At 42.9% G+C, this 139,323-nt stretch overlaps 1 protein-coding gene across 5 annotated transcripts; it reads left to right on the forward strand.

Moving 5' to 3' along the window:
- Positions 1–590: 590 nt before the first annotated feature.
- On the forward strand, positions 591–67,142 carry MDM1 (Mdm1 nuclear protein). 5 transcript variants are annotated; one of them, XM_044280461.1, is made up of 15 exons: positions 591–964; positions 18,325–18,421; positions 22,850–23,241; positions 24,034–24,168; positions 29,125–29,304; positions 29,689–29,825; positions 31,905–32,004; positions 33,333–33,371; positions 37,104–37,279; positions 40,093–40,371; positions 47,312–47,457; positions 48,217–48,329; positions 53,464–53,701; positions 54,485–54,544; positions 63,832–67,142. In XM_044280461.1, exons 2-15 carry the CDS (start codon positions 18,385–18,387, stop codon positions 63,939–63,941), a joined length of 2,142 nt encoding a protein of 713 aa, XP_044136396.1. In that variant the 5' UTR covers positions 591–964; positions 18,325–18,384; the 3' UTR covers positions 63,942–67,142. The 5 variants fall into 5 exon arrangements, with proteins under 5 accessions (XP_044136396.1, XP_044136392.1, XP_044136395.1 ...); XM_044280457.1 differs by lacking the exon at positions 591–964 and adding an exon at positions 16,243–16,379; XM_044280459.1 differs by lacking the exon at positions 591–964 and adding an exon at positions 16,267–16,367.
- Positions 67,143–139,323: the final 72,181 nt, after the last annotated feature.

A 139,323-nucleotide genomic window follows, 5' to 3' on the forward strand; every position in this document is an offset into this window, starting at 1 on the left:
AGCCATGCTAAATATGATTTTTTGCCATTTTTCAAGTGGTTTTAAACTTTTAATCAGGACTGTATCTCTTAGTTTCAGACGCTTAGAAGAGGAGGCAGAGGATGGAGTCTCTGAGGAATCTAAAATGGCTGACAAATGGAAAATAGCCGGAGTAGAGGGGAGATCTCCTTGCAGGTTCTGAGAGGGCCGATCATCTCTAAACATAGCAGGCAAGTAGCCTTGGGCATGCAGCTGAGGTGTACATGTTTGAGTTACTAGTGGAAGCTGGATACCCCCAGGTTGTGGTGCCAATGTCTCAGGTCGGCAGCAAAGATGTGACGAAGCCGGCAACATGCAGGTCTGAGGGCCAGAAGCGGCGCTACAGGGCATTTCACTCACAGGGGTAAGTATAAAGGTCCCATCTGGTTCCGTGGACCCAGGTGTGTTATTAAGAAGCTGCAAATGAGGGTCTCCGGAGGCTGGAGCAGGAGGCATAGGGGCCATATGTAGAGGAGCCCAGTCTGGAACTTATGCAAATAAAGTAAATTTTATTCTTTCATTTGAAAATGAAAGAATAAAATTTACTTTATTTGCATAAGTTCCAGACTGAGTGCCTCAATATTTAATTATTTGGATACGGCCTAATAAGCCCTTGATTGGCACCAGTATCAACATTTGAGAGTGCGGTTCCCCACTTCTCCACACATATGTAGAGGAGCCGGCCTGGTAAGGTCTTTATTATAGACCTGAGAGGCGGGGGTAGTCATCTCTTGCGCTCCCTCGGGCGCCATCTTGTACCGGAGGGCCGACTGTACTTACGCCTTCTTGCCGGGGAGATAAGTGTGGCCTGTAGTTGTGGAGGCCACTGCAGACACACCAGCAGCCGGAGTCAGCTGCGGCAGGGAGATCAGCTGCGCAGAGAGGATTCTGGCGAGAGAGCCGGCATGTGAGAGAAATACCTTGCAATGTGTGGTTCTGAGGCCAGGTATGTGGACCCGCGACGGCCCGAGCGTCTCATCACCCTCTTCAGGACTACTGAAATCGGATCCTTTGCCTTTAAAAGCCGATGAAAGGGCCTAGGGTCCAGGAGCTTTGAAAGATGCGTGTTCACGGCTCCATGTTCAGGCCACGCCCCCCTGTACTGACATTTATTTCATACTATATATTTTAAACACAATGAATATCTTCACAATAAATCTGAAAAAATAATGACAAAAGTATTTCAGTTCAGAGTAAAATAATGAATTTAATATTAAACCTATCATGCTCACATTTGGTAATGTCACCATGGAATATCAATACTTCATATTTGTAATGCTTTTTTTTTGCTGCCTGTAAAGTAGTGAGAAATGATTGCAAGCTGTCTGGGTGAAAGTATTTTGAAAGCGTATCACAATCTAGATAAATTGATTTTTAACAAGCTTCTGTATTGTAAATCGATGTATAATACCAGCTTATTTCCAGTTATCTGTACTTTTGACCTTGTTCTTCACGCTGGCACATGCTCATTCATATGATTTATTTAGGCTTTTTGGCAAAGTAGCATTAATGTAAGTCATAAGCTAAAACTTAACAGTAATCAGATAAAGTCTGTGAAAAACTACTATTTTCATGATATTAGAAAACAAAATCATTGCTGGCTGTCCCAAAAACAGGGCTTCACTAAAAGGCCTTGTTCACACTTCTGTTTTTCATTGATGTGCGCTGTCCGCAATTTCCATGGACTGCACACAAACCTATTTATTTCAATATGTCTGTTCACACATCAGTATTTTTACTGACTGTAGGTCAATCACGTAGACATGCACTGCTTTGGTCCGTGATGCGGACCAAACACACCCATTGAAGTCCAATGGTCCGTGAAAATCACAGACCAATGGTCCGTTTGTCACATACCACTGAACTGGAATTGAATTTTCAGCTGACCAGCACCCGTGGATTATGGATGACATACAGGTATGGGGTTAAAAAAAACTTTACAGACATTTTCACAGATGTAACACGGACTGATTTTTTCATGGGTATGAAACGGACACAGAAATATAAATAAGGCCTAATGATAGGCCCAGACGTGAAGGATTGCAAATCCAGGGCAATTTACAGTACAATACATGTGGATGAGGTTTTCAATAGTCACTCCTCTGCAGCTTCCAGCTTCTCTCTCTGGTCATGCAACAATGATGTCATCTCTCTGGCTGCAGCGGTGACGTCCTGTACACAAAACATCACCATGCAAGCAATCGCTGGCCTCAGCAGTATATGACAGATAACTGCTTGAGACCATTGATTAGCTACAGTGGTGACATGGTATATATGGGATGTCACCTCTGCACCCGGGAAAACAAGCACTGGCGTTGAGGACTGCAGTATGGCACAGGAAATGGCAGGGAAGAAAACTGGTATCACTTTTGTTATTTTAGCACATTTTCTGTTATTGGTAGAGTTTTAATTCAACTTGGACAATACTTTTAAAGAAAAAGGTATACCGATGCATACCAGCCTGACAGTGGCCTATGGACCACTTTTGTGGCCTCTGTAAGGTTGAATGAAGCCCTATGGATACATTTGACGTATTAGATTATTGTGGCTTTAATATGGATGGTAAAATGTGGTCTCATTATGTTTGTTTGAAGGTATGTTCACATGTGGCAGATATGCAGTATTGGACTGAAGTTCCTTGGGCCCACCAGAGGAAATAAGGCCCACTCTTTATGCATATAGGACAGGTGTATGTTCACTTTATAAGGGAATCTGTCACCTAATAAACGCCTCCCAAACCACCAGCATTACCTTAAAGTAGCCAGTAGTATGTTTCTAAAGATCCTTTTCTTCCTCCGGCCAGATGCACCAAAATCTTGAAAAACGAACTTTAATCCTCTGCACGCGCTATGTAACAGCAGAGTTCGAAGTCAAGGGGGCAGCGGCCTCCTCGCTTCAAGTCAAGATAACCACACCCCCTTTCCCCGCCCCTTCACTTTTAATTGACAGACAACTGATAGTTGTCAGCTGTACAGCAAAGCCGGCGGAAGTCTCACACATGAGCCCTGACGTCTCTATTAACGTGCCTGCACATTGCTGTGTACCGCTGTTAGGTAGTTTTCAGCAGCTTTCATAGGCTCCCGGGTGTGAGTGCGCATCAGAACGTTCACATGCACGGCTGTCAATCAGAGGTGAAGGGGCAGGGAATGGGGGCGTGGTTATCCTGACTTGAAGCGAGGAGGCCACTGCCCCCTTGACTTCAAACTCTGCTGTTACATAGCGCATGCAGGGGATTAAAGTTCGTTTTTCAAGATTTTGGTGCATCTGGCTAAACATACTGCTGGCTACTTTAAGGTAATGCTGGTGGTTTGGGGGCGTTTTTAGGTGACAGGTTCCCTTTAAGTAATTTTCTGTTATGATAACACATGAAGGACTTATCAACAATAAGATTTAGGCCTCGTTCACATTTCCGTGTCTGTTTGACGTCCTCGAAAAAATCAGTCCCTGCTTCATCCATGAAGATGTCCTTGAAAGATCTGTGTTAATTTTCAGAGTATCTCCTATCAGTGGTCAGTAAAAAACAGATGCCATCCGTGTTGTGTCAGTGAATTTTCATGAACCTATAGACTTCAATGGGTGTGTTTAGTCCACATCACGGACAAAGGTAATCCATGTCTCCATTATTTTTTTCACTGACCTATGGTCAGTAAAAAAATGCTAATGTTGAACAGACACATTAAAATCAATGGGTACGTGTGCTGTCTGTGGAAAATGAGTAAAAAAATGGAAATGTGAATGAGGCCTTATTAGGATATGTGGTTTAGAGACAGACATAGACCATAAAGAGTCCCTTTGCAAGAAAAGTATGCAGCCCCTTTTATGTAATAGCTAGTTTCTTGACAAGTGGGGTCCCTGCACAGAGCTCCCTTCCAGCAAGTTATAAAGTAATGTGCCAATGTGCAGTTTTTAATCTGCCACTAAAAGCTGTGGTCAGCTCCAAATAGGATTAGCGGTCCATTACAGCATCAGAGCTCAGGCCCACAGGCCAATCCTCTGGTGGGCCAATCCGACCCTGCAGGTATGCTGTGGATTTTCTGCTACAGAATCGTGAGTAAAAAATCAAAGAAGGTGAGACTTTCCAAAAAATATGCAACAGAAATTGACCTACAGTGAGAATTTGAAATTTATACAGTGGATTTCCACCTCAGACAAACTTTTGCGCTGCAAATCCACATGTAACATACAAAATATTGGAAAAGCAGCAAAATCAGCAGCGGAAATTCTGCCTGTACCCTTAAGGGGGTTGTCTAGGCCACAGATTTTGATAAATTATCCTCAGGACAGACAGACTCCCTTTAAGGCCAGGCTGCATGCCCAGTTTTAAGATCAATTCTATGGAATTGAATATGGTGCCCCCATATGCTAACATCTGCATGTCTATATTTGAAGACGAGTATGTATATTCCAATCCTTTGTTCCAACAATATGCCATCAGCTGGCATAGATATATAGATGACGTTTTCTGAGTATGGGGTGGACCTCCCAATTCCTTGACACAATTTCACACTTTCCTGAACAGTATATACCCGGCGCTTCAATAAACCATTCACCACAGTAATGATTCCATTCATTTTCTTGACACATTGGTCATTAAGGACCAAGAGGGGACTATCTCAATTGACCTATATCGCAAACCCACTGACAGAAACAACCTACTACATTTCTCCAGCTGCCATTCACCCACAGTTAAAAAATCACTTTCCACATCACAACTACATTGAGTAGAGCGTATTGTCTTCGACTCCGCAACATGTGTTACAATTACACATGAAATACTGGAACGATTCAAAGCACAAAGTTACCCAGAAAATATACTTGAACAACCAATGAGATGTAAGGATAGTGACATCCACAAACCCACTAATAAACGCATTCCCTTTGTACGTAAATATCAGGCTTATCCACAAATCGAGGAGGTCAGGAACCTCCCTATGTCATGTTATAAACAAGTCAAGAATCTTAAGCACTCTCTGGTTAAAGCCGATATAGGCAATTTTAGGCCGAGACGCACACAGAGTTTTCTCACTACCTCCAGCAAAGGGACTTGCATTGTGAGCACTGCTCATATATTATAAAAGGAGACTCAGTCACTCACCTCAGATCGGACATGCATTATGCCATTAAATACTTTTTATTATTATGTCATATATCTGATAAAATGCCCCTGTGGACTAGGATACGTGGTAGAAACAACGCAAATAAGGGATCGGAGCTGTCAGCATATGTCCACCATCAGACGGGAAAAAAATCTTCTTCCTATTCCGCTACTGCACCACTTTAACATCTGTGGCCACAGAATAACTCATTTGAAATTTTAATTATTTAACAAGCACCAATGCCACGTAGGGGTGGTGATTGGAGGGCATTATTGAAGAAACGTGAAGCCTTTTGGAATTATACTCTACAGACCCTGGAACCGTTGGGACTCAATAGGGAATGGACACTGTAATCTAAGGCCAATTACTTGTATTGTTCTTGTACAAGGGCTTATTTCTATCTCTTAGCGCATTATAACCTCAGCAACATACTTTCTACAAATGTTCTACGATCAGATTTTTTTTATATTTGCTGGTGAATAATTAACCCTTCATGGCCCTTAGACCTAATTTATCATATTGAGAGATGGTTTGTTAACCCCTTATTACTGTACTTCTATATACTTGCATTATATTAGTCCATTTTTAGTCTTCACTATGGTACTTCCTTGTGATTCCGCGCTCTTGACCAGGCTCTGGACATTTTCTCTACTGTCTTCCCTATTTTCACCTCCTTGTATCCTTTTGTGTGACTGTACCAAATTCTAGGCTATTTCATAATTCTTAGAATGGGCAATATACTTATCGCTTATATCTTTCTTCAGATTTGGCTTGGTCTGCAACTGACCGAAACATCACTTAAAGGGGTTATCCCATGATTTAGTAAAAAATGAATATAGTACATGATATTCTCTTTCTAACAAAGCTAGAACCAGCTCTGTATCTCACATGGATCCAGCGATATCCCCATTCATTGGTCTACATCAAACTAAAAGTTCAAGGGGAGTGTCTTTTCTGCTGGTGATAAGGGGGCGTGTCCATGCTCTTCCTATCACAGCTCAGGAGGCAGTTGAAGGATGGAACTGAGCATGTGCAGCCATCTTAGTGAGCAGGTCAAAGAAATAAGAAAAAAACAAACAGCAGATGGCGCTATACAGATACATTTTATTGAATAACTCAGTGGCTATACAACATTTTTAATTACATGCAATTACAAAAGTATTCAGATCCAGGTGCTGGTTTGAAAACTGTAGAATATTTTTCATGGGACAACAGCTTTAAAAGAATCTGGTTGGTCTCAGTTGATCGGCAGATAGGTCATCAAAGGATTTTTTTTTGTGTTGCTAATACAACCTATTAGGGAATATTTGTTGATTCAGTGAGTTCCTACAGAAGTTTGTTTCCTGCTGAGCACTGTCAATTTGATTCCTACGACTAATGAGACTAAGAAGGATTATACTTGATAATAGATACCTTTGGACTCTGTCTCTAGTTTTGTTTCCAGGTTTGTTTAGGTTGCGTTCACATGTCTGTTTCGGAGACCTGGCAGCCTGATCCAACGCTAATGCCGGCTATTGGCCAGAGAAAAAAAAACATTGCATGCAACCTTTTTTTGTCTGGCTGAAACCTGTTTTTTATGCTGAAAATCGGCAGAATCAGTGCCGGGCCCCATTGCAGTCAATGAGGATCCGGTGATGAAGTAGAGGATCTAGCTGGCTGCTCTGCGCCAGAACAGCCTGCCGATCTCCAAACGGAGATGTGAACATAGCCTTACCTTTTCATACAGTAGGTATAGTGTGCCATCTGCAGTTCATAATATGTAATTACAGGAGGCAGTGGTAGTTTTTTTTTAGTTCTTTTCTGCTTCTTGTTGGATTTACTCAATAAATGAGTGTTTTGTTTGTATGACACTCATGTTTTAATGATTTCCATTTTTAAGGTGTAAAAAATAATTTCAAAGTATAGTTTTTCATGGATCCATCAAAAAAGTACAGTTGCATTCTGTTGACTTCTGATTGTGATTTCTATTTCTTCCAAGACATGTACAGTTCGGGTAAGTTCACAAGTGACTGAAATGCTGCAGATTTGCCATTGTGGATTTTCGTGCAGCAATTGTGCAACGTTATTAGTTTCCCTAATAGAGTTTTTAGCAATTCTCATTCACGTGCTGTAGAGGGAACTGACCGGTGGTGCAGTTTCATAGCGTATTTCACCCTTTGCAGTACAAAGAGTGAACAAAACAGCAGCATTTAAAAAAAAAAATTGCTCCAGATTTTCTGCTGCAGGGAAATCTCCAGCATTTTAGTCATGCATGGACATACCCTTACAATTAGATGTCTGCTATCGACTCCGGTTAGATAGAAAAAAAAATCACATCATTCACTTTTTTAGCGTATAAAATAGCGTATAATCCTGTGCTATGGTCTAAGCTTGGCACAAAATCGAATGCCAAAATGAAAACCTTAAACACCCATATCCACTTAACCCATAACGCCGTACGGGGCCCGCTCCATACACGGCGGATGCTGGCTGTATCATACGGCCGGCAACCGCCCACACTGACAGGAAGCGGCGATCGCGCCGCCCCTGTCATTTAACCCCTCAGGTTAAAGGTCAACGCTGTGAGTGCGGCTCCCTCTGCCCTCCGATCAGAGCCCCTGCAGTGAAATTGCGGGGCTCTGATTGGTTGCCATGGCAGCCTGGACGCTGCTGAAGTGATCCAGGCCTGTCATGATATCTCCATACTGAGCTATGCAAGAGGCATAGCTCAGTATGGAGAGTGTAAAAATCCAATTCACCTTAATATATAGATCTATTTGGGTGAATAGGAGAGGGGATCAAAAGATCCCATGCACATTCGTGGCCAAAAGTTTTGAGAATGACACAAATATTAGTTTTCACAGTTTGCTGCTAAACTGCTTTTAGATCTTAGTTTCAGTTGTTTCTGTGATGTAGTGAAATATAATTACACGCCCTTCATACGTTTCAAAGGCTTTTATCGACAATTACATGACATTTATGCAAAGAGTCAGTATTTGCAGTGTAGTCCCTTCTTTTTCAGGACCTCTGCAATCCGACTGGGCATGCTCTCAATCAACTTCTGGGCCAATTCCTGACTGATAGCAACCCATTCTTTCATAATCACTTCTTGGAGTTTGTCAGAATTAGTGGGTTTTTGTTTGTCCACCCGCCTGTTGAGGATTGACCACAAGTTCTCAATGGGATTAAGATCTGGGGAGTTTCCAGGCCATGGGCCAAAAATGTCAACATTTTTTGTCCCCGAGCCACTTAGTTATCACTTTTGCCTTATGGCACGGTGCTCATCGTGCTGGAAAATCTATTGTTCTTCACCAAACTGTTGTTGGATTGTTGGGAGAAGTTGCTGTTGGAGGGTGTTTTGGTACCATTCTTTATTCATGGCTGTGTTTTGGGGCAAAATTGTGAGTGAGCCCACTCCCTTGGATGAGAAGCAACCCCACACATGAATGGTCTCAGGATGCTTTACTGTTGGCATGACACAGGACTGATGGTAGCGCTCACCTTTTCTTCTCCGGACAAGCCTTTTTCCTGATGCCCCAAACAATCGGAAAGAGGCTTCATCGGAGAATATGACTATGCCCCAGTCCTCAGCAGTCCATTCACCATATTTTCTGCAGAATATCAATCTGTCCCTGATGTTTTTTTTGGAGAGAAGTGGCTTCTTTGCTGCCCTTCTTGACACCAGGCCATCTTCCAAAAGTCTTCGCCTCACTGTGCGTGCAGATGCGCTCACACCTGCCTGCTGCCATTCCTGAGCAAGCTCTGCACTGGTGGCACTCCGATCCCGCAGCTGAATCCTCTTTAGGAGACGATAATGGCGCTTGCTGGACTTTCTTGGACGCCCTGAAGCCTTCTTAAGAATTGAACCTCTTTCCTTGAAGTTCTTGATGATCCTATAAATTGTTGATTGAGGTGCAATCTTAGTAGCCACAATATCTTTGCCTGTGAAGCCATTTTTATGCAACGCAATGATGGCTGCATGCGTTTCTTTGCAGGTCACCATGGTTAACAATGGAAGAACAATGATTTCAAGCATCACCCTCCTTTTAACAGGTCAAGTCTGCCATTGTAACCCAATCAGCCTGACATAATGATCTCCAGCCTTGTGCTCGTCAACATCCTCACCTGAGTTAACAAGAAGATTACTGAAATGATCTCAGCAGGTCCTTTAATGACAGCAATGAAATGCAGTGGAAAGTTTTTTGGGGGATTAAGTTAATTTTCATGGCAAAGAAGGACTATGCAATGCATCTGATCTCCCTTCATAACATTCTGGAGTATATGCAAATTGCTATTATAAAAACTTAAGCAGCAACTTTTCCAATTTCCAATATTTATGTAATTCACAAAACTTTTGGCCACGACTGTACTAGGCCCCTAAGGGGTCTAATGGTCTAAGTGAAAAAAAGTTTTAAAAATATAAAAAAAACACCAATATATTAAAAGTTTAAATCACACCCCCTTTCCCAAATTTACATATAAAAATATATAAACAATAAAAAAATTAACATATTGGGTATTGCCGCGTCCAAAAGTGTCTGAACCATTAACCACTTAAGGACCACAGGTTTATACCCCCCTAGTGACCAGGCCCTTTTTTACAAATCGGCACTTCACAACTTTAACGGTTTAGGCTGGGTTCAGACCTGAGCGTTTTACAGCGCGTTCCTACGCGCTGTAAAACGCTCAACAGGCAAGAACCAATGATTCCCTATGGGAATGGTTCTCACCTGAGCGTTTTACAGCGCTGTAAAACGCCCGACTCCCCAAGAAGTACAGGAGCTTCTTTGGGGCGTCTTGTCGCGCGTTCCCGACTTCAGCGGGAACGCGCGACAATGGGCGTTCGCTTGTCTCTGTATGCGCGATTGCAAACGCCCGTACAATCGCGCATACAGAGCGTACGTTCAGTACGCTCAGGTCTGAACCCAGCGTTATTGCTCGGTCATGCAACTTGGCACCCAAATGAATTTTACCTCCTTTTCTTTTCACAGATACAGCTTTCTTTTGGTTGTATTTGATTGCTGCTGACATTTTTCATCTTTCTGATATTAATCAAAATAGACCGCATTTTTCTCAAAAAAAAGTGTATTTTTAACTTTTTCTGTTAAAATTGTTCAAATATAATTACATTTCTATACAAGTTTGTGTCAGAATTTATTGTGCTACATGTCTTTGATAAAAAAAATCCAATAAGTGTATATTTATTGGTTTGCGCAAAAGTTCTAGCGTTTACAAACTATGGTACAAAAATGTGAATTTCCGCATTTTGAAGCAGCTCTGACTTTTTGAGCACCTGTCATGTTTCTTGAGGTGCTAGAATGCCAGGATAGTATAAATACCCACCAAATGACCCCATTTTAGAAAGAAGACACCCCAAAGTATTCGCGGAGGGGCATGGTGAGTTCATGTATGATTTAATTTTTTTTCACAAGTTAGCGGAAAATGACACTTTCTGAGGAAAAAAATAAATAAAGTTTCAATTTCTGCTAACTTCTGGCAAAAAAAAATAAAAATCTCCCACGGACTCACTATGCCCCTCGGTGTCTACTTTCCAAAATGGGGTCATTTGTGGGGTGTGTTTACTGTTCTGGCATTTTGGGCGGGGCTAAATTGTGAGCAACCCTGTAAAGCCTAAAGGTACTCGTTGGACGTTCGGCCCCTTTACGCACCTAGGCTGCAAAAAAGTGTCACACATGTGGTATCGCCGTACTCAGGAGAAGTTGGGCAATGTGTTTTGGGGTGTATTTTTACATATACCCATGCTGGGTGTGAGAAATATCTCTGTAAATGACAACTTTTTAATTTTTTTTATACAAAGTTGTCAATTTACAGAGATATTTCTCACACACAGTATGGGTATATGTAAAAATTCACCCCAAAACACATTGCCCTACTTCTCCTGAGTAAGGCGATACCACGTGTGACACTTTTTTGCAGCCAAGATGCGCAAAGGGGCCCAAATTCCAATGAGTACCTTTAGGATTTCACAGGGCATTTTTACGCATTTGGATTCCGTGAGGGGTATGGTGAGTTTATGTAAGATTTTATTTTTTGTCACAAGTTAGTGGAATATGAGACTTTGTAAGAAAAAAAAAAAACGATTTCCGCTAACTTGTGCCAAAAAAAAAAAAAATCTTCTATGAACTCCCCTTGCCCCTCAAAAGTGATCTTTATAGCGCCACAGCGATTTTACGGTGTTTTTGCAGTGATCAGTAGAAAAAAAAATTATGTCACTGCGGTGGGGCGGACTGAACGCAAGTGTGCGCACAAGATCAGGCCTGATGGGGCGAACACTGAGTTTTTTGTAGAGCCTATAGAACATGTCCTATTCTTGTCCGCAATTGCGGACAAGAAAAGGCATTTTCTATATAGTTCTTGCAATGTGCGGATCCGCAAAATGCGGAAAGCACATTGCCGGTGTCCGTGTTTTGCGGATCCGCAAAACACATACGGACGTCTGAATGGAGCCTTACAGGGGGGTGATCAATGACAGGGGGGTGATCAGGGAGTCTATATGGGGTGATCAGGGGTTAATAAGTGACAGGGGGGGGTGTAGTGTAGTTTGGTGATTGGTGCTACTTACAGAGCTGCCTGTGTCCTCTGGTGGTCGATCCAAGCAAAAGGGACCACCAGAGGACCAGGTAGCAGGTATATTAGACACTGTTAACAAAACAGCGTCTAATATACCTTTTAGGGGTTAAAAAAAATCGCATCTACAGCCTGCCAGCGAATAATCGCTGCTGGCAGGCTGTAGATCAACTTCTCAGCTGCGCGTTCACGCAAAATCTCGGCTCTCGCGAGATGACGCGTAGATGCGTGACGGAGGAATAACCTGGTCGTCCGCAGGACGCATCCCTGCGTTAGGCGGTCGGGAGGTAGTTAATATATAAAACAATTATTCCTGTGCCTTAACAGAAAAAAAATAAAAAACACGTGATTTGCCGTTTTCTGTTATCTTGTCCCCCCAAAAAATGTAACAACGGTGATCAAAAAGTCGTATATGCTACAAAAATGGTATCAATAAAAATGTATCCAAAGTTTTTTTTTTTTAAGTAGTTAAACAAAAAAAAACTACTTCAGTTTGGTATCACCGCATTCGTATTGAGCGGCAGAATTAGGCCGTCATGTCATTTTTAGTGTATAGTCAATGCTGTGATGTTAAAACCCCCAAAACCTTGGCAGAATTCAGTTTTTTATTTAAATTTAGCCACACAAATAATTTTTTGCCCGTTGTCTAATACAAGACATGGCAAATTAAATGGTGGCATTAAAAAATGCCTCTTGTCCCGCAAAAAGTATGCCCTCACATAACTATGTGAACAGAAAAATAAAATAGTTATGGCTATTGGAATGTGGGGAGGAAAAATCCAAAATGTAAAAATACAAATAGGCCTGGTCTTTAAGGGGATATAAAACAGTGGGATACTTATATGTTTCAATATTGTTATGCTATGATTAAAACTCTGTTGAAATGCGTAAGCTGTTTATATAAGCTGTTCACGCTACATTTTTATGCATCCTCTGGTGTTTTAAACCAAAAATGCCAGAATAAGGCCTCTTTCACATGAGCGAGTTTTCTGTCAGGATGTGGGTAGTGTAGTATGTGTAGTGAACGCATCGCACCCGCGCTGAATCCTGACTCATTCATTTCAATAGGTCTGTGTACATGAGCATCGCTTTTTCATGCATCATCTTTACATTCAGGAAAAATCACAGCATGTTCTATATTGTGTTTTTCACGCAGCCCTGGCCCCATAGAGGTGAATGGGGCTTGTGTGAAAAGCGGAAGGCATCTGGATACAATGAATTTTCACTGATGGTTGCTAGTAGATTATTATAATTCAGTTTTTCTTCACCCGCCTGAAAAACATATGCAATCCACAATCCTGATGGAAAAGTGGAAACACTGAACGCAATTGCAGAAAAAACTGAGTGTGCAAAACCATTGTTTTTTTCCTGAAAAGATCCTGAGATAATCTGTATCGCTCGTGTAAATTAGGCCTAAGCGATTGGTTTTCCTTTTTGGATAATTAGATTAGCACTCACAAATACAGGGATCACGCAGATGCAACAGTATTAAAATTTATTGATTTAAAATTTCCTATGCATACAATAACACAATATGTATTGGCCAATACTCAATATTTAAAACATTCAATACAAGGAGTTAAACTCCGGTCTTTGATACATTTTCCCCATTATGTGCAAAAAAAAAGCCAAAAAAGATAACCAGGTCCAATCTAATTATCCAATACATTTTATCTGGTAAACGGGGGTTTACATCAGATTGTGCACCTAACCAGACTTCCTTATATTCAGTAGAGCCATCCTTATCTGATTAACGTTACCTGGTTATCTTTTTTGGCTTTTTTTTGTTGTTGCACATAATGGGGAAAATTTATCAAAGACCGCAGTTTAACTCTTTGTCTTGAATGAGGAGTATCCTCTAGCTCCTAAACTCAAATCTAGTCCAGCTCATAGCCAACGTACATGTCAGTCAATTTGGTCATAAAACCTCTGAGAAAGTCCTCATGCACACGACCGTCTTTTTGGTCCGCATCCGAGCCGCAGTTTTTGGTGCTTGGATGCGGACCCATTCACTTCAATAGGGTCGCAAAAGATGCGGACAGCACTCCGTGTGCTGTCCGCATCCGTTGCTCCTTTCCGTGGCCCCGCCCAAAAAATATAATGTCCTATTGTCCGTTTTGCGGACAAGAATAGGCATTTCTACAATGGGCTGCCAGTTCCGTTCCGCAAATTGCGGAAGGCACACGGGCGGCTTCCGTTTTTTGCGGATCTGCTGACCGGTAAAAACTGAACGGTCGTGTGTATGAGGCCAAAGTGAAAAGGGCTGAGTAGAAACCACTACAGGGTGGGCCATTTATATGGATACACCTTAATAAAATGGGAATGGTTGGTGATAATAACTTCCTGTTTGTGGCACATTAGTATATGTGAGGGGGGAAACTTTTCAAGATGGGTGGTGACCATGGCGGCCATTTAGAATCCAACTTTTGTTTTTTCAATAGGAAGAGGGTCATGTGACACATCAAACTTATTGGGAATTTCACAAGAAAAACAACGGTGTGCTTGGTTTTAACGTAACTTTATTCTTTCTTGAGTTATTTACAAGTTTCTGACCACTTATAAAATGTGTTTAATGTGCTGCCCATTGTGTTGGATTGTCAATGCAACCCTCTTCTTTTCGGCACTTTTTTACACAAGAAAACTTGCATAGGGGACATTGTGTATTATCACTGTCATGGTGTTTTTCTCTATAGAGGTTATGTGAAAACACGTGAAAAAATTTCAAGAGCTACAACATGCTGTGTTTTTGAAAAGAAACCAAAGAGTGAAGAAAAGTGCAGAAAAATGGCACTTAGGGCCGCTTCACACGAGCGGATGCCGTGCGTGGCATCCGCTCCGTGAAAGAGTGCCAAGACCCGCTGCAGACTGCAGAGGCACGGAGCATTAACATCACTGTTAATGCTCCGTGCCTCTCTGTGATCTCTTTACTACGAAATCACAGTGACAACTGTGATTTCGTAGTAAAGAGATCACAGAGAGGCACGGAGCATTAACAGTCATGTTACTGCTCCGTGCCTCTGCAGTCTGCAGCGGGTCTTGGCACTCTTTCACGGAGCGGATGCCACGCACGGCATCCGCTCGTGTGAAGCGGCCCTAAAGAAACTAGTTTCAGAAACCCGTTATTTTTTTCCTCGCTTTTTCTTCTGTCATAAATTATTTATATATGTTTCTATGATATTGGTTTGTTTTATATTTTTGAATAAAGAAATATAAAAAATAAAATAAAATTATGGATCTGACACAAACAAATGCAAAATGAGCACAACAGATGCTCCACATAAAAGATCTGCTTTTTTACATCGGATCAGAAGAATGGAATACGATGCGGTGATGTGAGGCCTCTTTCACACTACAGTATGTTGCATTCAGTGTTTTGCGTTCCGTTTTTCACGGATCCGTTGTTCCGTTTTTTGCTTCCGTTGTGGTTCCGTTTCCGTTCCGTTGTTCCGTTCCGTTTTTCCGTATGGCAAATACAGTATACAGTAATTTCATATTAAAAATTGGGCTGGGCATAACATTTTCAATTGATGGTTCCGCAAAAAACGGAACGGATACGGAAGACATACGGATGCATTTCCGTATGTGTTCCGTTTTTTTTGCGGCCCCATTGACTTGAATGGAGCCACGGACTGTGATTCTCGGCCAAATATAGGACATGTTCTATCTTTTCAACGGAACGGAAAAACGGAAATACGGAAACGGAATGCATACGGAACACATTCCGTTTTTTTGCGGAACCATTGAAATGAATGGTTCCGTATACGGACCGTATACGGAACGCAAAAAACGGACCGTATACGGAACGCAAAAAACTGTAGTGTGAAAGAGGCCTGAATGCGGCCTAATGAGGATTTTGGTTTTAATCTTCTGGAACATTTAATCTTCTGGAACAGGGCTGAAGAAATACCTTCATGGTTAAAGCTGTTTGGATGTTTTCTTAAAATAAAATACAAAATACATATTCAAAAAGATAGGACAAAGGTTGGTGGACATGGGTCCTATCATGGACATGGTTTGCTAGAGCTGTATTTGCAATTCTGTTAGTTGTTACTGGAAACACGTCCCCTAACAGCTTAGGATGAAGGTTTCATTTCAATGTCTTCAGGGGGAAAAAAAGGAAGAGACAAGTCTAATTTAGATTAGATTTATCAGCGAACAGCCTGGCAACAAAGTCAGCCATTTTGCTGTAAGTAGCTCTGCTACATCTGCGTGCATACACATCTACATGGCCAGGGACACTGACATGTACCATGTAATAACTGCTTTACATGGTTGTGGAAAGATGTGTAATGGCCTACAGGTCTCCTGTTACTATCTTCTCAGACAGACACCAGGTGTGCACTACAGTTCTCTCAGTAGTAATGAGGTAGACTACACCACAGAGGATTACACGTGTCCCCGGGGTTGTGCCAGCCATTATTTACAGCAGGAGACTGGACAGCCCGCCTCAGTCACCACACACTAATCCCCTCAGAGAGCAGCGACAACAGACTCTGAGAGGAAGCCGGAAGACGCATTCTGATTGGCCGCTGCCCCCAGAGCCGTTACCATTGCGCAGGCGCAGAGACAGCTGGACGCAGACTGGGCTTTACCTAGGTAACGGGTAGTGTTTACAGCTCACTGACACCGAGGACCGCAGCTCCAGCGGTGAAGAAGCTCCGGGGGTACGAAGGACGGAAGATGCCGGTCAGATTCAAGGTGCTGCTGTGTGTGACACCACCTCTGCATTGCCTATCGTTTCATTTGTGTCTTATTTGGACAGTAGTGAGCTTTGTCCACCTTGTGACTGACTGCAGGACGTAGTGGGAAGAAGAAAGGCATGTCTGCTGTAAGATCCTGCCATATAAAGTAGGACCACAGTGTACAGACATGCAATCTGATTGTTCTGCTTACCAGTGCAGAATCTTACCTGATCATTGGGGCTGAGGGGGGCGTCAGCATCACCACAAATTATTCTAACTTGTCATGTTAATGTCAATTATAGCGGTAGTGATTTGCGTAAACTTACATAGAAACGGAAAATCTCGCCGAAATTTTTCCGGTCTGGGGTTGCACATCTGACAGTGGCAGGAGCTGAGCCACATCGCATTACAATTGTGATCTTGTTCCGTGGGTAAAGTAAATCAATTACGTTTTTGGAACCACCCCATCGGTGCGTGACTTTTTGCTTCTACCGGTAAACTTATGTATAGTGATTACTGCTTGATTATTGCTACATGTGGTCGGAAATCAAGGAAAATCATAGAATGTAAGGCCAGTCCAAGGCTCTGCTCACTGCACATTTTGCATTTAGGTTTGCCTTGTACATACAATTTCTGACGTATGCCCCGCAGCGTGCCATATGTCATTCATAGGCCCCCCATGTTTAAAGGGAACCTGTCGCCACAAAATGCAATGCAATCTGCCTGCAGCAGGTCATAGAGCAGGAGGAGCTGAGCAGACTGATATATAGTTTTATGGGAAAAGATTCAGCAAAACTTGTAGTTTAGTCATTTAAATCTCTTCTCCTTCTGAGCTTAGGAGTCATGTGGGTGGTCCTAATCAATGATTGACAGCTGTAACTGTTTTCACAGTCACAGAGAAAAGCCTGTCAGTCATTGTTGAGGCGTCCCACATGACTCCTAAGCTCTGAAAGAGCGGAGAGTGAAATGTATACATTATAAGTTTTACTGAATCCCAGTCTGTTCAGCTCCTCCCGCTCTATAACCTGCTGCCTGTAGCTTACATTGCATTTTCATGGTGACAGGTTCCCTTTACAGAGGACCTGTCCCCTCTCCTAACATCTTAATTGTAGTAACTTCATCCATTCCCCATGTAATAACAATTCTGGAGCATCTATTCTTATGACTGTCCTTTATTTTTGCTGCTAGAAGTTGTGAAGGAATTGTTATCAGTCTGCTATGAAGGTCCAGATCGGTGTTACCAGTTGGGGCGTGTCCCTGCACCGTTTAATAATATCCAGTTAGTGCTGCCAGTGTCAGACTGTGCAGGAACACCACCAACTGTTTAGTACCCTTACTGCAGACTGCTGGCAATTCATTCATAACTTCTAGTAGAAATAATAAAGGAACGGCACAACATAGAGCCATAAGAATAGAGGCTCCAGAATTGTTATTACATGGGGAATGCATGCAGCTATTTACACAGGAATGTCAGGAGATGTGACAGGTCCTCTTTAAAAAAAAAATATACTGGGATAGGCATAAGACCATCCTTCATATAAGATAGGGCCAGGGGCTATTCATAGTATTCAGTATATTGGGCAGACTAGATGGGCCAAATGGTTCTTATCTGCCGACACTTTCTATGGGTAACAGTTGATGGCTGACTTCTGGGATCTACATCCATTAGGCCTGCAGCCTCCAGCTCTTGAAAAACTACAACTCCCAGCATGCCTGGACAGCCTACAGCTATAAGAGCATGCCGGGAGCTGTAGTTTTGCAACGGCTGGAGGGCCGCAGGTTGAGCATCCCTGAGAATGGAGTACCTGACTCCCATTTCTCATATCCCTAGTGAACATATCCTAACATATCGCAGGTTAAAAGTGAACTGTACCGATTTGGATGCTCAGTTTTTTTTAAATGTGACCAGTGGATCTTACTTTCATTAATAACCTTATTTTTCTTTTTTTTTTGTAATGTAGAGTTTATCAGAATATGACAGGAATTTCAAGTGGAGATCCTATGATGCAGATCAGTTGCCGATGTCTACATGGGCCGGCCTTCCTTCTGCTGATCTTGGTGAGAAACTGTAGTCAGTGAACAGCCTCCCAAATGTTAATATCGGTGCCTCTGCCTATACTTGGCAAAGCAGTGCGCATGTGCGGGCCTGGTGGTCACCGGGGCTCCCGAGAAATCCCCAAGCCAGAGGAGGAGGGTGGGTCAGAAGACTGCAAGGGGAGCGATTATGTGGGCACATTGAAGAGGGGCCCGGGCACTTGCGGTCATAACGCCTCCCCTGGGCACTTGCGGTCATAACACAGTCTTTGGGCACTTGTGGGACCTCATTTGCTTATCTTTATAAAGTGTTTTTATTTAGCTTCTGGACGTGGGACAGACACAAAAAAGGTATTATTTTTATGTTGGGCAACTGTGCTATAAAGTGATATATCAGCGACAGACTCCCTTTATCAACATTAAAGGGGTTCCTCTGGAATTAAGAAAATTAAAATACTTTAATATTAATTTATTATAAATATATTCCCAAACACTTTTCATTATAATGGCTCTTTTTGTCTAGGGGACAATTGTTAACCCTTTCATGACCAAGGGTCATTGATGCCCCAATGTCCAGGTCAAAATTTTCAAATCTGACATGCGTCACTTTATGTGGTAATAGCTTTGGAACACTTTTACTTATCCATGCCATTCTGAGATTGTTTTCTCGTGACACATTGTACTTCATGATAGTCATATATTTGAGTCAATAAATTTCACCTTTATTTAGGAAAAAATCCCAAATTTACCAAAAATGTGGAAAAATTCACAATTTTCCAAATTTCAACTTCTCTGCTTCTAAAACAGAAAGTGATACCTAATAAAATATTTATTACTTAACATTCCCCATATGTCTATTTTATGTTGGCATCATTTTGGAAATGTCATTTTATTTTTTTAGGACGTTAGAAGGCTTAGAAGTTTAGAAGCAATTCTTATAATTTTTATGAAAATTTCCAAAACCCACTTTTTAAAGGACCAGTTCAGGTCTGAAGTCACTTTGTGGGGCTTACATAGTGGAAACCCCCATAAATGACCCCATTGTAGAAACTACACCCCTAAAGTTACTCAAAACTGATTTTAAAAACTTTGTTAACCCTTTAGGCGTTCCACAAGAATTAAAGGAAAATGGAGATGAAATTTCAAAATTTCAAATTTTTGGCAGATTTTCCATTTTATATATATTTTTTCTTTAACACATTGAGAGTTAACAGCCAAACAAAACTCATAATTTATTACCCTGATTCCGCGGTTTACATAAACACCCCACATGTGGTCGTAAACTGCTGTACGGGCACACGGCAGGCGCAGAAGGAAAGGAATGCCATATGGTTTTTGGAAGGTAAATTGTGCTGGATTGGTTTTCTGAACGCCATATGTTTTTTATTTTTGTGCCGATCGTCTTGTGCAGGGGCTCGTTTTTTGCAGAAAGTGTTGAGGTTTTTATTGGTACCATTTTTGGGTACATAGGATTTTTTGATCATTCATTATTACACTTTATGTGGCAAGGTGACCCAAAAATTGGCAGTTTTGGAACAGTTTTCATTTATTTATTTTTACAGCGTTCATCTGAGGAGTTAGGTCATGTGATAGTTTTATAGAGAAGATCGTTACGGACGTGGCAATACCTAATATGTATACTTTTTCTTATTTATTTAAGTTTTACACGATAATAGCATTTTTGAAACCCAAAAAATGATGTTTTAGTGTCTCTATAGTCTGAGAGCCATAGCTTTTTTATTTTTTGGGCGATTGTCTTAAATAGGGTATCATTTTTTGCGGGACGAGGTGACGGTTTGATTGGTACTATTTTGGGGGTCATACGCCTTTTTGATCGCTTGCTGTTGCACTTTTTGTGATGTAAGGTGACAAATATAGCTTTTTTGGCACAGTTTTTTTAATTTTAATTTTATGGTGTTTATCGGACGGGGTCTATCATGTGATATATTTATAGAGATGGTCGTTACGGACGCGGCGACACCTAATATGTGTATTTTATTTTATTTTTTCATTTTTTTATAGGAAAAGGCAATTTCTTTTTTCTAATTTACATTTTTATTTATTTATTTATTTTTACTTTTATTATTTTCACTTTTTTTTTTTATCAGTTCCCTCTTGGATCTTGAAGATCCAGTGGGGCTGATAGTTGTACTATACTTTGCAATGCTCTTGCATTGCAAAGTATAGTACTTCCAGATTGCCTGTAGGTGGCAGCACTGGACGCCTTTGCCATGGCAACCAGACGCTTTTGCAAAGCGTCCGGTTGCCATGGCAACCATCGGGTGCTGCAATCACAGCGCTGCAGGCCCGATGGTGGAGAGAGGGAGCTCCCTCCCTCTGTTAACCCCATGGATGCCGCAACCGCGGCATCTATAGGGGTTACAGGAGAGTGTCAGCATAGAGCTGACACTCTCTGCTGATGGCGGCGGCTCAGTAATTGAGCCGCCGCCATCGCACACAGCAGGGGGATCGGGGGGGGGGGCAGCGCAGGAAAGAGGGGGGTTCCGGGAGGCTGCCCATAATATCGAGGGAGGCGGGCAGGAGGGGCGGCTTGAAAATTAATGCAGGGGGCGGGGAGGCGGGGGACCGCATAAGTGCATGGGCACAGATCAGCGGGGCACAGATGAGGGGCACAGATGAGGGGGCACAGATCTGCACTAAGTGCTTGGAGGGGCACAAATCGGGGAGCATGAGGTACACTATCTGCTTTCAGACTCTGATCTGCAGAGCGCAGATCAGAGCCTGAAACCGGCATTTAACACTGCCGCGATCCGATTGGTTAGTCTGCACAGACTAACCAATCGGATCGATTGCCGGCAAGGGGCCACTCTGATTGGTCCCTTGCCGGCATTACTGCACTGTATGCTGTCCGTGACAGCATACAGGGCAGGGGCAGAAGCTTTAATCCAAGCGCTTTGCAGCGCTTGGATTAAAGAGCTGCCAGAACGTTTATATACGTGGTAGCTGCACGGGGTATGTGCAGCTATCACGTATATATACAGATTGCAGACGTGAAGGGGTTAAAAGAAATAAAATGGCGGTCGTCCTATTAGTACACACAAAACCTGTCCTAATAACACAAGAACACTGAGGTAAAAAGCATCCTCAGCGTCCTCTCTGCCCTACTTGTCAGGGATGATGATAATGAATACAGATGATAAGATCTTCAGATGAATCTCTGTGGGAAGGGAATTCATGCAGAGACATAAAGTACAGAGGACGGACAGGACAGACTGTGGTAATGTGGTGTTTGTGATAATGGAGACTGCATACAAGTGCTGCTGCTAATTATCTACACCCCAAGTATCCTCTCTGTAGGAATGGAGTTCATAAGGAGACATGAAGTACAGAGAGGACCGAGAAGACAGACTGTGGTAATGTGTGGATGTGGTAATGGAGACTGCATACAAGTGCTGCTGCTAATTATCTACACCCCCAGTATCCTCTCTGTAGGAATGGAGTTCATGAGGAGACATGAAGTACAGAGAGGATGGACAGGACAGACTGTGGTAGTGGAGACTGCATACAAGTGCTGCTGTTCATTAGCCACACCTCACCCCCTCTCATGTCTCCTCATCATCTCCATTCACCTGTATTCAGGATCATAATCCTTAACGAGCGGAGAGGAGGAGGAGGCAGCTCTTTACCTCCTGCTGTGTGATTAGGACAGGTTTGGTGTGAACATTTTATTTCCCCCAATTGCTTCCTAGACAAAACAAGCCATTTTAACTAATGAAAGGCATTTGGGAGTATATTTATAATAAAGTAATATTTAAGTATTTTAATGTTCTTAATTCTCGGAGAACCCTTTTAAGAGAACCTGTCACTAGGTTTTGGGGCCACTAAACCACATCTGGAATGGTATTATGTAGATGCAGCTTTAAGGGTAGAAAAAGAACTTATAAATTACCCAAGATGAATCCAATTTGACATGGGCATGTTGAGAAAGCTAAATGACATGCTAGTGTTTAGTGGCCCCAAATGTTATTGTATATTGGCCAGTGCTTACCGAATTCAGCAACACTAAAATTATTCTGAGGAATATACAGTAGTGTGGAAATATGCTGCACAGTAAGAATGCGTTCAAAAATAGAAGTGTTAATAGTTTATTTTTAATCAATTAAGCATAGGGGAACAGCCTGCTGGATCCGTAACTACCATGTGCAACCGTGCACTGCCGGAAATCCGTCCGGCCCCATTCACTATAATGGCGACCGGCGGAGATCCGGTCACAGCACGGCAAATATGCCAAGAGAAGGATGGACGAATACCACTGCACACAGCTTTGGGGAACCTTTTCATCAGCCTATGGGCTGCCCCCAGGGTGATATTCATCATTGCTATTTAGATGAAATGACTGTTGAGTCCTAAACATGGCAGATGTTTGATAACCAATTTGTGTGCTTTGGTGATAACTTGTCTACTTTATTATTATACTTGTTTCCTTCTAAGGTATTACTAGAGAGCCCAACTTTCCTTCAAAACGAAGAGTTCCATATTATAATCCCCAGATTGGAAAAACATTTAATTGGAAAGTAAATGATGGTTTAGCTGCAGAAAGTGCAACGTTATGTCAAGATGTTAACAAGCATTCCACGGCTGAAGAGAAAATACGCACCCCAGAGGCTCCGAGATTGCAAAAAAAATCCAGATCACAGTCAGTACCTAGAAAGGTGCCTGACAATCACAGCTCTGCAGTTCCTAGAATTCAGCCCAGTGACGAAAATGAAGCAGTGCCCATGACACAGGCTGCAAATGGTAGTGCACCTAACAATAAAGAAATGCAGAAAAGCAAAAGACCCCAAGCGCCTGGTGATGCAACTCAACCAAAAGACAAAAATGGGGTGAGTAGAGAAAATAAGCATGTCTTCACATTGAAAGGGTTGTGCAGTGTGAGGATATTGGTACTTATTCTGAGGATAGGTCATCGATATCAGTTTGGCGGGGGTCCTACTCCTGGCACCCCACCCACTAAAGTGGTTGTCCTGGTTCAGAGCTGAACCCGGACATATTTCATGCTCCGATGCTCCCTCTTGCCCTGCGCTGGACTGCGCAGGGCAAGGGCTTTTTTGTTTATATTATTTCACTGCTAGGCGGAGGCTTTCGCCTAGCAGTGTTCCCAGTGATGTCACCGGCTATTATGGGCGGGCTTTAGTGCTGCCCTAGCCATTTTACATGCTAGGGCAGCACTGAAGCCTGCACATCAGTGCCGGTGACATCACCGGGCTCACTGCTAGGCGGAATATGGCATATAGGTAAACACTGAGGAGAATTGGATTGTGGCAGAAAAATCATCTTATATCCTAAAACTAAATGTGGTGTAAGGCATGTGAGCCATAATTCAGGCTCATTTGCCATAGTAAATATTCCCCAATTTGTTCTTCAAAGGTTGTTTCACAATGAGTGTATTGGGAAGAAAATTCTCCATGTCTTTCAGACCCTCAGGCGCTAAAATGCTCTTGGGACACTTATTTTGATACTGATGATGTCGCCTTATCTGTGATGCGGTATTAAAGTTTTGTATTAAGATTTATATGGACACGACCATATAGAATGTTTTGGATTACAGAAGTTACTTATAGATACTATGAGAAATGGGGAGCACAAAGACTGATTAAGTTATGTCATATGTACAGTTTCACAGGGTCTTACAGAAGAAGGCAGGTATGAATGTAGCCCCTTCACACCATCCGCTGAAGATATCTGAGTACAGAAGGCAGTTTGAAAGAAAGAGTCCCACAGAAAACTCACCATTGCTGGCTGCTGAACAGGTATGTCTCTGTATTTGTTTAACCACTTCCCATCTGGGCCATTTGCCCCCTTCCTGACCAGGCCTAATTTTGCAAAACTGACATATCTCACTTCATGTGGTAATAACTTTGGAACGCCTTTATTTATCCAAGTCATTCAGAGATTGTTTTCTCGTGACACATTGTACTTCATGATAGTCATAAATTTGAGTCAAAATATTTCACCTTTATTTATGAAAACATCCCAAATTTACCCAAAAATTTGAAAAATTCGCAATTTTCTAAATTTCAATTTCTCTGCTTTTAAAACAGAAAGTGATACCTCATAAAATATTTATTACTTAACATTCCCCATATGTCTACTTTATGTTGGCATCATTTTGGAAATGTCATTTTATTTTTTTAGGACGTTAGAAGGCTTAGAAGTTTAGAAGAAATTCTTCAAATTTTTAAGAAAATTGCCAAAACCCACTTTATAAGGACCAGTTCAGGTCTGAAGTCACTTTGTGGGGCCTACATAGTGGATACCCCCATAAATGACCCCATTGTAGAAACTACACCCCTCAAGTTACTCAAAACTGATTTTACAAACTTTGTTAACCCTTTATGCGTTCCACAAGAATTAAAGGAAAATGGAGATCAAATTTTTAAATTTCACTTTTTGGGCAGATTTTCCATTTTAATCCAATTTTTTCTTTAACACATCGATGGTTAACAGCCAAACAAAACTGAATATTTATTACCCAGATTCTGCGGTTTACAGAAACACCCCACATGTGGTCATAAACTGCTGTATGGGCACACGGCAGGGAGCAGAAGAAAAGGAACTCCACATGGTTTTTAGATGCCATGTCCCATTTGAAGCCCCCTGATGCACCCTTACAGTAGAAACTCCCAAGAAGTGACCCCATTTTGGAAATTAGGGGATAAGGTGCCAGTTTTATTAGTACTATTTTTGGGTACATATGATTTTTTGATCATTCATTATAACACTTTATGGGGCAAGGTGACCAAAAAATTGGTTGTTTTAGCACAGTTTCTATTTATTTATTTTTACAGCGTTCACCTGAGGGGTTCAGTCAAGTGACATTTTTATAGAGCAGATTGTTACGGACGTGGCGATACCTAATATGTATACTTTTTCTCATTTATTAAAGTTTTACACAATAATAGCATTTTTGAAACAAAAAAATTATGTTTTAATGTGTCCATGTTCTGATAGCTATAGTTTTTTTATTTTTTGAGAGATTTTCTTATGTAGGGGCTCATTTTTTGCGGGATGAGGTGACTGTCTTATTGGTACCATTTTGTGGGACATACGCGTTTTTGATCACTTGGTGTTGCAGCTTTTGTGATGCAAGGTGACAAAAATTGCTTGTTTTGACACAGTTTTTTTTTTTTTTTTTTTTTTTACGGTGTTCATCTGAGGGGTTAGCTCATGTGATATTTTTATAGAGCTGGTTTTTACGGACGCGGCAATACCTAATATGTATACTTTTTTTTATTTGTTTCACATTAACACAATAATAGCATTTTTGAAACCAAAAAATGATGTTTTAGTGTCTCCATGTTCTAAGAGCTATAGTTTTTTTATTTTTTGAAAGATTTTCTTATGTAGGGGCTCATTTTTTGCGGGATGAGGTGACGGTTTTATTGGTACCATTTTGTGGGACATACGCATTTTTGATCACTTGGTGTTGCATATTTTGTGATGCAAGGTGACAAAAATTGCTTGTTTTGACACAGTTTTTTTTTTTTTTTACAGTGTTCACCCGAGGGGTTAGCTCATGTGATATTTTTATAGAGCTGGTTTTTACGGACGTGGCAATACCAAATATGTCTATTTTATTTTATTTTTTCTATTTTTAATTTTATTTTTTATTCCTTACTTGGGGACCTTTTTATTTTTACATGTGAAACTTTTTTTTTTTTTTTTTTTTCAACCCTTTATTTTTTTTTATTTTTTTTTTATTTTTTTTACACTTTTCGTCCCCCATAAGGTCATACAAGACCTCTGGGGGACATTTGCTTCACTTTTTCTTTTTTTTTTTCCACTAGTGATTTCTCCTGTAACTGGGGCTGACATAGTAGCCCCAGTTACAGAAGAAATGCACCCCCCAGAGAGGCTGTACAGCGTGATTCTGCGCTGTACAGCCTCAGAGCAGGGCTGATCGAGGTCTGTGAGAGACCTCACACAGCTCCTGCAGCTCCGGTCCCGGCGGTCACATGACCGCCGGGCCGGAACAGGAAGCGCACAGCTCGATGAGCGCTGTGTCTGCAGCGATCCGGAAGGCAGGGACACCTGGGCACTGTCCCTGCCTTCTCTCTGGGTTGCCCTGCTGTCACTGACAGCGGGCAACCCGATCAGCAGCTGCACGATTAGCGTGCAGCTGCTGTTTCTGAAAGGACGTTTATATCCTATGGGCGGACGTAAAGCGGTTAAAGGTGTTCTACAACCTTTATTAAGTGATGGCCTATCTTCAGGATAGGCCATCACTCAGTGGTTGGCAGAGGTCTAACACCCCACACCCCTGCTGATCAGCTAGTGGAGTTAGCTCATGACTACAGCGCTGCTCCCATGGACTTCAGTGGAAAACCCCTTCAACCACTGTGACATACCAGTACAGTGATTCCACCGAACCCTATCATTTAACCCCTCAGGTACCGCGGCACCGGTGAGGCAAGGCAGAGGGATGAAGCTCCCTCTGCCTTCCGACCGGAGGCCCTGCAATTAAATCACGGGGCTCTGATTTGTTACCATGGAAGCTTGGGAAGCCTTCCAGGCCTGCCCTGGTGAGCTCACTGCTGTTGTGTGCACAAAGCACAGCTCAGCAGGGAGCATGTAAAAAGCCTATTCACCCTAAAGCCTCGTTTTGCGGGTTCCGCAAAAAAAAACGGAATGTATTCCATTTCCGTTTTTCCGTTCCGTTGAAAGATACATGTCCTATATTTGGTCGCAAATCACGTTCCGTGGCTCCATTAAAGTCTATGGGTCCGCAAAAAAACGGAATGCATACGGAAATGCATCCGTATGTCTTCCGTATCCGTTCCGTTTTTTGCGGAACCATCTATTGAAAATGTTATGCCCAGCCCAATTTTTTATATGAAATTACTGTATACTGTATTTGCCATACGGAAAAACGGAACGGAACAACGGAACGGAAACGGAACCACAACGGAAGCAAAAAACGGAACAACGGATCCGTGAAAAACGGACCGCAAAACACTGAAATGGACATACTGTCGTGTGAAAGAGGCCTAAAATGAATGGGGACGTGAGCTGTGCGTGGAGAACACGTATAGCACACGTCCATGGAACACTGACATGTGAAGGAGGCTTAATAGATCACTATTAGGGTGAATAGGACAAGAGATTAAAACATCCCAGGTTCTAGCCCCCTAAGGGGGCTAATAGTTATTAAATAAAAAATTTAAAGAAGTAAAAAAAAAAAAATAATTAAAACAGTAAAATGTTAAAAGTTTAAACCACCCCCTTTCCCTATTTTACATATAAAAATATATTAGCAATAAAAAAATAAACATATCTGGTATCGCCGCATCCAAAAACGTTTGAACTATTGAAATATTTTTTTTAAATTCCTGTGCAGTGAATGCCGTAATGAAAAACACACAATTTTTTGTCACCTTTCCCACCCCCAAAAATGGAATAACAGTGATCAAAAAGTTGTACGTACCACAAAAATGGTACCAATAAAAACGGTTTGTCTCACAAAAAACAAGCTCTCATACAGCTCTGTGGATCTAAATATAAAAAAGTTATGGCTGTCAGAAAATGTCAATGCAAAGAAAATTTAGATTTTTAGAAGGTTTTTTCAACGTAGTTAAACAAAAAAAAACAACTATACACTTTTGGTATCTCTGTATTCATATTGAGACGCAGAATAAGAATGTCATGTCATTTTCAGCACACAATGAACGCCGTCGAAACCCCAAAAACCTTGGCGGAATTTTTTTTTTTGTTTTTTTTTTTCAATTTAACCCCACAAAGATTTATTTTTTTCCCTCTTGCAGTAACAGAAATGGTAAATTAAATGGTGCTCTTAAAAAAAATAGAACTTATCCCAGAAAAAAATAAGCCCTCATATGGCTATATGAACAGAACATTTAAAAAGTTATGGCTAATGGAACGCGGGGAAGAAAAAATGGAAATGCAAACCAAAAATGGGAAATGGGCCTGGTACATAAGGGGTTAAGATATACACACACACACACACACACACACATATATATATATATATATATATATATATATATATATATTTATATACCTTAATACACATCACTCAGAATTGTTGGATACGGTATACCAAGATTGTCTTTTGTGCTTTTTGGTAGGTTCAATGGCCATCTAGAGCACTCACCCTACCATTTACCTAATTCACTGCATTTTTCCAATGCTGTCACAGTGTATCAGTGCTGTTTTTAAGTAATTATGTTATAGGGTGTAGTACATACAATGGTCTTTAAACTGTTTGTTAATGCAGTGTATTAACTGGCATAATGATGACACAGAAATTCCAGAAGACTGAAAGACATACATTTGTGGTTGTTAAAGGGGTTCCCCGGGACAGGTGAGGATCTGACTCCTGGAACCCAGGTCGATCAGCTGTTTGAGGAGGCCGCACCACTCCCGTGAGTGCCACAGCTTACCAAGCACAGTGCTGTACATTGTATAGCGGTTGTGCTTGGTATTTGCAGCTCAGCCCTATTCACTTGAATGGGACTGAGCTGCGCCTAGAACATGCAGCCGATGAATATGCTGTCATTGGCCTAGGAAGAGGCCTCAGTGCTCACAGAGTGCCGTGGTCTCCTCATACAGCTGATCGATGGTGGTGCCCAGAGTTGGACCCCCACCAATCTCATATTGATGACCTATCTTGAGGTTAGGTCATCAATATGTAAATCCTTTAAAACAGTTTTCTTATTCATAATGGATTATTTTATTTCCTTTACCAGGTCATACATAATAAGAATCAATCAGTCCCACCATTTAAGGAAATTAAAGTCCGGACAGACACAGAGTATAAAAGTCAGTTTCAGGGGTCACCACCAGCAAAGGGACCAAAGTTAAGAAAAAACTGGGAGGAAAAACATATTTTACAATGTGAACAAGAATCTCATTCTCCTAAGAGGAAGGTAAGAAAGGAAATAAGCACCTTAATGCAAATTTGAAGGAACTTAAAGGGGTACTTTAGGACTTGAATTTTGATGACCTGTCCTCGGGATAGGTCATCAATGTTACATGGGTAGGGTCTGACGCTTGACTTCCCCGCCGATCAACTGTGGAAAGGGGTCACGGCATGCCTCTTCCTTGGACTGTGACATCAATGTCCTTAAGTCGCATGGCCTTTCCACAGCTCATTCCCATTCAAGTGACTGGCATTGAGCTGCAATACCAAGCACAACCACTATGCAATGTATGGGGCTGTGCTTAGTGTGTTATGACGAGGCTGCAGAACTTATAACATTATCTATGCCGTGTTTACCATCAAACCTAACAAAACGAATCATTTGGTCTAGGAAAAAAAGAAAGACGTTAGGAAAGTTGAAAATGGCCATGCTAACATGGATGCATATGAAAAAGAGCGAGAAGAAGTTAATAGAAAGATTCTTAAAGAACAAGTTCTTCAACAACTCAGAACTCCCAAGTATTATAGGTATGTGTCATTCTCATGTTAAAGTGATGATGCTTTCTACCTCCAGAGTATTTGATCCATGCCCCGCTGCTTCCACATGTCACATTCGCTTTAATGTAAAGTAGCCATTAACTCCACTGAAAATGGGACCCACAACCCTTGTGGACAGGATCTTATAAAACAGAAGTCTTTGACAGAAAACTCCTTCAAAGAGGATCTGTCACCTCTCCTGTCCTAAGGATTTGGTAAATATGTGTATTCCCCAATTCTGGAGCATATTGTCTTACAGCTCCTTGTATTGCTGTTCCTCTGTTATTTCTACTAAATTGACAGCTGGGTGTTACCATTCTCCTTGTCAAGTGTGTGTGTCCCACACCTTATAGGGACACACCTGCAACTGGTAGCACCCATTTGTCAGTTTTTTCATTCATTTCTAAGAGGAATAACAGAGAACCGGCACCGTGCAGAGTTTTAGGAAACGGCGCTCGAGAATTGATATTATCAGAAATCTGTTTATCTACGAAAACATGCAGTAGAGGTGACAGGCCAATCTTTTGAGGCCTCTCTATTAGGGTTGTTGCAGGTATCGAAATATTAATACCCAATTGATATTTTTGTCCCGGTATCTATACGATACTGGGATTTTACATTTATCTATACTAGGGAGCCCTACTGCGCAGCCTAGTATCAGAGAACATGGAGTGCGCTGCTTTTAGCGTGCTCCATGTTCCCACAGCAGCACAGGGGAGAAGGATTCACTCTCTCCCTCCCCCTGTGCCGCTGCATCCAATAAAAAGAGAGAGGGGCGGAGGAGAGGCAGGCGCACTGCGCCACCAATGAAAGTTAACGTTTCATACAAATACTGGTGCCGGCAGCAGAATCACATGGCCGACACCCTGCCTCTGACAGGGAGCTACGATCAGCGGCAGTTAACACCTCAAGGGTTAACTGCCGCTGATCGCAGTTCCCTGTCAGAGGCAGGGTGTCGGCCATGTGATTCTGCTGCTGACACCCGCCTCCTGTATTAAAGGTTAATTATCATTGGTGGTGCAGTGCTCTGATCAGTTACCATGGCAGCCAGGCCAGGATGCTATTGAAGCCCTGGCTGCCATGGTAACCTCCCTGCTGCTGTGTACTATTCACAAGGCAGCAGGGACAGTGTGAGGTCTTATTCACCCTAATAGGACAAGGGATGAAAAGATCCCAGGTTCTAGCCCCTAAAAGGGCTAATAGTTATTAAATAAAAAGTAAAAAAAAAAAAGGTGGAAAAAAACCACACCAAATTATTAAGTATAAATCACCCCCTTTCCCAATTTTTCATATAAAATATATAAACAGTAAATAAACAAACAAACATATCACATATTGCCACGTCCGAAAAGTCCAAACTTTTAAAATATTTAAAAAATCTCCTATGTGGTGAACACCGGAACAGAAAAAAAAACTGCGCAATTCGCCATTTTTTTAAAATGCGGAATGCATTAAGCTTTTTGGGTGTTTTAGTTTTTTCGCGTGGTATCTAGTGTCACAATACATTTTTATCGTATTGAAATATAATCAAAATTTTGGTATCGCAACAACCCTACTCTGTATACATTTATGAAAAACATAGCATGGTCACAAGTATTAGGGGTCATTCAGATGGCCGTTTGCTGTCCGCAAAAATGCTGATCCGTTTTTTGGCGGATTAGATACATACCTATCTACTTCTATGGGGCCATTTTCTTCCGTTCTGTGGCTCCGCAAAACAAATAAAACACGTCCTGGGCTTGTCAGTGAAAATCAGGACGTGGCCCTAATGAAGTCAATGGTTCCACAAAAACGTGTAATGCAATCCGTTTTTTGGCAGACATCATTGCAGAGATTCAGATTTTTGCGGACAGCATATGGCTGTCTGAATGAACCATTAGACTAATGAAGAGGAAAAGCTTTATAGACAGCAACATGGCTAAGAAGGTGTTACTTTTTTGTTGCTTTTGCCCATAAATAATTTGTTTTTTATATTTTTGTGTTCATAACAAGAGAAATACCATGATCATAATATATATAAAACAGCCTGATGTTTAAAACATGACTGGTAATGATTTTTTTGCATCCCAGGAATGCAAAGACGGAGTATTCTTCAAACTTTTTATCACCATCCGAATATAAATATAAGGATGGTGCATGGGTGAAGATAAAGAACCAAATTCACAATCAGGTAAGTGATTTATATAAGAGCTGAGATTAGTAATCTTAGCTGACTTTGATGAATTCTGAATGGTTAATATTTACAAACTTCATACAAACTATTTGCTGCACAGCCATAAGAACAGGCACTTTAAAGAAAGGGTTTGGCACCAGTTGGTCGTAGAAACTCCTGCTATTGCGTTTTTTATGAATACAGACTATTTCTTTTTTATATACGATGTAAATGAAAAGGTTTTAGTTCATGGGTTGCTGTGAATCACTGTGTGGGACTGAGCTTGCAGTACATTTCCCATTTACTACACAATGTATAGATCTGTACTAATTCCCGCATGCCGATCGTACTTGAGCTGATGGTGCTGGTGTCGGAAGTCGGTCCCGCACCGGCCTGATATTGAGGACCTATCCTGAAGATAAAAAAAAATAAAAAATTTCAGTTGGTCTTTGAAAAAAAAAAAAAAAAAAGTGTCAACAGTTTTTTTCTCTACGGATTTCACTTTCAGTGCATCTGCAGACTATTGTCCTCTGTTCTATACTGAATCTGTCCCTTATCTTTGGTTTTCTGACAGCTCATAAACATCAATTATAGTTACACTCTTTTCAGTTTGACGAGAATTCAGCAAGTGGCATTTATTATGTAGAGAAAGTTAGTACAAGGCACTTACTAATGTATTGTGATTGTCCATATTGCTTCCTTTGCTGGCTGGATTCATTTTTCAATCAAATTATACATTGCCCGTTTCCATGGTTACAACCACCCTGCAATCAGTGATGCTTCTGCTTGCACACTATAGTAAAAAATGTCGGCCTCTCTGGTGACCGGAACCACAGGAGTGCACATAGGCTGGTGTTTTTTTAATTTTATTTCTATGCAAGCGCAGGCATGCTGATGGATTACAGGGTGGTCGTAACCATGGAAACGAGCAGTGTATAATGAATTTTTTAGCTGGAATTACAGGCATCAAAATCAGATTCTGGAGCTGTTTCATGCTGTACAGTAAAGTAGTAACAAGTCTAATTACAACCATTTACATGTTACAGTTGACTGACAATGTCAAAAGTAGATTTTATGTACTGAAAATCAGATTTAGAAAGATAAATGATTATTTTGATGTTTATTGTTCGAATAAAGACAGATTCAAGAAAGCAAAAGATCTCATATTAAGTTTTAAATAATAAAACAGTGACACATTCGATGACAAAATTAAATAACAATGACTGTTTGTGTTAGGCACTGTTATCACATTTCACCACTAGGTGGCAGCAATGAACTGTTTAGCTGATTTCTCCTTGTTCTGTTACAGTGCTGTATATTGAACTGTTCTCTGTTCCTTCCTTTAGGGTTCCTCTCTCAGTGTAGGCTCCATGTGGGTTGCTGAGGTTGGTTCCTAAGCGCTCTATTTGTTCTTCAAACAATGCTATTGTTCTGCTCTCCATGTGCTCTCCATGTATAGAATAAGGAACAGTGATATAACTGTTATAGTAAAGGATTAAAGATACCTTTTATAATTAAAGAATCACTCCAAGGAAACAGTATATGATGTGTTATGCCTAGTTTAAGGCATGAGCGGATGTGCATGACATATTCAAAGTCTGCCATAAGAAAATCCTGGTGTCAAGCACCTCCCCATTTTTTATTTTATTTTGTGTACTGCCAGTAGCCTAATAATTATACTTACAGCAGTTTTCAGTGGCTGTTGCAGATATGTAAAAAGTATAGGCAAAGTATAGGATACTATGCTTTCTCGTGTCCTTTTTAAATCATTTTTGTTCCCAAAAAAGCAATTAATACTTGTGCACTGCTGCAGTATCTTACCATTGCAGATACTATCTTCACAGTACCATGTACCCCAAGAATGGGGTCCCGTGAATAGTGAGCATATTGCACATGAGTGCCTTTCTCCATTTACTGCTATCTGACTTTTAAAAAAGCAAAACTCATGCTTGGCAATTTTCCGAGGGCCCATAGTGTTGAATGGATGGGTGTCCTCTTCAAACTTATCAACTACCCCCCTGCAATGCAATCCACAATGCCAAAGGCTTGCTATGACAGGCTGGGGCCTATAGAAGACTGCCAGGGCTGCCATTAGTACATTCATATTAGGCCTTGGATTAAACAGACAATACTGTATTAGAATGCAATGACATTCCAATACATTATTATTTAAAATTATTAATGTTCCATTAGTGAAAGTCATCTAGTGGGACAAAAGAAAATAAAGTTCAATAAATTTTGGAGAAAAAATGATATAAAGAAAAAAGTAATATCTGTTGTGACTGGCAGAATGCATTCAGAAAAAATCCTCAAAATATTGGATGCATTTTTAAAGGGGTTCTCTGGGAATTAAGAAAAGGAAAATGCTTAAATATTACTTTATTATAAATATATTCCCAAATACCTTTCATTAGTAATAATGGCTCGTTTTGTCAAAGGAGCAATCATTAGGAGAAATAAAATGGCCGCCATCCTATTAGTACACACAAAACCTGTCCTAATCACACAGGAGGACAACTTACTTCACAACACTGAGCTAAAGAGCTGCCTCATCCTCCTCTCTGATCCTGAAGACAGCTGATCTTTAGCTGAAAGTCTGTAGGAATGGGATTTATGAGGCGACATAAAGTACAGAGAGGAGGGTGGGGATGTGGGTAATGAGCAGCAGCACTTGTATGCAGTCTCCATGTAACAGGGAGTCGGCGGTGCGCTTGCTCCTTGTAGCACCGCCGCCACCCCGCTGACAGAGAGGGAGGAGGAGCCGGCGTCGGACATGGCCAGAGTCCTCGTCTCCCTGGCAACAAGGGAGGACATGGCAGCTTGCACTTCCTCAGCGCGGCTAGCGTCCTCCATCCCCTAGGCACCGAGCAGGGGCAGGAATGAGTGCAGATTGTGATGAGTCGGCGCTCAGAGTAGTGGCTGGGGCTGAAGCAGGGTCATGTGACGCTGGCCATGTCACGTGACCATTCAGTCTGGCCTATTTAACAGGCAACTTGCTTGCCACAAGTTGCCTGTGATTGGTCTTAGTACTCACCAGCGTATTTCCTGCATGTATGTTTGTGGAACTCGACCTCGGCTTGTGTTTGACTCCTGATCTCGTTTTATCACTTTGTTCTAATGTGATCTCTTGGCTTCTGATCTCAGTTTGTATTTGACTTCGATTCTGTCTTATCCCTTTGTACTGACGTGATCTCCTGGCTTCGGACCTCAGTTTGTATTTTGACCTCGATTCTGCATTATTCCTGTGTACTGACGTGACCTCCTTGTACTTGACCTTGGCTTCCATTTTGTCCTGTTTTTGTCTACGGTGTGTTATTGCTTGTTTGGTTTCTACCCAGCCTGGAAGTTTATGATTTTCTCTTTGTCTCTTGTTTTCTCCACTTTGTTCCCTCCCTCTAAGCCCCTGAACGTACTTTAAGCTAGGGACTGCCATCCAGTTGTGCACCGTCAGTTAGGAAGGATCGTGCAAGTAGGTAGTGATAGCGGTGTGGGCGGAGCTCAGGGCTGCACTTATCCCTACAACTTGTGACACTCCAATACCACAGCTCCACATTACCTGTCCTGTCCGTCCTCTCTGTACTTCATGTCTTCTCATGAACCCCATTCCCACAGAGAGGATGATGAGGGTGTAGATAATGAGCAGCAGCACTTGTATGCAATCTCCATTACCACAGTCTGTCCTCTTTGTACTTCATGAACTCCGTTCGTGTAGAGATTTAGCTGAAGATCTTATCATCTGTATGACAATCAGAGCAGAGAGGAGGATGAGGCAACTCTTTTGCTCGCTGCTGTGAAGTAACTTGTCCTCATGTGTGATTAGGACAGGTTTTATGTGTACTGATAGGACGGCGGCCATTTTATTTCTCCTAACGATTGCTCCCCAGACAAAACCAGACATTATAACTAATGAAAGATATTTGGGAATATCTTTATAATAAAGTAATATTTAAGTATTTTCATTTTCTTAATTCCAAGGGATCCCCTTTAATAGAAAAATTGGCTGTCAATGAGAATAGGTTCAGCATTGTGTGCATTAGTTTTATAATATTTCATTAAAGGGTTTGGAGTTATATTTTTCACAAATCTCTGTACAGAGTTAATGAGGTATTCCGTCCAGAAGCATTTATTTTATTTCCTATGCATTGTTGCACATGTTTTTTCTTCTCATTTATTAAAAGAGTGTGCACAAATTTGCGGGTTAACGGAGTTGTTACCTTCAAATTCATGCAGCTATTAACCACTGCAGGTAGACAGGGTTTTGGACGGTGGGAAACTGACAGGTAAATGGTATTTCCAGTGGGTAGCATGCGTAACTGTATATTCAGAAGTATTCCAGTGGGCCTTAGAGCAGCCTACTTATAGTCAGGCTTGTATCTGTGGGCCCCATAGTGGGACCTACTGTGGGACCTATTGTCAGCTGCTTGTCTCCAGCAGCACAGATTAGCAGCAGCACCAAGGTGGATGCATGAAAACAAAAATGATGGAAAAGTTATTTTAATGCACACTGCAGATTACTTTTATTAGCCTTTCAGAATTATTGGTATGAAACTGATTTATGGGATAACCCCTTTAACTCTACATACATTGTGTGTTTTTCAACTAAAAGACTAATTCTTAATTCAAAGTCTGCATCAATGTCAGATATGTGTGGTCCAACCTCTGGGAAACGCTCTTATCACCAGAACAGGACCCCAACGGTTCACCACTATGGGACTTCTGAAAATAGCCAAGTTCTGGCTCCGCTATTTCCAGCAGTCCCATAGCGGTGAATTTAGAGGTGGCCATCCTTGTGAGGCTTGTTCTACATTCATTGCTATGGGATTTCCAAAAACAGCTGGTCACGCTTGCTCAACTATTTTTGGAACTTTCACACTGGTGAATGTAAAGCAATCTGGCATGCTTACTGTGCTCGCCTTTACTTTGGGGGCCCTGTTCTGGAGACAGGAGCGGGTCCCTGAGTTGGGACTTGTAGCTATCTGACATTGATGGAAATGCTTAACGCTATGCCAATGCCATAAATGTTGCAGATGGGAATGCCCTTTTAATAATTCTAGATATTATTAAAGCTATTTATGTGCAATGAGAGAATATTATCCAGACTATTTTCAATGTATTAGGTAAAAGAATTACGAGATAAAGCAGAGTACTATAGACATCGTGCCCAGGGAACTCACTTCTCCCGTGAACACTTCAATCAGATAATCTCTAATAGCAACAAACTTTGGGATATGTCTACAGACTCCGGCAGTGAAGAAGATCTGAGCAGGAATATCAGAGCTCTAGATCTGGCCGGGTATGTTTTTATATTATCTCCTCATTACATTACACCTATAATAAAAGAAGAACAGTCAAGATTTAAAGGGCTGTCTCACTTCAGGAAATGGCATTTATCATATAGACATAGTTAAGGCTACTTTCACACTCGCGTTTGGTGCGGATCCGTCATGGATCTGCACAAACGCATCTGTTCAGATAATACAACCGTCTGCATCCGTTCAGAACGGATCCATTTGTATTATCTTTAACATAGCCAAAACTGATCCGTCTTGAGCACCATTGAAAGTCAATTGGGGACGGATCCGTTCTCTATTGTGCCAGATTGTCTTAGTGAAAACGGATCAGTCCCCATTGACTTACATTGTGTGTCAGGACGGATCTGTTTGACTCAGTTTCGTCAAGCGGACAGCAAAACACTGCAAACTGATGCATTCTGAGCGGATCCTTATCCTTTCAGAATGCATTAGGGCAAAACTGATCCGTTTTGGACTGCTTGTGAGAGCCCTGAACGGATCTCACAGGCGGAAAGCCAAAAGGCGAGTGTGAAAGTAGACTAATGCGACACTTACTAATGTATTGTGATTGTCCATATTGCTTCCTTTGCTGGCTTCATTCCTTTTTTCATCACATTATACACTGCTTGTATCCAGGGGTTACGACCCCCCTGCAATCCAGCAGCAGTGGTCATGCCTGCACACTAGAAGAAAAAAGGCTAGTCTCTCTGGTGGCCAGGACCATGGGAGCATGCATAAGCATCCATGCACAGCAGCTCCTGTCCCGGCCACCTCGTATCCCTGCTGCAGTAGTGGCCATAACCCATGGATACGAGCAGTGTATAATGTGATGGAAAAATGAATCAAGCCAGCAAGCTGAAGTGAGACAACCCCTTTAAAACCTTCATTTTCTTGATTAATTTTCCCCAATGATTTCTACTAGGGATGAGCGAATTGACTTTGGATGAAACATCCGAAGTCGATTCGCATAAAACTTCGTTCTAATACTGTACAGAGCAGGAGCCCCGTACAGTATTATAATGTATTGGCTCCGATGAGCCAAAGTTATTGCTTTGCGAAGTCGGGCGAGACTTTGCGCAATAACTTCAGAAATTGATTTATACTGTAAAAAAAACATTTTCCAAACTCAGGTTCGGTTCCAAGGTACCACATGGAACCGAACCTGAGTTCGGGAAATGTTTTTTTAGAACATAAATTAATTTATGAAGTTATTGCGCGAAGTCTCGCCCGACTTCACAAAGCAATAACTTCGGGTCATCGGAGCCAATACATTATAATACTGTACGGAGCTCCTGTACAGTATTAGAACCAAGTTTTATGCGACTTGACTTTTGCTGTTTCATTCGAAGTCGATTCGCTCATCCCTAATTTCTACCTGTGGGCTTGAGGAACTTTGTGACAGCTGGCTCTCTATTAGACAGTTAAAGTGTGGTGAATCTTAGTGTATTGCAGATAAAATACCAGACACCCACTTTAACCAAAAATTATCATCGTTTTTTCTCATTATAATGATAGTTGTATAAAGCTGGGTAGTCTTATTTATTATGTGCAGCATAAAAACGGGAAGGAAATGCCCTGTGTACAGCTGCTTCTACAATGCCTTTATGTGCATCATTTAAATGCTGATATCTGGCCTCAGTATTAGGGCTCATGCACACAAACGTGTGGTGGCCGGGCTCGTGCTGCAGACCACAAATTGCGGTCCGCAATGCATGGCCACCAACCGTAGGGCCACCGCATGTGGATCGCGGACCCCATTCAAGTGCATCTGACAGTCCGCACCGCTAAAAAGTAGCGCATGCACTACTTTTTTGTAGTGCGGAGGCACGGAGAGAAACCCTGTTCCTCCATTCTGCACCGACCTTCCTGATTGCGGACCCATTGAAGTGAATGGCTCCGCGATCCGCATGCGGCAGCCCTACGGTCGGTGCCGTGCATTGCAGACTGCAATTTGCGGTGCGTAGCACGGGTCCGGCCGGCACACATTCGTGTGCATGAGCCCTTAGAGACTTATATGTGGTGTAGCTTCAGAATTTATCCTGGATCTCCTAATCCTGCAAACAATTCACACAATATATGGTATGTTTTGTTTGAATGTGTACTATACAATATGATTGATAGATTAAAACAAGCTAAAAGTAACTTTTTTTCTGCCTGATTCAACTTTTGTTACATGTATGTTATATGTAATCTTCCGTGATTGTATGTGCACAGGAACTTTGCACAGAGCTCAGTTGTTTCTGTCAGCCCCTTAGACATTAAATGGAGCGACAGGGCACACGATCGACCATTGCCGCAGATTGCAATGAGGAGGAACAGAGCACTAGGGACCCCCATACTAGCGATCAGTTGGGGCCTCTAGAAATCAGACTTTTATTGCCTGTCCTATGGATAGACAGTAACTATCGATTGTGGGAAACCCTTAAAGAGGTTACCCAGTTATTTTTTTAATTTGTCCCTCCAGCCAGGACCTGTGGAGAAATCCATACTCATCTGATCAATGCGCTCAGTCTTCACTGGGCTTCTAACAGGATCACCTGCAATTGCAACCAATGACTGGCCTTGGCAGTGATGTGTCCCCATGTATGACTTATCAATGATGTACTGCTGACACCATTCATTGGCTGCAGTGGCACACTTGAACCCATTTGTTCAGGAAATTGACAGTCTGGGACCGGAAGTTCAGTAAAGATACTCCCGGTGCCAAAAAAAGACCCTAGCAACTTCTTTAGGATGAAATAAACATATAATCATTATCATCATACACTCATACTGTACCTATATCCTTACTTGGTTTTGTGCACTGGTTGTGTAGATTGCAAACACCTTCGAAGAAAGAAAAGTTCCAACAATCGCCAGCAAAAGTGAAAATGCCATCTAATACAGGGCACCTAGGGGCTTCGGATGCTTCCACACTACCAGTTAGAAGGAAATTAGTTTGGGATGAATGTGATGATGCAGCACCAACAGAAAATAAAGAACCTTTGCAATTTGAGGATGAAACCGATGAATTGGAAGAGAGAAAACGCACAGAAGAAGAAAACACAACAGAACAGCACTTAGAACACAACAATGGAAAAAGAAGTATGCAGAAGTAGGTTTTTTGAATACTTATGTTTCCAGCTTCTATTTGAAATGTTTTCTTATTTGTTGTATCATCTTGACAGGTGGCAGATTTAGTAAATTACTGTCAGAAAGTCCTGTGATATTCAGTCCAGGCACCATTTTTAGTGATTACGTTCAGTGAGACCATTGGAAGAGGTCTATTAAATATATGACTGTACATAGGAATGAAGTGAAGGGTTATCCTGATTTTAAAAATTGATGGCGTACCCATAGGATACATCCACACAGGGTGGATTTTGTGCAGAAATTCCTCTGCAAAATCTGCGATAAATCTACGGCATAGTCGAATAGTCTATGTGGTCGGCCCTCTGGGTGTACTTTATACTGTACTTGCTCATTGTTAGGGTAGCACTCCTGGATATCTTAGTATAGAACAGTGTTTCCCAACCAGTGTGCCTCCAGCTGTTGCAAAACTATAACTCCCAGCATGCCTGGACAATCTTTGGTTGTGCAGGCATGCTGGGAGTTGTAGTTTTGCAACAGCTGGAGGCGCACTGGTTGGGAAACACTGGTATAGAAGACATTTTGGTCCTTTCAGACCTTTGATCACACCCTAATAAGCTGTGCAGGAGAATGTGGTCGTGCAGATGGAAATATCAATAAAACACTATACTTGTCTCTCAAGCTACTTCAGAGTGCCGTGGTATTCTATACTGAGAATCCACAGGGTAATCTGCATTTGAGATTTACCATGGATTTCACTGAATGCATTGCAAAGGGTGAAATCCATAGTGGAAATCTGCGGCATGACTTAAAGTGTTATGGATTTAAAATCCACAATACATGTCAATTTTCCGCTGTAGATTTTTTACACAGTTTGTGGATGAGACTAGGTAAAATCTCATCCATTTTGCTACTACTGTAATACACTGTGGATCTTTTAAACCTAAATCCGCAGCAGAAAATCCAGAGCTTATCTGCCATGTGATCATCATACCCTAAGGTACAATATGAAGCACACCTGCTACTACAAAAAGTCTGGTGTGTGCAGCATGAACCAGTGGAAAACCTGGTGAAAATAATTAAAGAGGCTGCAGCACTTGTCTGAGTGCCATGGGCCCCTTCTCAACGGTTGTGCAAAGACCTTCAGCAATTTAATATTGATGGTCTATTGTAAAGATATACCATCCATGGATTAGCCCTTCAAGAGCATCTGTCAGCATGATGGACCCTAATAAACTAAATGTATTGCCTGGTAGGGTTGATCATGCTGAATAAAATGATACCCTTCTTTTGTATTTAGGCTCAAATGCTGCAGAGACTTTTTATATTTATCCTCATGACCTATTTGGAGCACCAAGGGGCTGGCCGTAGCGCTTGGAGAATTGCAAGTGCAGTGTCCCTTTGCTCTGTTCACTCCCCCCTCCCCTTTGATCAATAGGGCTAGACTTCTAATCTAGCCCTGTATTCGCGCACCTGCATCAGGTTGGCCGAGAGGCTTGGTGCAGTGGATCAGATGTTGCTTTCCCAGCTTGAGAAGCCGCAATAGATCTATTGGGCAAGTACCGATTCAGTGTTTGCCCAGTGGATTGAGTGAGCTCGAAAAGCAGCACTCATTAGATACACTGCTCAGGCGCTGAGCCACTGAGCTGATTCGGCGCTTACACAAAGCTTCTGCTGCTGCTTTTCAGCTCGGGAAACAGCATCTAATCCACTGTGCAACCGGCGAGTCACTGGGCTGACTCAATGAAGGTGCAAGAACACAAGGATAGACAAGTCAATCAAAGGGGGGGGGGGGGGAGTAAAGGAGAGCACACATGCATTGGGCTTGCAGTGCTCACAGCACTATTGCCAGCCCACTGGTGCTCCAAGTAGATCATTAGCATATATAGTCATAGTCATATATCTTTGCAGCTAATAAGCCTAGATACAAAAGAAGGGCATCATTCTACTTAGGATGATTAACCCTACCAGGCAATATGCTTGGTTTAATACATTTAATAATGCTAACAGAGGCTCTTTAAAGGGAACCTGTCACTGGGATTTTGGGTATAGAGCTGAGGACATGGGTTGCTAGATGGCCGCTAGCACATCTGCAATACCCAGTCCCCATAGCTCTGTGTGCTTTTATTGTGTAAAAATACCGATTTGATACATATGCAAATTAACCTGAGATGAGTCCTGTCCCCGACTCATCTCACATACAGGACTCATCTCAGGTTAATTTGCATATGTATCAAATAGTTTTTTTTTTACACAATAAAAGCACACAGAGCTATGGGGACTGGGTATTGTGGATGTGCTAGCGGCCATCTAGCAGCCCATGTCCTCAGCTCTATACACAAAATCCCGGTGACAGGTTCCCTTTAAAAATGTATACTGGTGAATTCAAAATCAGAGTAAATGCAGTTGAGTTTGTAAGAACATATGCCAAATAAACTCTCTTTTCATTTATTTGGCTATTAAAGTCTTTGAGCACATTCGACACATACGTGTGGAGATTTTCCCTGTGTCTGTGGTGATCATTCACCTATCCACAAATGTTGTGTGGTACCAAACAAAGCGTCTGTTTGCACGATGTAAGTTAAAGGGAACCTGTCACCCAAAAATCGCCTATTAAGCTGTTTACAGTACCTTATAGTGCTGTATAGTCGTTTCCTGATGCACTTTTTGTTAGTTTTGCAGCATGTATGCTCAGTCAGAAATCGATGTTATATTCAGCTGCTGCCCCGTGCTTCAAGTCAGGCTTGAAGTCACGGGGGCAGCGGCCTCGGCGTCTTACATGGCCCTCTCCCCGCCCCCTGCCTCTGTGACTGACAGCCGAAATCCGATTCCGGGACCGCGCTCAACGGCCGCATGCGCAGTAAAGGGCGGCAGGAGCGCGGTCCCGGCTGCCGCGCGTACTACGCGCCGTCTTACTTTCGCCGCACTGCGCATGCGCCCGACATCCTGTATCAAACGCGCCCGCGCCCAGATGCCGGGCGCGGGCGCGTTTGATACAGGATGTCGGGCGCATGCGCAGTGCGGCGAAAGTATAACGGCGCGTAGTACGCGCGGCAGCCGGGACCGCGCTCCTGCCGCCCTTTACTGCGCATGCGGCCGTTGAGCGCGGTCCCGGAATCGGATTTCGGCTGTCAGTCACAGAGGCAGGGGGCGGGGAGAGGGCCATGTAAGATGCCGAGGCCGCTGCCCCCGTGACTTCAAGCCTGACTTGAAGCACGGGGCAGCAGCTGAATATAACATCGATTTCTGACTGAGCATACATGCTGCAAAACTAACAAAAAGTGCATCAGGAAACGACTATACAGCACTATAAGGTACTGTAAACAGCTTAATAGGCGATTTTTGGGTGACAGGTTCCCTTTAAGTTTACAGAAACTGGGTACTATGGCACTTTAATCTGACCTAAAGCAGGTCTATGAGAAGCAGACATTTGGTAATACGGAGGTTTTGAAGCCAGTAACCTAGGACGACTAATTATTTTTAATTATTAAACAATATATTTCAAACGTGGTCTGTGCGTTTTGTAAAATTCCCTGCATTATGGCTTAGGCTACTTTCACACTAGCGTTCGGGTGTCCGCTTGTGAGCTCCGTTTGAAGGGGCTCACAAGCGGCCCCGAACGGATCAGTCCAACCCTAATGCATTCTGAGTGGACGCGGATCCGCTCAGACTGCATCAGTCTGGCAGCGTTCAGCCTCCGCTCCGCTCAGCAGGCGGACACCTGAACGCAGCTTGCAGCGTTCGGGCGTCCGCCTGGCCGTGCGGAGGCAAACGGATCCGTCCAGACTTACAATGTAAGTCAATGCGGACGGATCCGTTTGAATATGACACACTATGGCTCAATCTTCAAACGGATCCGTCCCCCATTGACTTTCAATGTAAAGTCTGGACGGATCCGTCTGAGGCTACTTTGACACTTAGAAATTTTTTAACAATATAATGCAGACGGATCCGTTCTGAACGGAGCCACCGTCTGCATTATATGAGCGGATCCGTCTCAGACGGATCCGCTCTGAACGCAAGTGTGAAAGTAGCCTAAGCTATACCCGTCTATATCTGAGGTGGAATGAAGTAATTGATTTTCCTATACTGGGACAAAGCTGCATAAAACCAAACGGCATTTTTCGTTTCTCTCACAATTTCCATCAATCACCTTAGTGGTAACCTTTCATTTGCCAGCATCAGTGTTACTATGCACAGCTTGTATCACGGTCTTCTTGGAGGAGAAGTGACTCAGCAGGAAGTTGTGAGCTCAGCATTCACCGTAGCACGTAGCGGAACAGCTCTTCTAGCCACAAATGCCACTCTAGTGTCATAAGGAATCTGGAGTTTTTTTTTCTGAGTTCCAGGTTTCTTTGGTTGGGCAAGAAGAAGTGAGCTCACTATTCTCCATGATACGTAGAGGAACAGCTCGACCAACCACAAAACTCTGCTCTTATGTCATAAAATGTCATACAGTAGAGATTCTTTTTCTTTGTTTCTAGGTCTCTAAATGTTAGGGATGCTGTTAAGATGAATGAGAGTTTCTTACTTCTTTTTTTCTTTAGCCATTTGCTGATTAATTTGTAGAGAAAGTATCTTACAGCCCGCTTCCTTTTCACATTCTGCTACACAGAGACATCAATGTAACTAATATCTTCTTAACACACCTAACTTTATAGGTATTTTAAAGGATTCGGGGCATTCATTTTTGGTTGAAAAGCATTTTTGCAATAGGGTTTTATTCAAAATGGTGCCCAGTTTGGTTTCTGCAGCTTACAGGTATCACAATGCCTGGCAAGCTGCAGAATGCCATTCACAGCGAAATGTGCCAGAGAGCTCGGGTGATGGCTTGGTAACCAGTCCCACAGTATCCTTTCCTGAATGATCTAAGCTGATTTAGGACCCAAAGTTAAACTTTGCCTTCTTACATGGCACTATACATATGAGACATTGTAAAAATTCACAGGTAATACATTTATAGGAAACACATAAAGGCAATTCAGCAAACAGCTCCGTAGAGCGTATGTAATAAAATATCAAGTATATTTATTAGGTAAGCTGTGCTTGTTTGAGGCACAATATTTCTTCCTAAAATTAATCGAGCAGATTAAGGGTACTTTCACACTAGCATTTTTCTTTTCTGGCGCTGAGTTCCGTCCTAGGGGCTCAAATCCGAAAAAAAAGAACTGATCAGTTATATCCCCATGCATTCTGAGTGGAGAGTAATCCGTTCAGGATACATCAGGATGTCTTCAGTTCAGTCTTTTTGACTAATCAGGCTTTTCAGAAAACCGTAGCATGCTATATTATTATTTCCGGCCAAAAATCCTGAACACTTTGACTGAACGCCGGATCTGTTTTTTTTCCCATTGACTTGCATTAACGCCGGATTCGGCGCCGTGTGTTCAGTCAAACCGGATCCGGCTTTTGCATGTTCAAGCCGAAAAATTTGAAAAAAAAGTTCAAGTCCATAAATAGCGGATCCGTTTTTTCCAATGCATTTTTTCATTGTGATCAAAATCCTGATCAGGATTCAAATGTAATCCGTTTTCACACGTTTTTTCCAGATCCGGCGGGCAGTTCCGGTGTCGGAATTGAACGCCGGATTTAAACAACGCTAGTGTGAAAGTAGCCTTATCCATGTTTTCTGACGTAAATTCATTAGAAAATATGGTTTCAGACACATTGCATATTTATAAAGCCACATTTTATATCCCCCAAAAAGTATTGAGAGGGTTCAAGGGGTTATCCAAGCCCTATAATGACCTCCCTAATGCCCGGGCCCCTCAGGTTATACTTACCCCGTAGGGTATATGTCCAGTCCTCACCTGAAGGGGAATATATGTGGGTTGTCTTTTGCTTCTTTCTAGCTCTGGCCTTGAGCAGAAAGAGCAATGAGAGCTAGAAAATTCTGTTCTCATCCCGGAAAGTGATGCGGCCTGGAATGCTGGATGCAATCGTATGATTGTGGGTCGTGAGTTAAGGAATATGCTTAAAGTTATCTCTGGAGTATTGATTATGGCTGCAAATGCAGAAACTTTGTTATGACAGAATAATTTTGATGCAAATGGAGTTTAAAGGGGTTGTCTCACTTCAGCAAGTCACATTTATAATGTAGAGAAAGTTAACACAAGGCACTTACTAATATATTGGGATTGTCCATATTGCCCCCTTTACAGAACTTAATTTATTTTTCCTTCATTATGCAAAGCACGTATCAAGGGGTTCCGACCACCTTGCAGTCCATCAGTGGTGGCAGTGCTTGTACACTATAGGAAAAACCGCTGGCATCTCTGGTGGCCAGGACCATGAGAGCGCACTTAGGCTGGTGGTTTTTGATATAGTGTACAAGCATGGCCACCATGGATAGATTGCAGGGTGGTCTGTAACCATGGATACAAGCAGTGTATAATGTGATGGAAGAATGAATCCAGCCAGCAAAGGAAACAATATAGACAATCACAATACATTAGTAAGTGCCTTGTATTACCTTTCTCTACATAATAAATGCCATTTGTTGAAGTGAGACAACCCCTTTAAAGAATCTTAATGATAGATGCACAGTTTAGAAGCACAAAATGATAAATGGGCGGTCTCCATAGTCTTAAAGTACAGTATTGGTGCTCCAATTGAACAGACGTAAAAAAGGGTTCCTAAGGTCTCGTTTACACAAACGTATTTTGCGTTCCATATACGGGCCGTTTTCTGTGTTCTGCATACGGTCCGTATACGGAACCATTCATTTCAATGGGTCCACAAAAGATGCGGACAAGAAACGGCATTTCTATAATAGGCCTCCTGTTCCGTTCCACAAATTGCAGAAGACACACGGGCGCCATCTGTGTTCTGCGGATTCGCAATTTGCGGACCGCAAAAAAAGGCACGTTCGTGTGAACGAGCCCTAATCCGTATGATTTCAGAGGATCAGTGATTGGTTAACATATAGTTATGTGTATATGTAACATTAAAGTATATTTTTATAGAACATTCAATGCAAAATATAATCCTTCTGAAGATGAGTCTGACATTTCCTCAGTGTCAGTGGTTGAAGGAAGACTTCCTACTCCAAAATTAAAAACCTATGGGCTAGCACAGAGGACTCATCATGACCGAACTACTCCAACCGCAGGTAACGTCTGACTCCAGACAGAAAAATAACATCCATTGTCAATATACCTTTTTATTCCTGAGAATTGTAGATATTGGAGTGAAACTATTCTAGTCATAGACTGTGCAGATGAGGCAAGGCCTTATTAAAGGCCCGGTGACCTTATAATTCATTTTGTATACTTATGTATTGACGTGATGTAATATTTCATGGCAATTAGTTAAATCAAGGACCTCTGACTAAGGGCTCATGCACACGACTGTATGCCCTCCGAGACATACCGTCTAATCGTGCACACAGGAGCGCACAGCATCATAGGTTACTATGCTACTGTGCGCATCGGGCCGCCTGCAGGGCTATTGTCCTGCACTCATATGATCATATGAGTGCAGGACAATAGACCAATGCGCACAGTATCAGAGTAACCTATGATGCTGTGCGCTCCCGTGCGCACGATGTATGCCGCTCCGGGACATGTGGCCTGCTCATGGACCGCATGTCTCGGAGGGCATACAGTCGTGTGCATGATCCCTAATTCATATACTACGGGCGACATTGCCGTTGACCATTGATCTAACCATTGTACATCTGAGCCAGAGAGAAGTACATGATGCCTATGCATGAAGGTCACACATTACCCTCTTCTATTTCATGGTAATGCTCCTCAAGGGGCAGTTTGTGAGAAAACATGCATACTTCAGTGCATATTACCATATTAACCAAGCTTAATTTATGCAAAGGTACATTCTATTGTATGAATTATTATTGTTTTTTTTTTAGGTGGAGCTCTTTTAGTATCCCCAAGTAAACATCAGGACAATTCAGAACTCAAACATATCAAATCCCCCCAAAAAACACTCTCCAACGGTTTGCATCAAGGAAAATCCAAAAAGGTGAGCAATATTTTTAAATAAAATGTAACTTCTCATAATGAAATATAACATTTTTTAATTGCAATATCAGTTTTTATTTTGAATATGACTGAGAAATGTATGTAATTGGGGTCAGCTTTGGAAAAGAACATTTTTGTCATGCACTGGGAGGACACAGTATTTTGGCAGTGATGGAAAGCTAATGATGTATAAACTTTTCAAGAATATTAAGGCTTAGACAGTGACTTGGAATTTATGAGTCATTTTCCCTGATATTGTAGTAATTTCGCGATTATATTCAGCAATCAGCCATAATATTAAGGCTGGGTTTACACATTTAGGCTTTTGATGCAGTTTTTGTGCTAAAACCAGGAGTGGATGCAATAAAGAGCTGAGGTAAATACTGTTCCTTATACTTAGGGCACAGCAACATGGTGCTGCCTTGCTACGCTTGGGATGCAGCCGCTTTTTGGCCGAGTCCACATGCGGCCATTAAAGCTGCAGCAGCATTAACTAATTAGAACCAAATTGCATGCAATCGTGCATTCTCAAAGCAGTTAAAGGGGTTGTCCAAGTTATATTTATTGATGACCTATTCTCAGGATAGGTCATCAATATCAGATCGGCGGGGGTCCGACACCCGGCTCCCCTGCAAATCAGCTGTTCTAAGAGAAGGCACTTGCCGTGCCAGCGCTGCCTCCTCTTCACTGTTTACCTTCTAGCCGTTGCATCTGCAGCGGTAAGCAGGTGTAATTACACCTAACTGTCCCATTCATTTCAATGGGACGGATCGCTCCTATACCAACCCGCCGATCTGATATTGATGACCTATCCTGAGGATAGGTCATCAATAAATATAACTTGGACAACCCCTTTAAAGAAGTCTAAGCACTGGTGGAGATAAGCTAAATGATTTAATTCAGGCAACCTTCACACAACAGTGAAAAACGGACATGTGAGGGACGTTTTGTTAATGGCCATCATACGTCCGTTTTAAGAACAATGGCAGTTTATAGGATTATTCACACAGTAGTTTTAAATAAGTTTTCAGAGACAGCACACCAATGTAGCTTTATATTCAACCTTTATTTACCAGTGGTATATTCCCAATATATTCTTAAGACATTTATTGCTATGTGCAACGTTTCGGGCCCATTCGGTGCCCTTTGTCAAGCTGGATGGCCGGTCTGCGTGTTTCCACGGCGTATTCACACAGTAGTATTTTTTGATGGCCACTTAATAATGACCATAAAAAATAGGACATGTCCTATTTTGTCAGTTTTCACAGACCGACAACCCCCATGAAATTTAAGGGGAGCTATAGTATGAAAATGGTCAAACTGTTGAAAAGTATTGTAAAAGTGTAACCAATAACATATAACGTTCTACAGTGACTCTGACAATAGGCAGACAAATGCAGCTTCTGTTCCTGGAAAGTTAGTTAACTGATTTCCTTTGGGTTACAGTTCATAGGTAGTTTTGCATAACAGTTTTTTTTTATATTTTTTTTTTTATAGAAGATGCAGAATGTATTAGTAGAAAGTATGAGTAGAAAATCGGTAGTTGTCAATGAATCAAATTCACTTGTTTACCATTTTATTTGCTAGTGGGGTCTATCCTCCACTAGCAAATACATTTTATTTTACTAAAAATTAAAATTTTGTTTTAATAATGATTTAGTGCAAGATGCATGAATTGGATAATATGGGCACAAAAGCGGTAGGTGATTTTTGGGCTTTAACGGGCTATTCTAATCTGTACATTTATGGCATGTCCATAGGATGGGAGCACTACTTCAATGCTTATATACAATTGCATCAAACGGGCTTTCCAGCTTTTTTTTTTTTTTCTCCTCTGCCTGCAGAACCTGTGGAAAAATCCATACTTTCCTTCACTGCACCTATCCATTCCAGCTGCTTCTGGGATGGACAGGGTCACGTGTGCTGCTACAGTTTATGACTAGTCTCAGCGGTGATATGTCACTGCTGCGTCATGTGCCGCTTGGGGACTCGTCATTGCCAAGACTAGGGATGAGCGAATCGATTCGATTTGCATAAAACTTTGTTCTAATACTGTACGGAGCAGGAGCACAAAGTCTTGCAGCAATAACTTCGGCTCACCTGAGCCAATACATTCTAATACTGTACGGAGCTCCTGCTCTGTACAGTATTAGAACAAATAGTATAACAAGTGATGTTTGGTGTGAATAAACAGGATCAAGCAGCGGTGCCCTTAATGGAGTAGGTTCAATCTCCTCAATGTAAAATGAAAGTTTAGGAACGGGAACCGCGCTATATATTAGCAGTTAAATGAAAGTGGTTGGAAAAAAGAACCATAAATATACTCAGCCGAGCTTCTACTCAGCTGCCGGCAGTGTCAATCACAGGTCCGTACTTCACATAGAGTGAGCCTGCTATCCACCTCCAGCCAGCCGTTTGGGGAGATCAAACGGCTGGCTGGAGGTGGATAGCAGGCTCACTCTATGTGAAGTACGGACCTGTGATTGACACTGCCGGCAGCTGAGTAGAAGCTCGGCTGAGTATATTTATGGTTCTTTTTTCCAACCACTTTCATTTAACTGCTAATATATAGCGCGGTTCCCGTTCCTAAACTTTCAGTATTAGAACAAAGTTTTATGCAAATCGACTTCGGATGTATTATCCGAAGCGATTTGCTTATCCCTAGCAGAGACCAATTACTGGCTGCAGTGGCACACATGTCCCTGTCCATCAGAAACTTTACAGATGGGGATCGGAAGACCAGTGAAGTGGTGAGTATCGACTTTTCCACATGTTCCACAGGCATGGATTTAAAAAAAAGGAAATCAGGTGTGCACATTGTGATTAATATTTGATTGTTAGGACCTCAAAAATCTGTAATACAGGAGTCCTAATGGAATGGAAGATACCAGCCAAAGTAAACAAATGCTTGTGTCTAACTGTACAGGGAATTATCAGGAGCAAACAGTTTGTCCCCTATAATTGCCTGATCATGAGCGGAGGTGAGAGTCTCATTTACATACTGCTATGACTGCCTATCCCCATAGAGAGTCATTGGTTCTGGGCAGCAGATCCCCGATTACACAGGGAAATTATTTTTGATTTTGTCTGCATCAGCAATGCTTTCACCCAGCGAAAAAGCATTTTCTTGTTCATCAGGTGATGGGCAGCACCTTTACACAAGGGATTTATTGGGAATGAACGTTCCTAGGAACACTCCTTCCTGATTATTGCCCATCATCAGCGAGAGTAAAGGGGCCTTCAGCTGCAATAAAATTATAGGTTTTAAATTTACAGGTAGGTATCAGGCCTTACCAGAAGTCATTGTGACTCACCTACAGTAAGGTTCCTCTGTGTTCATACAGGGAGTGCAGAATTATTAGGCAAGTTGTATTTTTGAGGATTAATTTTATTATTGAACAACAACCATGTTCTCAATGAACCCAAAAAACTCATTAATATCAAAGCTGAATATTTTTGGAAGTAGTTTTTAGTTTGTTTTTAGTTTTAGCTATTTTAGGGGGATATCTGTGTGTGCAGGTGACTATTACTGTACATAATTATTAGGCAACTTAGCAAAAAACAAATATATACCCATTTTAATTTTTTATTTTTACCAGTGAAACCAATATAACATCTCAACATTCACAAATATACATTTCTGACATTCAAAAACAAAACAAAAACAAATCAGTGACCAATATAGCCACCTTTCTTTGCAAGGACACTCAAAAGCCTGCCATCCATGGATTCTGTCAGTGTTTTGATCTGTTCACCATCAACATTGCGTGCAGCAGCAACCACAGCCTCTCCCAGACACTGTTCAGAGAGGTGGACTGTTTTCCCTCCTTGTAAATCTCACATTTGATGATGGACCACAGGTTCTCAATGGGGTTCAGATCAGGTGAACAAGGAGGCCATGTCATTAGATTTTCTTCTTTTATACCCTTTCTTGCCAGCCACGTTGTGGAGTACTTGGACACGTGTGATGGAGCATTGTCCTGCATGAAAATCATGTTTTTCTTACCTTGCAGACTTCTTCCTGTACCACTGCTTGAAGAAGGTGTCTTCCAGAAACTGGCAGTAGGACTGGGAGTTGAGCTTGACTCTATCCTCAACCCAAAAAGGCCCCACAAGCTCATCTTTGATGATACCAGCCCAAACCAGTACTCCACCTCCACCTTGCTGGCGTTTGAGTCGGACTGGAGCTCTCTGCCCTTTACCAATCCAGCCATCTGGCCCATCAAGACTCACTCTCATTTCATCAGTCCATAAAACCTTAGAAAAATCAGTCTTGAGATATTTCTTGGCCCAGTCTTGACGTTTCAGCTTGTGTGTCTTGTTCAGTGGTGGTCGTCTTTCAGCCTTTCTTACCTTGGCCATGTCTCTGAGTATTGCACACCTTGTGCTTTTGGGCACTCCAGTGATGTTGCAGCTCTGAAATATGGCCAAACTGGTGGCAAGTGGCATCTTGGCAGCTGCACGCTTGACTTTTCTCAGTTCATAGGCAGTTATTTTGCGCCTTGGTTTTTCCACACGCTTCTTGCGACCCTGTTGACTATTTTGAATGAAACGCTTGATTGTTCGATGATCACGCTTCAGAAGCTTTGCAATTTTAAGAGTGCTGCATCCCTCTGCAAGATATCTCACTATTTTTGACTTTTCTGAGCCTGTCAAGTCCTTCTTTTGACCCATTTTGCCAAAGGAAAGGTAGTTGCCTAATAATTATGCACACCTGATATAGGGTGTTGATGTCATTAGACCACACCCCTTCTCATTACAGAGATGCACATCACCTAATATGCTTAATTAGTAGTAGGCTTTCGAGCCTATACAGCTTGGAGTAAGACAACATGCATAAAGAGGATGATGTGGTCAAAATACTCATTTGCCTAATAATTCTGCACGTAGTGTATTACTGTCACCAGCTAACTGATTTACAATAACTCAGCAATATGACAATGGTAACATGAATGTGCTATCTAGTACTTTCTGACTGCTTCTTTTCAGGTTTAGTTATTGTATCAGTGAAACATGTACAATATACTCACTTGTTGTACCACTATAGCACCTCTCGAGCGTCTGTAGTAAGTGCATGTTAAGATGTATGGGAATATGTAATAGATTGCTAAGTTAATTACTACTTTATGTTCCAGGATGAGGTGGACCAGCCTGTAAAATCCCCTCCTGTTGCTGGTCTGATGACTGTTGATCCATTGCCACTGAGAGAGGATCCATGGCCAAGTCCACATATTTCCAGTAAAACTTCTCCAGCAGCTATAACATATCCAGTCAACAATCCAGTGGAGAAACCTTTTGTGCTAACATCTCAGCATTGGAATCCATCATGTCGAATCCATGGATCATTGCGAGACCCTGAATTTCAGCATAATGGTAAGGCTAAAGAAATCATAATTGGCAACCAGGGGTGTACACAGATCTCACGGCACCATAGCAAAACTTAGTATGGGCCCCACTGCCCAGTTTCCCAGTACGTATGAGACTATCACTCCCAGGGCCCCAGATTTCTGACGATTTAGTTTTTTTATTAAGTGGAAGAAATTTTAATAAAAAAAATCGCCCTTCACCTCACCCACCTTATTTGACTTCTATGTCAGAAAAAGTGGTGTAGGTGCTTCATAAATATGGCACTCATTCTGAGCCCATATTTCTCAATGTATTTACACCAGGCAACTGGCAAAAATGCATTGATAAATCTGCTTTTATTCTATTACAAAGCTGACTGCCTGCAGCCACCACTAGGGGGAGCTCAGTGCATAGGAATTTTTTGCAGTTACATTTACTGGAATGGATATAATCGGTAGTGGTGGTTGCATGAAAATGCAATGTTTTCTTTTTGGGAAAGGAGTTCAGTGTCTGGCCCTTTTACCCCCTGGGCCACATAGCAGTGACATTGTCTGCCTCCACTGAAAGTTACCCCACTGTGGGAACCATTACCTAAAACAGATAAGAAATATCTAACCAAGCTTTCCATCTATTTCCACACAGGATATAGTAAAGTTTGTTTTAATTCCATCTCTGTAGATTCCAGTGTACTCACATGCATTAATCCCTTCTTCAACGAATACGCTTAAAATGAAATCAAATTTTAATTTTATATTAGCATTTGATGTGTGGTTTTCTTGTAAAACTGCTGTGATTCTCCTTTCTTTTCAGGAAACTTTAACGGTTACAGTTTTTACAATGCAGCACTTAATGGAGACAATAGCATTGAAGGTATGGTGTGTGATAAAACATGTAGTTATTCTCTTATTTTTACTTTTAGCTTAAAGGAAATGTGTCTTCAGAAAATGATCTATTGCTTAAATCACAATTTTATGTTTTTTTTTATGAATTGTTGAGTTTTTATTTATTTTTCAGTGTCACTATATTAAAAAATGTTTATAATCCTGCAATTTTCAAAACCGCCACTAGGCCTAAAACATGTTAAGACTTCCTGTCTTGAGAGCAGCTACATGGGCCATAGACACAATGGACAAGAGCTGAGCCCGCTGACTTCTATGGGAGAGTTTTCTAGGCATGCTCTGTGGCCTGTGCAGAGGTTAGGGGGGAGCTGATAAACTGTGTTATTACCTGTTGTGAATGGTGGATCCCGTTTTATCTTTATGGAGGTGTTACTTGTCATTGTAATTCTTGTGGGGATAAAAATCATAGCGACTAAAAAGTTACCTGTACAGAGAAGGAAATCATAACCTATTATTAGACCCCGTGGCCAGTGTGAAAATTGCAGGATTATATTCATTTTTATATGCAGGAGACATGGAAAAATGAAAAGAAAAAAACCCACCAACAATTAAAAAAAATAATATGTTTAACCTGTTCCGAACACATGACGTACCGGTACGGCATGTTGTCCCGGTACTTAAGGACACATGACGTACGGGTACGTCATGTGTATTTCCGATCACCGCCGCACGGCAAGCTGTGATCGGAACCCGGTGCCTGCTCAAATCATTGAGCAGGCACCTTGGGTCTATGCGCCGGGGAATCCTGTGATACCCCCGTCGGCGATCACAGCAAACCGCAGGTCAATTCAAACCTGCGGTTTTCTGCGTTTCTGGGTTATTCGGGTCTCTGGGGACATCACCTCTCAGGATCAGCTCTGATTGGTCGGGTGCAGGGCCAGGCAGTTCAAATTAGTGCAGCGCTCCTCTCTTCCTCCTTTTCAAGTCCTTAAGCCATATAATGCCATGCGCAAAACCCAGGCATGGTACAAAAAAGTTGCGGTCTACTTGGTACAGGTTGCCTTGTACAACTCTTTTGTGCTCTCCCAGAGCGCTGGCATCACAGGGACATTCCTTCAGTTCTATGAGGCAGTCCTCAAGGACCTGATCTTTTCTGACCGAGAGAGAGCAGGCCGGAGTACCTCGGGAACTGGAGGCGCCCGGATCTTCCCTGGCCAACACTTTCCAGGTGTAGTTCCCCATACTGGAAAGAAGGGACGGACCCAAAAAAGCTGCAGAGTGTGTCACAGGAGGGGGATACGGAAGGACACCACTACTCAGTGTGAAACGTGCCCCGATCATCCGGGCCTCTGCATTATTGGTTGCTTCAGGGAGTACCACTATTCCAGGGAGTACTAAATTTATATCTCAATTTAGCCACTCACAATTTGATAAAAAAAACTTCGGTTCTCAGACTTGTCCTTCCGTATCCCCCTCCTGTGACACACTCTGCACTTTTTTTGGGTCCGTCCCTTCTTTCCAGTACGGGGGCCTACACCTGGAAAGTGTTGGCCAGGGACGATCCGGGCGCCTCCAGTTCCCGAGGTACTCCGGCCTGCTCTTTCCCGGTCCGAAAAGATCAGGGCCTTGAGGACTGCCTCATAGAACTGAAGGAATGTCCCTGTGTTGCCAGCACTCTGGGACAGCACAAAAGAGTTGTACCATGCCCGGGTTTTGCGCATGGCGTTATATGGCTTGAGCACTTGATCAGAGAGATCAACTCCTCCCATATACTCATTGTAGTCGACGATACAATCGGGCTTGAGGACCGTTGCCGCGGTACCTCGCACAGGGACAGGGGTGATGCCGTTATCATGAATTGTGGACAGTACAAGGACATCCCTTTTGTCCTTATATCTGACCAGCAACAGGTTTCCACTGTTAAGGGCACTGGTCGCACCCCTGGGGATAGGTACCTGGAGGGGGTAGGTAGGGAGGCCGCGTTGATTTTTCCGCACGGTCCCACAAGCGGACGTGGATCTGGCGGCGAGGGACCGGAACAAGGGGATACTAGTATAAAAGTTATCCACGTACAGGTGGTAACCCTTATCTAGCAGTGGGTGCGTAAGGTCCCACACAAGTTTCCCACTAACACCCAGAGTGGGGTAACATTCTGGGGGTTGAATACGGGAATCTCGCCCCTCGTACACACAAAACTTGTAAGTGTACCCTGAGGTACTCTCACAAAGTTTGTACAGCTTCACGCCATACCTCGCCCGTTTTGAGGGAACATACTGGCGGAAAATGAGTCTCCCCTTGAAAGCAATGAGAGACTCATCAACCGCGACCTCCCTTCCAGGTACATAGGCCTGTACAAATTTGGCCCCAAAGTGATCGATGACTGGCCTAATTTTGTACAGGCGGTCATAGGCAGGATCACCTTGGGGTGGACATGCTGCATTATCTTAATAATGCAGGCATTTCCGGATGGCCTCAAACCGGGAGCGTGTCATGGCCATACTGTAAAGTGGGGTCTGGTAGAGGACGTCCTCACTCCAGTAATGCCTGACACTAGGTTTCTTGACTAGGCCCATGTGGAGCACGAGGCCCCAAAATGTCCTCATCTCGGCTGCACTGACCGGGGTCCAGCCACCGGGCCTAGCCAAAAAAAAGCCCGGGTGTTGAGCAACAAACTGTTGGGCGTACAGGTTTGTTTGCTCCACCATTAAATTTACAAAGTGGTCACTGAAAAATAGACTAAAATATTTATATTCAGTGAAGCCCACTGTGGAAATCTGGATTCCTGGTTGGCCTACAAAATCAGGAATCACGGGCTCAAAACACACTGGGGTATACCAGACAAGTTCACCGGCAGGGGGCTCCGGTGGTCTTAACTGGTGGGCCTTAAAACTAGTACGAGCCCCAGAGCTGCTCGTACTAGTGTGGGCCACAGGGTCCCTAGCATGGTGGCCCCCTTGCTCCGCCTGGCGGCGTCTCCTCCGCCTTGGGGGCTCATCACGATCGCTAGATGATGAGGAGGACACGGATGACAAAAGGAAAGTGGGGTCATTCTCGTCCTCACTGGGACTCTCGGAGTCGGAGGCAAGCTGGGCGTATGCCTCCTCGGCCGAGAACATCCGGCGGGCCATTGGGGAGTGTGTGTGCGTGTGTGTAAATCTTTATTCAGTGTGCGTGTGTGTAGGGGCACGGGTGTTCGCGAACTTACCCTAAACCTAACAGACAAAAAAAAAAAAAGACTAACTAAAAAGAGGGCAAAAAAATGTGAAAAATAAAAATAAAAATTCTAAATCGCTGATCAACCATCCGAAGTTGATCAGCGGTGGGGTGTGCGATGCGCTAACAGTGGCCGGACGCTAAGAGTGCCGGCCACAGTCAGCGTACGCACACAAAAAAAACTGAATGCGCCCAAAAAGTTGTGAGGGGGGGAGGGGCAGGGGGAAAGCTGCAGCACCCCTGGGGGGTCTGTGGACCCCAGACACCTGATTTAGAGTGATGCAATCAGTAAAGTTTTTGTTTTTTTTTCTTCCACTAACTTTCCCTAAATATCCCTGCCTAATCTAACCTGTCCCTAGCCTTTCCCTAAATACCTGGTGGTGCTGAGGGTGCTGGGGCACAGATGGGGGTGCTGGCTGACGATCCTGATCTTTTTTCAGATGGGGGTGCTGGCTGGAGATCCAACACAGCGCTCCTCTCTCCTCGGCTCCTGGACTGAAAGGGAGGAGGAGAGGAGCGCTGATGCAATTTGAAATGCCCCCAGCCGACCAATGAGAGCGATCCTGAGAGGTGATGTCACATCACCTCTCAGGATCACAGGATGGTGATTGGTGTTGTATTATCACACCACCGATCACCATCCTTTTCCGGGTTACCAGGTCCCCAGAGATCCGAATAACCCGGAAACGCAGCAAACCGCAGGTCTGAATTGGCCTGCAGTTTCCTGCGATCGCCTACACGGGGGGTCACAGGACCCCCCGGCGCATTGTCCCCAGATGCCTACTCAATGATTTGAGTTTCCGATCACCTCCCGACGAGCGGCGGTGATCGGAAATACATAGGACGTACCGGTACGCCCTGTGTCCTTAAGTACCGGTACATCAGGGCTTACCGGTACGCTCTATGTCCGTCACAGGTTAACAGTGACTTTCACAGGGACCGCCGTGTTAACAGTGACTATCACAGTGACCGCCCCTTTAACAGTGACGATCACAGTCACCGCCCCTTTAACAGTGACTTTCAGTGACCGCCCCTTTAACAGTGACTTTCACAGTGACCCCCCTTTTAACAGTGACTTTCAAAGTGATAGCCCCTTTAACAGACTTTCACAGTGACCTCCCCTTTAACAGGGACCTTCATAGAGCTCGCCCCTTTAATAACAGTGACCTCCACAGTGCCCGTCCATTTAATAACAGTGACCTCCAGTGTGCCCGCCCCTTTAATAACCCTGACCTCCACTGTGCCCGCCCCTTTCAAAACTGTGACTTTCACTGTGCCCGCCCCCTTTAAAAACAGTGACCTCTTCTGTGCCCGCCCCTTTAAAAACTGACCTTCACTGTGCTCGCCCCTTTAAAAACAGTGACCTCCACAGTACCCGCCCCTTTAAGCAGTAAAGAAAAATGGCTGGGTTGTTATGGAAACCTGGAGTAAAACTGTGTTTATGGCAGTTGGGATTTGAAGAGAAAGACTTGCAGGCTTGTATTTGGGGGGGGGGTCATTTTTGGGGAATATCTCAGGAACAGTATGTCCTAGAGAGCTGAGACCCGGTCTAAAATCTTCCCGGACACCTGATGTATCTGTGTGCCAAATTTGGTGAAGATCGGTCCAGAGATTTGGTCGCGCATAAAGAACGTCCAGACAAACGTCTAGACAGACATAAACTCATTTTTATATATATAAGAGACTAGCAGAAGGACCCGGCTTTGCACGGGTATATTTCATTTCATTTTATGTTTGTGTGTCGTAAAAAGATATCGACAGTTTCCCCCATAACAGTGACCTCTACAGTACCTGCTCCTTTAACAATGACCTCTACAGTGCCGGCCCCTTTAACAATGACCTTCAGAGTTCCCATCCCTTTAACAGTGCCTGCCCCTTTAACAGTGACCGCCTCTTTAGCATTGACCACCCCTTTAACAGTGATCTTCATAGTGGCCGCCCCTTTAACAGTGACCTTCACAGTGCCCACCCCTTTAATAGAGACCTTCACAGTGCCCGCCGCTTTAAAGTGACTTTAACAGTGGCCGCCCCTTTAACAGCCTCCGGACCGCCTAACGCAGTATTTTTTTAACCCTTGAAAGGTATATCAGACGCTGTTTTGTTAACAGCGTCTGATATACCTGCTACCTGGTCCTCTGGTGGTCCCTTTTGCTTGGATCGACCACCATAGGACACAGGCAGCTCTGTAAAGTAGCACCAAACACCACTACACTACACCCCCCCGTCACTTATTAACCCCTTATTAACCCCTGATCACCCCATATAGACTCCCTGATCACCCTCCTGTCATTGATCACCCCCCTGTAAGGCTCCATTCAGACGTCCGTATGTATTTAGCGGATCCGCGGTCCCGCAAAACACGGACACCGCGGATCTGCAAAACACAGACACCGGCAATGTGCTTTCCGCATTTTGCGGATCCGCACATTGCCAGAACTATATAGAAAATGCCTTTTCTTGTCCGCAATTGCGAACAAGAATAGGACATGTTCTATAGGCTCTACAAAAAACGCAGTGTTCACCCGATCAGGCCAGAATTTTTTTTTTCTGATCACTGCAAAAACACCGTAAAATCGCTGCGGCACTATAAAAAGATCACTTTTCAGGGGCATGGCGAGTTCAAAGAAGAATTTATTTTTTTTGGCACAAGTTAGCGGAAATTGATTTTTATTTTTTTTAATTTATTTTTTTCTTACAAAGTCTTATATTCCACTAATTTGTGACAAAAAATAAAATCTCACATGAACTCACCATACCCCTCACAGAATCCAAATGCGTATTTTTTTTTAGACATTTATATTCCAGACTTTTTCTCACGCTTTAGGGCCCCTAAAATACCAGGGCAGTATAAATACCCCACATGTGACTCCATTTTGGAAAGAAGACATCCCAAGGTATTCCATGAGAGTTGAGACTTTGTAAGGAAAAAAACTTTTCCGCTAGATTTTCCATTTTAATAATTTTTTTCCAGTTACAAAGCAAGGGTTGACAGCCAAACCAAACTCAATATTTATGGCCCTGATTCTGTAGTCTACAGAAACACCCCATAAGTGGTCGTAAACTACTGTACGGGCACACGGCAGGGCGCAGAAGGAAAGGAATGCCATAGGGTTTTTGGAAGGCAGATTTTGCTGGACTGTTTTTTTTTTTACACCATGTCCCATTTGAAGCCCCCCCCGATGCACCCCTAGAGTAGAAACTCCATAAAAGTGACCCCATCTAAGAAACTACACCCCTCAAGGTATTCAAAACTGATTTTACAAACGTTGTTAACCCTTTAGGTGTTCCACAAGAATTAATGGAAAATAGAGATACAATTTCAAAATTTCACTTTTTTGGCAGATTTTCCATTTTAATAATTTTTTACCACTTACAAAGCAAGGGTTAACAGCCAAACCAAACTCAATATTTATGACCCTGATTCTGTAGTTTACAGAAACACCCCATATGTGGTCGTAAACAGCTGTACAGGCACACGGCAGGGTGCAGAAGGAAAGGAATGCCATACGGTTTTTGGAAGGCAGATTTTGCTGGTCTTTTTTTTTTTTTTTACACCATGTTCCATTTGAAGCCCCCCTGATGCACCCCTAGAGTAGAAACTCAAAAAAAATGGCCCCATTTTAGAAACTACGGGATAGGGTGGCAGTATTGTTGGTACTAGTTTAGGGTACATATGATTTTTGGTTGCTCTATATAACACTTTTTGTGAGCAAGATAACAAGAAATAGCTGTTTTGGCACCGTTTTTATTTTTTGTTATTTACAACATTCATCTTACAGGTTAGATCATGTGATATTTCTATAGACCAGGTTGTCACGGATGCAGCGATACCTAATATGTATACTTTTTTTTATTTATGTAAGTTTTAAACAATTATTTCTTTTTTGAAGCCAAAAAAAATCATGTTTTAGTGTTTCCATAGTCTGAGAGCCATAATTTTTTCAATTTTTGGGCGATTACCTTGGGTAGAGTATGATTTTTGCAGGATGAGATGACGGTTTTATTGGCACTATTTTGGGGTGCGTGTGACTTTTTGATCGCTTGCTATTACACTTTTTGTGATGTAAGGTGACAAAAAATGGTTTATTTAGCACAGTTTTTATTTTTTACGGCGTTCATCTGAGGGGTTAGGTCATGTGATATTTTTATAGTCGGTCGATACGAACGCGGCGATACCAAATATGTATACTTTTTTTTATTTATGTAAGTTTTACACTATAACAGCTTTTTTAAAACAAAAATATGATGTTTTAGTGTCTCCATATTCTGAGCCATAGTTTTTTTATTTTTTGGGCGATTGTCTCAGCTAGAGGCTCATTTTTTGCGGGATGAGGTGACGGTTAGAGTGGTACTATTTTGGTGGGCAAACGCCTTTTTGATTGCTTGCTGTTGTACTTTTTGTGACGTAAGTTGACAAAAAAATGGTTTATTTAGCACAGTGTTATTTTTTTATTTTTTACTGTGTTCATCTGAGGGGTTAGGTCATGTGATATGTTTATAGAGCCGGTCGATACGGACGCGGCGATACCTAATATGTATACTTTTTTTCCCCCCTACTTTTTTACCATTTATTAATTTGGGGAAAATGACGTTTTTTTTTTTTTTTTTATACTTGAAACAAACTTTTAATTTTTGGGGGGGAAAACTTTATTTTTTCAACTATTTTATTCACTTTATTTTTTGTCCGACTTTGGGACTTGAACTTTTGGGGGTCTAATCCTTTACAATGTATTCCAATACTTCTTTATTGCAATGCATTGGCTGTATTTATTGCAATGCATTGGCTGTATGAGTAATACAGTGTGTATTGCTCATACAGCTTCCAGGGGGCTGGATCTCACAGGCTCTTCACCGGAAGGCAGCACAATGCCTTCCTTAGGCATCGCGCTGCCTTCCATGCCATCAGGTCCCCCCCACAGCCCCATGGGGACCCGATGGCACCGCCGACTACCGCCGCCCGCACAATAAACAGCCGCAAACCGCAGGTCCAACACGGGGGGGGGTCAATGATTTGGGCAGGCACCAGGTTCCGATCGCACGGTGGTGATCGGAACTATACATGACGTACCGGTACGTCATAAGTCCTTAAGGACTCGGGATCCATGCCGTACCGGTACGTCATGGGTCCCTAAGGGGTTAAAAACTGACCTCCACTGTGCCCGCCCCTTTGAAAACAGTGACCTCCACATTGCCCGCCCCTTTAAGGAGTAAAGAAAAATTGCTGGGTTGTTATGGAATCCTGGAGTAAAATTGTGTTTATAGCGGTTGGGATTTAAAGAGAAAGACTTGCAGGCTTGTATTGAGGGGGGCTCATTTTTGGTAATATCTCAGGAACGGTACGTCCTAGAGAGCTGAGACACGGTCTAAAACCTTCTCGGAAACCGGATGTACCTGTGTGCCAAATTTGGTGAAGATCGGTCCAGTCGTTTGGTCGCGCATAAAGAACGTCCAGACAGACAGAAACTCATTTTTAGATATATAAGGCCTCATGCACACGACCATTCTGTTTTTTGCGGTCCGCAAACTGCGGATCCACAAAAAACGGAAGCCGCCCGAGTTGCCTTCCCCAATTTGTGGAACAGAACGGGCGCTGGCAATATAAAGCGCGGACAAGAATAGGACATGTATTTTTTTTTGTGGGGCCGCAGAACGGAGCCACGGATGCGGACAGCACACTGAGTGCTATCCGCATCTTTTGCGGCCCCATTGAAGTGAATGGGTCCGCATCTGAGCCGCCAAAACGGCGGCTCGGATGCGGACCCAAACAACGGTCGTGTGCATGAGGCCTAAGAGAGCTTATTTTAAAATGTTGGATAAACCCTTTAATTATAGATTTGTTTTCAAAGGAGGGCATAATTAAGGAAAAAGTAAAGTGTTGCTATTCGTACAGCCACAGATTTTTTTCGGTGCAGATTTGAAATCCACATCAAGAAGTAATATGTCACTTAATTTTATGCAGTTATCAAGATGGGTTAGCTGCATGTAGATTAGCCCCATTGAATAGTACTACCCATAAAATGCACTGTACATGTGACCATGTTATACATTTTTAATACTCCAAAATAATTGGCTCTAACAACAGTTGTCTGTTTTTTTTGTCCCAAGATGACCTACTTTCGCAAATATCTGCTAGATCAGCAGCTTCGAGTTCTCTGGCGTCTCAAGTTTTAGAGCGTGCACAGAAAAGAAAACAGTCGTTCTGGGGAAAAAAGTGACAGCACAAGTCAGCTGCTGAATGCATTTATTTATAAGAGCAATCATGTGATAGATTTGAAAGAAGTGTGCTAATGTTTATTTTGCATTTCAATATTAAATTATTTTAATTTTATTTTTTTTAAGATGTTTTTTCCTTTTTGTTTATAACCTTGATCTGGAATTGTAACCATCAAGATTTTGTGATTCTTCTGAAACTACATTTAAAGTTTTTATGCAGAAAATGTTCTATGGCAGTGAAAACATAACAGTGGTAAAGCACAGCCAAAAACATTCTTATTCAGAGTGGATTTAACGGGAACCCTGTGACATTGTAGGTACAGTCCTATTAAAGGCCAGTATGCTATAGAGCAGGAGAAGCTGAGCAGATTGATATATAGTTTTCTGGAAAAAGATTCAGTAAAACTTGTATTAAATTAAATCTTTGCTTTTTCTAGTCTTTTTTGAGTAATGTGGGCGGTCATACTTGATGTGTGTGCATACAGAAATAGCTGTCAGTCACTAATCAGGACCACCCACATAACTCCTAAGCCTAGAAAGCGCAGAGATGTAAATGGCTAAAAGACAAGTGACACTGAATCTTCTCCCACAAAACGGTATAACAATCTGCTCACCGCCTCCTGCTCTATAACATGCTGCCCTCTAAGAGGGCTGCACCTACAGTGTCACGGGTTCCTTCTAACAACCGGAGCAGCCCTAAAAGATATTCACATAATACCAAATATTTCTAAATTACTCTGTAATGAAGACACGGTGTACAATTATCTTATTTTTTTGTGTGGGTAAAGGGTCTGCGTCAGCCATATCTTTATTAATTAACACATGACTTCACAATTTACCATTTTTTTTTTAATCATTTTGCATGCCAGAAAACTATGATAACCATGTCTTAAAGGGGTTATCTCATGACTAATGTAAAAAATTAAAATCAGACATCATATAGTACATGACGACCTCTTTCTAAGCCAGAACCAGACCTATACCTCACGTGTATCCAGAGATCTCCCTAATCATTGCTCTGCTAGATTTATTTTAAGCTGGCAGCTCAGGGGAGTGTCTTTTCTGCTGCAGCTAAGGGGGCGTGTCCATTCCACTTTAGCTCTCTCCCAGTTGAAGGCAGTTGAAGGATGAAACTGAGCATGTGCTGCCTTCTCTGTGATCAGGTCAAAACATAAGAATAAAAACAAACAGCAGATGGCACTATACAGATACATTTTATTGAATAACTCAGTGGCTGTGCTACATTTTTTATTAAATGTAATTACAAAAGTATATTCTTCATGGGACAGCACCTTTAAGGCCCATTAACACAGACCAATGAGCAGATAAATGAACATTCCTTCCTGCTGATCAGCTGAAAAACAAGCAAATATTAGTTTGTTGGCTGATTATATTTTATGCTGCCAACAATAATGAAACTGTATGTAACCGAACAATCGCATTATGATTGATGTATCTCATATGGTGACGATGATTGCTTCATATAAATGGAGCTAAACAAGCCCCAAAGCTAAACAAGTTCTTCAAGGCGTAGTAGGCCAGATACAACCAGAGCGAACACAAGGCAATGAGCCCATACTCATTGCAGCATTTTAGAAAAGCTCAGGTCTATCTCTCTAGTCTTGCCAGTGAAAACAGCAAAAGTTCTCTGTTTAGTTGCTTGTATTTGCTCTAAGGGTGGCTGCACACAGTGTGGATTACGAGCGAGTTTTCTGTGCAGATTTTGTGCAGTGAAACCGCAGCATAATACGGTACCAGAAAAGTAAATGAGATTTGACAATTTTTTTTTTTATTAGGTTCGGAAACTGACCTGCCATACAGACCTCCCTTGAATAGTGGAGTTTTTTGTTTTCGCATTATCATTTTTCTTCCCTGTTTTATCAGAGCCATAACTTTTTTATTTTTCTGTTCAAATAGCCATATGAGGACTTGTTTTTTGCAGGACAAGTTGTACTTTCTACTGCCACCATTTAATGGGACATACAATGTAGTGGAAAGCTAGAAATAAAATTCCTAATAGGGTGGATTTGGTCAAAAATGCCACAGTTTTATGGGTTTTGTCTGTTCAGCATTCCCTATGTGGTAAAATTGACCTGTGTCCTTCATTCTCTGGGTCTGTACGATTGCAAAGATACCATATTTTTATAGTTTTTCTCGGGGCTGTGTAGGGGCTCATTTTTTGTGAGACGATCTTTAGTTTTTATTGATACTATTTTGGAGTGTGTGTGACTTTTTGATCACATTTTGTTTAATATTTTGGGATAAGTGATAAAAAAAATGGCGATTCGGCCATTTTGATGTTTTTTCCTGTAATCCCTTTCGACATATAGAATAAATATTTTTATATTTTAATAGTTCAGGTGTTTTTGGAAAAGCGGTGATAGTTATTGATAATTATAAATAATATATATTATAACTGATCATTACATTTTTTTATTTTAATATTAGAAATTCTTATATTTTTTTTATATTTTTTTAAAACTTTTTTAACCTTTATTTTAGAGTCCCCTCTGCCCCAGGAGACTACAATATGCAACATTCTGATTTATTTCAGGTCAGACTGTAGTTCAATAGAACTACAGTCTTAGCTTGATTTGTGGTTGTCCTATGGAAGGCCTGTCACCTACAGTTGGCAGAAAATCCACATGAGAATTCGCAACAAAAAACACACCAAAACTACAACAGTGTGGATTTATGTGCATTTTTTGTGCAGTTTGAATGCAGATTTCATGCAGATTATCTTCGCCATGTGCAGCCACCCTAACCATTTTATCTGATATTGATATCACTAATCTATGAATGATGAACAAAAGTCTGTTAGCAAATTCCTTTGGCAAAATTGATGGGTCATGTTGGCTTTCAGCAAGTTTTGTCCTTTGTTCCAGTTGGGGATAAACCACTAGCACATCTTTACTCTCCTTTTCCCATTGAAACAGTAGCCAACTTTGCCAAACTGCATATTTTATAAGAGTCAGAGAAAAAAATCTGTCGGCTGGCTTTAACGATAGAAATATTTTTATAGTATGTATACACATTTATATACCCAGTGTAATCAATCACCTTGATCCAAGGAAGACTTTCAAAATTTGTGGGGATATCATTTTCAAGATATCTACTCAAGTCCAGTTGAGACTTGATTTTCATGTATTATACTACAGGGTGGGCCATTTATATGGATACACTTTAATAAAATGGGAATGGTTGGTGATATTAACTTCCTGTTTGTGGCACATTAGTATATGTGAGGGGGGAAACTTTTCAAGATGGGTGGTGACCATGGCGGCCATTTTGAAGTCGGCCATTTTGAATCCAACTTTAGTTTTTTCAATAGGAAGAGGGTCATGTGACACATCAAACTTATTGGGAATTTCACAATAAAAACAATGGTGTGCTTGGTTTTAACGTAACTTTATTCTTTCATGAGTTATTTACAAATTTCTGACCACTTATAAAATGTGTTCAATGTGCTGCCCATTGTGTTGGATTGTCAATGCAACCCTCTTCTCCCACTCATCACACACTGATAGCAACACCGCAAGGTGCTGCACATCTCATAACTTCACAGCACTGGAAGCCTGTGCTAGCATTTCTCCTGTGGTGTTGCTATCAGTGTGTGAAGAGTGGGAGAAGAGGGTTGCATTGACAATCCAACACAATGGGCAGCACATTGAACACATCTTCAGTTGCTGCACATCTCGTATCTTCACAGCATATGCTGTGAAGATACGAGATGTGCAGCACCTGAAACTACGGATACTGGAAGCCTGTGCTAGCATTCCTCCTGCGGTGTTGCTATCAGTGTGTGAAGAGTGGGAGAAGAGCGTTGCATTGACAATCCAACACAATGGGCAGCACATTGAACACATTTTATAAGTGGTCAGAAACTTGTAAATAACTCATGAAAGAATAAAGTTACGTTAAAACCAAGCACACCATAGTTTTTCTTGTGAAATTCCCAATAAGTTTGATGTGTCACATGACCCTCTTCCTATTGAAAAAACAAAAGTTGGATTCAAAATGACCGCGATTGTCACCACCCATCTTGAAAAGTTTCCCCCCTCACATATACTAATGTGCCACAAACTGGATGTTAATATCACCAACCATTCCCTATTTTATTAAGGTGTATCCATATAAATGGCCCACCCTGTACATGGATATTAGTTGTACATGTGTATTTGGTGGCATTATAGATTCTTAACTGAACAATTTATTTTTTATACGTGTGATATACGTTTTCTGTATTTGAATTCTTAATAAATATTCTTGATGTATAATTCTAGTGGATATTTATTGGTTTGTAAAATATTTGTTTTAGCTCTCACATGGTCATGATTGAAAAAACATCCCCCGAGACTTGACGGTTACATTGATCTAACCTTTTCCTGGATGTATTGCCTGTAAATATCTACACAGAAAGGTTCAATTTCTCGTGAAAACCATAGCAGACCACAAGCCATAATGTAACCAATGAAAAATAAATTCTTATTTAGACGAATGTGGTCAATGGAAGTTTGTGTCTGCTGGCTATACACATTTTTTTTATGATTTCAAAGACTTTAACCTTCATGATCTGTTTTTTTTTTTTTGTGTGAACCAAATTGTGTTAAGAGTGTAGAATCAACTTAAATATATTGTATGGCAGTTTGTGTTTATGCCATTGCTATCAGTGTTCATATGTCTTTATTTCATGTGTGGGTTTCAGTATTCAGTTTTTTTATTCTGTATTTTTTATGAAATTTTATGAACATTTATGACAGTTTATGAACTATGAGCTAAAAAAAAATAGGAAATAATCGTTCATTAATCGTAATTAGAGTTGAGCGAATTGAAATTGACAAAGTGGAATTCGATCCGAATTTCAGGAAAAATTCGATTTTCACCAAAGCCGAATTTCCTCACACTTCGTGGTAATGAAGCACATGTTAGGACATGGAGCAAAGAGCGGGATGTGAATGAGGGATCACCCACAATGCCATACATGCAGCCAATCAGCAGCCAGCCAGCCCCTGTGATGTCACAGCCCTAAAAAAAGCCTCAGCCATCTTGGATTCTGCCATTTTCTAGTGTACTTAGTGCAGGGAGAGACGTCAGCAGGCGCTAGGGGCAGTGCTAGGAAAGACTTCATTGTGCTGAAAAAACAATTTAGAAGTTCAGGGAAAGATTATTCATAGTGTAGGGAAAGGATAGGAAGAATTATCTACACTATAAAAGGAGAACAGGGTCCAATAGGGGAGTGTACACCCTGAGTAATAGGAGCTATTCTATTACACCTTGCTGTACTAACCGGGGATCCAAATTGCACTAAATGTTAGCTCAATAATTCCAGAAAACCTTGCTTGTTATTGGGGTGCAAGTGCTGTGTGATACAGCAATTTACGGGGTGTATCAATAGGAAATATACGTACGTCCTATTAGCAGTTCTGCAGTGAATTTACATTGTTATACTTTCTTTGGGGGTAGTATTAATAGGAAAAATAATACGTCTTAATTGCCGTTCTGCTGTGAAGTTACATTGTACTGCGGCCATTTATGGGGTGTATTAATAGGAAATATCCGTACGTCCTATTAGCCGTTCTGCTGTGAATTTAGATTGTTCTAAAAAAAATTTTGGGGGGGGTGTAATCATAGGAAAAAGAATATGTCTTAATTGTCGTTCTGCGGTGAACTTACATTGTACTACAGCCATTTACGGGGTGTATTATTTTCATTTCATTATTTTATTATACTGTATGTCAGACAGACAAGTGACAGGCCCTTCAAAGGGAATGGGAAATGGCCAAAATGTTTCTGTCGCCGTCAAAGTGGCAGCAGAAGAAAGGGGGGTGGCAGCAGGAGGCGCAGCGAGAGGCCTGAGCTCCCAGTGTCATCTAGCGGTCACGTCTTGACCAGCAACCTAGCGGTGCTTGAATGGTTGACTCGTTCTTCGACTTCGTTGCAAGTGACATTAGACACCTCCAGCTAAGAGTCGGTGGGTTCCTCTGACACAACGCTTAGTTGTCATGGCTCGGGAGCAGGCCTTGTGCCCCCAACTGTCCTCAACCTGCCTCTGTCATTTTCTGTTCCCAAGTATTATATGCCGTAGGCTCGCCTCCACTTTTCAGAAAGGATGAGCTACTAGAGGACAGTCAGCAGCTACTGCCTAGCCAAGATCTGGAGGAGACATCCGCCGCTTCCTCCGGTAGGCGGGCAAGTAGTGATGATGAGAGTTGAGTGGGAGCATGTGTTGCGAGCGGTCAGGCTCCTGGCCTTGAGACTGTTGAGGGGACATCAGTGATGTGCAGACAGTAGCGGATGATAATGTAGCCGATCGCACTTTGGAGCCAGGTGAAGAAGGGGCTTCATCGTCATCAGGAGAAAAGGGCGCCAGCTTGCGCGTAAGGCATTGGCTGAGCCAGAAAGGTGGTAGCGTGGCTACACAGCAGTGGGAGGTCGAAAGCCAAACGTGCCCGGGGTAGACCTCCCGCTTTGCAGGAGCCTACTGGCCCAGAAAGTAGCGGTGCAGGGGTTCACGGAGGCAGCAGGCAGTCAGTTTTTTTGTTAAGCTGCCGGAGGAGGTGAACATGGCCGAATTTGTGGGCAGAAGGTGAAGCATGCCCAGGGTGCAAATGTTGGCAACACGGCCTTGCGTCAACACATGCAGCATCACCATGAAGTGGCCTGGGAGAACCATGGCTCCGACTTGGTGGTCCAGCCTGCCGCAGCAACCGCTGCATCACCCAGTGGCGCGTACTTGATTTCATGCAGTCAAGGATCCACCACCTCAGCCGAAGGGAGCTGTCTGTCATCTACTGGTCCTGATGCTCCGGCTCCTCGTCCTCCTATTCCTCATCAGCCATTTTGTCAGCAATCGATCTCTGAAGCGATTGCAAGAGACAACAGTATGTGTGCACTCATCCAGTTGCGCAGAAGCTGAACGTGCTCCTGGCCAAGTTGCTTGTGCTGCAGTCCCTCCCTTTACAAGTGATGGACTCTGCACCTTTCATAGAACTGATGGCTTGTGCCGTGCCGAGGTGGAGAGTCCCAAGCTGTCATTTCTTTGGGAAAAAGGCAGTACCAACCCTGCACACATACAGTACAGACCAAAAGTTTGGACACACCTCATTCAAAGAGTTTTCTTTATTTTCATGACTATGAAAATTGTAGATTCACACTGAAGGCATCAAAACTATGAATTAACACGTGAAATTATATACATAAGAAAAAAGTGTGAAACAACAGAAAATATGTAATATTCTAGGTTCTTCAAAGTAGCCACCTTTTGCTTTGATTACTGCTTTGCACACTCTTGGCATTCTCTTGATGAGCTTCAAGAGGTAGTCACCTGAAATGGTTTTCACTTCACAGGTGTGCCCTGTCAGGTTTAATAAGTGGGATTTCTTGCCTTATAAATGGGGTTGGGACCATCAGTTGTGTTGTGGAGAAGTCAGGTGGATACACAGCTGATAGTCCTACTGAATAGACTGTTAGAATTTGTATTATGGCAAGAAATATAGCAGCTAAGTAAAGAAAAACGAGTGGCCATCATTACTTTAAAGGGAACCTGTCATGTGAATATTTGATTATAATCTAACTAATTATATATAATCATTAACTACTAAAAATTACCTTAGATGTATTCACTTACTGGTATGACAGATGGTTACTCATAATATACACACAAAGATGCCGCATGCCGAAGGCAAATGAGCTGATTGGAGTCCAGTGTGATGTCATTGAGTCCAGCGTATATTTAATTCAGAGCTATAGCCACTCCCCTGCCCACCTGCTGCTGGTTCATATGGAAACAAACTGTCACTCAGCAGCAGGTGGGCGGGGAGAGTCAGGAGCTCATGAATATTCAGGACTCATCATTATCAGCTGGAGCTTTTCAATACAAGATGTTGGCAGATTGACTGGGTCAATTAAAGAAAGTGACCCAGCATTGTGCTAAGAGAATCAGTCACTTATTTATGTTGCCCTTAGTTAGGACACCATAAAACTGGTGACAGGTCCCTTTTAAGAAATGAAGGTCAGTCAGTCCGAAAAATTGGGAAAACTTTGAAAGTGTCCCCAAGTGCAGTCACAAAAATCATCAAGCGCTACAAAGAAACTGGCTCACATGCGGACTGCCCCAGGAAAGGAAGACCAAGAGTCACCTCTGCTGCGGAGGATAAGTTCATCCGAGTCACCAGCCTCAGAAATCGCAGGTTAACAGCAGCCCAGATTAGAGACCAGGTCAATGCCACGAAGAGTTCTAGCAGCAGACACATCTCTAGATCAACTGTTCAGAGGAGACTGTGTGAATCAGGCCTTCATGGTAGAATATCTGCTAGGAAACCACTGCTAAGGACAGGCAACAAGCAGAAGAGACTTGTTTGGGCTAAAGAACACAAGGAATGGACCAGTGGAAATCTGTGCTTTGGTCTGATGAGTCCAAATTTGAGATCTTTGGTTCCAACCACCGTGTCTTTGTGCGACGCAGAAAAGGTGAACGGATGGACTCTACATGCCTGGTTCCCACCGTGAAGCATGGAGGAGGAGGTGTGATGGTGTGGGGGTGCTTTGCTGGTGACACTGTTGGGGATTTATTCAAAATTGAAGGCATACTGAACCAGCATGACTACCACAGCATCTTGCAGCGGCATGCTATTCCATCCTGTTTGCGTTTAGTTGGACCATCATTTATTTTTCAACAGGACAATGACCCCAAACACACCTCCAGGCTGTGTAAGGGCTATTTGACCATGAAGGAGAGTGATGGGGTTCTGCGCCAGATGACCTGGCCTCCACAGTCACCGGACCTGAACCCAATTGAGATGGTTTGGCGTGAGCTGGACCGCAGAGTGAAGGCAAAAGGGCCAACAAGTTCTAAGCATCTCTGGAAACTCCTTCAAGACTGTTGGAAGACCATTTCAGGTGACTACCTCTTGAAGCTCATCAAGAGAATGCCAAGAGTGTGCAAAGCAGTAATCAAAGCAAAAGGTGGCTACTTTGAAGAACCTAGAATATGACATATTTTCAATTGTTTCACACTTTTTTGTTATGTATATAATTCCACATGTGTTAATTCATAGTTTTGATGCCTTCAGTGTGAATCTACAATTTTCATAGTCCTGAAAATAAAGAAAACTCTTTGAATGAGAAGGTGTGTCCAAACTTTTGGTCTGTACTGTAGGTAGCACAGAAGGTGGGCCAGTCCTTGAGCCTGTCGGTGTCTGCCAAAGTGCAAGGCAGCGTCGTGTGGAGCTTTAACTACGGGCAAGGACAATATACAGTTGCAAGAAAAAGTATGTGAACCCTTTGGAATGATATGGATTTCTGCACAAATTGGTCATAAAATGTGATCTGATCTTCATCTAAGTCACAACAATAGACAATCACAGTCTGCCTAAAGGGAACCCGTCGCCAGTTTTATGGTGTCCTAACTAAGGGCAACATAAATAAGTGACTGATTCTATTAGCAAAATGCTGGGTCACTTTCTTTAATTGACCCAGTCAATCTGCCAACATCTTGTATTGAAAAGCTCCAGCTGATAATGATGAGTCCTAAATATTCATGAGCTCATGACTCTCCCCGCCTACCTGCTGCTGATTGACCGTTATTTTCCATATGACTCAGCAGCAGGTGGGCAGGGGAGTGGCTATAGCTGTTAATTAAATAAACGCTGGACTGAAAGACCTCATGCTGGACTCGAATCAGCTCATTAGCATGCAGCATCTTTGTGTCTATATTATGAGGTAACCATCTGTCACACCAGTAAGTGTCACACCATCTAAGGTACTTTTTAGTAGTTAATGATTGTATATAATTAGTTAGATTGTAATCAAATATCCACATGACAGGTTCCCTTTAAACTAATAACACACAAAGAATCAAATGTTACCATGTTTTTATTGAACACACCATGTAAACATTCACAGTGCAGGTGGAAAGAATATGTGAACCCCTAGACTAATGACATCTCCAAGAGCTAATTGGAGTGAGGTGTCAGCCAACTGGAGTCCAATCAATGAGATGAGATTAGAGGTGTTGGTTACAGCTGCCCTGCCCTATAAAAAACACACACCAGTTCTGGGTTTGCTTTTCACAAGAAGCATTGCCTGATGTGAATGATGCCTCGCACAAGAGAGCTCTCAGAAGACCTACGATTAAGAATTGTTGACTTGCATAAAGCTGGAAAGGGTTATAAAAGTATCTCCAAAACCTTGCTGTTCATCAGTCCACGGTAAGACAAATTGTCTATAAATGGAGAAAGTACAACACTGCTGCTACTCTCCCTAGGAGTGGCCTGTCCTGTAAAGATGACTGCAAGAGCATAGCGCAGACTGCTCAATGAGGTGAAGAAGAATCCTAGAGTGTCAGCTAAAGACTTACAAAAGTCTCTGGCATATGCTAACATCTCTGTTAGCAAATCTACGATACGTAAAACACTAAACAAGAATGGATTTCATGGGAGGATACCACACAGGAAGCCACTGCTGACCAAAAAAACCATTGCTGCACGTTTACAGTTTGCACAATAGCACCTGGATGTTCCACAGCAGTACTGGCAAAATATTCTGTGGACAGATGAAACCAAAGTTGAGTTGTTTGGAAGAAACACACAACACTATGTGTGGAGAAAAAGAGGCACAGCACACCAACATCAAAACCTCATCCCAACTGTGAAGTATGGTGGTGGGGGCATCATGGTTTGGGGCTGCTTTGCTGTGTCAGGGCCTGGTCTGATTGCTATCATCGAAGGAAAAATGAATTCCCAAGTTTATCAAAACATTTTGCAGGAGAACTTAAAGGGGTTATCCCATCATAATGACCACTGTTAAATCTGTTAATGATTTGACAGTGATCATTTTTGTAAATATACGTGATTAACAGATTCCCACCGATTAGGATAAAATTCATCCCCACTTACCTTATTGTTGTGACTCGGTCTCCCCTGGTTACGACCACCGCTCTTCTCCAAAATCCCGATGGTCGCGCTTGCCCAGAAGACTCCTTCTTTTCTCCCGGCCGGGCCGCTCGCTGTCCTGAACGCGCACGCTGCCGCACATGCGCGACGGTGACTTCTTCCCGGCCAGAATAGTACAGAGCAGCGAACGCGCACGCCGCCTCTGTACTATACTGGCCAAAAATAAGTCACCATGGCGCATGTGCGGCGGCGTGCGCGCTCAGTCCAGCGCGCGGCCCGGCCGGGAGAAGACTTCAATCAAGATGAAGCCCGCCCCCAGCCAGAATCCAGGAAGTGAACGCGCGGTGGCAGCAGGTAAGTATAAAAAGGCAAAGTGGGATGACCCCTTTAAGGCCATCTGTTCTTGCAACTGTATGTCCTTTATGGCCCACTGGGTAAATGTGTTTCCTGTCCAGCCACACCAGCAACTTGGCCAGGTGAATCCGCTTCCGCCTCCACATTCTCATGCCGTTGGTCCTGCTACAATGGCCTCTGCCTTTTCATCCACCACCGTGTCCTCAGCCTTCAATGCAGGGACAATTCACAGTGCCCCTCCAGCATACCACATGTGCAGGGCACGGTGGTGTCACACTGTTCTGCACCTAGCTTGCCTGGGTGAACGGAGTCACACAGGGGAGGAACTGCTCCGTGTCCTTCATCAAGAAATCAAATCCTGGCTTTCTCCTCGAAAACTCAAAATCAAGGAGGGCTGAGCCAGTCTTCACCCCATCTGCAAGATATCCTGAAAATGGCCAGGAAACTTTGCATGCACTTTAGCCACTAGTACGCCGCAAAGCACACCCTCCTTGAGCTGCAGCGGCAGAACTGTGTCCCCCAACATAGGCTGATATGCAACGTTTTCACCAGTTGGAATTCCACCCTCCATATGTTGGAACCGATTATATGAACATGAGAAAGGCCATAAACAATTTCTTGATGATATAAGCGGACAGAGATACTCCACTGTGTAACTTCGATGTTAGCCAGTGGCAGCACATGCGTGACACCTGCCATTTGCTCAAGCTCTTTGAGGAGGCCCCTTTATTTGTCAGTCGCCAGTACTACGGGATGAACAACATCATTCCACTGATTCATGTCTTGGAACAGATGCTACTAAATCTGGCTGAAAAGGGGACAGGAGACGTGGTGTTTACATCTCATGGCCATATGAGCCCTTTGGGAACTGAACTAGAGGAGGAGGAGGAGGACATTCGAGCACAAGCAATGCATAGAGAATTGGGTGTTTTTTCTACACAGGTGACAGGAGAGGAGGAATAGGAGCAGCCGGAGGAGCTACAGGGCGATGTGGAAGAGGAGGCAGATAACCCAGACACACTGTGGCAATATGCAGTGGAGATGGAGGCAGGGAGCCCCTCCGAATCATTTGCGCAAATGGCCCGATGCATGCTCACTTGCTTGCGTAGTGACAGCCGAATTGTCACCATTCGGCAGAGGGATGACTACTGGCTCCCCACCATGTTAGACCCTCGCTACCGGTCCAAAATGGGGGCCTTTTTCACACCCGCTAAGAGGGAGGACAAACTGAACTACTATCGAGACATCCTATGTAGACAGTTGGCCGCTGCCTATGTGCGCTATCGCCCATCCTCACGCAGGTTTGTTTTTGGGGTTATTGTTCTGAAGGATTAGAGGAAGGGCACAATACTCAGTGACGTCCACACAAGCTTACTGCTGACACTTCTGTCAGGGGGGCTCTACTTGTATAAGCATTTAACAGAACAGGTTCTGTAGAAATCTATGTGGAATCAGCTGACAATGGTGTAAAAGGAGTGCGCTTTTTAATGCAATAATAAGATCTTGGGCCTCTGCATGGTTCTTTAGACCTGGCGCTATCATTGACCGGTAAGGCTGAGTTCACACATGAGTTATTTGGTCAGTTTTGTCCCTATGAAGTGTGCAGTGATTCTAAAAGCGACGCCTGTCTTCTGCTTGTCATACTGACTCATGGTATTGTTTTACTACCACAGCAGACTCCCTATGCATATTTCTGCAAGGCACAGTGTTCTACACCACTATACAGGCTCTCTGCAGCCAGGAAATAGCTGTTTTTTAACGAGATTCGCCACAAATAAATTCGGATTGAATCTTTTTGGAAAATTCGGTGAACCGACCAAATTAGAATTTTTGAAAAATTCGCTCCTCTCTAATCGGAATCAAGGTAAAATGTTTAATTAAAATTGACTTCTATGTAAGAGTTTTCTGGACATGCTCTGTGACCTGTGCAGAGGTTAGGAAGGAGCGGATAAACAGTGATATCTCCAATTGTGAAAGATGGATTCTGGTTATCTATGCAGAGGTGTTACTTGTCATTGTAATTCTGCCTGTGGTGATAATGATAACAGCTACTGAAAAGTTACTTGTACAGAACAGGAAATCATGGGATATTATTAGACTTAGTGGTCAGTACAAAAATTGCAGAATTATATAAAAATAAATTAAATATAGATAGAAACAGGGAAAATTTTAAAACATCAAAAATCAATTCTTAAAAAAATATGTTTAACATAAAATGTGATCTAAACTATAGGTTAGTTTCTGATGACACATTCACTTTAAAGGAGTTGTCTGATCTATGAGCAGAGAACTTCAATGGAACAATATGTGATCCCTTAAAGGGACTCTGTCACCAGCATTTCACTTTTTTAACCTTTCCCACTGCTCCCTAGCATGCTTACATTTAAACAAAACGTTACCTCTGGCATCTTTCCAGCTCTTATATATCCATAAAAAACGATCTTTATAAGATATGCAAATGAGGGCTCGCAAGTGCCCAGGGGCGGCGTTACTCTCTTAGGTGCCCTGCTTGCTCAGCCTTTTCATTGCTTCCCCCCGCCCCTTCCTACCCTCCGCCCGCCCATCCTTTCCCTCTGACCGCCTTTCTCATAGCTTGTTATTCCGCCGATATCCCGCGCATGCGCAGTCCGTCCGTCGGCCAGTGCATGCGCACTGCGATGCCCATTCCTTGTACGGCATCACAGTAACTGTTGCGCATGCGCCGTCTAACGACGCGAAAACTCAACAAAGGAGGCGGTCCACCGGCCCATGCGCATTAATTACTGTAATGCCGTACAAGGAATGGGCATAGCAGTGCGCATGCGCCGGCCAAAGGAATGAGTGAGCAGCAGACGCGGGATATCGGCGGAATAACAAGCTATGAGAAAGGCGGTCAGAGGGAAAGGATGGGCGGGCGGAGGGTAGGAAGGGGCGGGGGGGGGGGGGGCGCAATGAAAAGGCTGAGCAAGCAGGGCACCTAATAGAGTAACGCCGCCCCTGGGCACTTGCAAGCCCTCATTTGCATATCTTATAAAGATCGTTTTTGATGAATTTATAAGAGCAGGAAAGATGCCAGAGGTAACGTTTTGATTAACTGTAAGCATGCTAGAAAGCAGTGGGAAAGGTTAAAAAAGTGAAATGCTGGTGACAGACTCCCTTTAAAAAACAAACAACCCATTCAACTGTCAAATGGCAGACCCACCATTTCCATGCTGCTGCCCCTTTCTTGGTTGCTTCTATTGCCTCTGGCTTGGTCCCTTGACCGCTGCACCCAATCACTGCCCTCAACAGACATGAGCTAAAATGGCACATCACTGCTAGCAGTATTGCTCTTGGAAGCAGTTGACAACAGTTGAGCTGTGCTCCTAAAATCCATTTGACAGTTTTCCACAATCTCATTGATGCAAACTGCCTTCAAGAAAATTGGGAAATTTTTGCTTTAAATTGTGAATTCAACACTTGACAATAACACAGGCTGTAATTCAGTGACAGTACAAATTGCCAACAAAGTTCAAGTTTATGTAGATTATATATAAACTGTATAGTTCCCCTTGGCATATGCCAAAAATGTGTTTTTTGGCATATGCCAGGCTGGTATACCCTTTTTCACTATTCAGTAGAGAATACTTTACTAGGCTATGCTATTTCATATACAGTATACAGGTATACAGTAAAAACATGAACACAGCATTGTATATATTTTTTTACAGTAGGGTCCTATGGACTGTATAAAATGCTGTATAATGCAGTGTCACATGTCAGAGGCTTCCATCTGAGGTATACCCTGTGACGGACTGAAACGTCACTGGGGCTGCTGGAGAAGCCTGAGGGCTAGCCTCCTTCCTACGGACAATGGACCCAAAACTATGGAGACCCCCTCAGACCTTTTGGGGTTAACTCTGCACTGAGACTCCCACTGATTGTGTTAGTGATAGGATTAAGATAGCTGACTTTAGGAGCAGCCAACTCCTAGATGAGTAGATCACCCTATGATACACTCAGGAGATGATCCCATCACATGTGTCTCTTCTCTCCCTATTCATTCCTTATGGAGGGGGTGAAGATGTATGTTTGCATGTTATTAATGGTTGATTAATTTAGGTTGTTAGACTTCTTGAACTGTATATATACTAAGTTGATCTTCAATAAAGAGAGTTCCTGGTTTACCCTCAACATAGAGTGTCATCTCATGTGTGGGGGAACAGCTATATTTACTCTGGGGATTGCTATCAGTATTATACTCCCCTGGGATTACAACATGGTTCCACCCACTGGAAGTTGGATCCTGGTCTTGGGCCCAGGGTGGGTGGAAGACAGCGAGACCTCAACCAAGCTGCAGCTGGCTACAGCAGGATGGAATCGGCTAGTCTTCGGACAGCGTTCCACTACGAGGAGGAGGATGAGCCGGACTGGAGGGATGCAGTCCGGAAAGGTGTCTGGTACGAAGATGTACAGTGTCGGCGGGGCGAGAGTCTCCCCAGTGAGGAGCAGCAGTTGCGGATGCGAGTGGCCCTGCGAATGCCCCTTCTGGGAGAGCAGCCCCTGGATGAGTGGGTGACAGAACTGGTATGGAAGGAGCTTTGGCTAGACAACGCCTACCAGGCACTCTGGTGGTATGTGATTCGGCACTCTCCCTGGATCGCTGAGCACGACAGACCCGAGGGTGAGGTTTATGATAGCCCTGGCGTGTTGTTTGAGGCCTTCGCAGAACCGGAGTTCGGAGATGCTGGAGAGTCCCGGTTCTGGGATATCCATGACTACAGGGAGGCTATGCATGATTTGGCTACAGCGAGAGAGGTGAGACAAGACCTGGCATCTCTAGTGACAATGGAGTGGGAGCTGGAGCAGGATTACCAATACTTCTTCAGCTCAATTCGGCCCCAATATACACTGCCAGAGAGCTGGGTGGCAATCCCATACCTACAACCCTACAGCTGGGAAGACCCGACTGAAGTATCCCCTGCTTCAGTACTAGCTACGGAGGTAGGGGACCTCATAGACTGGTCCTGGGGAGAACCCCATACGGCAGGTGGAGATGGGACCGAGGTCTCTCTACCAGCCCTACCAGGATGCTGGGCGGTCGGCCCAGATCCCCAATGGCAGCTGGAGTTTCAGGAAGTAGGGACAGTCAGTCCTACTCCCCAGCGGCAGTATGTTTTGCAGGAGAGAGCAGAGCATCGTCTCCATTCCCCAGCGGCAGTGTACCTTGAAGGGAGAGGAGACAACCGGTCTCTCTCCCGAACCACAAGGGAATAGCACCCCTAACTCCGATGGTGCAGATGGGACTGCGGTCTCTGCACCAGATCTACAGGGATGCTGGACAGCCGGTACAGATCCCCCACCAACCCCGCAGGAATGCCAGCAGGAAGATTTAAGCAATCCCTCCTCTTCACAGCCGATCCGCAACAAGGTCCTGGGGGAAGGATTGCCTGACCCCATCCCAGCGGAAGAGCTGGCATCTGGGGGCGGAGCGCAGTCGGCTTCTGCCCTCCCCTATCCTCTTGTCCAAATGCTGACTCCTCACAGGCTACCCCAGTGGAAGAACTGGCATCTGGGCAGAGCGCAGTTGGCCTCTGCCCACCAAGTACCCACAGCTCCAAGCTAGAGAACAACAATGAAGCAAGGAGTAGCAGACGCCCACTCAACAGCTGGGGACATACAGAACAGAGCCAGGCCCCAGAGTTCAACAGGACCAGTGTTTGTTTATGGGTGGGCTACTCGACTAACTCAGGCACCGACCAACAGAAGGTCAGGTACCTGGTTAGTCTACTGTTAAGAGGGGAGAAATGTGACAGACTAAACCGTCACTGGGGCTGCTGGAGAAGCCTGAGGGCTAGCCTCCTTCCTACGGACTATGGACCCAGAACTATGGAGACACCCTCAGACCTTTTGGGGTTAACTCTGTACTGAGACTCCCACTGATTGTGTTAGTGATGAGATTAAGATAGCTGACTCCTAGATGAGTAGATCACCCTATAATACACTCAGGAGATAATCCCATCACGTGTCTCTTCTCTCCCGATTTATTCATTATGGAGGGGGTGAAAATGTTTGTTTGGATGTTGTTCATGGTTGATTGATTTATGTTGTTAGACTTCTTGAACTGTATTTATACTGAGTTGATCTTTAATAAAGAGAGTTCCTGTTTTACCCTCAACATAGAGTGTCATCTCATGTGTGGGGGAACAGCTATATTTACTCTGGGGATTGCTATCGGTATTATACTCCCCTGGGATTACAACACGGTTCTACCCAATGGAAGTTGGATCCTGGTCTTGGGCCCAGGGTGGGTGGAAGACGGCGAGACCTCAACCAAGCTGCGGCGGTTCGTGGGGTCGGCAGTGATTACAGTGTCAAGTGGAGTGCTTGGAGCCCTCAGGAAGCACTAGGAGCATCCATCGATGGAGGTACCCAGTCAGGGTGCCAGGAGATCCGTTACATACCCTCCATGCATAAGAGCATTATTGCTGTCACCTCCACTGCCATTTTATTAATTACATTCAAACCGAGGAAATGGCAACCTGAAACTACCTCAAAAGGTTTAAAGGGGTTCTCTGGGAATTAAGAAAATTAAAGTACCTAAATATTATTTTATTATAAATATATTCCCAAATATCTTTCATTAGTTATAATGGCTCGTTTTGTCTGGGAAGCAATCATTACGAGTAATAAAATGGCTGCTGTCCTATTACTACGCACAAACCCTGTCCAAATCACATAGCATGACACAGCCACATCCCCACCTCCTTTCTGTACTTTATGTCTCCTCATGAACTCCATTCCTACAGAGATTCAGTTGAAGATTATATTAAACTGTATTCAGGACTATAATCCCTGACAAGTAGAGCAGAGAGGAGGATGAGGCAGCTCTTTAGCGCAGTGTTGTGAAGTAACTTGTCCTGCTGTGTGATTAGGACATGTTTGTGTGTAGTAATAGGATGGCAGCCAATTTAGTTCTCCTAATGATTGCTCCCCAGAGAAAACGAGACTAATGAAAGGTGTTTGGGAATATATTTATAATAAAGTAATGTTTATGTATTTTTATTTTCCTAATTCCTGGAGAACCCCTTTAAGCTGAAGGATTTACCATGGCCCTCACCGTCCCCTGATCTGAATATCATTGAAAATCTGTGGCTAGAACTCAAAAGAGCAGTGCATGCTTCTGCATTGTGGTTCAACAGAATAATTTATAAAACAAACTAATTAAACTGGCCTGGACAAAAACTATGTAACCGTAACTTAATATTTTGTTGCACAATCTTTTGAGGCAATCACTGCAATCAAGCAATTTATGTAACTCTCCATGTGACTTCTATACCCATCCCCAGGTATTTTGGCCCACTCCTCGTCAGCAAACTGCTCCAGCTGTCTCAGGTTTGAAGGGTGTCTTCTCCAGAATGCATATTTCAGCACCTTCCACAGATGTTCAATAGGATTTAGATCAGGGCTCATAGATGGCCACTTCAGAATAGTCCAATGCTTTGCTCTAATATTCTTGGATGTTTTTTAGCCGTCTGTTTTAGGTCATTATCTAACTGGAAGACCATGACCTGCGACTGAGACCAAGGTTTCTGACACTGGGCAGCAGATTTTGCTCTTCAATGCCTAGATAGTCTTGAGATTTCATGTATCCTGCACAGATTCAAGAGACCCTGTGCCACAAAGCAGCCCCAAAACATAACCGAGCATGCTCCATGTTTCACATTAGGTACAATGTTATATTTTTTTGTGTGCTTCATTTTTGCGTCTGTCAATATAGAGGTGATGTGACTTGACAAGAAGCTCCAGTTTTGTCTCATCTTTAGGACATTCTCCCAGAAGCTTTGTGGCTTGTCAATATGCATTTTGGCAAATTCCAGTTTTGTTTGTCTAAAATTTGCTTTCAACAGTGGTTTCCTACTCGGTCATATTCCATTAAGTCCACTTAAGACATCTATGACAGCAACAGATGGTGTGATCTGACACTGATGTACCTTGACCTTGCAGTTCACCTCTAAACTCTTTGGAAGTTGTTCTGGCCCCTTTGGTTACCATTTTTATTATCCGTCTCTTCAATTTGTCACCAATTTTCCTCTTGTGGCCACATCCAGGTTGGCTACAGACTGGTAGACGTAAAATTTCTGAATAATATGTGCAACTGTAGTGACAGGAACATCAAGCTGTTTGGTGATGATCTTAAAGCCTTTACCTTTAACATGTTTCCCTATTTATTTTTTCTAATCTCCTGAGACAACTCTTTCCTTAGCTTTCTTTTGTCCATGTTCAGTGTGGAACATACCATGATACCAGACAGCACAGTGACTACTTTTCACTATTTGACTGACTGCTTACAAGTTTGAAGACACCTGTGATGCTAATTACAGGACTTATTTTAGTTTAACATGTCCCTATGGTCAAATTATTTTACATTTCTTGTAGGGGTAGCATCATTTTTGTCCAGGCCAGTTTCATTATTTATTTTTTTATTATTCTTTTTTAAAATTTATTTTTATGTTAAATATAACTGATTTTAAGTAAATTTGTATTTATTATTACTTTTGTCAGTCTTTAACGGAAGGGTACCAAATATGTTGTCCACATGTATATAATTTTTTTACTTACAAGCACAAATGAATTAAAGTCCCATAGGTACACCCATACAGATACGTTCATAATCAGTAATGATCAATCAGTCACCTTAGGCCCTATAAAGCTGAGCAGAAGAAAGGAGGCAGTGTATTTTTATAGAGCAATATCAAATTTATTAAATTAATGGAAAGTAGTACTGCCTCCAGACTATAGGAAATGAAAATTTCAGTAAGTAAATTTTAATTTCCTGGATGTTCTATGGCAACACAAGTACAAAAGGCATTTGTAAAGCAATGTTCAAGTAGGTGGGATAGAATGCACCATTTCAATCACTCATGCCAAAATTAGAGCCCTTTGCAGTGAGAATGTCTAACATGTAATTCTTCATTAAAGAGGTTGACCAAGTGGCAATGTGGTAAATTGGTTCCAGTGGAATATGCCCTAGTTCAGTCCAGGAGATGGCAGTGGAGCAGGTAGAGTGTGCTCTTAAAAAGAAGACTAAAGAGACTCATAATAGTAACCTTGATCCACCAAGCTAGTGGCCTCAGATTTTCTGAAAGTATTTCAAGTGAGTGCCATTCCTCCTGTTTCTGACCTTGTGGATCTGGAAACAAAAACAATCTCCAGGGCAATGGTCTTCGTTTATGGACTTCAGGGAGGAAACATGGCATGGTTCATAAAATAATCAAACAATCCCTGTAGCTCTCTAATATGCCCTCCAGCAGTGACGGCAACTATCAAGAAGATTTTGAAAATGGAATCTTCCAGTGGCTTAAACAGATGTTTTGCAGATAGGCTCCAAAGAAAGTCCTGATAGGATGACGGTTACAAAACTTGCTTTGCCACTTTACCTTCACAGTAAATTGACCGTTGAGTGCTTCTAAGCCATGAGATGTAATATGTGGATGAGGAAGAAGAATCATCTTCTGGGAGAGAAGATCCAGAATGCTTGGCAGTCTCCAGTACCTGCCCTTCATGTTTGACCACAGATGCTAGAAACAGGCTTGTGAGGCCAAAATTAGACAATAGGTATTATTCCAAAGTGAAAGCCAGAACTGATGAGTGCCTGCGCTTCAGATTACTAGGGATCAAATTATACTATTCAAAGAGGTAATCCTAAAACATAACATTTATTAGTAATACAAATAAAATAAGTTGTGTCCAAAAATAAAGTGCAAAACAAAATCAGCAATTAGGATCATGGGTAAATGAACCCCCGATTATACAACCATAAGTATCCCAAAAGAAAGAATATAAATAAATAAAGTGCACGGCGGCACTGATAACCAGCACATCCTACCAGTACTAAGGGACGGTCATCAGATCCTTCTCCGATAACTTGAGCCGTATCGTACCCATCCGAGGATGTCCAATCAACAAAAAGATGGCAGTGATACTCAGCTATGTAGGGTCCCCATTAATGCCCTGTGGCTAGCTAACCGCTTAACCCTGATACTAGGAAATATGTAGCAGCCTGACCACAGGGCACTCGTCCTGATAAGGGCGACCCCGTCCGGAACCTGTCCCTCAGCAATAAAAATCTATATGTCCCTATATGTACACAAAACACTCCCTACATGCATGTTTCACTGCCAGGACAAAAGCAGTTCATCAGGGGAGATGGAAAAGTATTAGAAATCAATACATAAGGATAAACTATCGATCCCATACAGCAAGTTAAAGATTATACGTCTGCTGGTAGAGAGGGGTACCAAGGTGGTGGGACCCCCCAAGGGCAACCTCAAAAATGGGAGGTAAAGGTGGTGTAGGGTAAATATAAAAATCCCTGCACATGGGACGATAGCATAGTAAAAGGACACTAACGAAACCCCCAAAGGGAGGGAAAGGGAGTTAAAACTTAACTTTTACTATAAATGTAGATAAAAAAAGTGCACTACACCAAAAACACATACAAACATAAATATGACAGCATACTACAGAGCCACCTGAGATGGCAATACAAAGGCAGAAGGACCATTAAACACAATAGGAGAAAAAAAAGAAAACAATTGGAATGATCTAATCAATATTGAGGCCGCTGTGGTATATTCTGTAGACGAGAAGCAGGTGCACATTTCATTGACTGCCAGAAGGTTTCCCAAGGTCCTTTAGTGTCATTGTATGCTTAAATGGATGCAGCCAGGTGCCTCTTCACCTCTGTTATAGATAGAGCACTGGGAATAACTAGCTCTAGAAAGCCCTAGTAAGGGAGAAGGGGGCTAGGGGCTAGGGATGCCCTGCCTATCTATACAGAGCACTCTCCCCGAAATAGGCAACCCCGTCTGGATACCTGAACCTATACCCGGGCAACTCCCTAGTAAACCCTAAAAAAAATGGTTCCCGACGTGCCACATTTCGTTGAATAACTCGTCAGGGGAAATAAACAAAAAGAGGGGTGCTTGAAGAAGTAATTAAAAATGGGATTTAATAGAGCTAATATAGAGCTGTATAGAGCGAGAATCCACGCGTAAAAAAGTATGCACTAATGGGCTAAGGGGAATGGAAAATAATTGACGTCCCTCACAAAAAACTCCCCTGGGGTCAGTGGACCACAGATCTATTATTAAATAAATAAAGTTGCCCTATACTGGTGCCCTACAGTGGGAACGGGCTACCAGTAAACAAAATACATACATGCCTGCAAGTGGGATGGAACCGTATGTCTGCACGCCAATGCTGGCGTCTGGTGAGGCTGTTTAAAAGGCCGCATCCTGCACGCCTAAACCCTAGGTCCGCCCTTCCAGTCAGGTGAGTGGATCACGTGATCAGCGCACAGCGTCACGTGGGATGCGGCACCCGGCAGTGCAGCGCCCCGTGGAATTGAGTTCTGGTCACGTGGGGTGGGCGGGCTAGGTGCCTAAGCAACCGGGATGCCAGGAACAGACCAGGCGCCCCCGAAGCTGCAAACGGACATAGATAAAGAATGCCCAAGTCCTAAAAAAGTGGGAGGAGCTTGTTTGGCGGGGAGTTGACTGTATTTAGATACAAAGACAATGTGGAAGCAGAGAAAATATAATACGGATGTATTAAGTGAAAGATATACAGTACAGACCAAAAGTTTGGACACACCTCATTCAAAGAGTTTTCTTTATTTTCATGACTATGAAAATTGTAGATTCACACTGAAGGCATCAAAACTATGAATTAACACATGTGGAATTATATACATAACAAAAAAGTGTGAAACAACTGAAAATATGTCATATTCTAGGTTCTTCAAAGTAGCCACCTTTTGCTTTGATTACTGCTTTGCACACGCTTGGCATTCTCTTGATGAGCTTCAAGAGGTAGTCACCTGAAATGGTTTTCACTTCACAGGTGTGCCCTGTCAGGTTTAATAAGTGGGATTTCTTGCCTTATAAATGGGGTTGGGACCATCAGCTGCATTGTGGAGAAGTCAGGTGGATACACAGCTGATAGTCCTACTGAATAGACTGTTAGAATTTGTATTATGGCAAGAAAAAAGCAGCTAAGTAAAGAAAAACTAGTGGCCATCATTACTTTAAGAAATGAAGGTTAGTCAGTCCAAAAAATTGGGAAAACTTTGAAAGTGTCCCCAAGTGCAGTCACAAAAACCATCAAGCGCTACAAAGAAACTGGCTCACATGCGGACCGCCCCAGGAAAGGAAGACCAAGAGTTACCTCTGCTGCGGAGGATAAGTTCATCCGAGTCACCAGTCTCAGAAATCACAGGTTAACAGCAGCTCAGATTAGAGACCATGTCAATGCCACACAGAGTTGTAGCAGCAGACCCATCTCTAGAACAATTGTTAAGAGGAGATTGTCTGAATCAGGCCTTCATGGTAGAATATCTGCTAGGAAACCACTGCAGGCAACAAGCAGAAGAGACTTGTTTGGGCTAAAGAACACAAGGAATGGACATTAGACCAGTGGAAATCTGTGCTTTGGTCTGATGAGTCCAAATTTGAGATCTTTGGTTCCAACCACTGTGTCTTTGTGCGACGCAGAAAAGGTGAACGGATGGACTCTACATGCCTGGTTCCCACCGTGAAACATGGAGGGGTGCTTTGCTGGTGACACTGTTGGGGATTTATTCAAAATTGAAGGCATACTGAACCAGCATGGCTACCACAGCATCTTGCAGCGGCATGCTATTCCATCCGGTTTGCGCTTAGTTGGACCATCATTTATTTTTCAATAGGACAATGACCCCAAACACACCTCCAGGCTGTGTAAGGGCTATTTGACCATGAAGGAGAGTGATGGGGTGCTGCGCCAGATGACCTGGCCTCCACAGTCACCGGACCTGAACCCAATCGAGATGGTTTGGGGTGAGCTGGACCGCAGAGTGAAGGCAAAAGGGCCAACAAGTGCTAAGCATCTCTGGGAACTCCTTCAAGACTGTTGGAAGACCATTTCAGGTGACTACCTCTTGAAGCTCATCAAGAGAATGCCAAGAGTGTGCAAAACAGTAATCAAAGCAAAAGGTGGCTACTTTGAAGAACTTAGAATATGACATATTTTCAGTTGTTTCACACTTTTTTGTTATGTATATAAGTCCACATGTGTTAATTCATAGTTTAGATGCCTTCAGTGTGAATCTACAATTTTCATAGTCATGAAAATAAAGAAAACTCTTTGAATGAGAAGCTGTGTCCAAACTTTTGGTCTGTACTGTATATAATACAGCAGATGCAGACAAATAAGGACATTTATAAAGAGAGGATATCAGTATAAAGAAAAAGGTGATAATGAAAAGGAGAATATACATAGGTAAATAGACTAAGGCAAACCCCCAAAGTCTATCAAATATAAAGATGAGTATGCCATTACACAAAGCAGCCAAAACTAAGTTGCTCATTAAGTCCCTGTGGAGCTGTGGTTTTTAGATAGTAAATCCAACAGGCCTCTCTTTGGAGGATATCTCTATCACAATTGCCATCCCTTCTGGGTGGGAACACTCTATCTGTGCCCATGAAAGAGACCCGGGCCCCACCATTGTGACAACATTGAATGTGTTTGGCCACCGGTGTGTCCTTTATTTTGGCAATATCATTGAGATGTTTGCCCACTCTTTGGTGAAATTCGCGGATCGTCTTGCCGACATATTCTTTACCACACTCACAAGTGAGGAGGTAAAGAACACCTCTTGTTTTGCAGTTAATGAAATGACGAATGGCATATTCTCTCCCAGTAATGTTACTTTTAAAGGTTTTACCAGTCTGGATGTACTTACATGCAATACAGCCACTACATTTGTAGCAGCCCTTAATGTCAGTTTGTAACCATGAGCTACCCTGGCGTCCCGATGGTACAAATTCACCATGGACCAATCTGTCCTGCAAGCTCCGACCCTGACGGTAAGTGATATGTGGATAAGCACCTTTAACATTTTACAGGTCAGGGTCCATGGTGAGAATGCCCCAATGCTGATTCAAAATCTCCCATGCCTTTGCTGCCGCCCTGTCATGGTGAAGAGCCACCCGGCTGCATCCATTGAAGCATACAATGTCGCTACAAGGACCTTGGGAAACCTTCTGACAGTTATTGGAATGTGCGCCTGATTCTCACCTACGGAATATTCCACAGCGGCCTCAATATTAGTGAGATCATTCCAATTGTTTTCTTTTTTTTTCTCCTATTGTGTTTAATGGTCCTTCTGCCTTCCGCCTTGGTATTGCCATCTCCAGGTGGCTCTGTAAGTATGCTGTCATATTTATGTTTGTATGTCTTTTTGGTGTAGTGCACTTTTTTTTATCTACTTTTATAGTAAAAGTTAAGTTTTACCTCCCTTTCCCTCCATTTGGGGGGTTTCGTTAGTGCTATTTGATCTTTTGGGAGTTTATTTGAGAAGCTATACATACTTCCCTTTTTTCAGAGCATATACATAGTAAAAAGACACTTTGGAGTGAGGTAAAAGGTGGCCCTCTTTATGAGTGCATCTCTCTTCTCTGATGATAACTTTTGTTGCTAGCTGACAAGAGTTTATGATGAAACCAGGCATTTCAGCTCTTGAGTTAGGACTGGCTGTGACCTCTTGTAAATGATCCAGAAGCCGTGATCTGGTAACAGCGTCGTGATTGCATGCAGATTAATTGGGAGCTGTTTGGGGGACACCTTTACCCAACAGTCATCGAACTATGGGATGACAGTCACACCTTGCATCCTTAGGAACCCTGTTAAAATTACTGTGATCCTGGTAAAAACTCTGGAACCAAGTTTATATATACTGTGATTTTAAGAAATCTCCTGTGGCTGGGTAACATGGGGATATGCAGGCAGATATATGAGAGATGTATAGTGTCCAGAATATCGTTCTTCTACAACAACAACACCATACATGATTGAATAGTCTTTATTTAGAATTTCCTCTTCACTAGGAACCTTTCTCTGAAAATGGTATGTTTTCTAATACCGCCTTTCCCCAAAAATCCTTGGAGGAGATGAAGAAAGAATGAGACTGACATTTATTTAATTATATACTGTATGCCACAGTAGTGGCATATTAAAGTTGCAGACTTTGTTGCAGGACATTTTTGGGGCAAAATCTGTAAATTTTCTTCACTCACACCACTTTTCCAAATTGGAAAGAACAGGGAGCGTGGCATTGGCCAGCAGGCATGGCTCATTTAGCATTTTATGGCTCATTTATCATCGTTTTTTAAATAGAATGGCTTAATTCTACACCAGCAAGGGAGCTGACATAGAGTTAAGTCAGACGTCCTGCTGGAGGAAGTGCCAAACTTATGTAGAGACCTGCACCTCTACATAACTTTGGCGCTTCCTCCAGCAGCAGAAAAGAACTTAAGACCATTCATTCCTTCATTTCTTTTTCCATGTTTGCGAACACAGACATCTGGAAAGAGTTCTCTGAATTCAAGTACTTAAATCTTTCTTATTGTTGAGGAGACCCAAGTGTCTGATGGTCTTGGACCTTATAGAAAAGAATGTATTTTTTCTCTGTCTGTCCCCTATCTGCACCCCCATATACTTGGTGTTAAAAGATCTAAAAATTTGTGGATGGGCCTGAAATTAACTCTTCTTCTTTGCCCTTGAAAAGGATCTAATGGTGCCCTCTTCTTAGTGTTTGTGAAGTTGATTCATTTGGCGTTTTTCAGGGACTACTTGAGGGCCAAACAGTGAACCAGGGAGAAATTGCAGATTGCATGGTGACTCAGTGGTTAGCATTACTGCCTTGCAGCGCTGGGGACCTAGGTTTGAATCTGACCAAGGACAACATCTGCATGGAGTTTGTATGTTCTCCCCGTGTTCGCGTGAGTTTCCTCCCATACTCCAAAAACATACTGATCGGGAACTTAGATTGTGAGGCCCATTGGGGTGTAACGGGGCGCCGAAGGTGCACTCGGTCTCCCATCAGCCGCAGACCTGCTGCTTAGCATCGGGAGCGAGGATCTGTGTTCAGCCTCATTCCCAGGGTGGCTTTTGCTAGCTGGGAGGCTCCCTGCTCCTAGATCTGCCTTGAGCGCCAAGCTGATCACTGTGGATATTTGATTATAATCTAACTAATTATATACAATCATTAACTATTAAAAAGTACCTTAGATGTATTAACTTACTGGTGTGACAGATGGTTACCTCATAATATACACACAAAGATGCCACATGCTGCATGCTAATGAGCTGATTTGAGTCCAGCGTGATGTCATTGAGTCCAGCGTTTATTTAATTAACAGCTATAGCCACTCCCCCACCCACCTGCTGCTGATTAATATGGAAAAAACTGTCATTCAGCAGCAGATGGGCAGGGAGAGTCATGAGCTCATGAATATTCAGGACTCATCATTATCAGCTGGAGCTTTTCAATACAAGATGTTAGCAGATTGACTGGGTCAATTAAATATAGTGACCCAGCATTTTGCTAAGAGAATCAGTCACTTATTTATGTTGCCCTTAGTTAGGACACCATACAACTGGTGACAGGTTCCCTTTAACTTGTTTGTCTGTCGGTCATGTGACGCTGGCCACGTCACATGACCCTCACTTCCCACTATAAATACAGGCAACCTGCTGGCTACAGGTTGCCTGTGATTTTGGTCCCTTAGGCTGTGTACTATTATTGTTATTTAGCTTACATTTGGATTTGACCCTTGATCTGCTTCCTGACACCTCTTCTGCCTGCTCCCTGAACCTTGATGCTACCTCTCGGATTTTGACCTCGGCTTGCTTTTGGATTTTGTCTTTGCCTCTTCTCTTGTACTGACGTGACCTCCTGGACTGACCCCGGCTAGTTGACCCGCCTCTCCCTTCCATTTTTGGTGGTACCTTACTTGTTCCACCTCTCTGTCCGCTCTAGTGCTACCTCTCATTGGCTGTCCGCTTCCCTGCTGTCTCTATCTTTCTGCTTTCACTTACTCGTGTCAGGGACTGTCGCTCAGTTGCGCCCCGTCACCTAGGACAGGTGGTGCAAGTAGGCAGGGACAGGGGACCTGGTGGCAGCTCAGGGGGTGCACCTCCACTCTATCTTTATACCCGCGACTCTACCCCGTGACATGGGTACAGTGTAATGCTAATGTCTGTAAAGCGCTGCGGAATATAGTAGCGATATATAAGTGCATAAAATAAATAAATTGCAGAAATAGTTCTTGGATTATATCATCAGGCCAAATAGCTCTTCTGGAAGCATTGGTGAGTGTCAAATTCCAGAGGAAAATTTTACAATGTTCAGAGAAGCGTCACAGATGCAAACTTCAATAAAGTTACGTTAAGTAGGATCTCTTCTCTAGGCACCCTTCTTATACATATCTTGATGCAAATGACTCAGGCAGATGTGTGGTGCACATGCTTGAAATTGGGCCCCATTGCACCATGACCAATTTCAGTATAAAGTTCAGAACATCAGTATTATTATGTTGGTTTCCCCAATGCATAGGGATAATGCAATAAGTGATGTTGAAATAATGGGATAATGTGCACAGTGAATACATAGTATGATAATACGCATGGAGATGCAAAATATAATGCACTTCATTGTCCATATACATCACTAGAAACATAGAAGATTGACAGCAGAAAAAGACCACCTGGTCCATCTAGTCTGCCCTTATATAATATATTTTTTTATAGACATATATTTATCCCAGGCATGTTTAAATCCACTTACTGTAGATTTCCCAACCACATGTGCTGGAAGTCTGTTCCAAGCTTTAACAATTCTTTCAGGCCACCACTGCATCTCCCCCTCACATGGATCAAAACAGGGGGGCTGGGATGTGGACAGCCTATAGCAGGCCGCGATAGGTAGGAGCCTGGCTAGCGTCACCCTAGCAATGCTAGGGAGGCTCAGAAGCGAGGCGGGTGCTGGTGAACGAGGTAAGTATAACCTGTGCGAGGGGCCCGGGCATTTTGGAGGTCCTTATAGGGGTTGAATAACCCCTTTAAGTTATTTAAGTATATCCTAGTATGTTTTATGCTTAAAACCCTTAACCATTTTGGTAGCCCGTCTCTGTACCAGTTCCATTTTATCTACATCTTTTTGTATGTGGGGTCTCCAGAACTAGTATTCCAGATGTGGTCTCACTAGCGCTCTATTCAGTGGGATCACAATCTCTTTCTTCCTACAGGTTACACCTCTAGCTAATCAGCCAAGCATCCTACTTTCTTTGCCTGCTGCCTGTCCACACTGTGCACTCATTTTGAAGCGGTCTGATAACAGGACTAACTGTACATACTGAATGTCTGATACAAGATGGGCCCCCTCAGGTATTGGTTTCCATATCAGCTGCCATGCCTGCTACCCTAGTAGTTACGCCCATGGGTATAAGATTTTCAATAGTAAATCCGATTTCTTATACACAGATTCCTTTAGGTGTGGTCGCTCTTCTGAGGACAACACAGCCTATATGTGTCAGTCATTCCCAGGAAACACTCTCTCCTTATTTTCTGAATTAGAACACTCTCTCCCTTTGAAGCTTATTCTGCGCATTCTGGTATGTTTCTATGGTATCTTCATTAAGAAATTATGCGGCCTATATTTTGCACATTATATAGCATGCTTAAAGGGGTTGTCCTGTCCTGACCTATCCCCTTCTTCACCCATGCAGCCCCTCTGACATGAGCATCGGAGCATTTTGCGGAGGGCAAAGACTTTTTGTTTACAAACTTACACTGCATGTTGTAGGCTTTCGCCTTGCAGTGTTCCCGGTGATGGGCCGGCTTTAGCGCTGACCTAGCTGTTTTAGATCTGAGGTGTACACTTGCTTATCAAGGACAGCACCTGCTGAATGAGAGCATTGGCCTCCGATTAATTGAAATTGAAGTTATGCCAGCCAAGCCAAATTGTGGTCATACACTGGTGTACGGACAAAGCTCCAACAGCCAGATACTTGGACGCGGATAATTAAAACCATAACATCAATATTCTGAATAGATTAAAATCACTCCAGTGGCATATTGTAGGGCACTCAGTCAACGCATTTCGATTTTTAGGTGATCTTAATCATCACAAACAGGTGAAACTCCAAGAATTTGAATATCGTGCAAAGTTCCTTTATTTCAGTAAGGCAACTTAAAAGGTGAAACTAACATACGAGATAGGCTCATTACATGCAAAGCGAGATATTTCAAGCCTTTATTTGGTATAATTTGGATAATTATGTCTTACAGCTTATGAAACCCCAAAGTCACAATTTTGAGGTACCCTTTGCTCAGGGGGTATGGATTAATTAGCTGACTGGAGTGCGACACTTTGAGCCTAGAATATTGAACCTTTTCACAAAATTCTAATTTTAAGATGCATTAAAGCAATTCCTTTTAATTTGCATTACTGAAATAAATGGACTTTTGCACAATATTCTAATTTTTCGAGTTTCACCTGTATATGTCCATCTGCAAGATGATTGATTGATCATTACTGCTTATTAACGTGTCTCTGCCTGGTTGTATCTAGGAGGTGCTTATGCTGCCATAGGGCATCCAAGAAAGATATACGGTACAGTATATCTGGTATATAAATACAATAAAAATGTATCTAGGCACATGTAGCTTGGCATAGGGATAAGCCTTTTCACTATTGTTAAAGGCTCGCATTATGCATTTTGATTGTGTGCATTGTATTTTGTTGTTTCGCGTCTCTCTTCATATAACCTTTTTTTATGTTTCCATCTATGTTGTAAAATGTCCAACTAGTCATAAATGCGAGACTGATGTTTCAGCTGATGTTAGCTGTCTGCTAACAATTGTATATCTCATTCTCAAAAGCTGACATGACTCAAATTAAAACTTATGGCAGGAAGCCACATTTAATAACTTGAAACATTTTCAGAAAGTGGTATGCCTGTTTAGTAATTTGTTTTTCCCCAACTACGTGACTCAGCACGGTAGTGCATTACCTTAATAGACTAAACGCTTGTCTCTTCCTCCTTATTGATTATGTAGGTGGAGGGTTTGCTAACGTTCGCAAATGCCATCTCATAATAGTGTTTTACTCTTGTGGATTTCTATATCTTTTTTTGTTGTTGAATATTAACAATGCCAACATTTTCTTTTCTTGTGCAGTGAGCAGAACACTGAAGTGAATCTGCACGGCTTCCTGTCATGAAATGACTATTTCTGTGCCAAATATAACAGAAGCCTTTCATGGCAGGTATACAGGAGATAAAATCAGTGACCTGCTCTAAACATTTTCAGTACTTATGGTATCTAGGATTTGCTGAAAGAGTAGTTTGTCTTTTTTTTCTGGAAACATATTAAAGGGGTATTCCACCTTTACACAACTTGTGGCCATTTCATGCAAAATGCAAATAGAAAAATATATGCAGATATGTGTTATTTTCTTTATCTTAAAAAGGGTTGTCATGGTGTAAAAAAAATAAATTAAGTCAATACTCACCTTACTGTTCCCCATCCACTCCCATTCTGATGCTTCACGGTTCCCTGTCAGTCTCTGCTTCCTGGTTTCTCTCAACAAGCAAAAGGCCCAGTCACTGGCTGAGGCAGGTCACTGCTACGGCCAATGATTGGCTGGGTGGACATTTTCTGCATGTTGAGAGGGACCAAAAAGCAGAGACCTGCAGGGAACTGTAAAACATTGAAATGGAACCAATAGGGGATCACTAGTTCAAGTATTGACTTATTTTTTTAGTTTTAGTATTTTCTTAAAAAATACATACATTGCTTGACATACCCTTTAAAACCCTTTGGCATTTTTTTTTCTATACAAGTTCACTTGTGACTGACTAGCTGCAAATTTGCCATTGTGGATTTTCATGCTGCAAATATGCAGTGTTTTTCACTTTTGTATGGTACCAGAAAAGTGTATGCACACTGCCAGGGGCGTACATACAGGGGTCGCAGGGGTCGCAGTTGCGACCGGGCCCGCCACTCCAGGGGGCCCGGCCGCCTGTGGACCCCTGGCCCCGCCCTGCAGTAGTGCTGTGCCTGCCTGTATAAACCAGGCGGCCGACCCGGGACCCGCCTCCCAGTGTTACGTGTTACGTGCCAGCCCTACCCTCCTTCAGTCGCTTCCCCCTGATTCTCCTCCCCCTGATTCTCCTCCCCGTGGGTGCGGCAGTGCGGCGTGCCTCGTCATGACATGACGTTTCCAAGGTTGCGCAGATGCACAACAACGCCAAGACGCAGCAGGGAGAAGGCGCCGGAAAAGCTCGCAAAGATGCCGGTGCCGGTCCGAAATGAAGATAAGATTAGATTTGTAAAGAAAAAAATAAGAAAAAAAAGGTCTTCATAATTGCTCACCACATTTATGGTGAGTGAGTTCAAAATAGACTTAGAGTAGGGTCTGCTGGGGGCTGGCAGGGGCTGGCTTTATAACTAGCTCTCCTATGGTGCAATTCTGAGCTACTAGTCTATATAATACATATGTATTATATAGACTAGTAGCTCAGAATTACACCAATATCCATTTACTATTACTGCCAGAACATGTTGGGTGTAGTAGTTTCAGCCCAACTGGGCAGTCAGAGGTTGCAGGCTACAGAAATATAGCAGAGTTAGGCTACTTTCACACCTGCGTTAGGTGCGGATCCGTGCACAGACGGATCCGCACCTATAATGCGGAGAACGGAGCAAAACTGATGCATTCTCAACGGATCCTTATCTATTCAGAATGCATTGGGGCTAAACTGATCCGTTTTGGGCCGCTTGTGAGAACCCTGAAACGGATCTCACAGGCGGACCCAGAAACGCCAGTGTGAAAGTAGCCTTAGATCAGTTCAGCCCCAATGCATTCTGAATGGATAAGGATCCATTCAGAATGCATCAGTTTTGCTCCGTTCAGCCTCCATTCCGCTCTGGAGGCGGACACCAAAACGCTGCTTGCAGCCAAACGGATCCGTTCTGAACGGATACAAGCGTTTGCATTATAGGTGCGGATCCGTCTGTGCAGATACCAGACGGATCCGCACCTAACGCAGGTGTGAAAGTAGCCTAACTCTGCTGCTGGTGGAGGGAGGTTGGGGGGGGCGGCGACGGAGAGGGGGGCCCCATGGTTCAGTTTTGCACCGGGGCCCCATGGATTGTGCGTACGCCACTGCACACTGCATACAAAAACCGCAGCGTAAATTTGAAAACTGCAGCATGTCAATTTATGCTGCAGACCTCCCATGCAGATTTCATAATTTGCAACAGAAAGTGTGAAGTCTGCTGCCGTTTCCGCAGTAAAAATTGCATGTAATCCATGCACCTTTTGTTGCATTTTTGACACGGTGTCTGCTGCGAAACTGCTGTATTTCCGGTCACGTGTGGACATAGTCTTACAGTTTCCCTTTCTAAATTTGTTCATAGAATTGAAGTATGAGCCATGGACATCTCCAGCAGTGCCAGACCCCCATGACTGCTTCCCTAACGATCTGCCAGAGCGCTCATACAGTGCTTTGCTAGATCTATGAGAGAGCTACTATCAACATCCTGTATAAGGGAAGGGGGGGGGGGGGGGGCACATGACCACTGCAGGCAATCTCTGGCCGCAGCGGTGACCTGCTCACTTTGTGTCGTGACAAATGGTTACATGATTCAAGGGGAGCAGGTTACCACTTCATCCCTGCCGTCAGCAGGATGGCATGTAGCTAGATCATGCCACTGATATCTGAGTGGCAGAGGTCCAACTGCTTTGAAATTCTGTGGATCGCTACAATGAAGTTCCAGGAAAGCGACATGGTGCATTGTCTCCTGTCAGCCCTGCACAGCTTTTTCCAGGAGCTAACCATGTGGCTTCCAAAGAAATTAGAGAAACACCTGACAAGTTGCAAAGTGGCATGGAACTTTCCTACCAATGCCACCATCGATGATTCTACGTCTCAACCCCTTTTAGATCATTCATATTTACAGCATTTAATACACTTTGGAAACCTCTGTGTGTTGAAACCATAGAAATGAGTATCATGATGTTTTTATTTGAACTAGCACTCTACTGCTTCTTTATACTGGACACCTTATGAACTACCATATGTAGAGTTTCAATAAAACAGATGCTTATGTGCAACACAACCTATACAAATTAAACAGAGGAAATAAAGTTTATCTTGTTTTACCAGTTTGTATTGTATAAATTATGTACGGTTGCTTTTCTACCATGTCCCAGATACATAAGAAATATGAGGTTGCAACCCATATCCCAAATGCAACCAGTGTGGTAAAGAGATGCAAAGTTTGGTTTGCTTACTGCCATTTCTGAAACTGTATGGAGATTGAAATGAACAGATTTTAGATCAGTGTGAAATATTTAAGCAATGAATGTCTACACTGTGCATCTTATTTTGTATATATATATATAAAAAAAAAACTTTATTGTTCATGGGCCACTAATTGGCAGCCTTCTTCCCATACACAGTCAGTCTGTCAGTCATCTGCGTTGAGGTGGGAAGAACTGGGAGCTCATGAATATGAGGACCTTGTGAACTGTACTGATCAGACTCAGAGAGATTCCCTGTAATCCATACATACTCTGGCAGCCAGTTGTAATAAGGGGTGGTCCAGACTAGTGTCGATCACGAATATTCAAATTGGGAATTTTAATCGCGAATATCGGCACTTCGAGAATTCGCGAATATTTAGAATATAGCAAAATATATTTGTAATCGCGAATATTCATTATTTTTTTTTAAATACCAGTTCATGTGAATTTTATGCAAATTTTCAATCAAGAAAATAATGCCTAGAGATCATGAATTTGCGAATTCTCGAATATACGGCGACTATTTGCCCAAATATTCGCGAAATATCGCAAATTCGAATATTGCCCCTGCCGCTCATCACTAGTCCAGACTACACAGGAAGACTAGTGTAATAGGAAGAAGTCCAGACTGCTCATACAGACTGCTGTTTTAGGGGGTTCCCCAGACTACATGGCAATACTGTTATAGGAAGTGATTGAGACTAGACAATCAAACTGCTATTATAGGAGATCCAGTTTACACAGTCAGACTGCTGTTATAGGGGGGGGGGGTTCCAGTCTACACAGTCAGACTACTGTTATAGCGGAGGTCCAGTCTACACAGTCAGATTGCTCTTATATGGGAGATCCAGTCTACACAGTTAGACTGCTGTTATTAGGGTGTGTTAGACTACACAGACTGCTCTTAGAGGGGTGGTCCAGTCTACATAGTCAGACTGCTGTTATTAGGGTGGGTTAGACTACACAGTCAGACTGCTGTTATATGCGAGGTCCAGTCTAAACAGTTAGACTTCTGTTATTAGGGTGTGCTAGACTACACAGTCAGACTACTGTTATAGGGGGAGGTCCAGTCTACACATTTAGACTACTGTTATAGGGGGGTGGGGGGTCCAGTTTACACATCAGACTACTGTTATAGGGGGAGGTCCAGTCTACACAGTCAGTCTGCTGTTATAGGGGAGGTCCAGTCTACACAGTCAGACTACTGTTATAGGGGGTGGTCCAGTCTACACAGTTAGACTACTGTTATAGGGGGTGGTCCAGTCTACACAGTTAGACTACTGTTATAGGGGGAGGTCCAGTCTACACAGTCAGACTACTGTTATAGGGGGAGGTCCAGTCAACACAGTCAGACTGCTGTTATAGGGGAGTGCCAGTCGACATAGTCAGACTACTGTTATAGAGGAGGTCCAGTCTACACAGTCAGACTACTGTTATACGGGGGGGGGGGGGGGGGGCAGTGTTCCAGTCTACACAGTTAGACTTCTATTATAGGGGGGGTCCTGTCTACACAGTCAGTCTGCTGTTATAGGGGAAGTTCCAGTCTACACAGTTAGACTACTGTTATAGGGGTAGGTCCAGTTTACACAGTCAGTCTGCTGTTATAGGGGGAGGTCCAGTCTACACAGTCATACTACTGTTATAGGGGGTGGTCCAGTCTACACAGTCAGACTACTGTTATAGGGGAGGTCTAGTCTACACAGTCTGCTGTTATAAGAGAGTGCCAGTCTACACAGTCAGATTGCTCTTATAGAGGAGGTCCAGTCTACACAGTCAGACTGCTGTTCTTAGGGTGTGTTAGACTACACAGTGAGACTGCTCTTGTAGGCACGGTCCAGTCTACACAGTCAGTCTGCTGTTATAGGGGAGTGCCAGTCTACACAGTTAGACTGCTGTTATGGGGGATGGGGGGTCCAGTCTACACAGTGAGACTGCTGTTTTTAGGGTGGGTTAGACTACACATCCAGACTGCTGTTACAGAGAGAGGTCCAGTCAGATTGCTGCTATTAGGGTGGGTTAGGTTTGGTTGAATAGTATTGAAAGCATTTGAATGTGTTATCTTTTTAAAGCATAAAAGACAAGGAGGAATACAAGCAATGTCATACGGTTATGATAAGAATTGTGTTATCAGTGAAATCACCAAAAATGGAAAAGGGGCATTGCATGCATTTGTAGTGTTTAACTCCTTAAAGGGATCGTCCCATCTCAGGCTATTATGGCTATTATGCTCTGGATATGCCATGCATAGTGTATCTAATATGGGAAAACCCCTTTTGTCAGGGTTTGTCTAGGATTTTAATACTGACTGCTTATCTTCAGGATAGGCCATCCATATTTGATCAGTGAGGGTCTGAAATCTCACCTCCTTCATAACCCCCTTCCGTCCCACTATTTTAGAGAAACTCCAGTGCCAGAAGTCGGTGTTGGAGCTCTTGCACATTGTGCAGTCGATGGAGCTGATTATTGCAGCGCTGTTTCCATTCACTTCAATGGAAGCAGCAGTGCGGTTACAAGCTCCGTCCATTACACAATGTGTAGCTCTGGATCTGGAGCTATTCTGAAACAGCTGATCAGTAGGGGTGTCAGACTCCCGACAATCTGATATTTATGGCCTAACCTGTGTATAGGCCATCAATATTAGAAACACTGAAATAACCCTTTAAGGTTTTGGCATTCAAATATATGAGGACAGATGCTCTTAAAAATAAATAAATCATAATATTAGGAAAGATATTTCTATTTTTAGATGTATCTTGCAAAACTCATTTTACATTGCGTAAAAGCATAAAGTAAGTGAAACTAATCTAAATTATTTGTAATATATTATATCTTCATTAAGAAAGTGTGTGACAAAACAGTTAAACAATACAGTGTAATAAAAAAAAATCATACTTAGGATTATGTATGTACAGGGTGGGCCATTTATATGGATACACCTTAATAAAATGGGAATGGTTGGTGATATTAACTTCCTGTTTGTGGCACATTAGTATATGTGAGGGGGGAAACTTTTCAAGATGGGTGGTGACCATGGCGGCCATTTTGAAGTCGGCCATTTTGAATCCAACTTTTGTTTTTTCAATAGGAAGAGGGTCATGTGACACATCAAACTTATTGGGAATTTCACAAGAAAAACAATGGTGTGCTTGGTTTTAATGTAACTTTATTATTTCATGAGTTATTTACAAGTTTCTGACCACTTATAAAATGTGTTCAATGTGCTGCCCATTGTGTTGGATTGTCAATGCAACCCTCTTCTCCCACTCTTCACACACTGATAGCAACACCGCTGGAAAAATGCTAGCACAGGCTTCCAGTATCCGTAGTTTCAGGTGCTGCACATCTCGTATCTTCACAGCATAGACAATTGCCTACAGATGACCCCAAAGATAAAAGTCTAAGGGGGTCAGATCGGGAGACCTTGTGGGCCATTCAACTGGCCCACGACGTCACCAGACATCAACACAATTTATATCCGCTCCGCACGTGTTAACCTCGGCGACATGTCAATGGCTGTAAACAAAGAGAAACTTGTAAATAACTCATGAAAGAATAAAGTTTCGTTAAAACCAAGCACACCATTGTTTTTCTTGTGAAATTACCAATAAGTTTGATGTGTCACATTACCCTCTTCCTATTAAAAAAACAAAAGTTTGATTCGAAATGGCCGCCATGGTCACCACCCATCTTGAAAAGTTTCCCCCCTCACATATACTAATGTGCCACAAACAGGAAGTTAATATCACCAACCATTCCCATTTTATAAAGGTGTATCCATATAAATGGCCCACCCTGTAGTTATGTATGTCAGCTGAAGCCACTGCATTCAGCATGATAAGCACCTCCCAATTCTCCCCCAATGCCAGATGTAGGGGGAGAGACGGGTCTGGCATGTTGGATTTCAATATGCCTGATCCTTTTGTTTTTAGAAGATAAACTGACTGTCCGAGGTGTCTGGCAGCAGCTTTCTCCCCTCTCCCATTCACAACACATGCATTATCAGCAGAGCCAAGCATGCCAACAGTTACTTCATGCGTATAGCCGACTTAAGACCTCATGCACATGGCAAAGCACATAAATGCAGCCTGTATGGCAAAACACAAAGGGGGTCATTTATTAAGACCACAGTTTTAGACACCAGTCTTAATATCCCCTGCAGCTGGCGGTGGATCTTCCAGAGTTATGTAGAGGCGCCAACATAATGCCACATATGGCATTGAAGGCTCCCCTTGGTCCTAGTCAATAATTACTACACCAATCCCCAGCCATTCCCTGCATTTATTTTTTGACAAATTAAACAGCAAGAGCCCACATACTATTTTTGCACTCTACTGTGTAGGTCCTCCCCTGACATGCAACATCATTTTTTACTGAAAACTTCTCAAGGCTTTATAAACACCCCCTACTGTGATCACACACAACCAGGAGATACTCTCTTGTCAGCACCCATGTTTGGCACTTTGGAGGACTATTTAGTGGGTGTACTCACTGGTGTCACACTCCTGTCTTTATTTTTATATGTCTGCCTTATTGATGGCATCAAAGAACTAAGGAGACTTCTCGTGGGTGCTGCTTGCTGAAGATAATTTCAACTGTGTAGTCTTGGTATATCTGTTTATTTGTGTAGAATGACAACACGTTTCGGGCTGTGATCATATACTGACTCTTTTTGGGTTGATTTTTATGAGCGAGGCAGCAGCGCCAAGCACAATGCCCCATGGGGGTGGTTTTCATAACCTCTGCCTCCATCTTTTGGGTATCCCAGGGGTTGTTCTATGTGCCTTCTGTGTACTTTCTCAGATATTTAGAAGATTCCTTAGTGAAAGGTCATCTATGAACAGGAAGAGGAGACGGCCATTAAATCCAGATGTTTATGATGGAATCCCCTGACAGTTGGCTCCATTCTACTGTATAAAGAGTGCACAGTGTTTTCTTGCTATCCTCTATAGCAGGGGTGGCCAACCCGCGGCTCGCGAGCCGCATGCGGCTCCTCGGACCTTCACTTGCGGCTCTCAGAGGACCGCGGTCTCATCTACATATGCGGCTCGCAGGGCCAGGGATATCGCCGGTTTTAAAAATATTAGCAGCACGGGAGAAGGAAGAAGAAAGCAGTCCCCTCCTCCTCCCTGTGCTGCTGCCGCTGCCACCAATGAGAATTAAGAGGAGGGGAGGGGCTGTTTACACTGGGGAATGCAGCATAGAGGCCAGGTGTCGGCTATGAGATTCTGCCGGCACCCGCCCCCTGTATCTGTATTAAAGGTTTTCATTGGTGGCGTAGTGCCCACCCCCCTTAATACCATGCAGGCCCGCGCTCTGACCTGCATGTCAGGTCACTATGGAGAGGTCGCCACAGTCTTCAGAGCAGCGGCAGCAGAGGTAGGATAAGCCACAGTTTTATTTTATTAAAGTACTGATCTGGGGGTCTTATCTGACATGGGGGTAGTATGAGCTCAGATAAGACCCCCAAATCCTCATCAGACCCACAAAATAAGCCTCTCCAGTGCTCACATAAGACACCCCATGCTCACATCTCCCCTATGTCAAATCACCCCTGAGCATCTGAGCATGGGTCGTCATCTGAGCATGGGGCGGTCATCTGAGCATGGGGCGGTCATCTGAGCATGGGGCGGTCATCTGAGCATGGGGTGGTCATCTGAGCATGGGGCGGTCATCTGAGCATGGGCGGTCATCTGAGCATGGGGCGGTCATCTGAGCATAAGGCGGTCATCTGAGCATGGGCGGTCATCTGAGCATGGGGCGGTCATCTGAGCATAAGGCGGTCATCTGAGCATGGGCGGTCATCTGAGCATGGGGTGGTCATCTGAGCATAAGGCGGTCATCTGAGCATGGGCGGTCATCTGAGCATGGGCGGTCATCTGAGCATGAGGGTGTCATCCGAGAAATCTTGAAACACATTGTGAAAAACAAAGATTGCCAGAAGTCTCACTAAAGCTGTCTACATTACAGGTAGGAAAGGTGGTTTAAATGCACTTTTAAATGTTTGATAACTCAATTGCAGTAATACTGTCGTGTGCACGCATATTTGTGTAAACGGATAGCTTGTGGCTCCTGGCAGTCATACGATTTTTTTTTTGGCTCTTTGTGTCTGTAAGGTTGGCCACCCCTGCTCTATAGTATAGGAACTCTATTATGTGAAGTAACTAGGTCAAGAGATTACTATCTAACCACATTGTTTTATTCTTTACCACAAGCACGTTTAATAGAAACACTGACAATCAGATTTTTGTACTACCATTGAGGTAGTAAGGAAATACAGTAACATCAATTCATTGATTACACACGCTGAGAATTTGCTGTATGGTGAATTGCTTAGGCTAGACATATACTTACTTGTTCAGCCGACAGCTATCTAATCTAATGGGTATGGCCAGCTTTGTAGACAGTACAGTGATTTTATGTTATCACGCATAATGCAAGTTCCTAGTAAATGAGACCAAGGGTGCACAATCTGATTTTTAGAATGACTTATGTAAGAACTTGCATGGTACAAAGCAAAAAATCCTCAACATGTGATAGGAGAGACAGGATTATTATAGTAATATAGTACTTCTTGCTTTTTTCCATAGGGAGAAAGTCTAATGCCCCTCTGTATTTCCGTAATGTAAATGGCATAGCAGTTCTCATTTGATGTTTAGATGTCAAGATTCCCTCTATTTGGACGTCTTTAATATGCAAATTATTGATGCTTCTAAAAAGTTCAAAGTGACTACCTAAAAATGATTTTACGGTCAAAAGCTTATGGCTGTTTCACACTGCCGTCACAGCCTTCTGGCAGGCTGTTTCAGGATAGAATGGCAAGAATCAGCAGGAAAAAAAATCACTGCATGCAGAGGTATTTGTCCGGCCGTTTCTTGGCATATTTGCCAAGCACGCCGGACCCCATGCGTGCTGCTTCACATTTGCCACACGCAAGTCCACAGTGTTTATGTACCTCAAAGTGGATACTATTTTAAGAAATCTCATCCACATACTTTCAATAATATTCACAGCATATATTGGACTGCAATGCAGATTATTAACCAGCAGCATGCTTTGGGGTGGATTTTGCTGCTGCAGATTTTTATGTGGACGTACCCTACCTGTTCTTTATTTACGGCTTAAAGGGAACCTGTCACCAGTTTTATGATGTCCTAACTAAGGGCAACATAAATAAGTGACTGATTCTCTTAGCAAAATGTTGGGTCACTTTCTTTAATTGACCCAGTCAATCTGCCAACATCTTGTATTGAAAAGCTCCAGCTGATAATGATGAGTCCTGAATATTTATGAGCTCCTGACTCTCCCCGCCCACCTGCTGCTGAATGACATTTTGTTTCCATATGAATCAGCAGCAGGTGGGCAGGGGAGTGGCTATAGCTGTTAATTAAATATACGCTGGACTCAATGACATCACGCTGGACTCAAATCAGCTCATTAGCATGCGGCATCTTTGTGTGTATATTATGAGGTAACCATCTGTCACACCAGTAAGTGAATACATCTAAGGCACTTTTTAGTAGTTAATGATTGTATATAATCAGTTAGATTATAATTAAATATCCACATGACAGGTTCCCTTTAATACACATGAATATTGCATCAAACAGAACTGTATCAATATTGTAGGCCAGTGATCAGCAACCTCATTCATTCCAACTGTTCTGAAACTACAGCTTCCAGAATTTTCCTTTCAATTGCATAAGAGTTACAAGAACGGCTAAGTGTCCATGCTGGGAGTTGTAGTTTCACAGCAGCTAGAATGCCAAAGGTTACCAATCCATTTTATAGGCCAACTAATTGATTATGGGGAATTAATGGTGCTCTTGCGTTCCTGCAAGTCATGCACCCCGTTTACACAGACACAAGGGCTCCTCAAAATGAGGGCTGTGCTGAACAATGCATCTGGTCCTGTTTAAAGGGAACCTGTCACCATTAAAGTGCAATGAAAGCTAAAGGCACCATGTAGAGCAGGGGAAACTGAGCAGAATAATATGTAGTTTTATAAGAAAAGATTCAATATAATTTGTACTTCATTCATTTAAATTCCTGCTCATTCTGAGTTTTGAAGTCAAGTAGGAGGTCCTATCAGTGACTGACAGCTATCTCTGTATACACAGTCATAGAGGGAAGGCTGTCATCACTGATAGGACCGACTCCTGGACTTCAAAGCCCAGAATGAGCAGGAATCTAAACGAATTAAATGCAATTTTTACTTTTTTTTTTTCTTCCATTAAAACTATATATCAATCTGCTCAGCTCCTCCTGCTCTAAAAGATGCTGCCAGCAGCCTAAACACCATGTTCAACATGAAATGTCCCCTTAAGTGAAATAGCACAGATACAGCCATATGGACATGGATGCAGGGGATGCAGAACTCACAGGAGCACCATGACCCCTTCAGTGGGATGATCGGCGGGGGCACTGGATCCCCACTAATCAGACATTTATGGCCTAAATTATCAGAAATTGATACGCTGCACAGGTAACAAGATGGTAAGACAGATTCAGCAATGTAGAGAAAGCTGGGAAAAGAGCTGTTACCTGCAGTCCTATGTAACACTGCAGATAACATAATGATATCTCTCTGAATACAAATAATGTAGTATATGTCACCTGGAGTCCGTTACAAAAAGGGGGGGGGGGGAACCTAACCTGGGTAAAGGTATTTGTATACACATATATATTGAGATATAATAAGATTGGCCTAGACCTATCTTGACCCAGGTATAAAGTGTGTATTAAAACTTTACTTTTAATTCGACATAATGATAAAACGGCTGAAAGCCATAATAAACAATTAAAACACTTTTGTTTCCACCCCAAGGAGTTGACGACTTAGTTGCTGCCAGGGTGAGGGAGATGTGCACTATCTCCTATTTACCACAACTTTATCTGCAGTCCTTTGTAACACCACAGATAACACATTGATAACTCTGAGTACAGATAGTGTAGTAGATGTTGCCTGCAGTCCTATGTAACACCACAAGTATCACAGTGTAGGGCTGCAACGATTAATCGATGTAATCGATTATATTCGATAACTGGATTCGTTGTCGACGAATCCAGTTATCGAATAATCGCCGATTCGTTGCTATTCGGGCGGGCGGGCGGGCGCTGCATCTTTATTTTACCTTTTTACAATGACGCTCCCGCTCCTGTAACAGCCAGGCAGAGCGGACGGCGGCGTAACGTCACTCAATCACGTGACGCGCCTGCTCCGCCTCCTTCATTCATGAAGTGGGCGGAGCAGGCGCGTCACGTGATTGAGTGACGTTACGCCGCCGTCCGCTCTGCCTGGCTGTTACAGGAGCGGGAGCGTCATTGTAAAAAGGTAAAATAAAGATGCAAGCGCCGGGGCTGTTAGGGGGAAGGGGGGGTCTGTGTATAGCACTGCTATGGGGAGGGGGGAGGATCTGTCTATAGCACTGCTATGGGGAGGAGGGGGGGTCTGTGTATGGCACTGCTATGGGAAGGGGGGTCTGTGCACTGTTATGAGGAAAGGGATCTGTGCACTGTTATGCCCATAACAGTGCACATATCCCCCTCTCCATAACTACGCCGTCCACAGATCCCCCATAATAGTGTCGTCCACAGATCCCCCATAATAGTGTCGTCCACAGATCCCCCATAATAGTGTCGTCCACAGATCCCCCATAAACGCCGTCCACAGATCCCCCATAAACACCGTCCACAGATCCCCCATAATAGTGTCGTCCACAGATCCCCCATAAACGCCGTCCACAGATCCCCCCCATAAGTGTCGTCCACAGATCCCCCCATAAGTGTCGTCCACAGATCCCCCATAAGTGTCGTCCACAGATCCCCCATAAGTGTCGTCCACAGATCCCCCATAAGTGTCGTCCACAGATCCCCCATAAGTGTCGTCCACAGATCCCCCATAAGTGTCGTCCACAGATCCCCCATAAGTGTCGTCCACAGATCCCCCATAAGTGTCGTCCACAGATCCCCCATAAGTGTCGTCCACAGATCCCCCATAAGTGTCGTCCACAATTTGTTTTAATATGGCCTTTGAACATAATTTTTCAAGTAAGATCATATAAACCTCTGTTTTGTAATTTTGTCGTTTTTCCCGATTAATCGATTAATCGTAGAAATTAATCGGCAACTAATCGATTATTCAAATAATCGTTAGCTGCAGCCCTATCACAGTGATAACTCTCTGAGTATAGATCATGCATTCTATGTCACCTGCTGTCCTATGTCACACCACAGATAACAGTTATAATTCTCTGAATACAGATAATACAGTAGATGTCATCTGCAGTCCTATGTAACACCACAGATAGTGATAACTCAGTACAGATAATGTAGTAGATGTTATCTACAGTCCTATGTAACACCACAGATAACAAAGGGATAACTCTCTCAGTACACATAATGTAGAAGATGTTACCTGCAGTCCTATGTCACACCAAAAAGTAACATGCCAATTCTCAAGTGTTTTTCAAATCAGCTACTGAAAAAACCTCTACCATTTTACACGGTGTGCACAAATTGGGGTTTTTAAAATTAAAGTCAATGGGAAAACTTTTGAATGCGGAGTTAGCATCTGAAAATGCCAGTTTTCTGCTGCTGAATTAGTGCCACATTAGTTCTAACTTTTAGCCATGTGAACATACCCTCTCTTTTGAACTCTGTTGTATGTCCAGGCAAAAGATTGCAGTCACATGTAAAGCGTTTCTAAAACCAGGAAGCACAGCATAATAATAAAAAGGCTGAGTTTTCACATTGACAAATGATGTGCACAACATATTGGACACTGAATTGGCATATATTTGCGCCATCTGCAGTGCATTTATTTTTGCAAAATACCTGTAGAGTGAAAATCTCACTTTTCCCCTTGGAAAATTCTGTAGGGGTGTGGTTTCTAACATGGGGTCACTACTTTGAGAATTCTTCTTTTTTTACTCTTAAAGCCTCTGTAGTTGCCAGCCAGTGCTTTATAAATTACCGAACTAGGCCTCAAATGCACATGATGCTCTTAATATTCAAAACCCTGCAGTGTGCCCACAGCAGTTTATGACCACATAGGGAGTATTGCAGTACTCAGGAAAAATTATGTAACAAAATTTGGGGTGCTTTTTCGACTAATAACACTATATATATATATATATATATATATATATACAGTACAGACCAAAAGTTTGGACACACCTTCTCATTCAAAGAGTTTTCTTTATTTTCATGACTATGACAATTGTAGATTCACACTGAAGGCATCAAAACTATGAATTAACACATGTGGAATTATATACTTATCAAAAAAAGTATGAAACAACTGAAAATATGTCATATTCTAGGTTCTTCAAAGTAGCCACCTTTTGCTTTGATTACTGCTTTGCACACTTTTGGCATTCTCTTGATGAGCTTCAAGAGGTAGTCACCTGAAATGGTCTTCCAACAGTCTTGAAGGAGTTCCCAGAGATGCTTAGCACTTGTTGGCCCTTTTGCCTTCACTCTGCGGTCCAGCTCACCCCAAACCATCTCGATTGGGTTCAGGTCCGGTGACTGTGGAGGCCAGGTCATCTGGCGCAGCACACCATCACTCTCCTTCATGGTCAAATAGCCCTTACACAGCCTGGAGGTGTGTTTGGGGTCATTGTCCTGTTGAAAAATAAATGATGGTCCAACTAAACGCAAACCAGATGGAATAGCATGCTGCTGCAAGATGCTGTGGTAGCCATGCTGGTTCAGTATGCATTTAGTTTTGAATAAATCCCCAACAGTGTCACCAGCAAAGCACCCCCACACCATCACACCTCCTCCTCCATGCTTCACGGTGGGAACCAGGCATGTAGAGTCCATCCGTTCACCTTTTCTGCGTCGCACAAAGACACAGTGGTTGGAACCAAAGATCTCAAATTTGGACTCATCAGACCAAAGCACAGATTTCCACTGGTCTAATGTCCATTCCTTGTGTTCTTTAGCCCAAACAAGTCTCTTCTGCTTGTTGCCTGTCCTTAGCAGTTTTTTCCTAGCAGATATTCTACCATGAAGGCCTGATTCACACAGTCTCCTCTTAACAGTTGTTCTAGAGATGTGTCTGCTGCTAGAACTCTGTGTGGCATTGACCTGGTCTCTAATCTGAGCTGCTGTTAACCTGCTATTTCTGAGGCTGGTGACTCGGATGAACTTACCCTCCGCAGCAGAGGTGACTCTTGGTCTTCCTTTCCTGGGGCGGTCTGCATGTGAGCCAGTTTCTTTGTAGCACTTGGTGGTTGTTGTGACTGCGCTTGGGGACACTTTCAAAGTTTTCCCAATTTTTCGGACTGACTGACCTACCTTCATTTCTTAAAGTAATGATGGCCACTCGTTTTTCTTTACTTAGCTGCCTTTTTCTTGCCATAATACAAATTCTAACAGTCTATTCAGTAGGACTATCAGCCGTGTATCCACCTGACTTCTCCACAATGCAACTGATGGTCCCAACCCCATTTATAAGGCAAGAAATCCCACTTATTAAGCCTGACAGGGCACACCTGTGAAGTGAAAACCATTTCAGGTGACTACCTCTTGAAGCTCATCAAGAGAAAGCCAAGAGTGTGCAAAGCAGTAATCAAAGCAAAAGGTGGCTACTTTGAAGAACCTAGAATATGACATATTTTCAGTTGTTTCATACTTTTTTGATAAGTATATAATTCCACATGTGTTAATTCATAGTTTTGATGCCTTCAGTCTGAATCTCCAATTTTCATAGTCATGAAAATAAAGAGAACTCTTTGAATGAGAAGGTGTGTCCAAACTTTTGGTCTCTACTGTATATATATATATATATATATATATATAAAGAAGGACGTATATATGTATGTTCCACGATCAATCTAAAAACGCAACCATTGATTTCAACAAAACTTGGTATACACATTCCTTGCGACCTGGAAATAAATCTTGTGGGGGTCACAGATCTCTAGGATGTACCGTTCCTGAGATATTCCCAAAAAATTACCTGCATTTGCCAATACAAGCCTGCAAGTCATTCCCTTTATATCCCAACTGCCATACACACGGTCACATGTCCTTTATCAGCGAATAGAAGCTCGCAGGCCCTTAGTCTCCACATACACACAGTTTTACTCCAGGTTTCCATAACAACCCAGCCATTTTTCTTAACTGCTGTAGGTCATTGATGTCACACCAATGTCACGCAACAATTTTAATAATGGTAGTCTATGGTTTTGCACTGCAACATGCTGCAGAAAAATCCATCTTGGATGAATTTTTTGCAACTGTCGTGTCGCAGTTGCAGCATATCACACGTCGCAGTGAGACACTATATAGCCTATCATTATAAAAATTGTTGAGACAAAATGTTGCATGACAAATATCGTCGTGTAGCCCTAGCATTAAAGGGGCAGGGAGCTGTGGAGGTCACTGATAAAGTGGCAGGCACTGTGGAGGTCACTGTTAAAGAGGCGTTCACTGTGAATGTTACTGTTAAGGGGGCAGGCCACTGTGGAGGTCACTGTTAATGGGGCAGACACTGTGGAGGTCACTGTTAAGGGGGCAGGGGCCACTATTAAAGGGGCAACTGCTGTGGAGGTCACTGTTAAGGCAGCAAGGTACTGTGAGGTCACTGTTAAGGCAACGGGGTACTGTGGAGGTCACTGTTATGGCAGCGGGGTACTGTGGAGGTCACTGTTAAGGGGGTGGCCCCTGAGGAGGTTACTGTCAAAGGAGTGGGATGCTATGAAACTCACTGTTAAAGGGGCGGGCTTCTGTGAAGGTCAAAGTTAAGGGGATGGGCTGCTGTGGAGGTCCCATTTTAAAGTGGCAGGGCACTGTGGCGGGTCAGTGTTAAGGAGTGGGGGACTGTGGAGTTCACTGTCAAAGCGGCGGGGTGCTGTAGAGGTCACTGTTATGTAGGATACTGTCGATATCTTTTAATGACACACACAAACATTAAATGAAATATACTCATGCGAAGCCGGGTCCTTCTGCTAGTTGAAAATAAAACATTTGGAGCTAAATACATATAATTGCAATAAAATGTAATTTTTCATTTCATGTCCGAATTTTTATTTTATTTTATTAAACACCTTTGGGGTCAAGTCAAATCACTATACCCCTAGATTAATTCTTTGAAGCATTCCATTTCCAAAACGAGATTTTTGAGGTTTCCACTGTAGAGGTACCTCTTCAAATGCGACATGGTGCTTGAAAACCAATCCAGAAAAATCTGCCTTCCCAAAAGCCAAATGGTGCTCCTTCACTTCTGAGTCCTGCATTGTGCACATACAGCAGGAAAAATAGCAATACCAATTTCGGTGTGCTTTTTCTCCTGCTATCCCTTGTTAAAATGAAAAATGTGTGGCTAAACAACATTTTATTAAATTTTTAATTGTCAGAGCCAAGTATTTCTAAATTCTATGAAATACCTGTTTGCTCTAAGCGCTCACTACACTACTTTTTAAGTTTCCAAAATGAGGTCACTACTTAGGGGTTTCCATTGTAGACAGTGGTGTACACAAAATCCATGGGGCCCCGGTGCGAAACTGATCCATGGGGCCCCCTCCCTGTCGCTCCCCCCCCCCAACCTGCCGCAAGAATTTACTTGGGCCCCCTGGATTGGGATTAATAATGCTCCGTGCCTCTCTGTGACCTTTTTACTACAAAATCACAGTGAGACAAAGTTGTCACTGTGATTTTGTAGCAAATAGATCACAGAGAGGCAAAGAGCATTATCAATCATGTTAATGCTCCGTGTCTTGGCTGTCCGGGACGGGGCTTGGCTCTCTTTCAAGCAGCAGATTACCCGCACGGCATCCGCTCATGTGAAAGAGCCCTAAGCCCAATGCATGGCTACACTCACCCAGTCCTAACTAATAAAATCTGGTCCTACCTCATCCAGGGTGTCGCTGGCATCGGTGTGATGTCCACTGGATCCAGAACAAGGTCCCTGTGGTGATAGAGAAAAAAGAATAATCACATAAGGAAGGGATGGTGACTGCCCCTGTCAAATCACCAGCAGGGGGCGATGTGCTGGCCTGTAACACTGAGCCATGCCAATGTATGGCATACATTTCCCCTAAGTGCTACTACACAGTACTAATGCCCACCTTGTGGACCCTCACAGTAATTAAGCCCACCCTGTGGTCCCTTCAAAATAGTTATGTCCTCCTTGTGGCCCCTCACAGTAGTTATGGCCAGATATATGCCCCCCTCACAGTAGTAGTTATGTCCAGATATGTGCCTCCTCACAGTAGTAGTTATGGCCAGATATGTGCCCCTTCACAGTAGTTATGTCCAGATATGTCCCCCCTCACAGTAGTTATGTCCAGATATGTACCCCCTCACAGTAGTTATGTCCAGATATGTGTCCCGCTTACAGTAGTTATGTCCAGATATGTGTCCCGCTTACAGTAGTTATGTCCAGATATTTGCCCCCTCACAGTAGTAGTTATGGCCAGATATGTGTCCCCCTCACAGTAGTTATGGCCAGATATGTGTCCCCTCACTGTAGTTATGGCCAGATATGTGTCCCTCTCACAGTAGTTATGGCCAGATATGTGTCCCCTCACTGTAGTTATGGCCAGATATGTGTCCCTCTCACAGTTACAGGGGGCAAAATGGAAACTATATATAGTGGAGGTAAAAAATTGAATATATACACAGGGGACAAATGGAATATATACAGAGGGGGCAAAATGGATAAATATATATATATATATATATATATATATATCCATTTTGCCCCCTCTGTATATATTCCATTTGTCCCCTGTGTATGTATTCCATTTTTTATTTAATTTTTGCATTTTGACAAATATTTAATTACATTTGCCCCCGGGGTCGGGCCCCTATGAAGGATTTGCTGCGATTCCCACTGTGCCAGATGCTCCCTGTGTTATAAAAAAAAAAAAAAAAAAAAACTTACCTACTCTGAACCTGCTCTGCTCTGCTCCCGCCGTCTTGTTCATAATCCCGTCTTCTGGCGTGCGTCGGCTGCGTCATCCCGTCAAGCAGCGTGATCCCGCGAGACCTGGTGCGAGGGTCACGGGTCTCGAGCGAGGCACTGGCAGCAGCCCTGGATGGAGGAGGGGCCGCCGTGTAAGTTACTTACTGCGAGTGCGCAGTGTTCTGCATCACCGGCTAGGCACAGAGGCCGGGGCCCGACCGGCCATATACTAATAAAACTTTTAAAATCTGCGGGCCCCAGCTGCCTTCTTGGGTACAGTACTACTGCAGGGGCCAGGGGTCCAGAGGCGGCCGGGCCCCCTGGAGTGCCGGGCCCGGTCGCAACTGCGACTGCTGCGACCCCTGTATGTACGTGCCTGATTGTAGAGGTACCTCAGCTTCTCTTCAAATAGGACAAGGTGTCCAAAAACCATTCCAGCAAAAGCTGCCCTCCAAATCCCATATGCCACTCCTTCCCTTCTGAGCCCTGCCATGTTGACACTTAAGGGTCCATTCACACGTCCGCAAAATGGGTCCGCATCCGTTCCGCAATTTTGCAGAACAGGTGCGGACCTATTCATTTTTAATGGGGCCGGAATGTGCTGTCCGCATGCGCATTTGCGGATACGCACTTCTGGATCTACACTTCTGTTCCACCAAAAAATAGAACATGTCCTACTCTTGTCTGCAATTGAGGACAAGTAATGGCATTTTCTATGAGAGTGCCGGCAATGTGCGATCCGCATTGCCGTTGTCCGTGTTTTGCAATTTGCGGATCAGCAAAACACATACGGACGTGTGAATGGACCCTTAAGAAGTTTCTGTAAACTGCAGAATCAGTGTTTTTAATATCGAGATTTGTTGTTGGGTGGTTTTTCATTATGTAAGCCTTCCAAAATCACTTCAGATCTGAATTGGTCCTTAAAGTTGGCTTTAAAAATTTTCTTGAAAATCTGAACAATTGCTTCTAAAATTCTAAGCTTTCTAACTTCCTAATAAAATTACATTTACAAAATGATGCCAACATAAAGTAGACATATGGAGACGGTATTATTATCTGTCTTAAAAGCCGAGTAATTCAACATTCGAAAATTGCAAATTTTTCTAAATTTTCTGTAAATTTTGAATAAAATAAAAAAATTAAGGTAAAACATATCAACCCAAATTTAACACTAAGGCCTCATGCACACGACAGTATTTTTTTGCGGTCCGCAAAAAGGGGTTACGTTGTTCCATGATCCGTGTCCGTTTTTGTTTCCATGTGTCTTCCTTTATTTTTGGAGGATCTCTAGACATGAAGGAAAGTAAAAAAAAAATCTAAGTCAAGTTTGCCATGCAAATGATAGGAAAAAAACGGACACGGACGCGGATGACAATCTTGTGTGCCTCCGTGTTTTTTCACGGACCCATTGACTTGAATGGGTCCGCAAACCGCTTTCCATGAAAAAAATAGGACAGGTTATATTTTTTGGATGGACTGAAACTACGGATCACGGACGCGGATGACAAACGGTGCATTAGCCGAGTTTTTAACGGACCCATTTAAAGTCAATGGGTCCGCAGAAAATCACGAAAAACTGAACATCGGACACGGAATGAAACAACGGTCGTGTGCATGAGGCCTAACATGAAGTACAATGTGTCGTGAAAAAACTGTTTTATAATTGTTTGGAAAAGTAAGTGCATTCCAAAGTTATTACCACATAAAGTGGCAGATTTCACATTAGCAAAATTAGGCTCTGTCAGGAAGGTGAAAACTGTTTGGAAGAAGTTATTAACCTCATTGATAGCATGCCAATGTGTGTAAGAGTATGTAATCTTGCATGTGGTGCTCATATTCAATATTTATAAAAATGAGATATTTGAATATCGTGTTTACCGATCCTGTGATTTCCTTAATTCCACAACTTTTCCTGGTTGTTGCAATTTCAAGGTGAGTAGTGTATTTTTGCCACAGACTATATCCATTTGTGCATTTTTTCAAAACAACTGTTGAAAATTGTATTACGAAAATTCTATTTAGCACACAGTAGTGTACCTGATCTGACATATCTACAGTATTATTGTATTAAACAATGTCCAATTGAAAATTTATTTTCTAAAAAATTGTTGAAATTTGTCTTCCCAAAAAATTATGAACATTTGTTTTTCAGTTAAAGATCTTCACCAAAATTGTTAAAAATGTGTAGGAAAGCGCAAGGGGCCGTCATTGACGGAATATATGTGTCACCGAGATTCCTGGCCTCGGTGAGGTAAGAGCCGGTAATTTTAAGTGTTAGCGGCAGCTAATGCTGACTGACACTATTGGTTATTTAGTGTGGCTGTAAAGCCGATCCGGGCCGGCTCTTACTGGGAGCAGCCAAAGTGCAGGGTGGGTGGCTGTTCCCCACGTTCCAGGCTGGGTTTTGGTTAGGGATATAAAACCCAGTCAGCAGTCTCAGCTAGTGTGGATTATCCTCCATCTGACAGTGGAGCTTTGCCAGTCTCTGTGTTGGAGCCTGAGAGTTTGGGCCAGGATTAAAGGGTTTCTACCACTTTGGTGTCACATATTTAGCTGTCAGACACTAGCGATCCGCTAGTGTCTGCTCTGCCCAACTATCCTAATATAATTGCTTTTGGGGCAGCCGTTTTGCTAAAAAAAGAACTTTTATTAATATGCTAATGAGCCTCTAGGTGCTATGGGGGCGTCATTAGCACCTAGAGGCTCCGTCTACCTTCAGAAACTGCCGCCGCCGAGCGCGTCCCTCCAGCCCGCCCATCTCCTCCTGAATGCGATCCTCCTTGTGAGCGTATGTATTCTGCGCATGCGCAGTGAATGTCTGACTGCTTCCTTGCTCAGACATCTCCACTGCGCCTGCGCGATGACGCCATAGTGCTCCGAGGAACAGGCGCAGTGGAGATGTCTGAGCAGGGAAGCTGTCAGACATTCACTGCGCATGCGCCGAATACAGGCGCTCACAAGGAGGATCGCATTCAGGAGGAGATGGGCGGGCTGGAGGGACGCGCTGGGCGGCGGCAGTTTCTGAAGGTAGACGGAGCCTCTAGGTGCTAATGACGCCCCCATAGCACCTAGAGGCTCATTAGCATATTAATAAAAGTTCTTTTTTTAGCAAAACGGCTGCCCCAAAAGCAATTATATTAGGATGGTTGGGCAGAGCAGACACTAGCGGATCGCTAGTGTCTGACAGCTAAATATGTGACACCGAAGTGGTAGAAACCCTTTAAGGCCTGCTATCTTGTTTGGATGAAAGCACTTGGACTTCTGTTTCACCCAAGGACTTATGTGTTGCTGCCTGGTGTGAACAAACACCAGACTCAAGGTGACTATTTTTCCTTGAAACTGACTTTTTGTTGTCACTTTCCTTATGTGTGAATAAAATACGAAACTTTTTAAGTTTAAGACATTGTTGTTGCCTCTATACTGCGTCCGCAAGCCTGTCTACGAGAGCAAATCCCCACACTAAAAAAAAAATGTATGACAAATGTTCTTGACTTCTACATCTTTACTAGAGATGAGCGAATCAAAGTTGATGAAGTGAAAATTTTTATTTGCACCGAAGCCGAATTTCCTCATGATTCGTGGTAACGAATCACATTTTTTCCTAAAATGGTTACTGCACATGTTAGGACATGGAGCAACGAACTCTGGAAATGAGGGATCACCCACAATGCCATGCATGCAGCCAATCAGCAGCCAGCCAGCCCCTGTGATGTCACAGCCCTGTAAATACCCTCAGCCATTTTGGATTCTGCCATTTTCCAGTGTGCTTAGTGCAGGGAGAGACATTAGCATGCGCTAGGGACAGTGTTAGAAAATACTTTATTGTGCTAAAAAAATGATTTACAAGTTCAGGGGAAAATTATTCAAGGTGTAGGAAAAGGATAGGGAGGCATTATCTATTCTATAAAAGGACAACAGGCTGCAATAGGAGAGTGTACAGCCTGAGTAATAGAAGCAATTTTATTACACCTTGCTGCACCTGCTGATGAACATGGCTATTAGCGGATTTTGTGGGCAGAAGGTGAAGCGTGGCAAGGGTGTCAATGTTGGCACCACCGCCCCGCGTCAACACATGCAATGTCACCATAAAGTGGCCTGGGAGAACCGTGGCTCCGATGTGGTGGTCCAGCCTGCCGCAGCAACCGCTGCATCACCCAGTGGCACACACCCAATTTCATGCAGTCAAGGCTCCACCACCTCAGCCCGAAGGGAGCTGTCTGTCCTTCCCATCATTTGCTGGTCCTGATGCTCCTACTCCTCTCACTCCTCATCAGTCATTCAGTCAGCAATCGATCACTGAAGCGATTGCCAAGAGAAAACAGTATGCGTGCACTCATCCAACAGCGCAGAAGCTGAACGTGCTCCCTTTCCAAATGGTGGTCTCTGCAGCTTTCAGAGAACTGATGGCTTGTGCCGAGCCGAGGGGGAGAGTCCCAAGTCGTCATTTCTTTGCCAAAAAGGCAGTACCAGCCTGCACACATACAGTTGCAAGAAAAAGTATGTGAACCCTTTGGAATTATATGGATTTCTGCACAAATTGGTCATAAAATGTGATCTGATCTTCATCTAAGTCACAACAATAGACAATCACAGTCTGCTTAAACTAATAACACACAAAGAATTAAATGTTACCATGTTTTTATTGAACACGCCATGTAAACATTCACAGTGCAGGTGGGAGAAGTATGTGAACCCTTGGTTTTAATAACTGGTTGAACCTCCTTTGGCAGCAATAACTTCAACCAAACGTTTCCTGTAGTTGCAGATCAGACGTGCACAATGATCAGGAGTAATTCTTGACCATTCCTCTTTACAGAACTGTTTCAGCAATATTCTTGGGATGTCTGGTGTGAATCGCTTTCTTGAGGTCATGCCACAGCATCTCAATTGGGTTGAGGTCAGGACTCTGGGCCACTCCAGAAGGCGTATTTTCTTCTGTTTAAGCCATTCTGTTGTTGATTTACTTCTATGCTTTGGGTCGTTGTCCTGTTGCAACACCCATCTTCTGTTGAGCTTCAGCTGGTGGACAGATGGCCTTAAAGGGAATCTGTCACCTGGTTTGACCATATTAAGCTCTCACCATTGCCATGTGTAATAAATGAACTTCTCTCCTGCAGTGGTTTTCTTTCTTATTTTCATGCTTTAATTTTGCTAAAAAAAATCTTTGTGATATGCAAATGAACCCTAAAGGTGCTCAGAGGGGCATTATTCTTCACCCTCTGAGCACAGTACCGCCCCCTGCAGTGCCTAGCCCGCCTTAGTTTATAGCCCAAGCATGCCTCCTCGCTATGTAGTAACGTCCCACAGTCTAGTTTAACGGCGCTGCCCCCTCTGCTACGTCAGTTAATTCATTCAAACCAGGCACCTTGAATCTTCAGTTAGTCCGGCTGAAATCTCACACAGGCGCAGTACCACCTACTGCCTGCGCCTGTGCGATCCGACCGCTCCTGAGGGCAACAGCAATAAGAAGACGTCACTGGGCTCTGCGCATGTCCAGTGACACTTTTGAGGCTGTTGCCCTCAGGAGCAGTCGGATGGCACAGGCTCAGGCAGTAGGCGGTACTGCGCCTGCGTGAGATTTCAGCCAGACTAACTGAAGATTCAAGGTGCCTGGTTTGAATGAATTAACTGACGTAGCATAGGGGCGGCACCGTTAAACTAGACTGTGGGACGTTACTACATAGCGAGGAGGCGTGCTTGGGCTATAAACTAAGGCGGGCTAGGCACTGAAGGGGGCTTTACTAGGCTCAGAGGATGAAGAATAACGCCCCTCTGGGCACCTTCAGGGTTCATTTGCATATCACTAAGAACTTTTTTAGCAAAATGAAAGCATGAAAATAAGAAAGAAAACCACTGCAGGAGATAAGGTATTTTATTAAACATGTCAATGGTGAGAGTTTAATATGGTCAAACCAGGTGACAGATTCCCTTTAAGTTCTCCTGCAAAATGTCTTGATAAACTTGGGAATTCATTTTTCCTTCGATGATAGCAATCCGCCCAGGCCCGACGCAGCAAAGCAGCCCCAAACCATGATGCCCCCACCACCATACTTCACAGTTGGGATGTTGGTGTGCTGTGCCTCTTTTTCTCCAAAATATAGTGTTGTGTGTTTCTTCCAAACTCAACTTTAGTTTCATCTGTCCACAGAATATTTTGCCAGTACTGCTGTGGAACATCCAGGTGCTCTTGTACAAACTGTAAACGTGCAGCAATGTTTTTTTTGGACAGCAGTGGCTTCCTCTGTGGTATCCTCCCATGAAATTCATTCTTGTTTAGTGTTTTACATATCGTAGATTCGCTAACAGGGATGTTAGCATATGCCAGAGACTTTTGTAAGTCTTTAGCTGACACTCCAGGATTCTTCTTCACCTCATTGAGCAGTCTGCGCTGTGCTCTTGCAGTCATCTTTACAGGACGGCCACTCCTAGGGAGAGTAGCAGCAGTGATGAACTTTCTCCATTTATAGACAATTTGCCTTACCGTGGACTGATAAACAGCAAGGCTTTTGGAGATACTTTTATAACCCTTTCAACAATATTTAATCGTAGGTCTTCTGAGAGCTCTTTTGTGCAAGGCATCATTCACATCAGGCAATGCTTCTTGTGAAAAGCAAACCCAGAACTGGTGTGTGTTTTTTATAGGGCAGGGCAGCTGTAACCAACACCTCCAATCTCATCTCATTGATTGGACTCCAGTTGGCTTACACCTCACTCCAATTAGCTCTTGGAGATGTCATTAGTCTAGGGGTTCACATACTTTTTCCACCTGTACTGTGAATGTTTACATGGTGTGTTTAATAAAAACATGCTAACATTTAATTTTTTGTGTTATTAGTTTAAGCAGACTGTGATTGTCTATTGTTGTGACTTAGATGAAGATCAGATCACATTTTATGACCAATTTGTGCAGAAATCCATATAATTCCAAAGGGTTCACATACCTTTTCTTGCAACTGTATGTAGAACAGAGGGTGGGCCAGTCCTTGAGCCTTTCGGTGTCTGCCAAAGTACAGGGCAGCGCCAACGTGTGAAGCTATAACTACGGTCAAGGAAAATATATGTCATTTACGTCCCACTGGTAAATGTGGTTCCTGCCAAGCCACACCAGCAACTTGGCCAGGTGACACGGCTTCTGCCTCCACGTTCTCACGCCGTTGGTCCTGCGACAATGTCCGCCTCTGCCTCCTCATCCTCCACCATGTCCTCAGTCTCCACTGCAGAGACAATTCAAAGTGCCCCACCTGCATACCACATGTGCAGGGCAATGCGGTGCCACGTTGTTCAGCACCTAGTTTGCCTGGGAGAACGGAGTCACAAAGGGGAGGAACTGCTCTGCGTCCATCAAGAAATTGAATCCTGGATTTCTCCTCAACAACTCAAAATCGGAACCATGGTGACCGACAACAGGAAGAACATGGTGTCGGCGCTGCGTCAAGGAGGGCTGAGCCATGCGCCCTGCATGGCGCACGTGTTCAATCTGGTTGTAAAGCAGTTACTGAAGTCTTCCGCCCATCTGCAAGACATCCTAAAAATGGTCAGGAAACTTTGCATGCACTTCAGCCACTCATACACCGCAAAGCACAGCCTCCTTGAGCTGCAGTGGCAGAACGGGATCCCCCAACATAGGCTGATATGCAACGTTTCCACCCATTGGAATTCCACCCTCCATATGTTGGACCAATTATACAAACCGGATTCCAAAAAAGTTGGGACACTAAATAAATTGTGAATAAAAACTGAATGCAATGATGTGGAGATGGCAAATGTCAATATTTTATTTGTAATAGAACGTAGATGACAGATCAAACGTTTAATCCGAGTAAATGTATCATTTTAAAGGAAAAATAAGTTGATTCAAATTTTCACGGTGTCAACAAATCCCCAAAAAGTTGGGACAAGTAGCAATAAGAGGCTGGAAAAAGTAAATTTGAGCATAACGAAGAGCTGGAAGACCAATTAACACTAATTAGGTCAATTGGCAACATGATTGGGTATAAAAAGAGCTTCTCAGAGTGGCAGTGTCTCTCAGAAGCCAAGATGGGTAGAGGATCACCAATTCCCACAATGTTGCGCAGAAAGATAGTGGAGCAATATCAGAAAGGTGTTACCCAGCGAAAAATTGCAAAGACTTTGCATCTATCATCAACTGTGCATAACATCATCCGAAGATTCAGAGAATCTGGAACAATCTTTGTGCGTAAGGGTCAAGGCCGTAAAACCATACTGGATGCCCGTGATCTCCGGGCCCTTAAACGACACTGCACCACAAACAGGAATGCTACTGTAAAGGAAATCACAGAATGGGCTCAGGAATACTTCCAGAAACCATTGTCAGTGAACACAATCCACCGTGCCATACGCCGTTGCCAGCTGAAACTCTACAGTGCAAAGAAGAAGCCATTTCTAAGCAAGATCCACAAGCTCAGGCGTTTTCACTGGGCCAGGGATCATTTAAAATGGAGTGTGGCAAAATGGAAGACTGTTCTGTGGTCAGACGAGTCACGATTCGAAGTTCTTTTTGGAAATCTGGGACGCCATGTCATCCGGACCAAAGAGGACAAGGACAACCCAAGTTGTTATCAACGCTCAGTTCAAAAGCCTGCATCTCTGATGGTATGGGGTTGCATGAGTGCGTGTGGCATGGGCAGCTTGCATGTCTGGAAAGGCACCATCAATGCAGAAAAATATATTCAGGTTCTAGAACAACATATGCTCCCATCCAGACGTCATCTCTTTCAGGGAAGACCCTGCATTTTTCAACAAGATAATGCCAGACCACATTCTGCATCAATCACAACATCATGGCTGCGTAGGAGAAGGATCCGGGTACTGAAATGGCCAGTCTGCAGTCCAGATCTTTCACCTATAGAGAACATTTGGCGCATCATAAAGAGGAAGGTGCAACAAAGAAGGCCCAAGACGATTGAACAGTTAGAGGCCTGTATTAGACAAGAATGGGAGAGCATTCCTATTTCTAAACTTGAGAAACTGGTCTCCTCGGTCCCCAGACGTCTGTTGAGTGTTATAAGAAGAAGGGGAGATGCCACACAGTGGTGAAAATGGCCTTGTCCCAACTTTTTGGGGATTTGTTGACACCATGAAATTCTGATTCAACATATTTTTCCCTTAAAATGGTACATTTTCTCAGTTTAAACTTTTGTTCCGTGATTTATGTTCTATTCTGAATAAAATATTAGAAGTTGGCACCTCCACATCATTGCATTCAGTTTTTATTCACAATTTTTATAGTGTCCCAACTTTTTGGGAATCCGGATTGTATGAACAGAGAAAGGTCATAAACAATTTCTTGATGATACAGGCGGACAGAGGTACTACCCTGTGTAACTTCGATGTCAGCCAGTGACAGCTCATGCGTGAGACCTGCCATTTGCTCATGCCCTTTGAGGAGGCCACTTTATTTATTAGTCGCCAGGACTACAGGATTAACAACGATATTCCACTGATTCATGTCTTGGAAAAGAAGCCGGCTAAATCTGTCTGGCCAGGGGAAAAGAGATGTGGCGACTACATGTCACGGCCACATGAGCCCTGTGGGGGCTAAACTAGAGGAGGAGGAGGAGGACATTCGAGCACAAGCAATGTATAGAGAAATGCGTGTTTTTTTTCTACATAGGTACCAGGAGAGAAGGAGCAGGAGCAGCTAGAGGAGCGATGAGGAAGAGGAGGCGGAGGACCCAGACACACCCTTGCAGTATGCAGTGGAGATGGAGGCAGGGAGTCCCTCCGAGTCACTTGTGCAAATGGCCCGATGCAAGCTCACTTGTTTGCGTAGTGACAGCCGAATTGTCACCATTCACCAGAGGGATGACTACTGGCTCCCCACCATGTTAGACCCTTGCTACTGGTCCAAAATGGGGGCCTTTTTTACACCCGCTGACAGGCAAGACAAACTGAACTACTATCGAGACATCCTATGTAGTCAGTTGGCTGCTGCCTATGTGCGCCATCGAAAATAAAAATAAAACAGGCACTCAACAGCTGGTATGTCTATAGTAGAATATTTATATAGTATATAGTGCAATAAAATATCACATAAAAATTATAAAACATATAAAATATATAGCATAATCATGAAAGCACTGCGCTTGGTTTAGCTTATCTGTGGTTAACAAGTACTGTTGGGGTTCAGAAAATTGCTTACATCAATAAATGCATTGTGATATTAATAAGTGACAATTTGTGAAATGAAAATATAAAAAAATTAATTAATTAATCCTTGTGGGAAAAAGAAGAAAGGATAGGTGATGATGAACTGTGTCCATATAAAATTGTTGTAGCAACTTGTTTTAAGTCCAGTATTTGGTAACACTGCTGTAGCAGAGTGAAGATACAAATGTAGCAGCACACAGAGTCCGCACTCCAAGTACAAGGATATAGGTAATATTCGGGTTATTTGAATGGGGCGTCCCCCTCACTGTAAGCCCTCTTACCTTGACTTTCAGAGTGCTTGTTGCTGTGTATAAGGTACTTTGTAGCGCTCGGTTGTAGAACTTTTAAACTTCCCACTTGTTGCTCTCCGGTCTCGGCGTTACCACGTGATGTTGATACGTGTCACCTTCCAGGAAGCAGCGTGCAGGGATCGCGTAGTCTCGCGATAATTCCGATCAGCTCCTCTATCGCTGGTATCAAGAAGCTTTTGTTCGCTGATAATATTACCGATGATTTGTAAGTCTCTTTCCTCGGGTTCGGATGGGTAGTATATCACTCGCAGGACCAGCCAGACGCGTTTCGAGGGGTCTCCCTCTTCCTCAGTGGCTATATAGCAGCAGCGAACAAAAGCTTCTTGATACCAGCGATAGAGGAGCTGATCGGAATTATCGCGAGACTACGCGATCCCTGCACGCTGCTTCCTGGAAGGTGACACGTATCAACATCACGTGGTAACGCCGAGACCGGAGAGCAACAAGCGGGAAGTTTAAAAGTTCTACAACCGAGCGCTACAAAGTACCTTATACACAGCAACAAGCACTCTGAAAGTCAAGGTAAGAGGGCTTACAGTGAGGGGGACGCCCCATTCAAATAACCCGAATATTACCTATATCCTTGTACTTGGAGTGCGGACTCTGTGTGCTGCTACATTTGTATCTTCACTCTGCTACAGCAGTGTTACCAAATACTGGACTTAAAACAAGTTGCTACAACAATTTTATATGGACACAGTTCATCATCACCTATCCTTTCTTCTTTTTCCCACAAGGATTAATTAATTAATTTTTTTATATTTTCATTTATATTTCACAAATTGTCACTTATTAATATCACAATGCATTTATTGATGTAAGCAATTTTCTGAACCCCAACAGTACTTGTTAACCACAGATAAGCTAAACCAAGCGCAGTGCTTTCATGATTATGCTATATATTTTATATGTTTTATAATTTTTATGTGATATTTTATTGCACTATATACTATATAAATATTCTACTATAGACATACCAGCTGTTGAGTGCCTGTTTTATTTTTATTTTCTATTACGCAATTATTATATTGGATGATCAGGTGAAACATCCTCAAAACAGAGCACCTTGACCACACTAACAGACACGGGTGAGCCACGTTATATTTGTGTCTTTGCCTATGTGCGCCATCGCCTATTCTCACGCAGGTCTCCCCAGGGGGGTCTCTGTGCTCACGTTCCATTGCCATGGCTGCTGGGGGGAAGGGGGGCAGGAGCAGTACCAGCTCCATCAGTAGCAACTTAAGCCTAGAGTCGCAGATGAGCAGTTTACTTCACCCGCCTACTAAGGAAACCACTCAGCAGCAGCAGGTAGACATAGAGCAGAACCTGACCCAGCAGGTTGTGGCATACTTGGAGTGCACCCTGCCACCCCACATCAAAGATCCCCTGGACTACTGGGCAGCTAAACTCGATTTGTGGCCGCAACTGGTTGAGTTTGCTCTGGCAAGCTTTCCTGCCTAGCCAGCAGTGTGGCATCAGAGCGGGTGTTTAGTGTGGCAGGGGCCATATTTACCCCAAGAGAATTCGCCTGTCCACCCAAAATGTGGAGAAACTGACCTTTGTGAAGATGAATCAGGCGTGGATAAGCCAGGATTTTCAAACACCAGTGCCTGATGCATCAGACTAGATCATCCATGGTGCCACACCTACACTTTGACAAAAAAGGCCTGTTTCTTATGGCTACCTTCTTCAGCTACTATTCTGATGCTGCTACCCGCCTGATGCCATACGTGATGCCAGGTGCTCCTACTGCCAGCCACCATCCTCAGCTGGTACTGGTATTGCCCCCACCTCCCCACTCTGTCACTGTGCCACTCTGTGGTCTCCTCATGCTGCTGCTACATCAACACTATGTTTCTGGGCCACTCTGTGGTCTCCTCATGCTGCTGCCACATCACTACTCTGTGGTCTCCTCATGCTGTTGCCATCTCCCCACTCTGTCACTGGGCCACTCTGTGGTCTCCTCATGCTGCTGCCACCTCACTACTCTGTGGTCTTCTCATGCTGCTGCCACCTCAACACTATGTCACTGGGCCACTCTGTGGTCTCCTTATGCTGCTGCCACTTCACTACTTTTGGGGGTTATTGTTATGACGGATCAGAGGAAGGGCAAAATAATCAGTGACGTCAACACAAACTTACTGCTGACACCCTCTCCACTCTGTCAGGGGGGCTCTACTTTTATAAGTGTTTAATAGAGCAGGTTATATAGACATCTATGTGGAATCAGCTGACAACGGTGTAAAAGGAGTGCACTCTCTTTAACACTATAGTAGGATCTTGAGTTCACACAAGTTATTTTGTCAGTTTTTGTAATTGACCAAATGAAGTGATTTTAAGAGCGACGCCAGTCATCTGCGTGTCATACTGACTCACAGTATTGTTTCACTACCACAGCAGACTCCATATGCGTGTTACTGCAAGACACAGTGTTCTACACCACTTTACAGTCTCTCTGCAGCCAGGAAATAGCCGTTTTTTAACGCGGTTTGCCACAAATAAATTCGGATTGAATAGAATCTTTTCGGAAAATTTGTCAATCCAACTGGTTAGAATTTTTGAGAAATTTGCTCATCTCTAATCTGCACCAACATTGGTGAACATAGGTTGACACATGACTAATTAGCTGCAGAATAGTGACTAAAAGGGATGGCAAAAATAATATGATCGTTGCTGGAGGGGTGATCGGTGGGTATCTCTCAAGTAGTAATTTTACTCCACAGTTACAGATCTTCACCAACATTATTTTAAATGTTATTGTCCTCAAAAAGTCGATGACAATTGTCCTCAGATTTCATGTCTTCACCAAGATTGCTTTAAATTTTTCGAAATTGTCTTTGAGTTCCAGGTATTGATCAAAAATGTTAAAAATTGCATTTTCCTTAAAAAAATGATAAAAATTTTCCTCAAAAAAATGATAAAAATTTTCCTCAAATTTGATGTCTTCACCAAAATAGTTTAACATTGTCTTGTCCTCAAAAAACGTATATAGGGTAGGTTCACATGTGATTGATGAGCTATGGAATTTCTGCAGTACAAACTCTGCAGGATTTCTGCAGCAGAAAAACTGCACTAAAAGTGTTTTTATCACTGATGTTTTGCTGAAACTCTGCTGATTAGACACAGATTTTGATCTTTGCATTGGAAAAGTTGATATCAGCAATGAAATTCTTTAACATCTGCACCCCAGAGTCTGCAGATTTCTTCTGCTATGTGTGATTGAGAATTGCTAAAAGCTCAATCACTTTGATGATGCTATACAATGTTGCAGATTTGCCACACAAAAATCAACAATGGCAAATCCGGACTGCAGCTAATAAGTCACATATGGCTATAGCCGAAAATTGTGTTCACCAAAATTGTTTCTCGTCTTTACTAGTGATGAGCGGCAGAGGCAATATTCGAATTTGCGATATTTCACGAATATTTGGTAGAATATTCATCATATATTTGCGAATTCAATAATTCGCGAATATGGTCTGGATTGCAAAAATCGGCAATGTAATACGCGCGTAATGCGCGCGCAATACTGGCGTGAGTCACTATAGCTACATTTTTCAAGCTGCTAGAAGTTTCCTGAGACTGGAGAAAATGGTTAGCACGGCAGAACATTACAATAGCTTTATATGCAGATAGAGCTGCTCCAATATATTTGCGATTGCGAAATCGGCACTAATGATGCGAATATTTTCGCGCAATACGTGCAACTTCACCTTTTAACAGGTCTGACTACATATTAGTGATTGTTGTGAACTTGTGACATCACAGCACTATGTATGTATGTGTGTATGTAGCATACATACATGCATACATACATACATACATACAGCATTATGTATGTAACATTTATGTATAGACAGCAGATCAGCTACACTATATTACTATCTAACCTACACTGACTAACTCCCACTAACTATCTAATGTATGACACAGGAAAGCACAGAGCACAGCAATGACACTGCGATCTCTCTCAGATCTGCAAAATACTGCATACAAGGGCTGCTGGGAAGTTTCTTATATAGTAAGGGGTAGGCAACTTTTGTTTTGGTTGCTAGGGATGTTGCTTTGTTGAATATTGATTCGTGACAAATAACTTCATTATGAAGCACATTTCTTTGTATGTAGCGGGCACAATGATGGGGAATGTGCCAACCCCGCGTCATTGAACCCCTCAGATGCCGCGTTCATCACTGATCTCAGCATCTGAGGCTACAATTTTGGCCTTTCAGGAGTTAATCAGGGTAAAAAAAAAAAATAACTGTATCCATTGCAGCCATCTTGATTGCAGACACAGCGCAAAATCTTGCGGTGGTGACATCATACATCAACCCAGGCAAGACTTTGCATGGTTTCTGCAATCAAGATGGCTTTGACGGCCTCTTCGCATGAAAATGGTTGAGGTATGCATTTTTTTGTTACTTCAAATTACGAGGAAATTTGGCTTTACAGCTAATCACATTTTTCCTGAAATTTGGATCGAAGTCCGTTTGTTTGGCTTCAATTCGGTGCATACACCAAAACCATGGCCGTCTACAAGCTCTACTTTGTCTAATTGAGAATTTATTGCCTTGCCTTCTATTATTCTAAAAAGAAAAGCACATTTGTGCCGTGCACTCTCACATGGTGGCAGGGGCGTTGCTAGGGTCTCAAAAGATCCGGGGCACAAGCCCCAATAAATATGCCCCCCCCCCCCCCCGCACTATGCTGTACTTGCTATACAGCGGCACTTACCTGTCACATCCAGGGCCTCCAGGTGACGTCTCCTCTCTGTCATCATCTTCTCGGTCTGGACAACTTCTCTCAGCCGCCTCGTCTCTGCAGAGTGTGACACACAGACATCTTAGCTTCCTCACTTTCTATCATTATCCCCCAACTGGAGTCCCCACAGTGTTATCCTGCTGCTTTCTATGCCAAAACCTCAACCCCCCCCCCCCTCATACCCCCAAATACTATCCTAAAGAAACATTACTGCCCCCCATAGTAATAGTGCTCCTCATAGTCCCACCAATAGTAATTCCCTTCTAGAATGCCCTTATTAGTAACACTGCCCCAACCGTGATAATGCTCCTCAACAATGCCCTCCCATATTAATAATACCCTCACAGAGTCCCTAGTAGAAATAAGGCCCCCTATTGTTCCCCCAGTGGCAATAAAGCTCCCTACAGACCCCACAGTAGTAATAAGGCCCCCATAGTGCGCTTAGTAGAAATAAGGCAGATCTACAAGACCCTCCTATAGAGCCCCCAGTAGTAATAAGAACGCCTATAATGTCCCCTGGATTTGCAGTGCCCCCTGCAGTTATAATCCTCCCTCCACCATACAGTCCCATGTAAATAACATCACCTCTTCCCCAGCCGCCTCCAACGCACAATCCCATGTAAACATCACCCCCTAAGGCTACTTTCACACTTGCGTTCATGTACTTGTACAGGACGGATCCGCACCGATATAATACAAACGAATGCATCCGTTCAGGACCAATTTGTTTGTATTAGATTTTAATTTCTAAGTCCCAATACGGATCCGTCCTGACTTACATTGAAAGTCAATGGGGGACGGATCCGTTTACAATTGCACCATTTTGTGTAAATGCAAAGGGATCCGTCCCCATTGACTTACATTGTCAGGACGGATGCGTTTGGCTCCGCAAGGCCATGCGGACACAAAAAACGCTGCTTGCAGCATTTTGAGGTCCGCCTCCAAAATGGAACGGGGGACCGCACGGAGCCGAACGAATGCATTCTGAATGGATGCATCCATTCAGAATGCATTGGGGTTAAACTGATGCATTTGGGGCTGCTTGTGAGAGACCTGAAACGGATCTCACAAGCGGATCACCAAACGCAAGTGTGAACGGACCCTAAACATTAAGTCCCATGTACATAAACATCATTCCCCCCCCCCACCATCCACTTTCAACATACAGTCCCATGTAAATAACATCCCTCCCTCCCCCAGCCACCTCAAGCACACAGTTCCATGTCAATAACATCCCTCCCTTCAGCCCTAAAATACATCCCAGTTAAATAACTACAACTCCCAGCATTTCTCTACCTCTCCCTTCACTTACCTCGCCTGTACAGACATCACTATTAGGCTCCTTCTCCTCTTGACTCCGGTCCAATCCTGAACTGGGAAGAGGCGAAAGACCTTTGGTGACATCACAGGCCATGTGATCAGCAAAACAGGCTGTGATAGGATGACCTGGATGGTGACATCATCCAGGTCATCCTATCACAGCCTGTTTTGCTGATCACATGGCCTGTGATGTCACCAAAGGTCCTTCGCCTGTTCCCAGTATAAGATTCAATTGTATTTGCCGTTCTGTGTACGGCAATACAGTTGCATCTAGCAGGCAGGCAGGACATTCGGGGCATGGGACAAAACATCCGGGGCCCAGGCCCCGAATGTTTTATCCTAGCGACGCCCCTGCATGGTGGAGAATGTGGGCTGCTCCTAGGAATTGTCACTGTGCGGCAAGGTGCATGCGATCATGGACAGAGGAAGCAGCTGTTGTGGCCAGGGAACAGTACTTATGCTTCACATCTCAAAGGTTTATTGTTTGGCATGGCAGTGGCGAAGCTGCACCACAGCAATGAGGCTAGGTCCCCTTCACTATGCCTTAGGCTACTTTTGCAACGGTGGCAGCAGTGTCCAGTAGACTGTTCAAGCGGGGGAACAGCCTGCCAGATCCGTGCTAATACTAGCTCACTGTGCTGTTGGAAGTCCGCTTTGGCCCCATTCACTAAATAAACAAACCGAGAGAGACGGCCGGACAAAAACCACATCATGCTGTAGTTTTTGTCCTGCCGCCTCTCGCAATGTTTGTTGTGCTGCAGCAGCACCTCCGGCCCGCCCCCTATTATATTGAATGGGGCAGTAGCGGACTTCCAGCGGCACGGTGGGCTAGCGTTAGCACAGGGTCCAGCGCAGGAACAGCCTGCCGGACTCTGCTGCGGCCAGTGTGAAAGTAGCCTTAGTATCATAGTCAGAAGTTATTCCCTACTTCACTTTACCTCAGTATAATAATCACAATGTAACCTTACCTCACTATACCTCAGTATCATAATCAGAGAGTATTCCTTACCTCACTATACCTCAGTATCATAATCAGAGAGTATTCCTTACCTCACTATACCTCAGTATCATAGTCAAAAGGTATTCCTTAACTCACTATCCCTCAATATCTTAGTCAGAAGGTATTTTTAACCTTACTATACCTTCGGTATCACTGGCAGCCCAATTCAACTTGTAACCCCCTTCATGCTCCTGTCATGTTTAAGATGTGCCCCAATTACGTGAATGGTCTCAGTTTAATGTATATTCTGGGAAAAGCTTCCAACGTGTATGTTTAAAGGAAGCCATGAGAGATGCCATACAGTGGCATCTGCCATCTTTAGACGCCAATGTTAAAAAGGCTTACTGTATACTGTGTGGTAAAGATTTTTTTAGGTGTATGATGTTGGAGTAAATAATGTGCTTGGGCTCATAATTAGTGTTAAGCGCGAATATTCGAATAACGAATTTTAATCACGAATATCGGCACTTCAAGAATTAGCGAATATTTTGAATATAGCGCTATATATTTGTAAATTAAAATATTCATCTTTTTTCCCCACAGTACACATGATCCCTCCCTGCTTCTAGTTTGTGGGCCAATGAGAAGGCTGCGAGAGCTTAGCAACTTCCCTAGCAACCAATAGGAAAGTTGCCTACCCCTTACTATATAAGAGAACCTCCCCACAGCCATTTTGTGCTGTTTCATGTAGTTGTGAGAGAGAGAGGAGTGTGAGCTTTGTGCTGTGCTGAATTCCTGTGATTTCTGATACCTCACATATATAATCCAGATAGTTTTAGATAGTGTAGGTTAGTGAGTGAATAGTGTAGCTGATAGGTTCCAGTGTAGGGTGTTAGGTACATTAGTTAGGTAGCTCATATATATAATCCAGATAATTAGTGTTAGTCAGTGTATGTTTGTGAGTGAATAGTGTAGCTGATAGGGTCCAGTGCAGGGTGTAATTTAGGTTAGATAGAGATATAGCATAGTGTAGGCTTTTGCTGTCTGTTTCGTCTGTGAAAAAGAAATAAGTTTGTTTCTGTGTTTTAGTCTTTCATGCGTGTAGTGATTAGTGTCCTTTGTGAAAAAAAAAAAGTATTTTTCTGTGTTTTAGGGTTAGTGTTTTAGGGTTTCGTGTGGGTAGTGATTGGTGTCAGCGTCATTTGCCTCTAAAAAAACAAACAAAAAAAAACCCCAAAAAGTATTTTTCTGTGTTTTAGAGTTAGTGTTTTAGGGTTTCGTGCCTGTAGTGATTAGTGTCAGCATCTTTTGTCTGTGAAACTCCCCCCCCCCCCCCCCAAAAAAAAGTATTTTTCAGTGTTTTAGGGTTAGTGTTTTAGGATTTCGTGTGGGTAGTGATTAGTGTCAGCGTCATTTCTCTGTTAAAAAAACAAACAAAAAAATGTATTTTTCTGTGTTTTAAAGTTAGTGTTTTAGGGTTTAGTGCGTGTAGTGATTAGTGTCAGCATCTTTTGTCTGTGAAACCCCCCCCCCCCCCCAAAAAAAAGTATTTTTCTGTGTTTTAGGGTTAGTGGTTTAGGGTTTTGTGTGTGTAGTGATTTGTGTCAGCGTCTTTTTTCTGTGAAAAAAAAATAAACCCAAAAAGTTTTTTTTGTGTTTTTAGGGTTTCTTGTATATTTTATTTTACCTTTTTTGCCCCATTGTCCCCAACTCAATAAAGTTTGTCCAAATTCCCTCATTATTTTCCTTATATATGTTTTTTGCATATAAAAACGCATCATGAGTGCACGTGGGCGTGCCGGCAGCCGTGGTCATGGTAGGGGAGTTGGTTCCAGTGCTCCTGCACCCGCCCGATCCCCATGCAGTACATTTACGTTACTGGGCTTTAAGTGACGTCCATATTTGACGTACATGTACAGTACAGACCAAAAGTTTGGACACACCTTCTCATTCAAAGAGTTTTCTTTATGAAAATTGTAGATTCACACTGAAGGCATCAAAACTATGAATTAACACATGTGAAATTATATACATAACAAAAAAAGTGTGAAACAGCTGAAAATATGTCATATTCTAGGTTCTTCAAAGTAGCCACCTTTTGCTTTGATTACTGCTTTGCACACTCTTGGCATTCTCTTGATGAGCTTCAAGAGGTAGTCACCTGAAATGGTTTTCACTTCACAGGTGTGCCCTGTCAGGTTTAATAAGTGGGATTTCTCACCTTATAAATGGGGTTGGGATCATCAGTTGCGTTGTGGAGAAGTCAGGTGGATACACAGCTGATAGTCATACTGAATAGACTGTTAGAATTTGTATTATGGCAAGAAAAAAGCAGCTAAGTAAAGAAAAACGAGTGGTCATCATTACTTTAAGAAATGAAGGTCAGTCAGTCCTAAAAATTGGGAAAACTTTGAAAGTGTCCCCAAGCGCAGTCACAAAAACCATCAAGCGCTACAAAGAAACTGGCTCACATGCGGACCGCCCCAGGAAAGGAAGACCAAGAGTCACCTCTGCTGCGGAGGATAAGTTCATCCGAGTCACCAGCCTCAGAAATCGCAGGTTAACAGCAGCTCAGATTAGAGACCAGGTCAATGCCCCATGGAGTTCTAGCAGCAGACACATCTCTAGAACAACTGTTAAGAGGAGACTGTGTGAATCAGGCCTTCATGGTAGAATATCTGCTAGGAAACCACTGCTAAGGACAGGCAACAAGCAGAAGAGACTTGTTTAAGCTAAAGAACACAAGGAATGGACATTAGACCAGTGGAAATCTGTGCTTTTGTCTGATGAGTCCAAATTTGAGATCTTTGGTTCCAACCACCGTGTCTTTGTGCGATGCCGAAAAGGTGAACGGATGGACTCTACATGCCTGGTTCCCACCGTGAAGCATGGAGGAGGAGGTGTGATGGTGTGGGGGTGCTTTGCTGGTGACACTGTTTGGGATTTATTCAAAATTGAAGGCATACTGAACCAGCATGGCTACCACAGCGGCATGCTATTCCATCCGGTTTGCGTTTAGTTGGACCATCATTTATTTTTTAACAGGACAATGACCCCAAACACACCTCCAGGCTGTGTAAGGGCTATTTGACCATGAAGGAGAGTGATGGGGTGCTGCGCCAGATGACCTGGCCTCCACAGTCACCGGACCTGAACCCAATCGAGATGGTTTGGGGTGAGCTGGACCGCAGAGTGAAGGCAAAAGGGCCAACAAGTGCTAAGCATCTCTGGGAACTCCTTCAAGACTGTTAAAAGATCATTTCAGGTGACTACCTCTTGAAGCTCATCAAGAGAATGCCAAGAGTGTGCAAAGCAGTAATCAAAGCAAAAGGTGGCTACTTTGAAGAACTTAGAATATGACATATTTTCAGTTGTCTCACACTTTTTTGTTATGTATATAATTCCACATGTGTTAATTCATAGTTTTGATGCCTTCAGTGTGAATCTACAATTTTCATAGTCATGAAAATAAAGAAAACTCTGAATGAGAAGGTGTGTCCAAACTTTTGGTCTGTACTGTATGTCATTGGGCATTAAGGAGTTAAGTGGGGGATGTATCTAATGTAATTATGTACGGGGCCTTTTACTGGAATACAGAATGATGATTGCAGTTTATGTATATACACACACACACATATATATATTTCTGTGTGTGTAAAACGCACAACATCACCCGGTTATATCATACATCTGTACCTCGCTGTGTGTATAAATATATATATATATTAGTGGTAGAGATGTATGATGTAACCTGCCGATTTGCTACGTGTCACACCTGGAACTAAATAATCATTTGTAAAGGGATGAAACACTTATTTTCATAACTGTATATATACATTACAGAGTGTTGGCGAGAGATACAAAAGTAATGTAAGCATTGTACCTGGGCATTTTCTGTCATGGATCTCTGTGATCCTCTCTGAATTCCTCCTCTTCCTATCAGACCATTTTTTTATATGGCCATCCTAGGGTGATTGCCCTTAAACTTCCTTAGGAGCTCAGAATGGATCTCCCTCACAAAGGCCTGCTTCTCAGCATGGGCCCGGGTCCGGTCACAGTCACGCTCCAAGATGCACTGCAGGATAAAGATGCAAGCATATAATCCCAATTTTTTTTAAATACAAGTATTGTAAATAATGTCCTCAGCAAAACATCAAAAAGTATTTTGCCTTTGAAGGGGAAATATTAGACTTAATGTTACCGTTATAAGATGCGATGGTATGTGTGTGGGGTCTGAGCAATCGGATATTGGCCAGCTGAGCAGAGATGTACCTGTCTAGTGAAGTGACGGTACAGTATGGGGTGTACAGCTGGTTCGCCTCCCCGTGGTGCACCCTGGGTAACTCTAAATGAACCAGCAAATACTGGCGGTCAGACAAATAAAGCTGCTCCTGAGTCCTGACCAGCAGGACACAAACTCTATAGACTGTGTTTGTGTGTGTGTATGTGTGTGGGGGGTGTATATGTGCAATGTGCATGTGAGAGATATTTTTATGCTGTCCATACATACATGCTACAGACATAATTCAGTGATGTTAAACCTACAAAAAACCTCTCTGTCTAACCTAGACAGCAACACACACCACTTGTGTATCATCTAATCTATAAACAAAAATTCAAGTGGGAAAGATATATCAAAATATCACTTTATTCTCAGATATAATAAATACGGGAAAAGACAGGATGGAAAACAGTATACAGAGAGCCGTAGGGCAATATACACAAAGCGGGGTCATGTGTAACCACACAGATAAGCATGGATAACCTACAGGTACAGATAATTATGGTGTATGAATAATCAATCCTGTATAAAAAATATAGAAAGAGATACAAATGAGTGAGTATAGGACCCACCAAAGGGCTGTATCCCATACAACAGGAACAGTTAGATTACTGATTAGTCATGGACCTCACATCAGCAGAAGTTGTGTATACATATATAAACTTCCAAGACTCCAGTATGTATAATACAATGGGTATGGTCACTAGATATCATATAATGACAATATCCCACAGATGGTATCATGGGCCTAATGTGGATGTGAGCTGTAACCAAGTATTAACACACCATAGTGCTATAATACTATGCATGGAACGTACCTGAGGACATGATGACCGCAAGTATAAGCCAGAGAGCGCAGACCTTTGAGGTCTGCGCTCTCGGGCTTATACTTGCGGTCATCATGTCCTCAGGTACGTTCCATGCATAGTATAGCACTATGGTGTGTTAATACTTGGTTCCAGCTCACATCCACATTAGGCCCATTATACCATCTGTGGGATATTGTCATTATATGATATCTAGTGACCATACCCATTGTATTATACAGGTCCTTCTCAAATAATTAGCATATTGTGATAAAGTTCATTATTTTCTGTAATGTACTGATAAACATTAGACTTTCATATATTTTAGATTCATTACACACCAACTGAAGTAGTTCAAGCCTTTTATTGTTTTAATATTGATGATTTTGGCATACAGCTCATGAAAACCCAAAATTCCTATCTAAAAAATGTTGCATATCATGAAAAGAAAATCGGATTATAAGTAGCGATTTTCGCTATCAAGAATATTTTATAACATTCTATCTGCATATAAAGCGATTGGTCTGACATGCATGTGAAATGTAATCGAATACACTGGTGTACTGTGAAATTACTTTCAGTGATCAGGAGCTCTTTCTCACTGTCTCGAAAATTGCTTCCGACCATCTTTTCCAATCGCCTCAAACTTCGGGTAGTTTGAAAACAGTTGCTAGGCCACACCCCTTTTTGCGCATGCGTATTAAGCGAATTTTACATAGCGATTTTAGTAATGAGAATTTTTTTTTAATGAAGATAGTGAAGTCGCGAATTCACGAATATATGACGAATATAATTCTACCATATATTCATGAAATATCGCGAAATCAAATATTGCCCCTGCCGCTCAACCCTACTCATAATAGTACTGAGTGGGGTCTCAAAGGGAACCTGTCAGCTACCATATGTTGCCTTCAGTGATTCCAGCGGTCTGTCACTCTTGTGCCAAGAGAATTGACCTACTAAACTCTACAGCTCACCTTAGCTCTGAAAAATAGGTGATAGGTCCAATGAAGCATGCTGCCTCCCCCTCCCCACTTCCAGATGATGACAGTCCTCTTTACACACAGCACTGGTCATTTGCCAACATAAGAAACCATGTCACACAAGAGGGCAGGTGATAAGATCTGAGGCTAGGAAGAAGGGAGAGATCAGGGCACCTTTGAGCAATCACAGATATTAGTGCCTACAAATACTGTACAATCATTTAACATTTTAGACACAATAGAAATGCATCCAATGTGAGGTGTTGGTAATTTCTTTAGACTCGTGGCCTAAGTAAGGTATATTACTGGCTAAAATAGTACTGTCATACACTGACCTTTTGTACCATTGTATTACTGCACCGCGGTAATGCCAAAATACAGCACACAATTAATATTGTATACATATATAAAATATTGAGGAATATAGTGGTGATGTTTAAGCCCATAATTGGAAAAAAATGTTTCTTCATTTTTATTTTAAAGTGTGTTGTGTACTATGTGGCTGAACAGATCATATTGCTACTTAATGAAAACCATTTGACCCACTTAAAATAGTTTCAATTTTTCTGAGTTTTGCTTTGATTCATACTTTAAAACTGTAGAACTACAGCTTCAAACCAATAGTCATACGTTGTGTAGTTGCTGTAAATGATTATATAACCACAAACTGATCTGGATGAAAGAATGTTAAACACGTTTGACCTTTATGTTGAGATATAATAAAGTGATAGAACATGTGAATAAAGCTTTAGCAGTAAATTCCATTTAATTTCCTATTAATTCTTCAAATATATTGTTAAATTCATCCAATTCTTTTCTACATGAAAAGAAAAAAAGGACAAAAATGAAGAAGCATATTCTTTACATTCCCAAGTTTTTCTTTGGGGCCAAGCATTTTGGCATCTTGCTTACTAGTGTTGAGCGAATCAAAGCATTCAAAGTGGATTTTTATCCTGCAGTTTACGAAAAATTTGATTTGCAAAAAATCCGAATTTCCTGCCACTGGCAACAAATCAATTTTTTTTCCCTAGAATGGCGGCGACGTGTTACAACGTGAAAGTCCTGGAGCAGATGCTGATAAATCTGGCTGGCCTGGGGACAGGAGACGTGGCGTCTACATCTCACGGCCACCTGAGCCCTGTGGGGGCTGACCTGGCAGAGGAGAAAGACATTCACGAACAAGCAGTGCATACAGAAATGGGTGGTTTATCTGCACAAGTGACAGGAGAGGAGCAGGAGGATCAGGAGGACTGGAGGGCGATGAGGAAGACCAGGCAGATGACACCAACACACGATGGCAGTATACAGTGGAGATGGAGGCAGAGAGTCCCTCAAAGTCCATTGCGTAAATGGCCAGATGCTTACTCAGCAGAGGGATGACTACTGGTACTCCACCATGTTAGACTCTCGACACCTGTCCAAAATTGGGGCTTTTTTTCCTCTTGCTGAGAGGGAGGATAAACTCAACTATTAAGACATCCTATGTAGTCAGTTGGT

Source organism: Bufo gargarizans, chromosome 2 (assembly GCF_014858855.1).
Source record: "Bufo gargarizans isolate SCDJY-AF-19 chromosome 2, ASM1485885v1, whole genome shotgun sequence".
Taxonomy (NCBI): Eukaryota; Metazoa; Chordata; class Amphibia; order Anura; family Bufonidae; genus Bufo; species Bufo gargarizans.

Bases quoted from the DNA above. Each gene is read 5' to 3' on its own strand.
- MDM1 (XM_044280457.1), top strand. The intron at 23,242-24,033 runs GTGAGTAGAGAA...TCATATGTACAG, and splicing joins AACCAAAAGACAAAAATGGG to TTTCACAGGGTCTTACAGAA. The intron at 40,372-47,311 runs GTAGGTTTTTTG...ATATTTTTATAG, and splicing joins GGAAAAAGAAGTATGCAGAA to AACATTCAATGCAAAATATA.